General features: G+C 36.7%; 8 protein-coding genes and 4 pseudogenes across 12 annotated transcripts in view; 5 read left to right on the forward strand and 7 right to left on the reverse strand.

Annotated features, from left to right (window-relative positions):
• The first annotated feature begins 20,564 nt into the window (after nucleotides 1–20,564).
• On the forward strand, nucleotides 20,565–25,823 carry LOC143606289 (uncharacterized; annotated as a pseudogene). The gene is made up of 20 exons (XR_013148729.1): nucleotides 20,565–20,708; nucleotides 20,801–20,887; nucleotides 20,986–21,054; nucleotides 21,659–21,791; nucleotides 21,979–22,025; nucleotides 22,108–22,194; nucleotides 22,289–22,350; nucleotides 22,442–22,484; nucleotides 22,570–22,650; nucleotides 22,721–22,840; nucleotides 22,945–23,050; nucleotides 23,174–23,237; nucleotides 23,327–23,369; nucleotides 23,898–24,134; nucleotides 24,216–24,377; nucleotides 24,476–24,616; nucleotides 24,696–24,836; nucleotides 24,987–25,073; nucleotides 25,162–25,230; nucleotides 25,345–25,823. The product of XR_013148729.1 is annotated as an uncharacterized LOC143606289 (transcript).
• Nucleotides 25,824–27,603: 1,780 nt separating this feature from the next.
• LOC143606381 (E3 ubiquitin-protein ligase AIRP2-like) lies at nucleotides 27,604–32,255 on the forward strand. The gene is made up of 5 exons (XM_077082188.1): nucleotides 27,604–27,701; nucleotides 30,957–31,119; nucleotides 31,438–31,504; nucleotides 31,630–31,864; nucleotides 31,940–32,255. The coding sequence occupies exons 1-5, from the start codon at nucleotides 27,604–27,606 to the stop codon at nucleotides 32,148–32,150; spliced, it is 774 nt and encodes a 257-aa protein (XP_076938303.1). The 3' UTR covers nucleotides 32,151–32,255.
• Nucleotides 28,012–29,179, reverse strand: LOC143606476 (endochitinase EP3-like). Its single transcript, XM_077082263.1, has 2 exons — nucleotides 28,783–29,179; nucleotides 28,012–28,346 (listed from the first exon to the last, which is right to left on the reverse strand). The coding sequence occupies exons 1-2, from the start codon at nucleotides 29,177–29,179 to the stop codon at nucleotides 28,012–28,014; spliced, it is 732 nt and encodes a 243-aa protein (XP_076938378.1).
• Nucleotides 32,256–35,544: 3,289 nt separating the features above from the next.
• On the reverse strand, nucleotides 35,545–37,585 carry LOC143606580 (GDSL esterase/lipase At3g48460-like). The gene is made up of 2 exons (XM_077082325.1): nucleotides 36,974–37,585; nucleotides 35,545–36,121 (listed from the first exon to the last, which is right to left on the reverse strand). The coding sequence occupies exons 1-2, from the start codon at nucleotides 37,583–37,585 to the stop codon at nucleotides 35,624–35,626; spliced, it is 1,110 nt and encodes a 369-aa protein (XP_076938440.1). The 3' UTR covers nucleotides 35,545–35,623.
• An 18,114-nt stretch (nucleotides 37,586–55,699) lies between these two features.
• On the forward strand, nucleotides 55,700–59,344 carry LOC143599442 (vacuolar protein sorting-associated protein 53 A-like; annotated as a pseudogene). Its single transcript, XR_013147296.1, has 10 exons — nucleotides 55,700–55,794; nucleotides 56,000–56,056; nucleotides 56,174–56,321; nucleotides 56,439–56,509; nucleotides 56,621–56,745; nucleotides 56,872–57,032; nucleotides 57,116–57,257; nucleotides 57,350–57,413; nucleotides 57,524–57,663; nucleotides 58,654–59,344. The product of XR_013147296.1 is annotated as a vacuolar protein sorting-associated protein 53 A-like (transcript).
• Nucleotides 59,345–59,400: 56 nt separating this feature from the next.
• On the forward strand, nucleotides 59,401–62,520 carry LOC143599536 (callose synthase 10-like). The gene is made up of 9 exons (XM_077077483.1): nucleotides 59,401–59,602; nucleotides 59,837–60,209; nucleotides 61,033–61,050; nucleotides 61,127–61,285; nucleotides 61,380–61,482; nucleotides 61,601–61,720; nucleotides 61,850–61,900; nucleotides 61,987–62,166; nucleotides 62,347–62,520. The coding sequence occupies exons 1-9, from the start codon at nucleotides 59,401–59,403 to the stop codon at nucleotides 62,518–62,520; spliced, it is 1,380 nt and encodes a 459-aa protein (XP_076933598.1).
• Nucleotides 62,521–63,135: 615 nt separating this feature from the next.
• On the reverse strand, nucleotides 63,136–65,589 carry LOC143606674 (zinc finger CCCH domain-containing protein 67-like). The gene is made up of 6 exons (XM_077082379.1): nucleotides 65,470–65,589; nucleotides 65,056–65,121; nucleotides 64,255–64,380; nucleotides 63,898–64,179; nucleotides 63,528–63,818; nucleotides 63,136–63,439 (listed from the first exon to the last, which is right to left on the reverse strand). The coding sequence occupies exons 1-6, from the start codon at nucleotides 65,539–65,541 to the stop codon at nucleotides 63,284–63,286; spliced, it is 993 nt and encodes a 330-aa protein (XP_076938494.1). The 5' UTR covers nucleotides 65,542–65,589; the 3' UTR covers nucleotides 63,136–63,283.
• A 5,729-nt stretch (nucleotides 65,590–71,318) lies between these two features.
• On the reverse strand, nucleotides 71,319–74,908 carry LOC143606765 (DNA-(apurinic or apyrimidinic site) endonuclease-like). Its single transcript, XM_077082446.1, has 9 exons — nucleotides 74,582–74,908; nucleotides 72,930–73,022; nucleotides 72,634–72,778; nucleotides 72,358–72,559; nucleotides 72,164–72,242; nucleotides 72,015–72,076; nucleotides 71,685–71,771; nucleotides 71,497–71,600; nucleotides 71,319–71,408 (listed from the first exon to the last, which is right to left on the reverse strand). Exons 1-9 carry the CDS (start codon nucleotides 74,885–74,887, stop codon nucleotides 71,335–71,337), a joined length of 1,152 nt encoding a protein of 383 aa, XP_076938561.1. The 5' UTR covers nucleotides 74,888–74,908; the 3' UTR covers nucleotides 71,319–71,334.
• Nucleotides 74,909–98,726: 23,818 nt separating this feature from the next.
• Nucleotides 98,727–103,308, reverse strand: LOC143606861 (uncharacterized; annotated as a pseudogene). Its single transcript, XR_013148836.1, has 11 exons — nucleotides 103,175–103,308; nucleotides 101,541–101,760; nucleotides 101,350–101,442; nucleotides 101,173–101,274; nucleotides 100,925–101,092; nucleotides 100,755–100,843; nucleotides 100,037–100,158; nucleotides 99,773–99,952; nucleotides 99,415–99,699; nucleotides 99,170–99,317; nucleotides 98,727–99,102 (listed from the first exon to the last, which is right to left on the reverse strand). The product of XR_013148836.1 is annotated as an uncharacterized LOC143606861 (transcript).
• Nucleotides 103,309–104,617: 1,309 nt separating this feature from the next.
• On the reverse strand, nucleotides 104,618–107,553 carry LOC143599631 (pentatricopeptide repeat-containing protein At5g50280, chloroplastic pseudogene; annotated as a pseudogene). Its single transcript, XR_013147330.1, has 2 exons — nucleotides 106,706–107,553; nucleotides 104,618–106,072 (listed from the first exon to the last, which is right to left on the reverse strand). The product of XR_013147330.1 is annotated as a pentatricopeptide repeat-containing protein At5g50280, chloroplastic pseudogene (transcript).
• Nucleotides 107,554–123,143: 15,590 nt separating this feature from the next.
• On the reverse strand, nucleotides 123,144–126,383 carry LOC143606954 (protein STICHEL-like 2). The gene is made up of 7 exons (XM_077082591.1): nucleotides 124,983–126,383; nucleotides 124,683–124,902; nucleotides 124,411–124,590; nucleotides 124,130–124,324; nucleotides 123,507–124,056; nucleotides 123,372–123,429; nucleotides 123,144–123,293 (listed from the first exon to the last, which is right to left on the reverse strand). The coding sequence occupies exons 1-7, from the start codon at nucleotides 126,375–126,377 to the stop codon at nucleotides 123,258–123,260; spliced, it is 2,634 nt and encodes an 877-aa protein (XP_076938706.1). The 5' UTR covers nucleotides 126,378–126,383; the 3' UTR covers nucleotides 123,144–123,257.
• Nucleotides 126,384–142,942: 16,559 nt separating this feature from the next.
• The window catches only part of LOC143607050 (BTB/POZ and TAZ domain-containing protein 1-like), a 3,383-nt gene continuing 2,146 nt past the window's right edge, over nucleotides 142,943–144,179 (forward strand). Inside the window, exons 1-2 of the mRNA XM_077082653.1 lie at nucleotides 142,943–143,080; nucleotides 143,495–143,628. Of these exons, the coding sequence (XP_076938768.1) occupies nucleotides 142,961–143,080; nucleotides 143,495–143,628 (254 nt within the window). The 5' untranslated portion in view covers nucleotides 142,943–142,960. The remainder of the gene's footprint in view (nucleotides 143,081–143,494; nucleotides 143,629–144,179) is intronic.

Below are 144,179 nucleotides of genomic sequence, written 5' to 3' on the forward strand. Positions count from 1 at the left end.
GTTCGTTTTTGGAGCAGATGGTGGTGCAAGTTAATTTATGGGCCGTTGCAGGTTTTGATGGCCATGTAAGGGCTGCTGCTGTTGGTGTGGTTGCAAACAGCACGGATGTAGGCGATCGTTTGGAGATCGCAAATAGTAAGGGCGAAGGTACTGGTGGTGTGGTGGAAGCGGGGCTGAAGGGCTTGTTTCGGTGGTTGTACGACAGCAGAAGCGGATAGTCGGGCCAATACATGACTCAGTTTGAGCCAAAGTCTCATTCCAATCTTGGCAGAATTCAACTTCGGATATGTTTCGAGCTTCCATAGGGAATCAAGGCTGCTTTGATCCCACATTGCCACTGTTGTGGTTCTTGAAGAATTCACCAACGAAAATAGGAGTTCACAGAAATATTTAGAGACTTTAATACAACATTTCATTTATAATCTGAAACAAAGACATACGACTCGTGTATATAATACTTGGCCCACAACTCAATTTACTAGACCCATTACTTAATTGAAAACTACTGAATATTATAGTATTATGCATGTTATGTTATGCCTCCCATGATGTCCCTACCCTCTTGTGCATCACCTGGGTATGAACAAGACTACAAAACACAGTAATTACTTACCACTACAGAAGAAGATAACAACGAAGAAAAGAAAGCTTTGAATAAATGTCTGCCTCATTTGATCAATTGATTGTTGGTAAATGGTGGTTAGAAATTAATTTTGCTTTACAAAAATAGAATATTATTGACCTCAACTATACCAAGTCTTTAAAGGGGTTTTATCGGTTGATGACTTATGACCAAATTATCAATTAACGAGTGATCCAAGATTTTCTTTCGGTGAATTGTCGGCTTTTCACTTTCACATTGTTTCTATTTCTTACTTTTTGTTTACATATGCTTTCCTTTTTTGAACCGTGTTTACATATGTATGCTTTTAGATATAGATTTATACAAAATTAGTAAATGTTGGTTAAGAAGCGCGTACACTTTCTTTTTTCAATTAATGCATGATTCCATTTGAATTTCCATAGTTCATTTCTATATCTGTTGAGACTTACTCAGTGATAAGAACTAATCCAAGAATTAACAAACTCTCATATGGATCAACTTTATAGGAGGGAAGCTCGAAATGGTTCAAACTAAAAAAGAGCATAACTTGAGCTACGTGTGGAATTACAAGGCCCATAAGCAGTCAACAAAAATGTCTTGACGACCTGGATCTTGTGGCAAACCATTTTAGCCCAATTGTCAAGCCAAAAAACCAGCTCGTAATCAAGAAGACTTTCTCCTCACGTTTCACAACAGTAAAACATTTCCATATTTAGTTTGACGTGTTTTCTAGATCGATGTCTTCTTAAATTTAGGGTTTTTATTTCGTATCGTAAGTTTTAAAAATTCGGTAAACCTACCAAATTTAAAAATCCCCTATACAAAAGGTTCTGTCGTATTCATTTCAACTAGTAGATTGACCCGCCGCGATGCGGCGGTGTTTAGATGATGATTCAAGCCACGTAGCAACCGGCATGTCATCATCGTCAACATTTGGCAAACCTAGTGAAAACAGAAAACGGAGGAGAACCAACTAAGAATGAAAACTCGTAAATACGTCGTCATCATAGTCTATATCATTACAACATCACCCTAGCCTTTATCATCCAAACTAAAAAGCCGCCACAACAAAAACAGTCATCATATTTAGAGATTAACCAATAAACCACCTAAACACCTTTATCAACCAAACCAACTCACAAATTAATTCAAAGAAAATCCAACCAACAATATTCAAAGGTTGTTAAGAAACATATCATATACGTGATCACCATCGTGGCCTTTATCAACCAAACAGACCCACAATCACCGTTAACTCAAATTCAGATTTTAAACGACAAACCACCTACAATTTCATGTGCTAAAGGATATATTAAACCGAAGAAAACCCAACCAACAATGGAAGGTTATTAACAAATAGAATCACAAATAGGCTCACATACCTAATCATCATAGCCTTTGTCAACCAAACCAACTCACAACTATTGTCGGCAACCGCCATAGACAGTCGTGTAGCCACCGACAATAGTAGCTCGAAAAACATGTGAGTTGGGACAACCATTAACCACAACAGCCATCACCACTCCAGCACCACGGCGGGTCGCCTATGGTTCCATAAAGGAACCCGACAACAACAAATCCACCCATCGGACCACTAAGAGAATACTAAACCACCACACCACTACCAGTGGCGGTTCGCCACCAAAAATCCACCGCCACCAAGGGTTCCAAATTGGAACCCGACATCGGTAGATCCGTTAGCGGACAACTGAACCACCACGCCCAATTTAGGGTTCATACCCAGAAGATGAAGCCGGTGTTGGTGTTAGTTGATCCCTGAGAGGTTTTGATCGGAAACGGTGGATGAATTAGAATATTAGATTATAGTAGAGATGAGTGAGCGTGGCAGAACTGGGAGTTGAAAACAAAAATAAATGTTTTAGCATATGAAGATGAAAATAGGGAGTATGACACGTAGCAAGGGAAATGATTTTGCAGACGAAAAAGAAAAAGATCGGCAACTGACACGTGGCACTCAGCAAAGCTGTAAAATCCATGTACAAATTGTTATCCACAATGTACAAGTTGTTATGCCAACCGACATTCAAAATTGTAAATATACTAGTTTTATAACCCCGCGTTGCCGGGGTGGCTACACAAAATGAATGTTAAAAGGAAAAACAAAACTCGTCGTGAACTCCTATTGTTATTGTAAAGCGACCAACATAAGCAAGAAGTTGTCGTGAACGCATATTGTTATTGTAAAGTGACCAATGGAAGCCTATTATCGTTCAAAGTGGTTTTGATATATAACATAGCATTTAAAAAGAAAAAAAAATGTTGATCTATCACATTTATTAACCCTCTATGTTGAGGCGATAGGATGCCATTAATGTTACAAACATTCAAATATTTTTCATAAAATTTTATTCCATGCTTACTCGTTATTCATAGTTTGATCAAATACATTTTCTATTATTGATATATGAATCATTATTTATGGAAGAAAATAATTTTTATATTTAACTCTGTAAACATCCACACATCACCAGACACCAGCTATTTGATTCTTCTTCGGACTCCATCACTACAACTTTTATTATTGAAATAAATTAAAAATATATATATAAATGTAGTCTTTTCTCACGTTTACCAGTTACCACCACCAATTACACCCTACCATCTCTTTCTCTTTTCCTTGGCACAACCTCCAACACAACTCCTGACCACCAAACACAGCGATACCTAATCGTCGGCGTCTCTGTTTCCGCAAACAACATTTGAAAGTAATGTCTGTGTCGACGGCCAACCACCTTGACCATCTAACTGTTTCAGGGCCACCATCCACACTTGTGGCTACAGAGATCAGATTAAAGGTTGTAGATATAATTCGAGATTTGATAATCATGTGGTAATCGTTACCACAGATCTAAGTTTTCATCGATTCCAGTCACAATAACTTGGATTACGTGATTGTTTTTGGTCGATTGAAGGTTAGGCAGTCATTGAGGAACATAGCCGGCGGGGTGCGGAGTTGAAGAAACACTAAGTGACCCCGGGCAGATTATAGGTAATCTGGGGGCTAAGTAATGTTTCCCACGAAGGTTAGGCCCAGCAGAGTAAGTTGTACTTCAGGGAACCTGCAAAACAGACACCGTAAGCTCGTCACTGAGAAGGGGGGGGGGTTCCTCCTTGTGACCACCCTCCGGCGTGAGAATCAGTCTATATTGCTCTTTGAATATAAAAGTATATGAATACTATTAGAGCAGTTATCAAGTAAGTTATACGAGATAGTAGATGATGAAATGATAATACCATTTGCTGTCTTTTATAGCCGAAGGTAGGTTTCCCAGGGGTTTAGCCGGCCCAACACGCTACCAACTGTAACCTATGCACGTGCCCTACCTGTGAGTGGTGGATAGGTAGCGGCTGACACAGAGCAGGCGTGCCGTGCACTCTTCGTCTTCTACCAACTGCAGGCTAGGCACGTGGTCTGGCAGGAGTTGGTGGGCAGGCGGCGGCTATTGGTCACAGTGCTGTGGCATGCTGTCTGCCACGCTGCTGTCAGTGAGCTGTCGCATTCCTGGTCAGATCTTTTGTCTTTACGTCGTCAGGTATCACGCAAAAGATCCTCCATCATACGGACTGGCCCATTTTGGCGGGAGTTTTCCCCCTCCCGCCTTTGCTCATTCTTTCAGGTGACACTGAATATTTGTAAGTGTTAAGCCTTATGCGTGTAGCTATGCTGTGCGGGTAGCCTTCCCTGATGGCTTGTATCCGCAACTGCGGGAACAGGCGGGTTACTTTACCATTGGGAGGCTTTTCCCTGCGTATGCAGCTTGCATACTGCGCGTAGGCTTCTCTGAGCATGGTGGGTCCTGCGGGAGTAGATGGTCTTTGCGCAGACATCCCTGTTCAAGGTGAGTCATGCGGGACCAACTGAGCCCTGCTGGGACCTACCTCTTCAAGTCCCCCCAGTCCAATGTTCTTCTCACGAATGTCTAATAAAGTGAGGTGAATTTTTGGACTTAAGCAAAGGGTTTTGAAAAGGGGTTTTTGTAAGGTTTTCCATGGGGGTTCTTCCCGCGGAAGTCCTTGTCACTTGCAGAAATTCCCGAGTTTCCTGCTTGGTCTTTGGGTATGATGCGGGTAGGTCTGTAACCTCCTCGCAAGTCAGGAGCATTGAGTCTTAGTTGTGCGGATTCTCCCTGTGGTTCTGGTAGTTTTTGAACATAGTGATCAATTATGTTTAAACCACCAATTCCATCTTGGAGCCTCAAACAACGTAGTACTCGATGTTCCCGCAATGCGGGGATATTACTTCCGTTTTCACAAGCATTGCCCAGAAGATCCTTCCTGGTTTCAATTCTCAGCGGGTGCTAGGTATGTGAAGGGTTTTGCCTTTACACTGTACCTGCGTCCGTCTTACGGTTACTTTACTTCCAAGGTATTCCTGGCGTCCATTCCCTGCGGGTGCTAGGTATGTGAAGGGTTTTGCCTTTACACTGTACCCGCACCCGTCTTATGGTTACTTGGTTGCCAAATATTTTGGCTTCAATTCCCTGCGGGTGTTAGGTATGTGAAGGGTTTTACCTTTACACTGTACCCACACCCGGCTTATGGTTACTTGTTTGCCAAGGTAAGGGATATTTTCCCGCTTACTTTTTTGAACCTTAGTCTTCAAATTTTTAAATTTTGAAATTTGAAGAGTTGGATGGATAACAACCCAATACCTCAAACGTCGTGCGACGGTTTCTTCTGACTGTGTCAGGACGTGCCAGAAGTTATGGCGACATGACATTGTGGTCATTCCAGTTGCTTTTTCAGGCGCGTGGGCACGGGATTTCGGGCGCGTAGCCGCGAAATCTCTGGCACACGTCCTTTTTGACAGCTGTTGCCAGTTTGCTTTTGCCACGCGTCATAGTTTCATTGCACCTTTGATTTCTCTCTCTTCCGTATTAAATTCATCGCATTAATTGCGATTGCTATATAAAGGGGGAGAAGGTTATTTGCAATTCACACTTTCCACTTTCATCTCTTCTTCTCCAGTAATTTCCGGCGAATTTCTCTTTTTCAGTAAAGCATTGCTCTGAAATCTCTTCTTTCTTCCACCATGTCTTCTCACGATGCTGATGATCAGAAGACTGCTGGCGAATGCCAGTGTTATCTTCCTGTCGAGCTGTACCAGTATATCGTCAGGAAGTTCATGCTCGAGTCTCTCGAGCCTGAGTTTCCTGAGCCCCACCATACTGTGTACGATGCCCCTAGTGGCAAGATCGGGGTTTATGCTGCATTCTTTGTCTACGGGAACCTTAGGTTTCCGTTGACAAAGTTTGTGTACCGTGTCCTAGAGAGGCACGGTGTGCACCTGACAGAGGTGCACCCCATGGCCATTGCCAAGGTCCGGCACTTTGAGTGGGTGTGCCGGATACTGGGCCTTGAGCCCCTTGTTGACCGCCTGATGACCTTCTATACTTGGAGGTGCATCCAAGGGTGGTACACTCTTACAACCCGTATCAAGGGTTTAAAGATTTGTACCACCGAGCGGAGTCTTCGCTCATGGAGAAGAGAGTTCTTCTTTATATCCGCTCGAGCCATCCCCATTGCCATGAAGTTCAAGAATGGCCAGCCGCTTCCGAACCTTCCCGCCATCAACTACGAGGAGGCGGAATGGTTCGCGAAGATATCCCGGGTCCAGTCCCCGGTTTTCCGTTTTCCGGAGTCGGCGATGGTGATGCTGGGGATGAGCCGGGTGTGGAAGGCGGCGAATGCGGATAAGGTTCCGATCGTCCTTGAATATGGTTCGAACTCTACCCCTTATGGTATGTCTTGTTTCTTTTTTGCTGACTACGATTTTTTCTAACTCTTGTTGATTTCAGAGGGTAACGATCTTCAGTCGCTCCTGAATCCGCGGGAGGAAGATGGTCCTGCGCGGATGGGTACTCGTGCTCTGGACGAGAACGAGTTGCCCATCTTAGAGCAGACTGCGGGTCGGTTCGTGGAGGTTTACCCGCCAGGCCAAGAGATCCTGAGCCACCGACGGCCAGGTAAGCCTATCTTCTACCCTGAACCTCTCAATGCTGTGCCTGCTGCTGGAGTTCATGACATTTCTTCTTCTGAGGAATCCGCAGAAGGTCCTCCACTGGTGCGGAAGAAAAAGGCTGCCGTCGGGAAAGGCAAGGAGAAGGTGGCCTCTACGGCCGACCCGGTAGTCCTATCTGACTCGGAGTCAGATAATGCAGAGGTGGCGGGGAAGCCCGGTGGTGAGGAGACCACCGCTCCGGAGGCTGCAGGTGTTACCTCCGGGGAGGCAGCGACGACGACGGTTACCGGTGTCAAGAGGCCGGCTCCATCGGGTTCGCCCCCGCTCGTCCGTGCGTTCAAGCTCAAGAAACCCCGTAAGTACCCCCATAATTCTTGTCTAGATTTGTTGTTTCAAATAAATTTTTCTAACACTTTTGCTTGTGCAGGTGTGGATGTTGACGCATTCCAGGGTGGAGTTGGAGTAAGTATTCCCCCGCCAATGACGGTAGGCTCGGTCAGCCTTCCCGAGGCGTCGACCCAGGCGTCTACGCTTGCTTCCGCTGGTTCCAGCCTTCCTGAGGCTGTTCCAGCTGAGAAGGTGTCTCCGCCGGCCGTGAGTGCAATTTTTACAGCATCTTTCACGGAGCCGGCGGTTACTGTTGCTGAGGAGACGGCGCCAACAATGGCTACCACGGCGGCTGCCACTATACCTGCGCCACCGGCACCGACGGCCGGACCATCAGGTACGCGCCGGGCTTCCCGCCGATCTACGCCACCTTCCCGTCTGCCTGACCTGTTGGATGGATTTCCTTTAGGTTCAGGTGATGGGTTTGGCGGCTATCGGCCTGTTATTGACCCTACAGGTACGTAGGGTTCTTTTTTCTTTGTATATTTTTGTCATCTTTTCCTAACTGCCTTTGTTTCTTTTGCAGTGTCGGATTCCAATGAAGTGTATGTTCCAAGATGGAACATACGCCGAGGAGCAACCCTTCGCACCCCTGTGGAGTGCGTGGACTGGGCTCGCCACGCTGCTCCTCATGGTGCGTTGGGGGAAGCCATGGCTAGCTACCAAGAGGGTAGGCTAACCAATGAGCTTCGGGTTCTCCAGGCCCGAACGCAGCCCCGCGTCGAGCTGCTTTGTCGTGAAAACGACAAGTTAAAAGCGGCTCGCGCCAAAGATGTATCTGAAGCGCGGGCTCTTCGGGAGGAGAACCGGCAGTTGGCCGCTGCCGCAGCCGAGAAGGAGAAGGCATTCAAGGCCCTCGAGGTTGAAGTCCAGGCGCGACTCGAGGCCCGCTCCAAGGCTGCCCAAGCTGTGAATGAACAGCTTCGGCTGGCCAAGGAGACTGCGCGAAACTCAACTGAGAGGGCTGCCAAGGCTGAAGCTGTTGCTGAGCCACTTCGCGAAGAGAATGAGCAGCTTAAATGCAAATTAAAGGCTCTTCAGCATGCTCATGACGCCTTGGCAATGGAAGATGCCAAGAAGCTGCAGGAGATCCTTGACCAGAGGGGGATGCTTGACCGTACTGAGAGGAAACTCAAAAGCGTCGAAGAAGCTGCCGCCAAGGAAGTTCAACTTGCCAACCTTGATAAAAGCGGAGCTGAACATGCTTACAAAGAAAGTCAAGCTACCCTCCAATGGCTGCTTCGAGAAGCGTTGCCTGAGGTATCTTTATCTTTTTCTTTACGCTTTCCGCTCGTAATTAGAAAATGTTAACTTGTAATTTTCTTTTGTAGGTTGTGCGTCGGGTCCTTTCAGAGACCTCTTACGACGATGCAATGAGCGCAGCCCTCAACGCTTCTCATGAGGATGGGCAGAAGACTGGCTTCCTGCTTGGTCTAGGGTTTGCTGAGAGAGGCTTTCCGCCCTCCAACTTCCCTTTATTCAATGTTAATACTGAAGCTGCTTATGACCAAGCTGTGAATCAGTACGCTGCCTTCCCGCATCCAGTGGTGGAGAAGGTGAATGAAGCTGCTGCTGCTGATGATGGGCTAAGCATCCTTAAGGCATTCCTTGGGCAGCCGCGCTCTGACGGTGCTGGTCCAAGCGGAGGTGGCCCTGAAGCCTGATCCTGAAGATCCCTTCACACTGCTAGGATAGACTTAGCCTTGTATAGATTTCTTTTAGGCGGGTAGTTACCCAGCCATTCTTGTAATTGATTGTGAAATATTAATCTCTTTGCGTATAAGATTGTTATTTCCTTCCTTGGGTTCTTTGCTTTATAAACTTATGACTTGCATACTTAGTTTAAATTAGCAATTTCCCAAGTGTTTAGAATAAGAACCTTTGAACGTGGTTAAAGTTTCGCCTCCTCCTTCGTGATTGTGCGGGTAAAACCGTCACTTGCACTTGGTAGGATGGCTAATCTTTACCCTCTATCTGACCTGCGTGTAGGTTTTCCTTTTCGAAATTTCTACGGCATTAAGTTAAACCTTTGAACGTGGTTGATAATGGACTAAAGTTTTCGCTCCCTCTTTCGTGATTGTGCGGGTGTAACCGTCACTTGCACTTAGTAGGATGGCTTTAACTTTAGACCTATATCTGACCTGCGTGTAGGTTTTTCTTATCCTTTTTTAAGTGTTCATAAGTTAACCTTTTAACGTGGTAGACGGTAAGTTAAGTTTGGCTTCCTTGTTCGTGATTGTGCGGGTAAGACCGTCACTTGCACTTACAAGGATGGCTAAACTTTACCTACATCTGACCTGCGTGTAGGTTTTCCTTAGAACTTTTTAACATTTTGGCGTTGTGTTTATGCGGGTATTGCCGCCTTCCACACGCAACTACTTCTTCCCGTAAGGGAAGTTCATAGGTTACAAGCTATTAATACATCATGAAAGGAGAATCATTTCCATTAGAAGTGGCTCTAGGCCTTTTCTTTACAAGTTGGAATTGATCTACATATAACATTTGCGTAATTGAGCTCCATTCCATGTTCTAGGGATGGGAGTGCCATCGAGCCTTTCGAGCCGGTATGCGCCCTTTCCCAGAACTTCTTTGATAATGTATGGCCCTTCCCAAATCGGGGCCAACTTTCCTGGGCGTTGTTGGTTCGAAGCCTCGTTGTTACGCAGTATGTAGTCTCCTTCCTTGAAGTTGCAGAGTTTTACCCGCGTGTTGTAGTATTTTTGCATTTGTCGTTTGTAGTTTTCTTCACGCACGGCGGCTAAGTCTCTGCGCTCTTCGGTTAGCATAAGGTCTAACCGTCTTTCCGCATCATTGTCTTCTGGTTGGATTAAGACCCTTGGTGAGGGTAAACCGATTTCGACTGGGATCATGGCTTCAGTGCCATAAGTGAGACTGAACGGGGTTTCTCCCGTACTGGTCTTCTTCAGCGTTCTGTTTGCCCAAAGGACGTGCGGAAGCTCGTCCACCCAACCGGATCTATGTTCCAAGAGTCTTCTCTTTATGCCTTCGACGATGCTCTTATTTGCTCTTTCCACCTCACCGTTACCTTGCGGGTGTGCCACTGAGGTAAAGGTGTGGGTGATTTGAAGTTCTTTCAGCCACTGCTGTAGCTTCTTGTCAGCAAAGTTGGTGCCATTGTCGCTTACCAAATTCTGTGGAAGTCCAAAACGACAAATAATAAATTCCCAAATAAATTTTTTGATATGCTTTGCGGTTGTTTGGGCTAAAGGTTTCGCTTCTATCCATTTGGTGAAGTAGTCAATGGCTACCACTAGGAACTGAACATTCCCAGCTGCTGTTGGAAATGGGCCTGTCACGTCAATGGCCCACTTCTGAAATGGCCACGAGGAAGTGACAGGAACAAGTTCATTTTTCGGGCGATGCGTGTTGGGTGCGTAAAGCTGGCAAGATCTGCATTTTCTGATGTATGCCAACGCGTCCATATGCATCCCCGGCCAGAAGTATCCCGCGTTGTTTAGCTTGGCTACCACAGCGCGGGGGCCTGCGTGTACTCCACAGATGCCTTCGTGAACCTCCCTTAGGAGGTAGTCAGCATCTTGGTTGTCCACGCATCTTAACAATGGGCCAAGAAAGTTACGTCTGTAAAGGGTGTCATTGACCAGCTGATAATTCAGTGCTTTACAGCGTAGTTTTCTTGCCTGTGACTTCGACTCTGGTAACGTTCCTGCTTCAAGGTATTTTATTATTGGGGTCATCCATGTTTCTGTACCGGTTTGGATGACACAAATTTCCTTGTGCGGGACTGATGGTGTTTCGAGGAGTTCCACGCGGATGTCCTTTCCCAAGTGGGTGAAGGCCAGTGATGCAAGCTTGCTTAACGCATCCGCAGATTTGTTTTCGCTGCGCTTGACGTGTATCACTTTACAATCATTAAAATCGCGCATGATGGCTTTGGCTTGGGCAAGGTACAGGGCCATTGTGTCGTTCACAGCCGTGTACGTCCCGTTTATTTGGTTTGCCACTAGCATGGAATCTACGTGGGCTTCCAAATTTTTTACACCCATCTTTCGCGCAATCCTCAATCCGGCCAGGAATGCTTCATATTCAGCTTCGTTATTCGTACTTGGAAAATCCAGCCGAATAGCATAAGTATATTCCTGGCCTGCTGGATTTGTTAATTTTAACCCTGCGCCTGAACCCTCGTTACTAGCTGCTCCATCAGTGTAGAGTCGCCAGACTTCATCGATTTCATGTGCTGGGGAGGGTTGAACCTCCTCCTGGCACTCTTTCTCCCGTGAAGCGGGGACTTCTGCAATAAAATCAGTCAGGACCTGACCTTTAATGGCTGGTCTCGGCTTGTATTGAATCGCATATTCTCCCAATTCAATTGCCCATTTGGCTAGACGTCCCGATAACTCGGGTTTGCCTAGAACATTTGAGAGTTTGAAGTTGGTGAGAATAGTGATTGGGTGACCCTGGAAATATCGTCTCAACCTGCGTGAAGCGTGTATAAGTGCCAAGACCAGTTTTTCCAGGGTAGAGTACCGGGTTTCCGCGTCTGCCAGCACGCGGCTAACATAATAGATTGGCATCTGGATGCCTTTTCGTTCTACAAGCAGGACTGCCCCGGTTGCTCTATCTGTTGCGGAGAGGTATAGGATTAACTCCTCCCCCGCTTGTGGTGCTGTGAGTGTTGGGAGTTCGATCAGGCGTGATCGAATCTCCTGAAAAGTTGCTTCCGCTTCTGGTGTCCAGCGGAAGTGCGTTTTCTTTAAACAATTTCTTAGCGTTGACACAAAAGGGAACGACCTATCCGCATGGTTTGCCAAAAAGCGGTTAAGCGCGACTAGTCGTCCATTAAGTGTTTGAGCCTGTTTTATGGTGGTAGGTGATTCCATTTTGACAATGGCTTCGACCTTTTCAGGGTTCGCTCTGAAGCCATCTTTAGTAATAATGACTCCTAAGAACTTCCCTTCTTCCACCCCAAATGAACACTTGCTCGGGTTGAGCTTCATGTTTATCTTTGTGAGCGTGTTGAAAGTTTCCTCAATGTCTTTCAACATCGCCTCTGGCTCGGGGCTTTTGATGACCAAATCATCCATATAGACTTCCAAGTTTCTCCCAATTTGGGCGTGAAACTCTTTGTCCATTAGTCGTTGGTACGTGGACCCCGCGTTCTTAAGTCCGAACGGCATCATTTTATAACAAAATGTGCCATCGGGCGTCCGAAAGGCGGTTTTGTCCTGGTCATCTACAGCCATGTGGATTTGATGGTACCCCTTATACGCATCCAAGAAGCATTTAAGGCGAAATGGTGCCACCGAATCCACCTTGAGATCAATTTCTGGCAACGGATAACAATCTTTGGGGCATGCTTTATTCAAATCTTTGAAATCTATGCACATGCGCCATTGTTTGTTATTCTTCGGTACCATTACGGGATTTGCAACCCATGTTTGATATTTGCTGACGCGCACGATGCCCGCATCAAGGAGTTCCTTGACTTGGGTTCTGCACGCGTTGGTTTGCTCGGGCCCCATTACTCTGCGCTTTTGTACGATCGGCGTAACGGCCGGATCGCATTTGAGCTTATGCTCTGCCTTTCCCCGGGGTACACCAGTCATGTCGGCTGGTGTCCACGCGAAGATGTCTGCGTTTCGCTGCAGTAAGCGCTTGAGTAAGGTGCGTGTTGGATCAACAATTGTCGGGCCAATGGTAACGGCCTGATCGGGATATTTCCCATTGAATGCCCACTGTTCAGGTTCAGTGATGGTTTGTTTGGCCATCTTCGGTTTGGGTTTAGAGGAGACAGATGCGATGCATACCTGGGGAATGCCCTGTGATCATCGCTACGCCTTCAGTTGTTGGCCATCCCATCATGCCGTGGACTGAGGATACCACGGCGTTGAATCTTGCCATCCCGTCTCTCCCGAATAGGATGTCATACGTATGATGTGGTTTTTTCATCACAACAAAATCCACATCCTCCGTGCGTGAATAATTCCCATCGGTGAGAGTGACGGGGAAAGATAGGATGCCCAAGGGAGTGTTCATGCTGCCGTCAAACCCTTCCATTGAAGCGTAGACCGTCTCCAGGCGTTCCTTGTCTTCATCATCGAGCTTGTCGAAGAACTGCCTGTACATCACTGTCGACGATGCGCCATTGTCAACGAGGGTGCGGGAGGTGATGTAGTGCCCCAGCTGGCTTTTAATGATAATGGGGCCTTCTTTGTTTGGGCTCCCGGCACTCGCGGGAAGCGCACTTCTGCTTCCTTCCATGCGCATGGTTCGGTCATCGGTCTCTTTCTTCCTCTGACCTTACCATGGACCATGTTGATGCTGATGTCGACGGGCTTTCGTCCGTTACCCCTGTACCTGTTGTCGTTCCTTCCTCCCTTCTTGATAGATGCCACGAGGTGTGCGAGCCTCCCATCCTTGACGAATGTCTCGACGATGTCCCTCAAGGATGTGCACTCCTCAGTGCTATGGCCCTTTGTCCCATGGAAGTCACAAGACTTGCTCTGATCCGCATTGGGGTTTCTGTCGGATCGCTGGGGCTTTTGGCCATGGCAGTTTTTTCCGTGGCAAATATCTCCGTGACGCTCTTGGTGAGTGGCGTCCAACGGTTTTTTCCGGTTCGAAGGGTGCGTGTTGTCCCTTCCGCCAACCAGAGGGCGAGAGCTTGAGGGGGTGTCAAAGTTTATCCTTGACTGCCAAATACCTTGCCGCCTCTTTTTGTTTAGCCGGGCGGTTCTCACATTGTTCTCCCTTGTCCTCTGTGTGTAGAGGTTTGTATTCTGGGGGAGATCTCTCCCAGCTGTTTCTCCGTTTCGGCGAAGCGCTTGGCTGCCGTCATTATGGCATCCCATGTGGATGGCATGCCGTCTTTACCCGTCAGAGTGCGGATAAGTTCTGGGTACTCAGCGCCCTGAATGAAAGCGGCAGCGAACGAGGTCTTCGCTGATGTTGCCCAGACTCAGCTTCTTGGAGTTGAAGCGGGTGATGAAGTCCAGTAAGGATTCATCCTCTTCTCTCACACAGTTGAGGATCGTCCACTGCTCCTCAGTGTGCTTCCTCTGTTGACTAAACTGTTGACTGAACTTGTTCTGGAAGTCTGCCCAGTCATAAATGTGGTGGACCGGTAAACGGTCGAACCATGCCCTGGCTGCTCCTACCAGAGTCATCTGGAACATGTAGCACCACGTGGGTTCCGTCCAGTTACTGACGGTTGCCCCCGCAATGAACCTGTTCAGATGGTCATCTGGGTCGGATAGACCATCGTATGTGCCAATGTTGGACATTTGTTTGGCACTCCTCGGGGCGATTGCTTCTGCAATGTCCCTTGCAAATTTTGACCTTCCTGCGTTTGTGGCAGTAGGTCTAAAGGCCTTGGAGAAGTCACGCGAGCTTTTTTCCGTGACTGGTTGGAATGCTTCCCCAAAATTCCTTTTTGGCTGGGGATCCGTTTCCTTACGCTTCCCTTTCGCCTTATGGCGAGGGTTCGCGTCGGTGTCGGAGTCTTCCCTCTCGTCGTCCGAGTGCTCGTACTCACTACTCATGTTGAGGTGCTGGCGAGTACTACCGAATTCCTCAGCTTGTTGGACTGAACGCAAGCGTTCGTCCAACTCAGCCTGAAATTCTCGTTGGCGTGCCTCGGCCCATGCCTTCACTTGATCAAGTGTTTGGCGAGGGGCTCGAGTTCGTTTTTCCAGCTGGGTATCAGTAAATCCCAGTGGAATATTTACTCCACTTGCCCCTACATGAGTGACTGGGGTAGTGTTCGTAAAATGTACTTCACTTGCCCCAGCTTGGGTGGCTGGGGTAGTGTTTGTAAAATGTACTTCACTTGCCCCAGCTTGGGTGGCTGGGGTAGTGTTTGTAAACATTGTGTTGCCGGTGTTTACCCCAGTGGCTGGGGTTGTGGTTACCGGAATTTCTCTAGTCATCTTGGAAGTTTTGAAAAACTGGAGAAAGATGTAGTTCTAGCTTTATGCACGGATGGCGCCAATGAAGAAACACTAAGTGACCCCGGGCAGATTATAGGTAATCTGGGGGCTAAGTAATGTTTCCCACGAAGGTTAGGTCCAGCAGAGTAAGTTGTACTTCGGGGAACCTGCAAAACAGACACCGTAAGCTCGTCACTGAGAAGGGGGGGGGGTTCCTCCTTGTGACCACCCTCCGGCGTGAGAATCAGTCTATATTGCTCTTTGAATATAAAAGTATATGAATACTATTAGAGCAGTTATCAAGTAAGTTATACGAGATAGTAGATGATGAAATGATAATACCATTTGCTGTCTTTTATAGCCGAAGGTAGGTTTCCAAGGGGTTTAGCCGGCCCAACACGCTACCAACTGTAACCTATGCACGTGCCCTACCTGTGAGTGGTGGATAGGTAGCGGCTGACACAGAGCAGGCGTGCCGTGCACTCTTCGTCTTCTACCAACTGCAGGCTAGGCACGTGGTCTGGCAGGAGTTGGTGGGCAGGCGGCGGCTATTGGTCACAGTGCTGTGGCATGCTGTCTGCCACGCTGCTGTCAGTGAGCTGTCGCATTCCTGGTCAGATCTTTTGTCTTTACCTCGTCAGGTATCACGCAAAAGATCCTCCATCATACGGACTGGCCCATTTTGGCGGGAGTTTTCCCCCTCCCGCCTTTGCTCATTCTTTCAGGTGACACTGAATATTTGTAAGTGTTAAGCCTTATGCGTGTAGCTATGCTGTGCGGGTAGCCTTCCCTGATGGCTTGTATCCGCAACTGCGGGAACAGGCGGGTTACTTTACCATTGGGAGGCTTTTCCCTGCGTATGCAGCTTGCATACTGCGCGTAGGCTTCTCTGAGCATGGTGGGTCCTGCGGGAGTAGATGGTCTTTGCGCAGACATCCCTGTTCAAGGTGAGTCATGCGGGACCAACTGAGCCCTGCTGGGACCTACCTCTTCAATTATGAAAATTTTTAGTTAATTTTTTAATAATAAATATTGTTTTTATAAAATATAAAAAAAAACTATAAAACTGACTAACAGACACTATAAATGGATAATAAAATAATAACCATATATAATCTACTAAAATAACTTAAAATTATTCAAATAATAGCTCAATAAATCCAACCCAATTAACATAGTTAAACATAATACTTAAATAAAATTAAATAAAAAAAACAAAGAAGCGACCGCTTAATTCTGATTGCCTCATCGCCAACTTCAACAAGATAACAAGCACAGGCCGTCGACAATCTTAATCGCCTCATCGCCAGCAATCCCAACTGCCTTGCTTCCTTCATAGCTTCAAGCCTACAAATTATAATATGTATTATCTTTTTTATTTAAAATGACTTTGTATTAATGTTGATATACGTTTGTTAAAATAATGATATTGCATATTATTTATCTAACCAAATGACTAACCCAACCTATCCGGACCCAAAAACTAGCCGGAATAAAACAGAGTATCGCAAAATCCCAAAGCCATATGAAAAAATTTCTAGTTTCGCCACTACTCATGGCCATGTAGTCAGTTTAATAAAGATCGAGTGACATTGCTTCTTCGACCCGAACCAAAGAATCCCTTATATATGAATCTATGATGCCAAAAGGATCGTGTTCTACCATTGATAATATATTTCTCTATGAAAAAGACGAATCATTGAATAGTGGGAAGGAGAAGGATCCCTCAGCCAACAACATATAAAAGAATATTTATTCAATCGCATAGAGTGGGCTCCTAGAATATGGCGCCTTGGGGCCTTCTATTTGATTTTATCGAAAGGCCAAATGAATTGGGATTTTCTTATTGGTCTATATAATTTCTGGACAACCATTATGATGAAAAGGATGAGCTTTAAGAGAATGATTCGGAGTTATTGCATGGCAGAAGCGTGCAGTACTAGACAGAAGATAGATCTTCCAAAGAACGAGGCCTTTTTCGAATACGCCTATTCATTTCAAATGGCATGTTTTGTGTGTAGGTGGGAGATATGTGTGTGTGATTGTAAACAGAGAGCTATATGAAGCGAAAGCCCTAAAATGGTTACATGAAAATTAGAAATGAAAATTACACCAATTTGAGGGTGTGGGTGTCTTCTTCGAGAGTGCGACCAACGAGTGCAGAGTGTCGACCCAGTTTTTTTTAGAGGCCTAAAACAAAACGAGATTTTGAGGCTTTTTTAAAATTTTATTGTTACAAAACAAGACTACTAACCACGAATATATTTGTCTTTTCAAATAACTTAAGGATCATTTTCATCTTTTAAATTTAATCTTATAAACAAAACTACTAACCAAGAATCTATTTCTCTTTTCAAACACATTTTCAACATTTGTTTGGGAGTCTTTATTTTTACCTCCTTATAATTTATTAATTTTTTATAAGTTAAAAAGGTGTTTGGTAATTTGACCTTTTTAAGTTTTTAAAGAAGGAAAAATGAGTTTTTTGTCACACCCCAATCTAACGGCGGAACATGCCGGGGCGCGACATAATTTGTATCATAGCTCAAATCACTAAAATAAATATAAAGTGTGAATATATAATTTATTTATCACACCCCAACCTAACGGCGAGACATGCCGGGGCGCGACATAATTTGTAACATAACTCAAAGACACTAAAATAAATACAAAGTGTCAATATCTAATTTATTATTACGATTATCGTACACAAGTGCTTCACAAATCAAAATTATCTCAAAACTATTACATTAACTAATACATATAAATTGTTCTTTATTTTATTAAACCTAAGGTATGAGATATATATATATATATATATATATATATAATGATAGAAATTACAATTCCTTGCGATAATGTGTATTACATCAACTAGCAAAACATAAAATAAAAGTGTCTTTCAAAATACCACTGGATTCGTACATGTTTACTTGGACAGCGTATGATCATCCTATGAGCATGAGGATGAGGATGAGATACCAACCAACCAAAAAAACTGTAAACACATAGTCATATAACATTTAGCAACTAATCGAGCAATATTTACAATATGAAAATAGTGGAATTGTGTTTGAGTATATACCTACATAATAAATAAATAATAAAGTTGTGTACGCATAAAGTCCACAAAACAAAAATAGAAAAAGGGGAGTGTAATTACTCACCTTGATTAGTGAATGAAAAGATTGGGTATTTGGTTAAGCTTGGCCAAGTCATAATGAGTAATCACTGTATCCAAGTGATTAAGGTTTATTTAGAATGTGTTGATGAATAAAGGCCAAAGTAATATATAGCACAACTAGAAGATGAAAAAGAAACAAGAAAAAACGAACTCAGTTTTGGACAGATTTCTATCACCGATTGCATAAATGTTTAAAAATATCAATAACTTCTCAAAAATTATAAAAATCTCCGGTAAACTAAATTAAAATGTAAGGAACAACTTTTATTTAGAAAGATTGTCCATATTCGAACCCGAGATAGGCTAAAATAGTCAATCTTTACAGAGGATACAAATCTGCGCACCAACTTTAAAATAACGATTGTGAAGCCATACGAAAGAATAAAAATACAAATAAATAGTCATTAGAGCCGTAACTCAACAAACTTAATTATAGGCTTTGGCCTTGCATCTTTCTATTTTGTTATGAGTTATTACTAAACCTTTTTCGAACAATTCTGCTGTCAAATTTGGAACATTGTAAACAACAATGTTTTTGATGCTTTTGAATTGATTTTGACAAAGAAAATTATGAACCACTTGTGGTATGATATATATAATATATTTGGTCATGTCTCATCAAAATCCTAATGGTTCTTGAATCAAAATAAATAAAACAAGCAAAAACTTTAAAAATGTAAGAACTTGTTAAGGTGTGACCATTAAGGATCATCTTACAACCTTATGTTCTTTGTCTCCTCCACCCTATACACCATAGTGTATAGATTAGGTGAGATCATCATCATCATCGTACTCAGTAAATCCCACCAATAGAAAAACTATGGTAGAGTATGAGGAGAGTAAGATGTAGACAGCCTTACCTCTACCCCATAGGAATAGAGAGGCTGCTTCCAGTGAGACTCACGGCTCGATAGTAGTTTTGCATCAAGCCTTGGACATAAGGCACATAAAACTCAACCATCGGGACACCAGCCGATTGGTGCATGTATCCTTGCCTTTCGGCTATCAACGCCACCACATGATGCTTGATTAACCTTCTGCCACTTTTAACGCCATTATAACAATATGAAAATAAGAAGAAACGAAGAACAAAGCAAGAAAATATGAACAAGAACAAAACTTCATGCCTACCTTGTGATCTTATGATGAACAAACACAAAAAAAATATAAATTTAAAACTCTATTGGAAGGAATATTATCAAAGAAAGAAAAAGAAGAACGAGCAAAGGAAAATGATGAAAATGAGGGAGTATTTATAGTTGTGATTAGAAGGAGGTTAATAGGTAAGTCTTTGAGAGAAAGTTAAGTTTGGAATATGCTAGAAATATGTTTTTCTTTTAATAAATATGCCAAATAAAACACTTAGGATAAAAATTAATTTAAGATGACCATAATTATTTATGTTACATGCTAAAATATTAATCTAGATATACCTGGTTCAACGTGTCAAATTAACGATTGCACATGTAAACAATTAAATGAGCATAGATTCAAGTATTCGCACATATGAGAAAAATATTAATAACTTGAAATGAATAATTTAAGACTCAATAATAATAATAATATAGCGTTGAAATTGAGGTTGTAATTTAACAAACATAAATCAATGATAAACATAATAATAATAATAATAATAATAATAATAATAATAAATCTTTCATGAAAATCAAAATTTTAAACGGTTTGGGTTTTCGGGTTCGGAAAATAGTAAATGTTACATTTTTGATAAGCTAGGAGGGTGTAACTTTTCAAAAACAACTTGTATAAGTCAAAAGGAAGTGCAAATAAGGAATCCCAAACATGTGTCTAACTTTTCGCTAAATTGAAGGCTTTATTTGGGAGGGGGGGGGGGCTAAAGCCCTAGCTTAAATTTACCCTTTATAGACGGCCTTGAACGAGTGGTGGCCATAGTTGTAGATTTTTATATCTCTATGATTATGTTGTCATAAATTCCGATTCCTTAAAGTTACAAATATTTTGATAAATACCAAACCATAACCATAACCGAACTTTAGTTTCGGTTAACTATTTAATTAACTAAGTTAGGTATGAACTACATTTTGAACCAAATGAACATGAAAAAACGGAATGATGACTTCAAACAAGAATTGCCTAAAGGTAATAGATACATATTCTCAAAGTTTGTCGCTAGAATATTGACACATATACCAAATCCACATATATCCATCTCAACTTAAGTATGTCTTAATTATTTTCAGTTCAGTTAGCGTTTATCTATGGGACACAGTCAATTAATCTCCATCATTTTGTTATAATTCGGTTTAACGACTTTTTGGTTTTCGGTTAATTTTGGTGAACTACAAAATCAAGTTAGTTGACTCAATGGTCAATATCTCAAAGCTTAGGTCAAATTAACGTTCCTCATATAAATCCTAAACAAAACCCTCACACTTAAAACACTCTGTTCACCTCAGCTGCCGTGCCGTCGAGATTCATCACCGTCAATCCATCACGTAAAACAAACAATTAACACATAACCATCAACAAACAATGGGTAAAAAAACAAAGAAGCCACGTAAAGGAAAGGAGAAAACCGAGAGAAAAACCGCCAAAGCAGAGGAGAAAAAAGCTCGGAGAGAGTCTAAAAAAGTCTCGCCCGAGGACGATATTGACGCAATTCTGGTTCACTCAATAAACATAATTTGATAACATATACACTTGTTATTGTTACTTTTCACATTTAGTTATTAAAATTATGTTTGTTGAGTGTATAGTTAAGCTTTCAAAAGGAAGAAGCTAAGAAAAAGGAAATTCATGTCGAAGAGAACGCTCCTCGGCCGTCTCCCCGGTCCAATTGCTCGGTATATTGACATATTGTTTAGCTTTGTTACCTTTGTATTTGGATTAGTAAGTATGTATTGTGAAGTGAATTGACTAGGGCTCTTTTTTTGTTGTGTAGTTGAATATTAATCCTTTGAAGGAAACTGAAATGATATTGTATGGTGGTGAATTCTACAATGGTACCAAGGTTTGTATACCTCTTGTTATTATGATGTTGTATACTTCATAGTTCATCATAGGCATGTGAACGAACCGAATGAAGACAAACGCGGGAATGTTTGTATTTATTCATTTAACTTTATCTGAACACGAACATGTAATTGAACAAGTTTTTGTGCTCGTGCCCTTTCATTAAGAAAGGAGCATGTTCGTGTTCATGTTCGTTCGTTTAAACCTAAACAAACCCAAACAAACAAAGTTAAAACAAACATAAACGAACGCAAATTTAATTGACCAAACATAACCAAGTGTGTGTTTGTGTATACCTATACATATACATATAATTTGCACGAGCCCCTTATATGTTTATATTTATATAAATATAACTACTTACGAATTTATTAAAATTTATACAAACATAAATGGACATTCGTGAACATTAATGAATGAACAAAACATTTATTAGTGTTCTTTTCCTTAATAAATGAACAATATTTTTTTGTTCATGTTCGATAAATGAACTTCCCACCAAACAGTTCATGAACAATTCATGAGCGATTTGGTTCGTTTACAGGCTAGTTCATCCTGTTTTTTGAAATTGTGTTGGAGCTTACTTTGCTAATGTTTGGCAGACATTCGTTTATGGTGATCTTTATCGATATGATGTGAATAAGGGAGATTGGAAGCTAGTCTCTAGCCCTAACAGTCCACCTCCTCGCAGTGCTCACCAGGCTGTTGCATGGAAGAATTATCTTTATATTTTCGGTACTTAAGCAGTAGAATTTGGATAAGTTATCATAATTGAAGTACTCGTTGCATTCTTATAAACGAGTTAAATATCGACTTCGGGTTCCAAACTTGTTGCTTTTCAAGTTTTAATTCTATTTGGATTATAAAGTAGCACTAGTATCTAATAAAGGAGTATATCTTAAATATTTTTGTTGGTCACTAGGTGGTGAATTTACCTCTCCTAATCAAGAGCGTTTCCATCACTACAAGGTAAATATGTTTTCTTGTTGTATATTATATTGCACTTGAGTTTTTCTTATATGTGGAGTGTTACATTTTTCTGTAATTACAGGACTTTTGGATGTTGGATTTAAAAACAAATCAATGGGAACAGTTGAATTATAAAGGTTGTCCCAGTCCACGTTCTGGTCATCGGATGGTATGTTAACATGCTATTAGTTATTTGGATTGTACATAATGCTTGCAGTTTTCGGTTTCCAATGTGCAACTCTAAGTTTATGCCTTGTATGTAGGTTTTGTATAAGCACAAGCTTGTTGTTTTTGGTGGATTCTATGATACTCTCCGAGAAGTGAGGTTGGTATTTTTTATTTCCTTTAGTTTTTAGATATAATCGAGTTCTGATAAGTTGTTCATCCTCTATTTGTTACCTTGTTTACTTTTGCAGATATTTCAATGATCTGTACGTCTTTGATTTGGATACTTTTAAGGTAACGTAGTTAACAAATTTGCAATTTTTTCATTATTTTTTTAGCGAATTAATCAACTGAAACAAAGTAAACCATGCTGCTACAGTGGCAAGAGATAAAACCGACACCTGGATGCTTATGGCCCAGTGCTAGGAGTGGTTTCCAACTATTTGTTTACCAAGAAGATGTGAGTAAATTATATTTTACAAATATTTGAAATTTCTTGTTTTTGTCTACATATTTACTGTTGATTGTAGATTTATTTATATGGTGGCTATTCGAAAGAGATATCTTCTGATAAAAACAGCAGCTCAGAGAAGGGGATTGTTCATTCAGATATGTGGGTGCTTGACCCTAAGACTTGGGTTTAGAATAAGGTATTTATGCTTCTTTCAAATCCCTATTATATTGTTAATTTATGTAATCATGTAACCTGTTATTTATTGCGTCGCTTTAAGCTTTCCTCAACATGTGGTTTTAGGTAAAGAAAGGTGGGATGCCACCTGGACCTCGTGCTGGTTTCTCTATGTGTGTACACAAAAGCCGAGCCGTGCTCTTTGGAGGAGTTGTGGACATGGAGGCTGAAGGTTGGCATCTTCTTTAATCCTTTTTTGTACGTTTGTTATGCGTTAACTACTAATTAGTATTAATTGCATTCTAAGCTTGAAACCAGTTCTTTGCTTGTTAATTGGTACCAATTGCATGTGTAGGTGATGTGCTGATGAGCTTGTTCTTGAATGAACTTTATGGCTTCCAATTGGACATCCATCGTTGGTAAATCCTGCATATCCTTATTGTTTTTCAGTGCAAAGTTACAAACATAAAGTTTAATGATTTAATAGTTTGCTATGGTTAAAATTAAGGTACCCTTTGGAGCTGAGAAAGGAGAAATCAACTAAAGATAAGGTTTGTTTGGCATATAGTAGCTCTAGGCTTATATGTTATTGTTGCTTTTTTCATAAATTATAAAATTAGTTGCTAATAAAAGCAAATTCTGTAGCTTGTGTTGTATCCTTACTTTTTATCTAAGAGTTAGAGGTGGCAATTTGACTCATTATTTATGAATGAGGCCCTTCGTTTTTTTTTTTTAAATCTCAAATGATCAAACAAGTATTAGTGAAAAAAATAGATTAAAAGGCAACCAGGTAGAAAGTTGCACAAAGTTTGTATTTACACATAAATCCTCCCAAGTTTTTTTAATAAAAAATCTGATTGCTATTAAAATAACTTGTTTTTAATACTTGACACGGGCTAAATATTATAAAAGGCCCAAACATTTGTACAAATAAGTTTTTAATCGGTTGACCCGCAGGCTGTTTTTGCTGCCTCTACTAAGAATATTGGTACTGGTCATCAATTATTTGAGCCCTCTGGGTATTCTTTTTATAAATAAAATTAATCACATAAAAATGGTTTCCTAAAATGTCTTTGCAGATAAAAAAGCTTAAAAATGAAGAGTCTCATTGTAAAGCTTCTTCTGACATGGGTACTGATCCAATGGAGATAGTTACCAATGATGAGGATGATAATATGGATTGTGACATTGACGATATCTCGTCTAGTATGGAGAAAAACATCAAAGTTAATGGTGCTGAGGTAGCAGTTAAATCTAATTTAAAGACCCACACATCAAACTCAAAATTGTTGACCCCGTGTTCTACTTTGGAAGAGGTATGTTAAAACTTAAAAGGTTAATAAAATATTCAGAATTTTATTTTCTTTCGGTTTTAACTATTTTTTTTGGAAATTCAGGTAGTGAAACCTTGTGGACGTATAAATGCCAGCATGGTGGTTGGAAAGGATACACTGTATATCTACGGGGGCATGATGGAAATCAAAGATCAGGAAATCACACTTGATGATTTGTATGCACTTAATCTCAGCAAACTTGATGAGTGGAAATGCCTTATACCGGTTTGTTACACACTCTTCAAGTTTGTGCTCGTGAAGATTATATCTTAATTTTAATCTCAAATTTGTGTTTCTGTTTTTCTTATTTTGTATCTGTATAGGCATCCGAGCCTGAGTGGGTTGAAGCATCAGAAGATGATGAAGAAGACGATGACGATGATGAAGATAGTGAAGATGAAAACGAGGAGAAAGATGATAGTGATGAAGATGATGATGATGAAGAAGAAGATGATGATATGGAGGTATTTCAATTCTAATATTGATGGGCATCTAGATTATCAATATACATATAAATAATATTAAATGCTTTTCTGTTTGAAGGCGCAAAATGATGGTGTGGTGGGAGATGCTGTTGCAATAATAAAAGGTGAGGGGAAGAAACTTAGAAGGAAGGAAAAACGAGCACGGATTGAACAAATTAGGGCTAGTCTTGGTCTTTCCGACTCTCAGAGAACTCTAATGGTAAGTTTCTGATCATATTATATACACTAATTATTTATATACAAAAACTATAAAAAAAAATTGACCAAAAGTGTATTGGGCCAACCCAATACGATTCAACTTTCAACCAGTAATTCAAATTAATTGTTGTTTGACTTGTTATTCTTAAAGCCTGGGGAAGCTTTGAAAGACTTTTATAAGCGGACAAACAGCTATTGGCAAATGGCCGCGTATGAACATACCACACACACTGGAAAGGTTTGTTAATTCTTTCTTAAATTTGTTGTATTGACTTTGCTCCTAGCTTTGACTATGGTTTATTTGACTTTTCTTTTTGTCATTGTAGGAACTTCGTAAGGATGGTTTTGATCTTGCTGAATCTCGGTACAAGGAGTTGAAGCCCATCCTAGATGAGGTATCCTGTTTCTTTATTAATTTTTTTTTGGTAAAAATGAAATATATTAATTGAAAAAAAAAAATTTAATTTGAAACAATTTTTTAAAAAGGTCTCTTTTTGTGTACAACGCAGCTGGCGATTCTAGAGGCGGAGCAGAAAGCCGAAGAGGCTGAAGGTCCTGAAACCAGTAATTCAAGAAAGAAAGGGGCCAAGAAGAACAAACATTTGGGCTCAAAATAATCTTTGAAAGTTGGCTCGATGGTTAACTTAAAGCCGAGGTGACTCGCCTAGACACTAATGATGGCTTGATGGTTTCTACAGTTGGCCTGGTGTGGATTCAATTTATGGAGCTTGTTTGTATTTTAGCCTTTTGTTTTTGAGACTGGTGTTAGTTCACTTTATGTGTAAGTTAAAATATAGCCGGACATTTAAAAATTAAAACCCTCCTGTGAGAGACTGGAGATTTTGTATCGCCCGCTTGAATGCGTATGGCTGCTATTTAAACTTTATTCTTTAGTTTTGTTGAACCCGAAAAGGATACAAAATCATATTCAGTCATGGAACTTCAGTTTTGATGTATGCAAGATTTATTGTCAAATTGTAATTTGCGTGTGTATATACCTGTGTGAAAGATACGTAATTAAACAAGTGTTTTAAGTTGTGCAACGTATTATACCGATGACAGAGAACCAAATATAATTGTTAAACTTGCCATGCTCAAGTGTCTTTGTGTCAACTAGTATGTTTTACTGCATACATGATTATTGAATAACAACCATGTTATGGACAAGTTCGCGGCTACAAACAACCAAATACCTATGCAATCCTGTTTGTAATACATATATCCAATGAATATACCCTTTTAATCTTTATACATTCTTACATGGTATCAAGCCTTTCTTGGTCAGTTAACATATGCATGATCTCCAACCTTTTGGCTCTCTCTCATGTTCTCATGGCCGCCGATCAACCTAACTCCTTTCAAAGGTGATTCCCTCCCTCTTACTAGCTTAGTGGACACGCGTCATCAAGTTATGTTCTTCCAGCCATCCCTTAAGACGGAATCAAGTTATTTCTTCTCTATACTATTAACACTTTACCGGCTATATCATCACTAAACTTCAAAGATATGAATCAACAATACTACCAAAGGTCGCATTGTATCCACTTGGTCATACACTTTCTCTTCAAAGTAAAATTCGACTGCTACTTTCTATACATAAAAATCCAACTAGAATCTTTAGTTTGTGACTATAAATAAAAATAAAATGCAATGCATAAGGAACGAGTATTGGTAATTACAGTTATCCGTTTGATTGAAAAATCTTGTTTTCAATAATTACCGGTTATGTATCGAATATACCTATTAGTTTACTACAAAACTATCCGTTAGAATTCTTAAATACATTTCTCGTTACTTATATAGCATTATCAATTATTACTAAAGAATGTGGCAATATCTATATCTATATTGTATATAATATAGGAGGGAAAGACCTCTTAAATTTTAAGGACGTACAAAATTTAATACTAAAAGTACAATCAATATCCTTGTTGCAAAAAGAAACAAAGGTCAAGAAAAGACTATAGATGCTGATATATTTAAATGCATCATATATAGCATTAAAACGACATCGTGTTTGCTACTTTTTCGAGTGCTTCATGCTACCCCTTTCCATCAATATCATTGTTGCAAAAAGGAATAAAGGCCAAGAAAAGGCCATAGATGCTGATCCATCTGAATGCATCATATGTTGCGGTAAAACGACATCAATTTTATTACTTTCTCAAGTGCTTACTTGTTCTGCTCTTGTGGAGTCACAACGACTGTCAAGTGGTAGCCGCGATATGGTTTCCCGAGGGAACGTCTAAGCCAAACTCTTAAGTCAGTATGAGCCCGGTTAAAATAACATAGTTTAACCAGAGTGAGACAACGGGACTATCCAATTTAAAAAGTTCGATGGCCTAAACACAAGAAAATATTCGTTTAAAAAATATATATAAAACATTTAAGCTAATCTTAAATTCGAAATTTGATTTCAAATTATCGCCTTTCAAAAAAAAAAAAAAAAAAGATTTCAAATTATCAAAACATGTATACATTGTTGTTACATTTGTCCCAAACATTTTGACAGCTACAGAAGGGCAAATTCGTCATTTATTCTCATAAACAATGGAGTCGCTGAACAAAAACGCAGTCAAAGTGTGCCATTACTTCCAACTACTCTCTCCCTGTTTTCAAATTAACCTTCACTTTTTGCTCTTCAAATTCACCAAATTTTTAAACTTTATAGCATATAATCAAACACCCATAAATAATTTGTATCAAATTCTCATTTTGGAATAGAAGAAAAGGGGGTGTGTGTGTGTGTGATCATATTATATTAATTAATGATGGATAATTATTATTATCATCAGCTTGCATCTTGTCCTTCTTATACTGATTCACTCAAGGTTCTTGAGGTTGATATACAGTTTGCTAATATGCTGTAAGTCTTCTTTTGGATGTATGTCCTTTACGCTAACTGGGTTAGAAAAACTCTGTTAAATCCCATCACGTGAGAAGCATGTGAGGGCATTTTTGTCTTTTCTGTACATGCAACTTCTTCTTCTTCTTCAAAATAGAAAAATACCAAAAAACTCGCTGGCCGGACTCGAACCTGCGACCTCAGGCCGGACCAGGGTGTAACACACACACACCAGCCAACTGCGCTGGTGTGTCAGTTGGTTTAACATCGTAAACGTTTTAATATATACCAAGCTGGTTTCAATATTGAGTGTAGTATTGGACACGGGCACTTACAGTAGCTGGATTGCCACCATCACATTCCATTCCATTCCATTAATAGCTCGAATAGTAGCTCCAAACCCTTGACCGATGATCGAGTGGACGTTGTTCATCCAAAACCACAGTGCGGTCCGAAAAGAGATCACAGGATCTGTGGCCACAGTTTCAGGATTGTTGAGCCCATCAAACCCGATGCTCCTTCCGGCTGGACCGTAGTTGTAATTCCATGACAATTGGATCGGGCCTCTCCCAAAGTAACCCTTGTCAGGGTTACATGGATATTGAGTATTATTTTCGTCGCAGTAATCCCTTGAGGCACCGTTTATTTCATTAATATAGCAAAAATCTGTCACATGCAAAACAAATAGTTAATTTATATATAGAACACACAACACAATCTATTTATTATTTTTGTTAGCGACTTTAATGTTGTAAATGGTTAATTACCAAAAATTAATTGTAACAAACTCAAGTAATAACATATTTTTATATGTTATAGATCTTTCATTAGTTAAGTGAAATAATTACATACAAACGTTTAAAGAGATCTCTACATCTATCTCACTAATACCTATAATCTATTAGTCATGGTATTGCAAGAATTCTATGTGAAAGTATTGTTAAGAAATATCTTGTGACGGTTAAAATACCCATATTGGGCAGGCATATATAAGTTTATAAAGTATACAAAAATGATTTCAAAAGTAGTAATATTGTTCAAATGTTGCCTTATTTAGATCATGTAACATAATTAATATAGAGGAATGAATCTTAATTCTTACGTCCAGTTTCATGTGTAACATGAGCAAAGAAAGCTGCAATCTCCCTCCTTGAATCATCTTCAGAACCAACCCTACCAAACTGAGGATAGTTTCCGAGGGCTTCAAGGAAGGCGGCTCGTGAATAAAACCCTCTCCCTTCACAACTGGCGTCTGACTGATCCACGATCCCGTTAAAGAATGCATCGGTCACGATGCTACTAACATCAACATTATTCGTGGGAGGAGCCGCGAAGCACGGCCCTTCTTGGCAGCCGGCTCCACAATACGCCTCGTCACTACCACAAAAACCGAACCGGCTACAACACAAGTCCGGACTGCAACCGCAGTTTTGGGCGGCGGAGTTGAGGATTCCAACGACAAGTACTCCGGCAATGATGAGTATTTTGATTGTTTTCATGGTGGTTTGTTTGGTTTAGTTAGTTGGATTGTGGGTGTGCATTTATAGTGTTGTGAACACTAAAACGTGTGGATATGTATATATTAAAACGTTTACGATGTTAAACCAACTGACACACCAGCGCAGTTGGCTGGTGTGTGTGTGTTACACTCTGGTCCGGCCTGAGGTCGCGGGTTCCAGTCCGGCCAGCGAGTTTTTTGGTATTTTTCTATTTTGAAGAAGAAGAAGAAGTTGCAGGTACAGGTGAAAAGACAAAAATGCCCTCACATGCTTCTCACGTGATGGGATTTAACAGAGTTTTTCTAACCCAGTTAGCGTAAAGGACATAACTTGTAGGAAAAAAAAGTTTAAAGTACACCGCCTGCAAGAAAACTTAGAAAAGGACACGAACCGTAATTCGTCTTATTTTAAAGGACAAAATTTGTAATTCTGTCTTCTTTTTTTTTTGAGGGTATTTTGATAAATTGATGATTTGGGGGTTTTTGTGTATTTGATTGGGTACAAATTGGGTTCACAGAATGTTTTGAACTTTAAAATTGTTATGAATTTGTAGCAAAAAATTATGTCAATCATGCAATTTCCAGGCAGTTTGTTTGGTTGAGTGAATGACTGGTTGTAATGATGTTAAGTGTAGACCGCAAATAAACCGGTTAACCTAACTCACCTAAAAATCGAACCGGTTTGAAACCGATTATGTAGAAACCGGTTTGCAATTTTCTCCATCAAAACTGGTTCCAAACCGATTAACCGAACCGAAACCGGGCAAAAACCAGTCAAAACCCGAACCGAAACCGATCGTAACCTGTTCAAGAAACTGGTTTCGACCCGAACCAAAACCGATCGTAACCTGGTCAAGAAACCGGTTTCAACCTGAACCAAAACACGATCATAAATCGGTTTTGACTTTTGTTGACCAAACCGAACAGGTTTCAACTCAAACCGGTTGTGAGTTTTAAAGCGGTTGGTGCACTTTCTAGTTAAGTGTACAGTTTTTAAATTGGGGATAATTTGACTTTTGCGGTCAAACTCAAGTGATTGAAACAGAAAATTTGGCATGAGTTTGGTCAACTGTTAGTAGAGCATTTAACATATAACCTTTTTTTTCTCTGTATATTTAGTAAATAATGTATGCCATCAATTTTGAATTAATTGTTTGACCAAAAGTCAATATTATTTTCACTTTGAAGAGAAGCAATTAACTAGTGTATATGTAAAAATGTATGCATGACATCAATTTTGAATTCATTGTTTGCCAAATGACAATACCTTTTTCACTTCGAAGAGAAACTATTAACTAGTGCTTATGTAAAAATTTATGTATGCCATCAATTTTGAATTCATTGTTTGACCAAATGTCAATATCTTTTACTTTCAACTTAAAGATAAAATAATCAACTAGTGTTTATGTAAAAATTTATTGTGTGCAATCAAAATTTGAATTCATTGTTTGACCAAAAGTTAAACTCTTTTTCACTTTTTAATTTGAAGAGAAACAATTAACTTGTGTTTATGTGAAAATTTATGTTTGCCATCAATTTTGAATGCACTGTTTGACCAAAAGTCAAAATCTTTTTCGCTTTTTAACTTGAAGAGAAACAATCAACTAGTGATTGCTTTTACATAGAGGTGGTAAATTTTGGGCGGGTTGGGTTAGGGTCAAAACACCCAAATTCTATAAAGTTTTGTACTATTAACATCTGTTTGAAGACCGTGTATACGCCTAACTGCAGGCTGTTGTTTAGTTATATTGAATCTATAGTGAAATCTGTGTTTGCAGGGCTGCGTCTATACAAAGGGATAAAAGTGGTGCTTTTATCCGAATGGAGATGGGGTACAGTGACATGGCGTATATTTTATCGTTTTTACTACAATGGATAAATTCCCCATGTTCATGTTTGCTTCAAACCTGCTTAAGTTTCTGCTATGTGATTGTACACAAGGTTAGTGTTGTAATTGTGCATAGAAGTGAGAAAATGGATGGGTTGGGTAACCCGGTAGGTGGTGGGGTTGATAACCCGAAACACTTTTGTATAAAATTTTGTTGTTTTGGCATTAAAATTACATTTAGCCGTTTAGGTACTTTTCGGCCCATTTGCCTTGTATCCTTTAAAGCTAGTTTCTTTTTTTTTATTTTAATGTCGAAATTTCGTTTTTGTTTCACATGATCTTTTAAATTACCCGTTTGACCATTTAAAGGATAAATCATCATCCGAATCAACCTGTTCGTATAAGTGATCGTAGATTGGTTGTCTTTTTAGGTCTTACCAAATGAAAGACCAAAGCTTACTTCACGCGGTAGAAAGGCATCCATTAGAGAGTTCTATGGTATGCAAAAGTCAACCATCATGTTATTGATTTTTTTTTATTTTTTTTTTTGAGAAAGAAAAAGCAGTTCTTTCTTGATCAGGATTTATGTCTTGGTTCGTAGTCATAACTCAAATAACTTGCAGATGTAATACTACCATCTCTCAAGCGCCTGCGCACAACTCCATTAGATCTAGATGTCAGTGAAGACGATATTCAAGTTTTTGGCGCAAATCCCATTAATAAAACCGAAAAAAAGACTAAAAGTTTTGAACTTGATATGGAAAGAGAAGATGAATGCGGTATCTGTTTAGAGCCCTGCACCAAGATGGTTTTACCCGACTGTTGTCACGCAATGTGCATCAACTGTTACCATGACTGGTATGTTTTATAAATCATAATTCATCTTTCCGTTGACTTTCTTGTTTTTTAGACTAAATTTCAAGATATGAACAGGAACATGAGGTCGGTATCATGTCCTTTTTGTCGAGGCAGCTTGAAGAGAGTGAACTCGGGTGATTTATGGGTTCTCCCGTGTAGAGGCGACGTGGTTGACCAAAAAACAGTGTCGAAGGAGGACAAGAAACGCTTCTACAATTACATAAACAAGCTGCCTAAAGACATCCCTGATGCTGTATTCTTGGTATACAATGACTACTTAATCTAACTCAAGTTAATTAGTGCAAAATGGTAACTTTTTCTTGTATATTCGGCGTTTAACCTGAGTTTGCAGTAGGTTTCTGCAAGTGAATGTAAATTTGTCCAGTGTAGAACTTGATATCTTTACATCAGAGAATGTGTCAATCTATCATGTGTTTGTTTTGTTTTCAGTATTGACCATATGTCACACTAATATGTCTTCTTTTGACTTTTTAAAGTCAAAGCAGACGCTGTCAAAGTTAAAAGTAATCATGAACACTTTATATTGTCGTATCTTTATCTTTATCCCTTAGACTCCATGCTGTGGGGCGCCAAAGGAGGAGGAAGGGGGCACGGTGGGCGCCGTACACCGCCGCAGGACGCCGTCGGTGGGCGCGCGGAGGGGAGAAGCAACGTTGGGATGATCGGCGCCTTCTCTCTGTCTCTTCCTCTCATCCACACACATACATATATATTTATATATATAACGGGGCGCCTAAGTGTAACATCCTAAAAATTTTAATGATGAATAAAGGAAGTTATGTTTAGTGATTTCGCGTAATTAATTAATATCGGGTAGGGAGCGGGGACGTGGATTAATTGAGATGGGTTAAATGAGAATGGGATTTCAGGGATATAAATACCCCCAAAATCCCAAAATATCTTCATTTTCACCAAACTCCCTAACACCCCAAAACACACACACACCACACGCATACCGCCGCCGGCCGGCCGAGCCAAGGGAAGAGTCGGGCAGGTCCGAGAGAGAGCGATTAGTGTACTAGCAAGTAAACAAGATCCAAACAAGCCCAAAAAGGTATGATTCTTGATCTTTGAAGTTTTAAGATCCAAGCTTTTTTAGTGTATAAGCGACCGAAAATGGTCGGGAAGCGTAGTGGGTGATATTGAACCATAGCAAGGGTGTTAAAATCGCTCAAAATGCTGGAAAGAAACCGAACAGCGGCTGTCTGGGCAACTTCGCCTGCATCTGGGCAACTTCGCCTTCAAAGCGATGAACTTCGCCTGCAAGCTAAGTTCGCCTGATGAACTTCGCCTGCAAGCTAAGTTCGCCTGATGAACTTCGCCTGCAAGCTAAGTTCGCCTGATGACAACTTCGCCTGAGGCCAAGTTCGCCTGATGACAACTTCGCCTAAAGCCAAGTTCGTCTGATGACAACTTCGCCTAAAGCCAAGTTCGCCTGATGACAACTTCGCCTAAAGCTAAGTTCGCCTAAGGTTTAACTTCCCTAAAGCTAAGTTCGCCTAAGGTTTAACTTCGCCTAAAGCTAAGTTCGCCTAAGGTTAACTTCGCCTAAAGCCAAGTTCGATTAGGAAGTAAACTAAAAATCTAATGAAAAATGTGTTAAGACAGTTAATGGAAATAAAATTTTTCCAAGCTGACCTGGCAGCTCGACCCTAGCCAGGGGCTCTGCCCCTTGGACCCTGCTAGGGGCTGCCGCCCCTAGACCCCGCTGCCAGGGGCGCTGCCCCCGGACCCCCGTTCGTTGTGGGTCATATAAAGATAGACATACATTATGAGAAGTGATAGTTAATTGATACGTATACTTGTTATACAGTCAGCCGTGCACAACTGAAGAAAGGAATTGCGATTAACGGTGAACGTAACCGTGTTCAGGTGAGTTTCTAGCCCCATTCCTTGTTATGTTTTCGGGGTTGTGTGCATACTTGATGTGTTGTTAATACATTTATCCTAAGTGATAAGTGTATGCCCTATGTGATATATGTGTTATGTAAGAATGATTGCTTGATGGTACGTGAACAATCTTCGGATATTGCACGTACTGTCAGGTTGTAATGTTATGTATAAGGTAAGTATAATATGAATGCTTATGCGTATGAACGTGATAGAGATAATAAAATAAGGAAATAATGATGTATGGTCGTATGGTTACGAAAAGGGGTACCGAGCCCTAATAATACTCGAGGTATGATGTATGGTTGTATGGTTACGAAAAGGGTACCGAGCCCTAATGATACTCGAGGTATGATGTATGGTTGTATGGTTACGAAAAGGGTACCGAGCCCTAAAAATACTCAGGGTATAATGTATGAAACGAAAAGGGAATCGAACCCTACTAATATTCGAAAACTAGGGACCAGACCCTTATAATATCTGTGATGTTAGGGACCAGACCCTTATAATATCTGTGATTTTAGGGAATCGAACCCTTCTAATATTCGAAACTAGGGACCAGACCCTTATAATATCTGTGATGGTAGGGACCAGACCCTTATAATATCTGTGATGTTAGGGAATCGAACCCTTCTAATATTCGAAAACTAGGGACCAGACCCTTATAATATCTGTGAGGTTATAGGGCGAAAGGCTCTTTAAAACGTATGATTATGTATGTAAAGAAAGTATGAAGGTAAAAATGAAAGTAAAAGCACTTAAGTGTGTATGAAAGAAAGTTAAGAGGTTAAGTATGAAGTGTAAAGAATGTATTGTATGATTATGTGATTAACTAGAACTCACTCAGCGTAGCTGACTTTTAGTATGCACGCAGGTGAGTAGGATGAGACAGCTGGCTTGAGCGGGGACACATGGCAGAAGAATAAGAGTCTGGCATCTGAAGACTTACGATGTTTTAATTTTAATGTTTTAATGTGAAAGACAAAGGACGTTTTGAGACAAGTTATGAAATATTGTAATGTTTTATGAAAGTTTTATATTCCGCGTAAATGTTTTAATTAACTCTGATATTTAGAACTGTGTTTATGAGTAAATCCAACACGAAAGTAGGGTTACCGGTAACGGGGCCTTACACCAAGGAGGCTTTAAACCATAGCGGAGCGTTATGGAGAAGGGCTTCGAAGCCCCTGGTGCCCACGTGGCACTATGGAGGGGCTTTGATGCCCCTCACCATAGCATACAGCCTTACACCTAATAAATAAAAATCCTAGAGGACACATGGCAGAATTCTATGTCTCAAAGTCTATCTCTCCTGTTAAATAATGATATTAAAAGAATATTTTTTTAGACTTTTAATGCAAATTTAGTTATGGATAATTGTTATTTAATCGCGAATAGTCATTACATCCTTAACCAAATGAATTAAATCTGAAATTAGCTATGGATAGTTAAATTTTTTTTACTTCAATAATATGAAACTAATCGTTTTTTTTTTAATTCAATATTTTGTTTATCATCATTTATTTTGTTTCAATCATAATTGTATGAATTCGAAAACAATTTTATAGCTAGGTTTGGATCCTATATTCAAAGGTATAACTAGTCTATATACTACTTAGTAAAAGAGTAATAAACGAGTTTATGCAACCTGTGCAGCACGTGGCTTTTTAAAGACAACTTTTTTTTATTACTAAGTATATGACATTATATTTATTCAACATGTGTAATACATGATATTCTAACCTAATTATTAATAAATAAATCCTACATATGCTAAGACCATAGTCACTCGAGACTAGCACATGAAACAACAAAACATAGAAAAAGGTTCAGTGTAATCTAGCCCGATTATTGCACACTGCTCAATACAAACGCAAGTGGCGGGTGAGTGAACTCGCCCTTTAGAAACAAGTTAGCAACCACCTTATACATAGCCTCGGTTAGGTGAACTCCATCCCAGTTAACATATTGAGAAGGGTTTTGGCACGCACTCGAAGACCGGGACCCACAAGTCGCAAGGACGTCGAAGTTGTATGGTTCACCAATGGCCCCACAACACACTTTAAAAAGCTCCTTGAACCCTAATTTAGGTGCCTTTTTTATGACTGATTGATAAGCGTTCCAGTAATCGGCATAAATGATGACTGTTTCTGGGTACTTTTGACGGAGGTCACGGATTTTGGTTTGGAGGAGGGTGTTGTGGTCGTAGCTTTGCTTGTTGAGACTACCGACACAACCCATGTCATCACGGTCTGACTCGGGTGCGAGTGACATGGAGAGGGTTAAGCAGCCGGTGGGCGGAAGGCCTTCCACAACCATGTATTTTGCACCTTTGTCAAGCAATGCCTACAAAAGCAGACAGTTCAAAATACATACAGCTTTAATTCATGATACAACATTAATGTATCATATGAAGTACATTTTTGATGTACAAACAAGTTAATAATTTGTCAGGTACAAAATTTAATGCATTCTGTACAAATCATTCTCCATTTTGGTCATTGAATAGTTTGTATAATTTGTATTGCCAAAATCATTAAAGTTTAAAACCGGAGCATTTACGGTTTTCACAAGTGCTGAGCCGACGATAGACGACTGCCACGCTATATTGTACGGATCTTTTTGTGGGTGTTTCTGACGAATGCATCCGTACAACAATTAATGGGCAAGTGGGGCCCGATATTTAAATTATTTTATAATAGCATTAAGTTGCGCTTTGATAGAACTTTGACGAAACTATAAACTTACGCAATTTCTTATGAATTTTAATAAAATTCAATAGTTTGTAAATGTAAGATACTTTTAGAGGATTTTAATAAAATTTATAAATATACAAAATTGAGAAATATATTTTTTAATAATATAAACTATGATACACTGAATGTTAACAACTGATATTGACAATCTAATCAATAAGAGTATAACACTCTTAACTTCCATTTTTTCCTGGTAAGAGCAAATATTGATGTAACAAAATAACAAATTTAACCCCGACTTTCAAAATAATTTACAACATTCTTGTTAAGAAAAATTAGTCAATAGTTTATTAAGTGTAGTCAAAATTACTTCTACGGTTCTACGTTAAAGTGAGATTAGCTTGACAGCGAAAGTGAAAGTTAGAAATCTTACATGTTAAATTATGAATTATCAGCATGGGGTGAATAAAGATATAAAAGTTAACAACTTGGTTTATTTTACCTCTAGAAATCCATTGACACTTTGAATAGAAAGCTCTTGAATTGTTTTGCTTTGAATAGAAGATCCAGTAATGTATGCATAATCATTGGCTCCAATCTCACCAACCCAAATCAATGCACCATCAAACACCTTCTTGCATTCATTAGGAGTTACCTTTACATTTTTACACTTTTGCCCCTCCATGTTCTTATTAAACCAAGCAAGTTGAGTTTGTAAGGACTGACTTTGGATGTCAAGGGTAAGGTTATTTTGGACAAAGAACGAGTATGGTATGGCGGTGGACCCCGCAACGGCATAGTTAAAACCATTTGACGTGTCGGCTTTTGGGTTGCGGTAGGGTGGCAAGAAGGGTAGAGAGAGTGATTCGGTTACAAAGTCGATGACTAAACGGCCGTCAGAATAGCGGTTGGTGGGGTGGTGGAAGAATGTGGTGCCATATGGCAAGTTGGAGACGTAGGTGAAGGCGTTAGGGCCGCCACCGGATGCAGTGTTTCCAGTGTCGGTGTATGAGTCACCGAATGCGTATATTTTGTTAAATGGCCTAGCGGAAGAGGCCGTAATAAGGAGGATGGTGGTGACAACAACGACGCTGGTGGTGGTGGATGGTGTCATGGCTGATGAGGCAATATTCATGGATGAGTAGTTGACCCTTTGGAAGTGGTTCTAGTGGCTTTTTATAGTTTGTAATGTGTGAAATGACTTTTTTTTTAACACCACGCCAACGAATTGTTTAAATGGACTATTGGCTAAATTCACCATATCGAGATACACTCGTTTTTTGATCCGAGAAAAACCCTCATCTAAGGCCAACTCCCGTGAATACTCGCCCGAATGCATGGCAGTGCAGTGAGATAAAACACGTTCAATTCAATAATCCAACTAGTGAAAACCACATACTCGCCTAGTCTCTCATCATCACCCTGATGTCCCTGAAATAAAATGCTTGGGATATAAATCAAACTTGAATCAAATGAAACACCAAATATCTCTCTTACCACTAGTACATTGGTACCATGCATGATAAGTTAATAAAATGATTTATGTGTTGTTTGTAATAATTGATAAAGAGGTGAAGTATGATGAGTAATAAATAATTTAGGTGAAGTTGTAGAATTCGGTTATAGAGCTTTAAATGTTGTGGGATGGGTAGTAGCTGACCACCAACTTGTGCGGTGAAGAATAAATAATGTTTCTTTTTTCTACGTGACACGACTATATTGGGTGTGAAACCGGACCATAAATCTCGACATGACGGGTTCAGATCAAAGTCTTAAAAAGTGTATTTTCTAGAATGAGGTCTGGTTGGTTACGTAACTTTAATATGAAAATATTTATATGGTTTTGGTAAAAGATGAGTAAAATAGATATTTTATTATTTATTATTAATAAAATATATCAAGATGGGTATTTATGAAATATTCTTATAAAATCGTTCATAAGATTTGATCACAATTGTCATTTTTCATCCAAACAGGTAAAATGATAGAAATAACCTTGACTTAACGTAAAAAAATTAACGGATTTAGTGAAATAGACGAAAATGACAAGATTTGGAAATTCAATGGTCCGGTTACAGCAAAAGGAAAAAAAACCTAAAGTTATGTAGTTAACCAAACCTCTTAAACAAAAGAGGAAAGTGAATACGGTGCTTTTAGACTATGTATAGTGGTTTTAACTAGTTGTATAGTTAAAGTGACATCTAGGCGCCAAGTAAGCAAATATTAATTCATTAAAAACTCTTTTAAATCAAATGTAATGGTTTTAACAAATTGCATTTATTATTCAAGCATATTTTTATTTACTTAGTATTTAATTATTTAATAAACACAATAATTTAAATAATAGAACCACAAACGAAAATACCAGAGAACAACAATAATTAATAATAACAATGATAACTAATAACCATACCTTCACAAAAAATGTGAATTATCCTGGGATTTTTTTTTCTTTTTTTCATTTTTTTTTGATATCTTCAAATACTCGTTTCATGAATCTTGCGAAGTTTCATACGTTAGTTGACGGATTGCGAAAGTACATTTTTGAGTAGGACTAAATCCTAGCTTATGTGTAGTGTCTTCCTTTAATTGGAAATATTGAAACTCGCGCTCTAAAACCACTGACAATTCGTAAAATTAATCGGCAGCTCATACAAAAATGATGTCGAAACGTAACATAATAATGGGAAGATCTTTCCATAAAATAGTCTTGCACCAACCGGTTATGAGCCTTCACACGATCCCATTCTAGTTGTGGTCATTGTCTAAGTTGCTTCTCTATGTTATGTTTGGCCGTGCTCAACTAAAAGTTTTATCCCTACTCAAACAACTTCAATTATCAGTTTATCACCACCTAGTCCACCTTCCAAGAAGATAAATCACTAGGTAGTTGAAAGAAGTATGAAGAAATAGTGAGTATGGTTAAAATTAATTCGTGAAGGTTTATATATATTATAAATTCTCTCTTTGATTTAATATATAGGCAAAACTTTTTTCATTTAATGAATTTGCATTCAGAATGAAATGTATGGAATCTCCAGCGTTCATTTATGGTTAATTCTCACCTATAAACGCCGCTAAGGGCATGACGGAATAAGAGACTAACGCCCAATTGTTATATAGCGTAACGGATTTTAAAGAAATCTTGAAGCCACGTCAATGTTTTAACGGAGGATTAATCTACCAGTACATGCAGTCTTACACATATAAGCTTAGACGCAAAACACACCAAGACGACGTAGTTTTGATAACAACCAATTTAAAACTTAATAATATTCATGTTTTCTTATGAGCTACTGATGAACCCTATTGTTTTCTCCCATCTTCCCACCCCCTCTTTGAGTTGTGTTCATTTGTCCCTTGCACATTGGCAACACCCATATTGATGAGGAGAATTCAATAGAGTCAAACTTAAAGCAATTAAATCTTTTTATTGCAAAATCAATTCCATTTTTATCGCATCTTTTTTTCTTGTTATATCCCACTTAGATACAATTTTCATTGTTTTATGCTTGGACTCTTCACTCTCCTATCTTTTTCCCGAAGATTCATTATGTTTTGACCTCTTCCAATTTTAATTCACTATTGTGATGCATGGGCATTTCATAATCTTTGTTAGTATTTGAAAAAACAGCTCATCTCATTGATTAAATATTATATTTATGTGAAACATTGCCGCAACAAATTCTCCATGGATGTTAGATGCCTGCTTGAGAGTTCTGTGAAAAAGAGATGCATATGAAATTGGGTGTAAGTTTGGATAGAGAAGGAAACAAGAGATAATCATGGAAACATGAAATAAATATAGAAATAGTTTTAATTGGTTGTTAACTTGTTATCAAAACTATGGCGTTTTAATGTGTCTTGCGTATAAACTTGGACGTGTAACATGTAACATCTCGGATTTTTCGTATTTGTTTAAACCGATTCGGAAATGTAATTCGGATCTTTCGAAACTATAAAACTTGTATTTATTGGTATTTAAGTTGGTTTAACTTATTTTATAATTTCATAACTTTCAATTATGCCAAATAGCCCTTAGAAACCTTTAAAATCGCTTAAAACGGCTAAAAATTGCATTTTCGGAAACTACAGGGACTAATTTTGCCAATTCTTTCCTATTTTTAATTAAATTAACGAAACTTAAACTCCAATAAATGTTATTACAGATCCCAAGACGTTTTCTTGTTGTCCAAGTCGAAATCTATATGTTATTATACCCAATTTTATCATTAATTAATTATTCGGTTTCTTAAAATAGTTATTTCCTAATAAACAAGCATTAACCCTTAATATTTAAACAAGTCATATCATAAAACCCTAAATTATTACTTCAATACCAGCCACCATAACTAAAATCCACGAAATTTCCCTTTCCCTATTGTCGGTTTCTTCAATTTCTTAAAGTCTTCGTTGACTTTCAAACTTCAAGACCCTTTGACCTCGATTATCTCTTGTTCCATTCATCGTTCGGGTAAGTTGTCTTCTTCGATATTGTATATTTTTATCTGTAGAACAAAAGCCCTCAATCAATTTTTCTTATTGGGGGAGTCTCGGTGGTCAATTGGACTCAAACCCGTTTAAGGGTATAATAGTCAACAAGTTTGACTTAATGTTTACTCATACTTCTGGTCGGATTCAACGTTTGGTCCAGAAGACTTTTATTCTCGTAAAGAAAATTTAAGGCTACTGACCAAAACCTGACTTCCGACTCGTTGTTCGGATTCTGGTCAGTACCAGCTCGCTTAAATCTTAAAATAAACATAACTTGAATTCTAAACGTCCATTTGGATTGATTCAAGTGACAACAATTTCCGTTTTACTTATATTATCATAACTCAAAATTCCATATTCTGATTTGTTCATATCATTTTGACGTGTAGTGGACGACTCGCTTATTCGTTAGCTCGCTTATTCGTATTTATATTCGTTCGTCGTTTATCTCAATCTGTAACACCCCGGCTAAAGCGGAATACGCCTGGGTGTGACGTACAGATCACTCATAAGCTCGTAACGCTACTAAAGCGACAATAATTTTATTTCATTTCATTACATCACAAATACACAATCAAATAACAATACGGTAAACATTGAATTTCATTATGTTGTATTTCTAATACCCTAATGGTCCAACTAATCTAGTCTTCAATCCTTACTTTAACCTGCAGCACGTTTAAAATAATATAATTTGTCAACAATAATGTTGGTGAGAATTCATAAAGTTGCATATGTATAATACGAAAGTGTAAAATTCACAAGTCAAGATGTATAGTCTTAATCATATACCAAAAGAAAAGTAAATACATGATATTCCTGTTCGCTTGACATAAGTCAAATCTACTAAGGAACCCCCGTTTGCCGAGCTACTTGGAGTATAGAATATGATACCGCCATTAACAAATGGACGGCGCAGGTCCGTCCCGTTGGACCCTCCCACTATGAGTATGTGTATGATACCGCCATTAACAAATGGACGGCGCAGGTACGTCCCGTCGGACCCTCCCACTATGAGTATGCGTATCCACCAACAAAACAGTAAACAACTAGCACATAATCACATAGTTTACAAGCAATATGATACAAAACAAATACATACAAGACACGTATGTGAATTTTAGTTTGACACAAGAAAACCAAGTTCCAAAACGTGTAAAGGTAAAAAGGGGTTATGAAAACTCACCTTTGATATGGAGTAAAAAGTAAGTAAAAGCCGAAAGTGTCAAGTGAATCGAGTCGGTTGAACCTCACGAGCTATAAGTAAAATAGAACGAGTGTTTAACGATGATTTAATGGAATTAATAAGGTTGATTATTGTATAAATTTATTGGGAATTAATTATTATTTTATTATATTTTCATTAGTGTTTCATGGCACTTGGTTATATTTAATTAACGAAATCATAGCTAAATTATTGGAATTAACGTTACGAGTTTACAGTTAAGGAATTATAAACTAACAAGTTATAATTCAAACGGATCAAAGTTTGTAATGAATTAAAGCTTTAAATGATTAATTATAAAGTAACGGAATTATAATTTATTTTAACGGTGTTAACGAATATTTAAATTATTAAAGTGACGAATTAATATTAAGAAAGCTTTAAATGATTAATTATAAAGTAACAAAATTATAATTTATTTTAACGGTGTTAACGAATATTTAAATTATTAAAGTGACGAATTAATATGAAGAAAACGAATTTATATTGATGGTTTAACGAGTTTGGAAATCGACTTTGTATGGACAATGGTGACTTATAATACAATTTATTTTATAAAAATGTTATTTGGTTTAAAAATAATTTTATATAATTTATTTTGATTTTTAACTAATTTAGTTAAGTATTATAATTATTTAGACAAAATGGCAAAAGACGTCATTTACGTATGATCTAATTTTCATTAGACATCCTTTAATGAAAGAAATAGCAAAAGGCATAACTCATGTTTCAAATTTGTTTCACGTTACGTCATTTGTCACTAACCCAGTTAATTTTTCTTGTTAAATATGGTCATGTGCCTTGCACATGAGGCCAGTATGATCATTTTACCCCCCCCCCCCCCTATATGGGCGGTGTGGTCATGTTTCAAAACTTAATCTTTCTCTCGTCCTCTTCTTACTCCATTACCACCAAGCTTTCCGGCAGCCACCACCGCCGCCGTCTTCTCCAACAATGAAAACCACCTCCAACCGCCTCCGAAACAACCACAGTTCACCACCCACCCGAAAACCTTTACCGATTTACCCTACCACCATCACACCCTCCACCTTCACTGTTGAAACCACCATTCCCGTCAACCTCGACCACCGCAACACCACGCACGTCGGCGAGGCCACCAAGCGCCGTCCGTCAATCACCTGCAACTGAGCACCACCAAGCGTCCAGAAATCAATTTTTCCGGTAACCCGTTGGTTCGATCGATTTTCAGATCCTTTGAAATGTAATCGCCATCCCCTCGATCTTCACACCGTCGTTTTCAGTTGACATTCAGGTCGAATTCCAAGCAATAAATTATGTTCAGATATCTTCTTGTTGTTTAAGCAATTAGGTGAGAAGTTGGAAAACCCCCTCCCTGAAAGATCTTAAAAACCCCTATTTTTAATTTTTAGAAACTTTGCAGTGAGAAATTGAGTCGATTAAGAAAGGGAACGCTAAATACATGTGAAATTGAGGATGGGGCTATGTGTTTCAGCTCTGATTTTGGTTTGATTCAAGTTTGATAAGGAGATCTACTCGTGGGGTGGTGGCTTGCCGGTGGGGGAGAAGTAGATGATGAAGGTGGTTAGGGTTGGGTGGGGGTGGTATAGAGGTGCACAAATCGGTTTTTTTAAAAAAACCGGTTCGGTTAATAACCGGACCGGTTAATAACCGGTTTTTGTGCATGAAAACCATAACCGGTCAAACCGGTTACGACCGGTTTGGGAACCGGTTAGAACCGGTTAATAAACCGGTTTTTTTATTAACCGGTTTTTTAATAACCGGTCTAACCGGTTAACCGGTTTTTTTTTTTTTTTTTTTTTAAATAACCATTATTTTTTCACAGTATAAACAAACCGGTAACTACAAGGCAAACCGGTAACTACAAGCATTAAATCGTTATCGCATATTCGTAACTAAAAAATACATAACTTTCATTTATAGCTTTTACATTAAAAATACAAACATTAAATCGTTATCGCATATTCGTAACTCAAAAATACAAACATTAAAGAATGCTTAGACACGATTACATTAACAACTTGCTGTTTCTTACTCATTATTTTCATCGCTACCCGATCCCGAGCTATTCCTTAGGTAATCGTCGTACGCGGCTTCTTCATCGGTCATTGGTTGAGTGTGTCCTTGATTGACCTCGTCTTCATACAAGCCCGCCTCATAGTCCATTTCCCCCTCGAGTGAGCGTTGATGTTGTGCCCTATCTAAAGAGTCCAAGTAATCCTTGTAGCAAATAGACATCTCTACAGCTGGTGGAGTGAGTCGAGTCCTCCTAATCGATATAACCCTGCCAGAAACAGAAAAAGCAGACTCCGAAGCTACCGTGGAAGCTTGGACAGTTAGTAAATCTTTGGCCATGGCGGCGAGGATCGGAAACTCATCCTCCTTACCTCTCCACCAAGCCAGCAAATCAAGACTTCTAAATTCATCTGGAGTCATGTGTTTCACAAAGTTGGTACCACCATACCTTCCAAGTTCACTGCTTGGGGTGTTTACCTTTTAACGTTTACCGGCGTCTTCCCAAATCATGTAGTACATCCCCATTTCAAGGTCGGTTTGGGATTGGGATTGGGCAACAGCTCTTAACGAGTCATGAATTTGGGAAGACGACCCGTATTTTGTAAGGTAAACATCATACATGTTAGACAAGGTGGTGTTGAAAGCATTCTTTAAAGTTTGGTTATAATAGGGGTTTTGATCGTCGTTTAACTCTAGCTCATCACAAATTTTTTCTATTAAAGCTTCAACACCACCAACATTTATGCAAGGGTTTAACGCAGCAGCACATGTCAAAACAGCGGGTAGTTGTTGAAAATATTTTCTAAATTTTTCTTTCATTTTTACACCCATATCAAAATAAGGTGCACCCCTACAATGAAGTTCACTCAACTTTGTGCACATGACAGCAATTTTGGTAAAGCAATGGGGCTTGTTGGATAGTAAACCCCGGATAAACTTGTTGTGCAAGATTTAAAAATTTGAAGTACCTCCGTAACGATCTCAATCAATAACCAGTTTCTAGGATCGTACGGTGCACATTTACCCCTACTTGACATTATTTGATGAAACGCAACTAGTGATTCTTTTTGTTGGATGGCTTTCTCAAACATATCACAAGTCGAGTTCCATCTTGTTGGACAATCCCAATTGGGCCCCAACCATTGACAATTAGCTTCATCACAAAATTTTTTGTATCTTGAAAATGTTTTATTGTTGCTAAAAACATCTCGTAACATTCTTTTAAAATTGTTTATTTGCGTTTCGATCACGTTTAACCCATCTTGCACGGCCAAGTTGATAATATGTGCAATGCATCGGCTATGAAAAAACGCTCCATCACAAATAGGTTTATACTTTAATTTTAAATGGCCAACCGCGGCCGTATTGTTGGACGCGTTATCAAACGAAATTGAAAAGATTTTATCTTCAATCTTGTATTGTCGAATGACTTTATCCAAGAGTTTAAAAATATTTCTGCCCGTGTGCGGGTAATCAAACAATTGAAACGCAACGGTTCGTTTCATCATTTGCCACGACCCGGGGTCAACCCAATGAGCCGTCACACAAATGTATGAGTCGGGCGAACCATTAGGTACCGACCACACATCCGTTGTTAAGTTTACACCAGTTTGTAAGTTTGAAAAGTATGAAATTAGTTCGGATTTAGCGTTTTTCCAAGCTTTAAGACAATCTCTTCTAAGGGTCGAACGACTTACGTGTTGGTAGCGTGGTTGAACATACTTTTGCATCATCGACGTGAATTGAGGGTTGTCGAAGTGGTTGAAAGGAAGTGTATTTTGAATCACAAAGTTTGAAAACTGTTGACGTACCGCTTCAAGGTCGTACGTAAACACCGTTCCTTGATTCGTCATCTCCGGCTGCGAACTACTTCCCGATTCGTCCTTCAAGGCCTTGCAAAAGGGCCTTTGTACATGCGCTCTTAAAGTGGAGTTTGCATCTTTGCCATAAAACTTCAAACAATGTTTGCATCGAGCTTTTTGGGTACCGTTAGACATTTCGCATAGGTCGAAATGTTGCCAAACATCTTGGTTTCGTTTCGTGGGGATGACCCGAACGACCGTTTCTCCCGTGTTCGAGGCACCCATGTTGACGGATGAAGCAGCACTTTGGGAGGCCATGATAATCGACTACGAAATAAGAGCGTATGGAGTGGTAATGTGGTATAATTGAGCGTGAGATAACAAAATAATCGCGTATGTAATAAACGTTTAGAGCGTTTGGAGTTGTATAATCGAGTGTGATCTAACCAATACCCAACCTAAGCTATATATAGATGTTTGTGGGGGTAAAATGGGGAAAAAAAATGGTCAAAAATAAGAAAAAACGGCTATATGGCTGTTACTCAACGGGAAAAAAACCGGTTTTTAACCGGTTAACCGGTTTTTTTATAACGGTCAAAAACCGGTTTATAAAAAAACCGGTTAACCGGTTTTTCTAATAACCGGTTATTAAAAAAACCGGTTTTTTAAAAACCGGTTATTAAAAAAAACCGGTTATAAAACCGGTTTAGGCTCCAAATTGTGTAACCGATATACAAACCGCCGGTTTGTAAACCGGTCAAACCGGTTTACAAAAAACCGGTTTTCTTAAAAACCGGTTTTCTTAAAAACCGGTTTCCGGTTTAAACCGGCAAACCGGTTCGAGGACCGGTTTTTTTGACCACCTCTAGGGTGGTACGGTGGTCGTGGAGGTAGTTTTTATTGTCGGAGAAGACAGCGGCGGTGACTGCTGTAGAGCTTGGTGATGGCTGCCAGAAAGCTTGGTGGCCATGGAGGAAGAAGAGGAACGGGTAAAATGACCATACTGGCCTCATGTGCAAGGCACATAACCATATTTAACAAGAAAAATTAACTGGGTTAGTGATAAAGAACGTAACGTGAAACAAATTTGAAACATGAGTTATGTCTTTTGCTATTTCTTTCATTAAAGGACGTCTAATGAAAATCAGGTCAAACGTAAAAGACGTATTTTGCCATTTTGTCAATTATTTAAGTTTGTAAAATAAAGAGATAAAAAAAAAGAATAAAGTCAGCCTGACCAGGGTTTCAAACTCGAATCCCTATTTTCACAAACTCATATACTAACCAGTTGCTTTATCAATCTATTTGGTATTTGGTGTAGAAACAAGAATAATTTTATTTATATAATAATCAAATTCATCTTCTTTCTTAGAAAACCCTAGGCATCTAATTCCACAGATTCGTTCCATGTTTGTTATATTAAACTTAGGGGTTTTGTTATACGGCTCAAGACGAGTCAATTGATATAAACATTACCTGGATTGGTTGCGGATTGACGGAGAACACGACCTCGCCGGAAAACGTTTCTTGGCGAAAGGATACGGTATTCAGAGAGTTATTTGATGTAATAGATTGTTATGAGCAGGTTTAGAATACGATTAGGAGCCTATTTATAGCCTAAATTGGTCCGTTGGAGCTTAAATGACCGCTATTATGTTTTTAAAATCTCCGGCCGTTGGTGATAATTAATCCGTCATTACGAGGTGTTATTATATGATATTAAGGACGTTTATGGTTAGCCGTTAGTGGAGAATGATTTTACTATCGTTTAATTGAATTAAAAATAGCGTTTTGTTGGGTTTTAAGGTCACCGGAGTTCGAGTTCGTCGCCGGCGGGGACTGTGCCGGAAAACCGACGGGGAAGAGGGTTGGGGCTGGGTATTTTGTTATTGTTATTATATTTTATAAATTTCGCATTTTAGTCCCCCATGTTTGGTTTTCTTTTAAAAACTGGATTTATAATATAGTTTCTATAATAACCTTGAACTTTTGAATTATATTAGAATGTACTTATAATTTTTGAATATCTTTTAAATTAAACTCGTAACATTAGCGAATTATATTGTTTAAACTTTAAATCTTTACATTCCGGGTTTCATAATTTGGAAAACGAATGGAAAATGAACTTCGATAAACGTAAATCATCAAGATCGAAATATTAACGATGCGCGATAAACAGAAATACACTGAAGCAACGAATCGGGTCGGTTTAACGAACATGAATAAAATAAAAATAAATAAAATACATGAAACAAAACTTGAAAATAAAATACTATATTTATAAACAAAACCGAAAATTCAAAATGGGTCGGATTTTCAGGTTTGAAAAGTAACGAATGTTACAGGATTCACAACTTTTAGAAATTTCGTCCCGAAATTAAAATGAAAGTAAAATTTTAAAAGAAAACAACTAACACAAGGAGTTGGTTAACAGTTTTAACAATTTTTGCAAATACCAAATTAAGTAAAAACAATAACGTCGATCTTCGAATGGTCCGAAAGATGCCACAAACAGGAAATATGACAACGACACTTATATATATGATGTACCAGCGGCGTATCCACCATGCCCTTATTATATTGTATTTGTTCCGTCTTTCAAAATCATTCCAGGTTACGAGTTATTGCACACAATGTACTTATTATGTATTCCATACGAGGACTAGGATAATTACGTGTCGACCCATAATTACCTTTTTCGTCGGATGGTCCACATAATCCGTCCCATTGTGTGGGTTAAGATAGATAAATTCTTATATGAAAGCTTTTTAAATTAAGAATAATAAATTATAAGGATTGGGAGTGACATGAATATATACACAAGTCCTTGAGGTCAAATATCAAGATAAATAATGTAACGTCGGGGTTACAATAGCCAACGAAATAATTGGATGAATTTAAACAACAAAATTTTCGAATTTAAGAATATCTAAACAAAAGGTTGAAGGATGAAATAAATTAACGGAGTATTAAATTCAAAAGGAAACCTTTAGTATTAAGGATATTATGGTAAATGAGAAATATTCATCATAAGTTAAATACATGAAACATCGGGGTCATGAAAGACTTAAAATTTGCCATAACATATTATAATCACAAGAAACTATCAACGAATTAGGAGAAGTAAAATAATGCTGCAAAGATGTTAGCATTACTAATCTCGGAGAAGTTTAACCGCCATAAAGAGGGGTTTATGTTTGAGACGTCCATGTGGAGATATTGGTAAGACGCAAAAATAATATCAAATCATAGAAATAGAACAAGTACAAGAGGCTCCTATTAAATAGCTATGCCTTTAGCTAAATACATAGCCCCGGCTTGAAAGTAAACCGGTCATGGGCAGCCAAAAAGAGTGTTTACGGTTTCTATTGGATAACCATGAACATAACCTTGCACATGGTCCTGGTTCCCGCTAACGCTTACGTTTGGGGTTAACCGGTCATAGGCCGTTAGATTGAATTAATTCAAGAGTTAAATAAATCTTATTCTATAGATAATGTATGGAATGTGTGTCGTGTTTTGTGAGGATAGTAAATTAAATCAATCAAATGCAAACATAAATTCACCAATGCCATAAAAAATTTAGTGTACATGGAGACATTATTCAAATGGAAAGAACAAAGACAAAATTACAAATGCAAAAAGAAAAAGAAAGTTGTCCACAACGCTTATCCCTTTGAGGATATGTGAGTCTTTGGGTATAAGGGCTAGTGTGGGCGGTGCCATGATTTCTTGACCGAAACTCATTGGCGTTGACAAAAACGTGGGAGAGAAAGAAAAAAATGATTCTTGATATTCGTTTTAGTTTGTGAAAACCGGTTACAAAAACCTGATGCGTAAATTTTTTTTTTTAAATATGATGAATGAAAGTCTCAAATTAACGCTAACGTTTGAGAAATTTATAAAACTTTTAATGTAAAAGATTTTCTTTTGGGTGAAACCTATGAAAACATTATAGAGAATCGTCAATTAAAATGCCTCGTTAAAGATAAAAATTTGTAGTGATCATATAATATAATAGTCTCACGGGCTTAGAACTTGTTTGAAGCAAAATATTTTATTTTATTTTATTGAAATAATAATAATAATGGTAATAATAATACTAATAATATTAGTTGTAATAATAATAAGAATACTATTAATAAATGTATTGATAGTAATAATAATAATAAAAATGGTGGTAGTAATAGTAATAATAATGATGATGATGATAATTAACCATTTAAATTGTCGTAAAATTCTTTTGAAGGAAAACATCGCGAATATACTTTATATAGCAAAAACATTTTTGTGAATATATGAATATTTTTATTTATTAAGTGACCATTTTAAAATAATCAAGATTTGAGTAAAAGTTGTTTAAGGGGAAATAAAAGTGAAGAAGTATACGTGAAAAAAAATTATTTATGCATAGTTGATGAGTTTGACCCTCTAGTTATTGATGCCAGAAAATGGATAGACTTCTCGTGGACAATAAAGTATTTCACGGCGGAAGCAAGTTAGGCCCTTTTTTAGCATAGCGGGTGTGATTGGGTATCTTGGGTTTGTGTTGGGTTCTGGATTGGTTAGAGCAAAAATTTGGCGTTTGCTCTTGTTGTTGTAGTTAGTGATGAATTTTTGGGTTATCATGGTCGGAATTTTGATGGTCAATTGGTTGATGATTTGGGTTGTCGTTTTGTGGGTTGAAAACGAGAAGACATGCTGCGAACAAGTGTAAGAATCGTGAGTCTCGGAATTGTGTATGGTATAAATGTCCTTGTTAATGTTTGTTGAATATGAAAACTCATAAAAATAAAATAAGCGCTGTATGGAACTTAGAGTTTCATGAACCACCATGGACTCTTATGTTCCAGCACAAAAATCAAAATTCAAAATTAAATCGAACCAAAAGCTGAGTATTCGTGTATCACCACGACTTAACAGACTTTCGATAAACACATTGTAAATCATTGAGGGTCGGAGTCATACGTCGCACGAACCACGATGACTTGTATGACATCCTAAGGAGTGTAACCATACCCTTATCATAAAGAGGACATGATCACGTTTGAAAACATGAAGATACGATTTATGAGGAAGAAATATTGGAAAACCCAAGTAAAAATTCGATTTGAAAGTTTTCAAAAATCTTTGTTTTAGGCCTAAGCCTTGGAGTTTGTGTGTGAACATGTGTGCAGGCGACGTTATGAAATATTATAAATATAAATAGAAGCAAATGAATGAACTTGTAAGTGCGGGCACATAGCACATAGAGTATACATGCAGTTTGGGTCTTAAAATAAACTATAACTATACCAGGTCGATACGTCTAACAACCTATTTTATAGTATGCTAATAAATTCAATTAATAATCAGTTTAAACAATAAATCTATGGCTACTAACAAACTCAATATGCCTAAATGATCTCCCAGTTCGAGCTGCGAGTGACAACCACTCATCACCTCATTTTCTCTTTTTTACTTAAAGAATAATAAACAAACGATACACATGACCCAACATATCCGTCTCAGTCAAACTGAAAATCATATTCATTTCCGTTTCAATTTCAAATGAAAAATTAAAACTCAAATTCTAAATATGCAGTATATGTTTTACTAGCAAAACATATAAAGTAATTTAGTCAACAATTTGGTCAATAAATTCCTGCAGGTTCAAACTGCAGAAGAAAAAAAATGCAAACTATATTATATTATTAAGGAAGACTGAAGGACAACAATGGTAATTTTACAATTGCATGACGAGGATAGAAAGGACATTTCACAATTGGACAGAAAAAGTAATTTGTCAATGTCTTCATCCATTCTTAAAGCGTTCCGTACAACTTGATGAAGCTTCATGGTTTGTGAAATTACTCTTTTATCTTTTTACTACACTAATTTAATTGATTGATTACCCACTAAACTATAATAATTGAATGCACTAATGTGGCAATTGAATTCGAGTAATTCAATGGTTTTTGGAATTGAATGTGCAATCTATACTTATATACATATACATAATATTATTATTATTATATAACACATATAGGATGGGTATGTTAATGCCTAAACTTTATAGTGCAAACCTATCATTTAACATTAGTTATATTGATTTATCATTAATCGGGTTAAATAAATTACTGAAGACCATCCCTATCCCCTACGCTTCAATTCCACCAGCAGTTGAAGCAATAATCCTAACTGAAAGTTATGACTTATTGGCCTACCCTTTCATCCGAGCAAACCCCTAATTAAATAAGGTCTTTCATTCACAATCATCTTATCTTCCCAACAGATTATTCTACAGATTTTGATAGTTTTGCTGTTCTTAGTTTTGTGTTTAGACCTAACAGCTTTACTCTGGTGATTATTGAAGAGAATAGGTGGTGATCTACCGGTTGGCAACGTGATCTTGGCATTCAATTGCATCTCTCAGGTTTGTAATTGACTCACATACCCGCTTAAATAGTAACTGACAAATTGGCAACTCCCAACGCTCAAACCTTCATCAAACACCATGGTACTCTCTTCTTCAACCTCATATTATACAATTCTCTTCAAAATTGTTACTAATTTCATCAATTTGATGTTATTCTACAGTTCTTTGTTGCGGCCATCAATTATACATACTCGAAAGGTCACCGGACATTATATTTGATATATTCATCATTTGTGCCCTATGAATTGAAATATGTGTTATGGCATAGATTTTAGGGTTTATGTTGCTAAATGGTCAACTTTGCTCATGTTTTTATAAGAGTTGACTAATTACTTATGATAGAGTCAAGGTTTGTTTACTTGTTATACTGATATGTGTAATTTATTAGTAACCATGGATTTCTCGAGATTTGGCTAGGGTGGGGAGGCTTGTAAACTTTGATGTTATATTTTAATTCCGATTATTGTATTTGATTTGTTAAAAGCTAAGGTTACTTTATGGTTGTCATTCATAAGAAGGAACATCTATGCCAACTTCTTTAGCATTGCTTTTGTTAGTATTTTCTATCCTAATGATTTTATTGGAAAGAAATGGTTTTTGGATACTTTTTGTTGTAAGCATGTGTAATGCTTAATTGGCCATGGTTGTGCCACCCCACAAATTTAGATGTTTGTAAAGTATTATAAACTGATCTTAAAATACAGGCTTATCCTTTTAAATAGATTCAAGCCAGTTGTTGTTTTTGCAAAATTGCGAAAAAAAATCCTTCTTTTTAAGAATGCATGAGAATTGCGTAATATATGTGCTTAAAAATGTTAACTTGACAGGTTTTGGGCGTTTTTGAAATAAGAAATAAAAAGTTGAAATCTATTTAAAGGTGGAGGTCATAGTTCGATTAAGTTTAGTTGGGAAACAAGACTCAAGATTTGCATTGGAATTGCGAAAGGTCTTGCATATCTTCATGATGAAGTGAAGCCGCATATAGTTCATAGGGATATTAAAGCAAGTAATATTCTTCTTGATAAATATTTAGCGCCAAATGTTGTATTTTGGGCTTGCTAAATTAATACCGGTCAATATGACACATGTTAACACGCGAGTAGCTGGAACAATGTAAGTTTTGAGATTTTATCTATTTGGGTTTAAAAAATTACTTTTTGTTAAAAATTACTAATATATTTATTTTTGTTGTATCAATGGTTATTTGGCGCCAGAATATGCGATTAGAGGCCACTTAACACATAAAGTGGATGTTTGTTGTTTTGGTGTTCTTCTCATAGAAATTGTGAGTGCAACACAAACTTATTGTTGCCTTTTGAAGAAAAATTCATTCTTGAGAGAGAAAAATTCATTCTTGAGAGGGTAAGTAGTTTTCATTAGATATTTTTATGCATTTTTTATCTTGTTTTATTCTAGCGATTTCGAACGGGTTTTTTTAAAGATTTTTTCAAATGAGCCCCGAGCTTTTTGAACAACCCTGATTAATATAGCTAGAAGTTGTCATATGGGCATGTTAAGACCCCTAAACACGTTCTGGTATAGTCATAGAATGAATAATCAGGGATATTAGTGTTTGATGGACTAGCCCATTGACAAGGTTTGATTTTGTCTAAATATCGCATAATGTTACTGGCGGGTTTATCATTTTAATTTTTATTTTATCTTAATGGATCTTGTAGGTGATGGATCATAAGCTAGGGGAAGCTATGTACAACATAATGACATATGGAGTTATGATCATGTAAAGATACACATGCTGAACAAACATAAGAGGTGCATTTATAAAATCAAATAGAAATCACGGAGTCATTAGTTTTGTATTTGATTTCATCTTGTATGCTTTTTTACATGTGTAATTTAGTTATTGGATCAGATCATTGTGTTATAGTGTTTATTGCATGCTGTAAGGACGTAACTGAAGCATCTGTATTGAATGATTGTGTGAAATAGTGAGATAACTAGCAGTTTTAGGTTTAGTGGATCTTGTAGATGATGGAATAGATGTACTTAAATTTGGTTAACAATGATTTATAGAGAACTGTTCTAGAATATGAGCTTTAAGCCAAGCCTGAACTTTTGTCTCATTAATCATAGGCTTGGGGAAGCTAGGGGTGTGCACAGTTTGGTTTGGTTCGGTTATTAGCCTCAACTGAAACCGAAGTCATCGGTTAATCTAGTTTATTAACCAATTAGTTCGGTTTATTCGGTTAGTTTGTCGGTTTTTGGTTCGGTTAATAACCAAAACCAAACTTGGGCTGAAAATTTTGCTTAGAAATAAATGAACTGAAGGTTTTAATACATGAAATGGAGGTATAAAAGTAATAAAACATAAAATGAAGGTATAAATAATCAAATACATGAAATGGAGGTATAAAAGCTAGAAATATCAGTAAATATGAATGGTTCAGTTTGGTTAGTCGAGGGTACAAAGAAAACCAATAATTGATTTTTCTTTAGTTCAGTTTTTGGTTAACAATTTGGTTATTGCTCACCTCTAGCTATGTACAACAAAATGACATATGGAGTTCTGAACATGTAAAGATACACATGCTGAACAAACATAAGAGGTGCATTTGTAAAATCAAATAGAGATCACCGAGACTGAGTTACGACTTCTCTAGGATTTTGAAGATTAGAAAGTTGTAACACTTCATCCTTTGTAGATTTAGGTTATACTTACAGGCTAAAGCTACACATTTGTGTCTCAATTATATTATGCTTCTTGTACCTCAATCGCTATATGCATAGTTGTATTGATCTTTATGATGCATCTTCTGGTGAACGATTATGTGAGACAACTAGTAGATTTAGGCTTAATGGATCTTGTAGATGATGGAACTAATGTACTTAAAATGGCTAACATTGATTTGTTGAGGACTATACAAGACTATGTGCTTTTAGCCAAGCCTGAACCCATGAATCCTTTATCCTAGGCTATGAAGCTATGTACAACATAATGAGTTAATGACATATTGAGTTATGAGCATGTAAAGATACACATGCTGAACAAACATAAGAGGTGCATTTGTGAAATCAAATAGAAATCACCGAGTTACAACTTCTTTAGGATTTTTGAAGATTTGAAAATTGTAATACTTCATTCTTTGTAGGTTTAGGTTACACCTACAGGCTACAGCTGCACATGAATGTTTCTGTCATATAATGCTTCTTGTACCTCAATCTCTATCTGCACACTTGTGTTGATCTTTATGACGCATCTTCTTCTAGATTAGTTTTTCTTGTATTTTGACATTATGCAATGTTCACTTTCCAGAAGCATCTTTATTGGGTGTAGAGCCACTGATGCAAAAAGTACACAATGAGATACGCTTGTGGATGCTGAAATTCTAACGGCTGTTCGTCAACAGGTGAGTTTGTGTTTTCCGATGGTTTTTCTTGCCTTTAATCATAAAAAAAAGTTGCATTTGGGACAGAAGTTTTACTTATTATTTACATTACAGAATCTTTTGTGGTTTCATAGTCCTCATTATTATTAATATTTTACCTTTAAATGATTCATTTATTTGAGAGCAATCTTGGAACCTTATTCATTGTGGAACTTTTTATGCCCAGAGTAATTCAGGATCAAAAGCGAAGGAGGATCTGGCTGCAGCTACAAGTGCTGTGAAGGTCTGTTGATATTAATTGAAACTCTTTTATACTGGAAGATTCAATTCACTTTGTTTTTATATTTTTTACAAGAATCACTCAACTTAGTTTACCTCTGCTGATATTATTCTACTTTAGGAACTCATGTATAAAGTTAGAGAAATTAAAAGCAAAGCCGAAAGTGAGGCAACGGTTCAGGAAATATGTCGTGACATTAAAAAGCTGGATTTTGCAAAGAAGCACATAACAACTACTATCACAGCCCTCCATCATCTTACTATGCTTGGTACATGCTCAAGCCTCAAATCATGACTTCCTTGAAAAGATATTCTGATACAAAGTCTGATAATTTTTTTAATTGGCCTACAAGTTCTTACATAACACTTTATTTTAGCTATGACAGTATCTGCCATTGAACAACTTCAAGTAATGGCTTCCAAACGTCAATATAAAGAGGCTTCAGCACAGTTGGAGGTACCTGCCTTTTCTGCAATGTTTGTAGATTGGTACTTGTTCAAAAGGACAATATGTATCCTGCATGAACATGTGCTATTGTTAATATACATGTTTTTTTGTATGTTTCAGGCTGTCAGCCAGTTATGTAGTCATTTTGATGGCTACAGAGATAACCCGAAGATCACCGAGCTAAGAGATAAGTTCAAGAACATTAAACAAATTCTCAAGTCCCATGTCTTTTCTGATTTCTCCAGGTGTGTAAATTTGATGTTTTTAACTTTTTTTGGAATCTGATGTGATTTATTCTGCTTACTACATAAACAAACATCATTATTGTAATTTAATGATTATTATTTTCTTTATTTTTTCTTTTATCCCAGCTTAGGTACGGGGAAAGAGACCGAGGAAAGTAATTTGCTGCAGCATTTATCAGGTGCATGCTTAGTTGATGATGCACTAGAACCATCAGTAAGAGATGAGTTGGTGAAGAACTTTTGTGACAAGGAACTTATTTCATATCAGCAGATATTTGAAGGAGCTGGTATGTTTTTGTTTTCGATAATTACTTTCTTTATGTAGCTAAAACTGTTGGTTTCTAATTCTGAAAACATCTTGCATTATCAGAGCTAGCAAAGTTGGATAAAACAGAGAGAAGATATGCTTGGGTTAAACGACGTTTAAGAACAAACGAGGAGATATGGAAAATCTTTCCCACTTCATGGCATGTTGACTATCTGCTCTGTATTCAGTTCTGCAAGTTGACCAGGTTTGTTGTTTTATTCCATTTTGAAATGACATTGGATACTATTGCTCATGTTATCTATTCTAGATAAATTATTTACTTATTCTTTATTTCAGGACACAACTTGAAGATATTTTGGAAAACTTGAAAGAGAAACCAGATGTTGGAACATTATTGATGGTAAGTTCTGAATTAGCATTGTTCAACAGTTATATCTTCAGCTTGCACTTTAGTGTCTTTATTATTATTATTATTGACACCTGATTCTAGACTTTTGAAATCTTGTGCAGGCGTTACAACGGACAATAGAATTCGAAGAAGAGTTGGCAGATAAATTTGGCGGTAGTGGTAGTAGCAGAACTGTGACTGATGGGTTTGAGGAAACAGATAAAACAGAAAATAATAGTCAAGCTGTACTAGACATTCGAAAGTAATCAATTACAACAAATAATTGTTATAAACAAGTTTTGACAAATAAGTAATCAAGTTTCATATGATACATCAAATTCCAAAAAAAAATAAAAAATCCACTACAAATACAAAATAATATTTAATGTATATTACATGTCGCGTTACTCATGTATATAATCATGTAAATGGGGTTATGTTATTGGTTAATCGAGAGTATTACAAATCCCAAAACCATCCCAAACTCATGAAAAACATTAAAAGTAATCTCAAACCTGTCTCATACCCTAATATGACGGGTATTACCTATCCCAAAAGTTTCATGTTTTAAGTTTTTCTGTTAAATTCGGGTTTCATTTAACACAATTATCTAATATATATTTAGATTGATATATATATATATATATATATATAATATATTCATATAAGAGAGAAATGGGGAGAAGTGGGTGCTGGTGGGCAGGCGGCGATGATGCGTGGTGTTGGTTCTGTAGTGGTGTGCGGGCAGAGGATAGCGATCGGGGATGGTGGCGGCTGTCGTAGATTGTAGCGCCGACCTGAGATGTTGGCAGTAGCCGGAAGATTAACGGGAGGGGTTGGATTAAGTCTTCATAGTGATAATATAAATTATGAATATATCATATATCTATATAAATATAATAATCAAAATAGTATAATCTTATAATTTTAATCTATTTGAATGTCACATCACACAAAAAAGTAAATTCCTGTCACGTAATTGCCATATCATACGTCACATTAGAAAAAATAATATGCTTCGTGACGCGTCCTGATTGAGTCATTAATCCATTATCAGGGACGGTCAGATCTGAAAGAATTTTTAGGCCAGTTTTAGAATTTGGATTGGTTTTAGAATATTTCTAAGGAAAAAAGTTTGGTCGAACGGACTTTTATTTTCCTATAATTTGCAAAGTAAACTGAGTGAGTTAGGTTAAGGCATCCCAACTCCTCCTTCCTTTTGTTATTATTATTATTATTAATATTGTTCCAGCAGCAGTAGCAGCAGCTTCCCGCCGGCGATGAGTTACTTCCGTCGGACAATCGCTCATTTGCACCGCAACCACAAATCAAACGGCAATTATTTACCTTTCCCCTGTTTCCCTTTAGGCTTACGCTTACATTCTTCTTCAAATGCTGATCATCATCCAGCTCGATCTAACTTTCAAAGAGTTACCAAATTAGATGATGCCTTGAACCTGTTCGACCAAATGATACGCACGCGGCCCCTGCCTTCTGTTACTAAGTTCAGTCAGCTCTTGACGGCTGTTACCAAAATCAACCACTTTTCCGCCTGCCTCCATCTCTTTAACAACCAGATGTGTGTTGTTGGAGTTCCTGTTGATCAATACTCCATGAGCAGTGCAATCAGGTCTTGCTGTCGGTTGCACCGCACCAATCACGCTTTTGCCCTCCTAGCCTCTTGCTTCAGGCGATCTGTTGTGCCAAATGTGTTCATATTCAGTATACTCTTAGATGGCCTAATCCTAGAAGATAGGATTCTCGAGGCCGAGAGATTGTTCAAGAAGCTCTTCAACCACAATGTTTGCGAACCCAATGCTGTTACATTTAACACAATGATTAAAGGCCTTTGCAAGTTTGCCAATAATGATGCGGCCATCCGTTTGCTTAGGCTGATGGATGAAAAAGGATCTCTCCTGATTGTCAAACCTTTAGCATTTTAGTTGATGCATTTTGCAAGAAAGGTATGGTGGAAGAAGCGGAGGCAATTATAGACACGATGGTTGAGAGAGGTTTGGTTCCTACCATTGTCACATACTGTCTATGTGGTGAAATAAGCAAAGCCAAGACAGTTATTGATTCACTTACTTTTAAAGGTCTCGTCCCTAATGTTGTTACTTATAGCAGCTTGTTGAATGGGTATTGCAAGAATTTGAAAATAGAAGAAGCCATGAATATGTTTCATGAGATGACAATAAAAGGTTTGAAACCTAATATTGTCACTTATAGCACCATGTTACAAGGATTGTTTCGGGTCGGTCGATGTGGAGATGCACACAAACTCTTTGATGAGATGTGATCACAAGGCCAAATTCCAAATGAATTTACTTATGGAATAATTTTAGACGGCCTTTGTAACAACCATCAAGTAGAAGAGGCGCTCTCTTTGTTTCGTTTGGTGGGTGATAGCAAATTATTAAATTATAATATTGTAGTGTACACAATCCTTATTGAAGGTGCAACCAAATGTGGGAGGCTTGATGTTGCAAGGGATCTTTTCCATAACCTTACTGCAAAAGGTTTGCAACCTGATGTTCAGCTATATAACGTGATAATTACTGGCTTTTGTGGGGAAGGTCTATTGAAGGAAGCAAAGAAACTGTTCCTTAAAATGGATGACAGTGGGTGGCCGCCAGATAATGTTACTTACCGTGTTCTTCTCCAAGGGTATCTTAAGAGCCAACGTTACGATGATGTAGAGATGCTTTTACAGGAAATGGATGGAAGAAGTTACTCACTTGATGCTTCAAATGTATCGTTGTTAATCGATAAAATCGCAGCTGGTTCACTAAATAGAAGCATGCTTAAGTTGATAGGTAGGCTTGTGCCAAAAAAATATTTGCGGCATTGTTGCTAAGGATTAGAATAATATGATTTTGTTAGTTTGTGTCAAAAGAAGAATATCAAGTTTGAATTTTGAGTTTGCATGCTTGAATACTTAAGGGACTGATTGTGTTAAAATGGGGAATTCCTGAGCACTCCCCGATTAGGATGAGTACTCGCAACTTCCTGGTCGACCGATTCGGCACCAGCCAACAACTTCTGAAAGCAAACATTAGTCAAGGAGGCTATGTATGTGATTTTCTAACTTTAAAGCCTAGGTTATGGGGTGTTCTTGAGTTAATAATCAAGTAAACTTGGGTGCTTGTTTGTTTTGGTTGTAGATAATATATTTTATGTGTATATTTTTGCTAAAGTTCCTAAACTCTATAGATGATGATATTTGGATGCATGTGTCGGGGGTTTTGAGTGATCAAATGTAACATTCGTTATTTTTCAAACCCGAAAACCCGACTCGTTTCGAAATTTCGGATTTTTTTTCAAGTGTTTAAATAGATGTATTATTATATTCCCAAGATTTGTTTGACGTTCGACTCAGTTTATCGTTCAATGTATTTTTGTTCATCATTTACTATTAATATAATATTCCCGATATTTGATGTTCAATATTCGTTGTGGAGTTTGTTATTCAATTCGTTCGGTACAACTTGATGAAGCTTCACGTTTTATGAAATTACTATTACATCCTTTGTGATGCAAAAAGTTTTATCATTTAATATGAGAATTGATCACCAACGATTGCTTGGGCTGCCATATCATTGAAGACAACATTGAACAGTTATCATTGAAGAAGTCATTTTGTGAAGGCGTCAGTATTTTTCCTTCTTTTTTTAATTATGAAAAGTCACGTTTTTTCTTTAAAGTAGTTGAAATTGTTTTGACAGGCTGGAAGTGGCGTTGCTTCTAATTGTTTATATTGCTTATGGATACTCTCAAGGAGGTGCTGTTTCATACGTTTTGCTGACACTCAGCAGTTGGTTTCTTGTGATTTCATGGCTGTTTGCTCCGTATATTTTCAACCCGTCTGGTTTTGAATGGCAGAAGTATGCTTTTAATGCTTCTTTTACTTCTATTGTTGATTGTTAGAATCTGTGTGTAAAATGGCATCTTATCTTACATTATATGCTATGCGAGCAGGACTGTGGAAGATTTTGATGACTGGATTAATTGGCTTTTGTATAAAGGTGGAGTCGGTGTTAAAGGAGACAATAGCTGGGAGTCGTGGTGGGATGAAGAACAGGTTTGTTATTGCATTGTTATACTCGTGTTGTTGCTTGTCTAAAAAACGACAATCTATATATTATGAAGTTCCTTTTGGATTCAGGTTTTAACTTTTATCTACCTTGTTTGATTCACAGGCACATATCCAAACACTCAGAGGGCGCATACTGGAAACTATCTTGAGTTTAAGGTTTTTCTTGTTTCAGTATGGAATAGTTTACAAACTTGAGCTCACTGGAAAGAGTACATCTTTTGCGGTACAGTTTTATACTATGCTTTATTTCAAGTCATTTCTCGTCATCTACTATTAAATTGCTAGGTATAATTAGACAATTATGATTAGTTCACGGATAAAAAGGTTGCCTTTATCTTAAATCTTTGACCAGGTTTATGGCTTCTCATGGGTGGTGTTGGCTGGAATTGTCTCGATATTCAAGGTTGGTATTGTATCATCTGTCTTCCCATTGTTCTGTTAATACACACATGGTTAAATTGTGAACATGCATTGTGAATTGATTTGCAGATTTTCACTTTTAGCTCCAAGAGATTCAACTTCCAGTTATTTTTGAGATTCGTTCAAGGAGTTATAGCTCTGAGCCTTATTGCTGCGCTTATTCTTGTTGTCTTATTCACAAAGTTATCAGTCCCCGACTTATTTGCAAGCTGTGTTGCTTTTGTTGCTACTGGTTGGGCCATACTATGTGTAAGTTTATTACATTCCATCTATTATGCTTGCTCCAGTATGTTATTATTATTGTTGACTACACTTTGGGCGGTTTTTGACCCGTTCTTACAATCTTAACTATTCTTCCGTTAACCTCTATTTTATACTTGTAACCCAAAAGAGCTGACTATATTTTATATTTTTGGTGATGGTGAACAGTTGGCGGTGCCGTGGAAACGAGCTGTTAAGGCTTTAGGACTATGGGATTCAGTGAGAGAATTTGCAAAAATGTATGACGCGGGTATGGGCTTCATAATTTTTGCACCAATTGCCATGTTATCTTGGTTCCCGTTTGTCTCAACTTTCCAGTCCCCTTGCTGGCAACAAAGCTAATGTTCAGGCTTAGTTTTATCCGTGCATGGATCATATGTAAACCCTCGATGCTTAGCTTTCTTGTAAACTTTGTATTATTTCTGCATTCGATGTAAATGAGGAAACGAGACAGTTTTAAGGGATCTATGTGAATATTTTTGGTGAGATTTAAGATTTTGTTGTTTGCATGCACGCTTATAGTCTAGGGGTGTGAATGGCTGCCTTTGGGCTCATATCTAACCAAAAGTTTGATTTTCGAGCTGTTAAAAGCCATTCAGTTTTAGTTTTTAGCCTTTTGGTTATACAATTTGTGCTTGTAGATTTTGGGCCAAAACAAGTTGGATGAATTTGAGTCTAAAATCTTTACAAAGTGCTTGAAGTTCAAACTAAAAATAAAAGCATAAGTTTTAAACCGTTAATTTCTGTCTGGATTTGTTTTGTTCAAGTTTGTTTTCAATTTCTTTTCGGTTTCATGCACAACCTAGAAATTAGATGTTTGCCTCTTAACCTTTCTAGAAACCAAATGCTGCCGATACAAAACCGATCATTGTGTTTTTCAAATTTGTAATCTGCTTGGAAGCGGACGCAAGTATGACACAAAGATAATCGAACAAACAAAAACATAAACAGCAGAAGTATAAAACTATGAAGATAATTTGAACATATCTGATAACATTCAACATCTTTCTAAAAAGCCTCCAAGAAATTCAAGTTTAAGTTGATTCAAAAACATGTAAAACAGTCATTAAAGTTGTGTCCGAGGATGGCACAAAGCACCACTTGATCACACGGACTGCTGTATCAGGGGCCCAGACCGACCTGATCCAGCATACCCCCTTTCTCCTGAGTTCACGTTATAATTTACTGGATGATCGTATTTACAAGCTGGCCCGTATTTGCATATTCCATACCGACTGTAGTATGTGCAGATACTCTGATCCTGTAAAAAATATTTAATAAAAAACAATATTACAAAATTGATCCAAAGTTAACAGAAGAAAGCGAAAGCAATACGAGGATGAACTTACAGGTCTCAAAGGCAACCCTTTATCACTGAGAATAGATGGGGCAGCCTTGGTGATACGACTCTTAGGATGATGAAATTTGCATGAGGCCCGATACTTGCAGTCTCCAGTTTTCATAAAGTAACTGCACTCAGGTTGACCGGGTCTCTCAGGAAACTCTGAACCTGCCATAGGCTGCTGATGATGAGTGTACATGTTTGTATCACTTGGTTGACTGTTCAGGAAAAAAGCTGGTGGTATCGGTAGACCCCGATCTGAACTCGGGTATACATGTGCAGGAACGGGAGCAGGGGCCTAAATATTCAATACAAAAAGAAAGGTATTTATATTATTATATTTCAAGAATGCATTTGACCAGAATGTAACGATTTACCTGATAACTATTCCAATCTGGGTTAGGTGGGGCCATGTTTTGGGTTGGTGGGTACATCACTGAAACAAAGGCGGAAGTGGGGTCCGGTGCTCTCGGGCCAGACCATGAGGGCATACTGGGAATATTTGGTTGGGGTGGGGGTTGTAACGGAAGAGGTCCATCTTTCCCATAAGTAGCGGGAGCATCAACACTAGCTGCACCAGGATCAGGATGATTAAACCGACAGTTTGGCCCGTATTTGCAGGACCCGGTACGCATGTAGTAAGGACATTCTTTCTCCCCCTTTAAAAAACCTTAAGTCAGATAACAATACAATTCAATCTTTAACATTAATCATAACAGCAAATTGTTTCATACCGCTCGGATTGGCAAGCCCAAAAAGTTATACTCTACCACTGGCATTACAACAGTCTTTCCTCTACTACCACCGTGACTGAACTTGCAAGACTTCCCATACTTGCAACCCGCGGTTGATAAATAATACTGCAACAAACTCAAGTCAAACTTGTAACAATTTATTATCCTTAAAAAGATCAAGATGACTATACTTATATACCCTCCATTGGCTGAGGCTCTGTAAAAAAGCAGAAGAGGCTTAGCCTCACAGGGGTCAACTGAAACCTCAGCCTGTCTGAGGCGGCAAGGCTTAAGCCTCGCCAGACCTTGTGAAAGTTGCCTAATTTATTATTTCCTGGATTTTTTTGTCCCAATGATGCTTAGTGAACTTAAATGATAGGCCAACCCAACATTTAGCCAAAATCAACCCATGAAACCTCTTAAAAAACGCCGTTTAGTTAGGTTTTTTCTTGTTAAAACCCAATCCTCGACCTTCAATCTTATAACATTACCACATTAGGTTGTTGGAACTATTTTATGATGTTTATTTTATTACCAAATTAGGTTTTATAATATTCATGATGCTTGTTTTCTGTTAAATTTGCAATATTTATAGCACATATATACTCTTTTTAATAGTGTCTCGAGGCTTCGGTCCGCCTCGAGGCTCGTTTCCGTTCTTTTAACCTTGGACAATGTACACGATAGCATATCAGTTACATAACATAACCACAAAAGCATGACAAGTATTAGCATCATATATGAAGAGTAAAACTAGAATTGTGTATATTACTATATTAACAATGACAGTAAATAAGTAACCTTGCACTCAATCTGCCCATGCATGTCCATGTTTTCATCCTTTTGCTTCTGTGAATCCTTATTAGGCTGCTACACAAACAAGTAGGCAAACCATCAAACACAAACTCTCCTTATCGTACATAGGCGTTCGCGGTAATATAAGTAATTATGCATGAAGTAAACAAAGTTAACTAATTATGCATAGGGCTGTTCAAAAAGCTCGCAGCTCGAAGCTCAAGCTCGTGGCTCGCTCGAATAAAACTAGCTAAAAAACTTAATTAGAAACAACCTGAGCTGAGTTGGATCAATTTTGTAACCGAACCAAAATCAACCGAGGCTCGGCTCGTTGGCTCACTTAATTTCGAGCTCGACTCGTGAACAGCCCTAAATATGCAACATGTAAAAATAATTAGGCAACAAATAATTAACAACTACCTGATGCTGTTTCCTTCTAAGAGGATGATTAAACTTGCAATTAGATCCATACTTACACATCCCAGTCCTCATATAATAAGCACAGTCTTCGGCATCCGGTCTCAACGGATAATATTCATAACCCCTGTTATTATTATTATAACCACCCCTCTGATCACCATTACTCTCAAAACCCCCAGTTTCAATCTCAATCTCCTGATTATTATTCAAACCCACATCATACCCATCACCAACACCTTGTTCGTACCGATTCTCACCTCTAATTTCACTCTCTTCATCAACTTCTTGTTCATCTAAACCCCCACATTCATCCGGATCCGGGTCAAGAATCGAGTGACCCACGTCAGCAATCGCACCGGAGAAGCTATTCTGATCTGGGTTTTGGTTGCCGTGGGTGGAAGATAAAACTAGGGTTTGGAATTCGTGAGTGAGAGCTTGTATTACCAGCTCATCGGACGGCTGAGATTGAGACTGCAGATGAGAATCTTGATGTTGTTGATGATGATGATGATCGTCATCAAGCTGCTGTTGAGATTTAGCTTCTTCTTCCATTGTGTGTTTAGGGTTTACAATTTCATTTTTGTAAAACCCCCAAATTGTTTTGTGTGTGAAACGGAGTAAAAGGGGTTTTGAAAGAATGAAATGAAGACTAATAATAATAATAAGTGAGAGAGTGTGTGTACAATATATATATAATGTGTGTGTAGGTGTGAAACGTGTGACTGCACGGATGATTTGCCTCAAAAGCTACACGACAAATTCTTTATTTTTGTATAAACTACACTAATATTATTATTAACTAATTAACTAATACGCCTAATCTACTAGGCTTGAACACGGCTTGTTTTGTTTGTGTTAGTGTTAGTGTTCGTATTAATGTGAAATGCTATGGAAGAGAACTAGGAACCAGGTGTGGATTGTGATGGATTAAACGTGCGTGTTGAGTGTGAATATTGTGAATGTATTGAATGTTCATCTTCTGGTTGTTGAGGCTGTATCTATAATGAGTAAAGAAGTTATTCATGGCATTTAATGTGATTGTTGTTCATGATTTATTTTGTATAAACTAATACTGAACGGGTTTTCCTTCCTTGAAAAGTGTTCCCTTCTCGAGGTCTTGTTTGAGTCATGCTTTTTGAAAAGCCAAGTTGTGCCAGACTCGACGCACTACAATGGTCATACTGTTGAATATTTGCGTCGTGTTGTATCGGGCGATGATGAGTCTGATGTCCTGTTGTTATTCGAAATTTAGACATGCATCCCCTAGTCCTAGACGTGACGTTCGTCCTTGGATTGATTGGGTCCGGACCCGACATCCATCTTCAGAGCACATTTTTAAAAGTTGCAACTCTGCTCTTTGGATCCATTGGGTCCGAACTCATTTATCATTTTTAAAAGTTTATAAACATTTTTAGACTATTTTTATATATTTTGAGCTTGAGCTCTTGTATTACCTTAAAATAGTTAAAAGCTTGGCTTGAGCTCAACCATGTAATGCAGAATTAATGCATATCAAATTAAGAAAAGGTAAAATTTAAAAATACATAAGGTTTGTGAAGACCCAAAGATAAAATGGAAGGTTGAATGAGCTTATTTGATGCTTAGCTAGGCTCAAGCTCAAAAAACTCGATTCATTTCATACTTTTTGTCGGCCAAATTCAAGTAACTCATGAGCATATCAACTTGTTTTCATACCTAAATTGGACAACCAATTTTAAATGAAACGTAATAAAATAGTATAATATGTTTTTACACACAGTATAAAATAACTAGAAAGAAAGGTAAAGAAATAAATAAAGGTTAGTTAACTTTCATGTCATTAAAAAAACAATGTAAAAGTGTAACTATATAATTAATTTTAGTTATTGTAATTTACTAAACTTTTATAGGAATATTGGTTTTAAATAATTATAACTATGGCCTATTGGTAAATATCAGTCTCAACTTTACACTTGCCTGCTGACCGTCCCAACTATTGATGTATTTGTTTTTAACGGGCCGCGCCTAACGGATGTTTACTCCGTTAACTTCTTCTCCGGCCGGAAACTTGCCAGAAACCTGCAACTCGCCTCCATTCTCCTAATATCGTTACACCATCTTTCTCTATCTTTCCCCCTCATTCGAAACCTAACCGACGTGCCGCTGTTGTTGTCTCCGGCGAAGTCTACCCTCATCAATCGTGCACCATTTGAGGTAATTGACACATCATTCGACTCGTTTTATCCTCTTAACAAAAGCCGTATGCTTATTTTGTAAATCGTGTAACATTGATTTCAAATTTTTGAAAATAAAATCGGGTTTGGTATATAGGGATTGGCCATGAAAAAAGATGAAATCTACTTCATTTTCTAATTTCCGATGTCTTTTGAAGAGGGAGGGAGACGATGTGATGATATTAGAGAGAATGGAGGCAAGTTGCAGGTTTCTGGCAAGTTTCCGGCCGGAGAAGAAGGTCCACGTCATCAAATCACTAACGGAGTTAACATCCGTTAGTCACGGCCCGTTAAAAACAAATACAACAATAGTTGGGACGGTCAGCAGGCAAGTGTAAAGTTGAGACTGATATTTACCAATAGGCCATAGTTATGATTATTTAAAACAAATATTTCTTAGTTATATTTAATGATAATCAAGTTATGTAACTATATAATTATGAAAATTGTGTTGCTTCTTTTTTTATATATCATTGAACTTTTTACAGCTGTATTTTGGTTGAGTTTGTCTATTTTTTTTTCTTAAAATTAAATTGTTATATGAAAAAGATTATTTAAATAAACTGGAGCAATGGACTCAAATTTTGTTGACGGTATATTTAAAACCGTGTTCTTAAAGTGTAAGTTATACTTACCAATTTAGTTTTTTATTGTTAAAAATAAATTAAACGCCAACATATAAGGGTTTAAAAAAAAATTCTCACAATATTACAAAGTTATAACTTAACGTTTAATGTCTCATTCTAATATTTTAGGTTGTTAAACTTTCATCTTAATATCAAATCAAAACTTAATATTTTAGTTTATTAAAAATCATATTATTATATTTGTATAATAATATTCTTTAGTTTTTTTTGTTAATGCTTAATTATTATTTTTGTTGTTGTTAAGGAAAGGAAACGTATTTACAAAACTTTATATAAGTACCGTAATATATATTAGACTTTAGCATAATGTTTATACCTAAGGCTTTAGCTTAATGACATCAATGTGTGTAATAAATACGTTTAATGAACTAACATTTAAGGTGTTACTATTTGATCTAAAAGGCACTGTGGCATGCCTTTTTACTTTATTTATGTTTATGCAAAGATAAATAATAATAATAATAATAATAATAATAATAATAATAATAATGGCCCTTTTAAGTAACATGTTACTCTTTTTATCATAAGACATTACTTGTAGTTGAACGTTGTGGAATTGAATGCAGAAGTTATTTACTAAGAAACAATCTTGAATTTCTTTTAATTTAATTCTTGCACCAAAAATGTCATTTTCTTTTTCAAACACACTGCTAACTCACGTGATATTCGCAACCTTCAAATATAATTATTTATTTATTTATTTTATATATTAGTTAATTGTACTTTTATATAGTACCACTACGGCACTACCAACCATATTGAAGAAAAAGAAAAAGAAAATTGTCATAATAACAATTTTAGAAAATGGTTTTTTAAATTTGTCCATTTTTATAAAGAATTCTAAAAAATGTTTATTATGAAATAGGTGGGACGACTTTTTAATAATCCAAGACGACTAATTCGTAGAGCCGATAAAAACGAACACGTCTCCGTAAAGCTGACGCGACGACTGGTTTGTGAAGATAATCTAAGCAGCAACAAAAGCAGTCGGCCCAAAGACTAATTCGTAGAGCCAATAAAAAACGAACACGTCTCCATAAAGCTGACGCGACGACTGGTTCGTGAAGATAATCTAAGCACCAACAAAAGCAGTCGGCCCGACGACTGCATTATTCGAGCCGACTGCTTAGTTGTCGCTTAAATTGTCTTCACGAACCAGTTGTCGCGTCAGCTTTATGGACACATGTTCGTTTTTCATTAGCTCTACAAAGTAGTCGTCTTGGATTATTAAAAATTCGTCCCGCCTATTTTATAACGGACATCTTGAGAATTCTTTGTAAGATATGGACAAATTTAAAAAACCATTTTCTAAAATGGTTATTACTGGAATTTAAAAAAAAAAAAATCAAAGGCCAAAACCCAAGTATTTTATAAAGTAACATTAATGGCATGTCATATAACTAAAAGAAAATGAAAGATACACACTTAATGCAATTAGGTGGGTTTTTAATGTGTTTATTTATAGAACTCACTGTTGAGATTGTCTGTAAAAACAAAGTAACAAAAATTTAAAGGCAGCCATTTTTAAAACTATTCTATGTTGTTCAATTTTAAAGCTTGATGTACCTTAAATTCAAACTTAGCTTGTTTTTAATTTATGGATGCACACTCCCTAGCCAACGCATCAATCCTCGAGTCTGATGATATACAAACGCTTAGTATTCGTATACCACAACGTGGACATTTACTATGTTGTTGGTTGCCCTATACAAACGTATAGTAACACATCATACACCCATATACATCCGTATAACATCACATATACAAACATAAATGTAGTAGCAAGATGGGTTGAACCATGAACAAAAAAGTGCTCATTTTAACACATATTAGCTGAATCATGCATGGCCGGCTGGAGGGTGGCGCCGGTCGAACCGTCGGCCGGGGCACGCAATTTTAGGGGCCAAAACTTTTATATCTATATTTTTTATATATGCATTTAAAAATACAAAACTTAGATAATATCAATTAGTCTCTACCATCTTATAATTATTGGGCCCAAAATTTTTTATTATCCACAATCTATTTAATCAAGTTTAAATTATTGGGCCCAAACCAAAACTAAAAACTACAAAAATTAAATAAAAACCCGATGCAAAATAAAAGAAAAGACAGTCGATTGAAATTTCTCTTTTGTTCATTCCTTTTTTACGAATGCTGAACAATGATCAACCTAGCCGACCACCACTGTTGGTTCATTGTTAACCACCAGACTCCTCCACGGTTGACCAAGCTTGCCACCAAGGACCAAGCTTTTTTTTTTCCAATGTTAGGAGAGTTTCACAAATCATTGATTATGTTGGTTCAGGCCCCAATTTAACACACATACAACTCATGTATCTATATATGTAATATGCACAGAAACAAAATAAACTTTGAAACTCTCTAAGCTGCTCAAACTATTATATTGAAAATGAGAGTACAGAGATAAAATAGAAAACCTACTGTCCTATTTATAATAACAAAATAAATAAACACATGCATAAAATAAGCACTACTCCTACTTTTTTTTGCAACAACTCCCAAGGTTCACCTCTCTCTTGCTAATTAGCTCCATATTACTCGGTCAACATGGACCAACTCTTCAACTAGTCACGCACACATGTTTTAACCCATGATCTGCAACCCGTACTCAAATCAAACCATCAAGATTAACTCCAACAGGTTAATCGTTAGTTATTATGGTATTTTTTTTAATAATATATTTTTCAATGTTTATTGTTATAACATTAAGCCTCGCTTAAAAAAGTTAGCTTATATGTTTTTCTTTACTCGTTAAGGCTATGGGCCTTTTTATTTCGGCTCGACCGAGGTATTTAAATCCTCGGAGACGACCCTGGAATCATGCATAGTATAGTCCAAAGATAAAATGCAACATGCAATGGCATCAACAGCAAAATGAAACCATTTCAAGGTCATTACTAGACGCCCTAAAATACCATCTCAAGAAACCTACAACAAATGTAAATACCATCTTGAGACCAAAATAATCCCGCGTTCAAATTTTAACTCTGGTTAGCATCAATGGTCGGCTCCGCAAGCTCAAGCGAAACAGGGCAGTGATCACTCCCATAAAATCCTGCAAAAACATCACCACATATGAAATGTGACAACAAAATGTAAATATGTGTGCACGTGTAACGGAAACGCATCATATATGTTCATACCCTCCAGTTCAGTCCCTTGCCCATGCATCTCACATTTGACAATTCTGTCCTTGAGTTTTTCAGACACTAAAAGATAGTCTATTCTCATCCTTTTACCGCGATACCTGTAAAGATCCATATGAATATTAATAAAAATGATACAAAAATCATGAACTGAAAACATGTGCTTGGTATCACAAAGGACATACTTTCCGATAGGGTGACCGGACCATGAAAAGCCACGCTCCATATCCTTTTCCTTGTGGAGAAATCTATATGCATCTATTAACTTTCCTCTGAAAATTAATCCAAAAATATAAAAAAATCTAATAAGTGCATATTTACATAAGGTCATAAGCCAACCAAGTATCAATTTGGTTTTGTTTATTTTTTATTATTTTTTCCAGTTTTCAAATTGTTCAGTTGTATATTATTTTAAACTAGAGGCAATTTTGACATCATACCGTTTTGTATCAATTTAACTTTGATTTGGTATAATTAAAATGTCGAACCATTGAAAAGGTTAAGGTTATGCGTACTCTTTTAGTATGGAACCAAACCGCTTCCTCTCAGACAAGGTAAAACCTGGTTGCCCACAATCCTGCAGTCAACAAATCAAGTTAGCTTTTTAAATATGAAACATAAAATTTGACATGCATCTTGTGTTTGGCAATATTAAGGACAATACCTCTTTGTTTGGAGGAATATAACCGTTAAGCTTTGCACTTTGAAAAAAATCCGGATGACTAACGTCCATCTCTTCATGACTGCACAAAATTAAACCCTCTCATTAAAAAAATATGACCAAAGTTAAAAATCAATACAAGCAGAGATAAGTGATTAAAAATAAAGGTACCAAAGTTTATCACTGTTTTTAAGTACCTAACATTAAGATCGCCACACCAAATAAGGGGTTTATCTGTAGACTGCAGGACGAATTCTTTCATTCTTTTATCCCATTTTCTTCTCCTTTGAAATGCATTTTCTTCATCTTTCCAACCATTGTTTGGTACATACGTATTCATTATTCGGAACGATTCAAATTCGGCTATAATAACTCTGCCATCTGGTTCATGTTTGGAAACTACAAACAAACAAAAAATTACCAATGATTCGGTTAACTTAAGTTTTTAGCCCTGTAAAGTGTCTATTTTATACCTGAGCTATCTAGATTAAAAGAAACTTTTTTTGGTTGAAAACATTTCTTTACAAACAAAGCGGTTCCAGCATACTTTGAGTCGGAAAGAGACCACCATACATCGTATTTTCTGAAGGTGGGACCCGATAACGCCCGTGTTATAATCTGCGCATTTGTTAAAAGAGAGAGCATAAGTTATTCAATTTATATATCTTTTCAAGGCATTAATTCAAAACAAATAATCAGACTCATAATGCTGTTATTTCTTGAAAGTTCAAATTAATCTTGAATCTTAAAGTTGAGATAAACAAAGTACCAGTTTTTCTTCACGTGACGAATTATTATCGTCCTTTAATTCTCTAGGGTTTTTTGGAGCACCTTTGGCACCAGCTGCGGGCATTCTTACTTCCTACAGCCTTTTACTGTTAGATGAATATGAATAACAAAAGCATATATTGTTAAATAACACAAATTCTTTTGTTTTCAATTCTTATATGCAACGACAAAATGTAAGCTTCTTTCAAGTCTAGCTTTATCATAACTTTTTTGCATTAGTAACCATATTACCTGTTTAAATATCATCAAAGGTTCTGCAAGCTAATCACTTGTTAAAAACATTCAAATGGTCATAAATTAGAGGGATGTAAAGAAACCAAACCGAACAACGACTTGTTCATTTTCATTGTTAAGCTTTTATCGGCTAAGTGAAAGGTTCACAAACAGCTGACCGAAAGAAACTTCTTGTTCGTGTTTGTTCATTAAGGAAATTAACTTGTTCGTGAACGGTTAACAAACACAAACAATGTTTTATTTGATTTGGCTAACCGAGAATGGTCAGTGTCAACGGTTCGGTCCGGCCACCAAGTTTGTATCGGTGTTTTTTTAACATTCATATTCGTATGTTAATTTTACATATTAATTAATCACATAATACTCAGATATATTTTTGTTTTATAGTTGATAAATGAACAAACATAAACAAACAACCATTAATGAACATAAACGGACATAAATGAACACATTATCGAGTGTTCACGAACACAATTGAACGAACATGGCCTCTGTTTGTGTTCGTTCATTATTTAATCTAACAAAATTAGTTGTTCATTTATAAAGCAGTCTTTTTCCCTTTATTAAACCAACCAACATAAACGAACTTCCCACTGAACCCTTCACAAACAGTTCGTCGAGAGTCCGGTTCTTTTACAACCCTAACTGATTACTAGGGGTGTGCATGGGTCGATTTGGGGCGGTTTTGAGCCAAACCCATAACCATAACCGACCCGCTATGGTGGTTTTGGTCAATCGGTTTTGTAGGTTATAGTGAGTCGGTTATGGGTCGGTTAAGCGTAACCAAAACAATGTAATTTAGCCTAAAAGTTTGGTACCATTATTACAATAAAAGCGACATGACATAATCTAACAAGGTATATAATCCACAATATTAATACCAAATATTCAAAAAAGAATGACATTATATAATCCAACAATGAAATTCAACTTAATTTGATAATAAACGTTGAACCAAAAACATCAAAATGATATAATCCAACAATATGTTTGGTGGAAGTTAATCCCAAACATATTAAACATATTGTTAGTTAAATAAATGGGTTGGTTCGGTTATAGCGGTTTTGGAATTATCTCTAACCAAAACCGACCCGTATGTGGCAGTTTTTAAAAATTCATTAAACCGACCCACCGGTTATGCCGGTTATCGGTTAAAATCGGTTCGGTTTTGTTGGTTATGGTTCGGTTTAACGGTTACGGCGGTTAAGTTGCTCACCCCTACTGATTACCACCAAACCTAATGAGTTTTAAGTCTTTACACCACAATTTCAACACACCATAAAAAGGGTCTATTTTTCTTAATCCCAATTTCAAAATAATAATAATAATAATAATAATAATAATAATAATAATAATAATAATAATAATAATAATAATAATAGTGAGGCAGAATGTGACCTGTATACAGATGACATCAGGATCAATATTATCAATGAAGCTGGTAAACTCAGGCCAATTGCTTTTAACTCGAAGAAGAAAGCTGTTGGCATTCCAAGTCAAGAACTTTGTGGGTTCTTTCTTCTGGCTCTTATTATTATTATTATTATTATTATTATTATTATTATTATTATTATTATTATTAATGTCTTGTTCGTCTTCAATTGCTGGTGTCTTTGTTTCAGAATCATTGGCTGAAGAAGAAGAAGACAAATTGGGTTTCTTAAAGGACCCATCTTTCTGCACTGGTTTAAAGAATCGCTTCATTCTTTGATTGATTCTACTGATCACTGATTCACTCACTCTAACTCCATCAGATAGCCTACTAATTGGTTCATGGATGATTCTCTGCTGAATGATTCGGGCCCAATCAGCAACCTTAACTCATTTGGGCCGATTCGGGTGGGTTGGAATTTGCTAAACAAACTCAAGAACCGGGACGGGTTTTGACCGGGCGCATATAATAACTCGTACCCTTACCTGTATCCTACCCGGGATACAACCTGGTATTGGATTTCTCCTTGTAATCGGAACCGACACGGACACACCTTAACCGGAACCGAAACCAACCCGGGATACAACCTGGTCACAACCCGACCCGAGCCTATCCGAAACCCAAACTGGAAAACCCTGTCAAATACCCGACTATACTCGGAACCAATTCCTAACGGACCCGGTTTTGACTTTTATTGACCATACCCAGAACCAGTTCCTACCTGGTTCCGGTTCCTGAAAATACATGGTTTGTGCACCTGTAGGTGGAGGTGGATGCGGTTCTGGTTTGATTCCGATTCGGGTTTGGTTTCTCTTAAGATCTGGAACCTAGTTTGTACATGGGTCGGGCAGGACGTTTTTCATGTAAACGAATTGAACAAACATGAACTTTAATCAAACATGAACAGTTAGACGAACGGATTTTCTTGTTTTTTATGTCCATTATTTAGCATTCTAAACGAGCAGTTCGTTCGTAAACATAGATGAGCAAACGCAAATGTACACATGCAAACATAAATAAACGGATTTTAATGAACACAAACGAACAAGTATAAAACATTAAGTATTTGCTAATGTTTAACAAGCACATCTAAAAAGTTAAAAACTGTAAAATTACATAGTTAAATGGGTTAAACCAAAATAAACGAACGGACATATATGAGTGAACATAAACGAGCGGACGTAAATAAACCAACTTAAGTGAAAATATACGAATGAACACAAGCATTCATGAACGTAAATGAACGAACGAATGAAACATGATGTTTGTGCTCGCATATTTAATTAAATAAATGAACTTCCCGTAAACGGTTCATAAACAGTTTACTAAACGTTCAGTTTGTTTACAAGCCTAGCACCAAGCATTGATCTCTTTTCCTTGTATTTTTTTTGGAGTTTGGACCTCTTAAAGGGTTTATCAAATAACAGTGAGTCGGTTTGAGACGGGTTTAGATAATCCTAACCTCATACTTGATTATAAAAGTTTGTCCCATACTCGGCCTAAAAACTAGTTGGGTATCCATCAGGTAATCAATCAAACATCAGGTAATCAATCAAACATCAGGTATACCCGTTAATTTATTAAAAATATTTCATAGGCATACCGAGGCCAAAGCTTGCCAGGTATAATGATGTGTATTTCTTGCTTAATTATTTGTCGAATCCTTAAGACAATTGGATAAAAAAACAAGAACGACAGCTAGTTAAGCTTTTGATTTACATGCCAAACTAGTTAAGCTACGCATCATCTTTTTTTCATAACAACTTTCTTTTTTGTATTTTGATCGCCGTACTCTTCAATTTGGAGAGCCTTGTTGCCTCACTCTGGCCAGACTATGTTGTCTTAACCACTTGACAGTCGTTGTGCCACCACAAGAGCAAAACTCTCTGTCGTAACATACGGTGGGACGAAAACCCAGACGGGCTCGGGATTACTAGTTATTACTTACTAGCGCCCTTCACTTCAACTCATACTACTTGACTTTCAGCTTATTCCCAAATCAAAGCTACTTGCTTATAAGAGAAGAGCAAGGTGCGTCGCTAGCTTGTTAAGAACTGACAACCTCGCAAAGCCTAGCTCAAATTCTTCATTGTCAATATCCACCGAAAGTGACACAAATGAGGATTAAACTTGGGTCTCTATTGAAGAACCCAAACCTTCCTACCACTAGGCCACAAGTAAATTTGTAACCTAAGATTGTATTTAAAAATTGATATTATACAATTCATTTTAGACATATATTTATAAATTATATTTTGTTCTATGAATTTTAGTTATATTCCTTTTGAACTTCAAAGGGTGCGGTTAAACATACTTTGAATATTGTTAACGAACAGTAAAAAGATGATTAAACAAAGTTAGGAGGAGAAAACATTATTTTTATAACCGCACCGAACATCTAACTAGACACTTTACTGGTCAGACCGGACCTAACCATCGGAATTGGACACGAACATTAAATCAAGAATTGTAACAAATAATAAAATTATAAAAAAACAATACTAAAAGTAAGTGAAAAAAAAAGTACTGCCAGTCTCCTTACTATTTTCCTTTTTATTTATCTTTTTTTTTTATTTTCTAATTGCAAGAAAACTTAAAATTAGACAATGGATCAGATACGTTGTGAATTATGTTTTGTTCCATCCTGCAACAACTGAACCAACCATGACAACACTACACCATATCCCGGATCTCTCTCTTGACCCATCACCATCAACCCTGCAGCCATCATCCTTCATAAAAGCTGGAACCTGGCCTCACTTCCAATTCACCATCCCGTCTTTTGTTTACCAAAATATCTCTCATTTTGAATTTTTGTTCAGAATGATAATGATAAACTTTTGACCTTTTTAACTTTTTAGTTGGAATTTTGTTGATAATCTGCTTGAAATTATAACAACTTTCTCTTTTCACAATATGTATCAACCCTCGAATAATTTTACAATGTCTATGCAGGTGTGATTTTGCTTTAAGAAACTATTTTGTTGGAATTGGTGGACTCGGAATAGTAGGTAGTTGTCTGAGTCGGATCATGCTCCCTCGCCTTGTGCCCTCGTGTCACATAAATAGGAATTCACAACTTCATGTCTTCAACCTCATCATCTTCCAAAACATGTGTCGTGCGTCAACAAGAAATTTGATTTGGTTTTGGGTTGAGGCAATACAAATCTCCAATGCTTTCAAAGCCTAACCGGTGAGCTTGTTCATAGCTAACGGATTTCATAGTCAGTTGACCAGTTAAGAGTTAATAAAAAAGTTTATTAAAATATATGCAAAGTGGTGGTGATATAAAAATGCAAGTATTGGTATAATTGTTGTGAGGATTAGAATGAGAATTAGTGTCTTTGATGTATTTTAGAAAATCTTATCTCATAGTTGACTAACAAGTGAACTAGACGGGACGTATTTGTGAGTGCATTATGGTAATATTTATATTTTTGCACATAAGAGTTTTTAGGCCCTTCACATGTTTTTATTTTGGTTATAGCTTAATAATTAATATGATGGTACCTTGAAATCTTGAATATGGACTTATGAAGTAGTGATTTCTTAATAATTTTTTTTCTTTTGCGATAGGTGGCAATCTTGTTATGCTATATCTTTATTTTCAGTTTTAATGTCACACCCGACTTGTAACACCCCGGCTTTAAGCGGAATACGCCCGGGTGTAACGTACAGATTACTCATAAGCTCGTAACGCTATTAAAGCGACAATAATTATATTTATTTCATTTCATAGCATAGCAAGTATACAAATTGTTTATAAGAGTAAAAGGAACAATAAACACTTCATCACATCACAAATAAATTCTTTATTTAAATAACCTAAGGTAAACTAATGATCTTCATCCTTAGCACTTCATCGTATCAACCTGCAGCACGTTTAAAATAATATATTTTGTCAACAACACATGTTGGTGAGTTTTCATAAGTTTTTGCGTATACATATATATTGAAAACTCGCGATTCAACAATCGTCATGCAATAAGTATTCAAACGTAAAGTAAATGAAATCAAAATAGTGTCATCCTCCCGTTCATTTAGCCGAAGCCGTTGAAGTCGGGGAAATGAGAACCACCTTACGTAAACAACCGAAGTCGTAACGTTAGATGGCGCGGGTACGTCCCGTCGGACCCTCCCACTATGTGTATGCGTATGCGTTTGCGTAACTTCCACCAATGAAACAATAAACATGTTGCAAGCAAGTTCACGTATAATCATAAACAATATGCACGAATAATATTAACATGTACGATATAAGTGAATCGGTTTGTAAACAAGCGCATAACTAACGAAAGAAAAACTTGTGACGTGCTACACCCCAAAGCATTACAAAGCGTTAAAAATGGGGTTATGAAGAACTCACCTTCGCAATCGATGATAAACGAGAAAACGAAATCCGAAATGCGTCAAAGAAACCGAGACGAACAATCCACACGAACTATAAAAATAAATATGAAATTTAAAGACTAATCTATCGGGATTGAAAAAGTTATATATATTTGGTTAACGGGACAATGCATTGTTTTAGTATATGTTATTAGTATTTTATGGCAATATAATACTATAATATAATTTTTTGTAAAGTTTTTTAACGAATTAATATTAATTTAATAATGTAACTAATGCTAATAAATAATAAGGGAAATATGGAGTACGGATTTCAAATGGTGATCTTATCTCGAAAATAATAATTATGATAACACATTAAAGGTTAACGAAATATAAGCTAACTTTAACGGTTTGAAGTATTTTAATACTATTTAATTAATAATTTAATATTAATAAGAAAACTTTAATATTATGGGATACAAATTTTATTGGTCAAATTTATTTATGTTAGTCACATTATTTTCTGACTTGTTAAAAGTATATATTTTTAGTTGATGTGATGAAAAGAATTTGTTTTTAGATGTTGGATATATAAAATAACTAAACCGAACCGAATAAATACGTAAGCGATTCAAGTTTGTTTTTTTTTATGAACTAATACTAATGTTAAGTTAAGTTTAACATAGCATTAAGTTTCTAAATGATAGAGACATGCATAAAATAACAAAAACATTCCCGAGGAAAGGACATAAAAGATAATAAGAAAAAGTCTTGAACTTGATCGGTTTGACTTTATAAGTCAAAGTTTTGCAAAACACCAAAGAGAGCTTTAGAAGAAGGAAATTTAGTAATTGTGGATGTGACAAAGTGAAGGAAGAGAAATGAGCTCAATTTATAAGGAAAAAAAAATAGTCAAGGGTGTTTCAATTTGATTAAGTTGGTCAACAAATTTAATTGTGTTAAATAGTCTTTAAAATGTTGAATAATAATCATAAATATAGACTTGTAACATATGAATTTTGATTAAAGAAGATTAATGTGATCATAAAAATGTTAATTAAAACATAAAACTAATAAATTGGGCCATAAATTGGATTGAATGCATGACTTGAATAAATAACAAAACATGATTAACGTTTGTAATATGGAACTTATAATAGATTAAGAGAAATAAAGATATAAAATGCATAAAAGATATAAAGATATAAAGCTATGAAATGAAACTTGTAATTAATTGGATTGAAATAATGAATTTTAACATCGTAAATAAAATAAGCAAATCCAACTCTATTAATAAAAACGGATCCGGATTTATTGCAATTTTAAAATGGTGCGGGTCTCGGGTTTGAAAAATGACGAATGCCACATGACTCACAACTTTTAGAAATTTCGTCCCGAAATTAAAATAAAGATAAAATTTTAAAAGAAAACAACTAAGTCACGGAGTTGTTAAAATGTTTTAATAATTTTTTTTAAAAATACATAATTATATAAAAACAATAACGTTGAACTTTGGCTGGTCCGAAAGACGCCACAAATGGGAATATGGCAAGGACACTTATATATAGGATGTACCAACGGCGTATCCACCATGCCCTTATCATATTGCATATGTCCCGTCTTTCAAAATCATTCAAGGTTTCGAGTTATTGCACACAACGTACTTATCATGTCTTCCATGCGAGGACTTGAATAATTACGTGTCGACCCATAATTACCTTTATCGTCGGATGGTCCACATAATCCGTCCCATTGTATGGGTTTTAAACATATGTAATAAATACAATAAGTTCTTAAGTGAAAACCTTGAAAATCAAGAATAATCAACAATACGAATCAAAATTAACAATTTTTTTTAATCCTTGGGGTTAAGGATAAGTGAAAATATTTTGTCAAAGTCAATAAGTGAAACCATTTATGGTTTACCACAATATAACGGTTTTATTGAACTTACAACGAAATGAGTGGAACTCTTGAGTAACACCAAATAATTAGAATAATGAATGAAAACCATTGAAGTCATGTACATCTCAACTAGTGAAATAATGATGTTGAGATTAACAGGAAAAGAAATGAGGCATTAAGCTAACAAAATGTAAACACGTAAGTCGATAAAGCACTGAGGCCGAGAATAAGTTAAATAAACGAAACTTTAATAACAGAATAGAGTAAATACTTGGAGTCAATAATGACTTGTTAAACAAATCAAAATTTCTAATAAAATATCAATGTGAATAAAGACCACATTGAGATTAAGAATCACAGAAATAAATAATTGAAACTTCGAGATCAAAGTGAAACATTCGTCTCAAATTGATAAAACATTGAAATCAAGAATAAATAAAATAATTCGAATAAAACATTGAGTGGAAATAGAACTAAACAAAATAATCAAAACAATTTATGTAAAGTAAATATAAAATGAACACTTAACTTCGACTCAATAGCTATAATCATAGTCCTAGTTATAAATAAGCTAATATCTTTAGAGGTAACCGGTACTAGATAGCCAAATGTAGAAATACGGTTTCTATTAGATAACTATGTACACAACCATGTTCATAGTCCCAACTTCCACTAAACGATTACATTCATGGGAAATCGGTCATAAACCGTGAGATTGAAATAACAAAGTAAACAAATTCAAAATGCAATTTTGACTGAAAAATAGTTCACTAATCAACGAATAACCAAACTCAATATTAACTTTGTAAACAATCTTCGAAAGAAATCGATACATAAAATTATTTTGATAATGTCCAGACAGAATAATATATAAACAATATATATATATATATACATACATATACACGCACACACATGAAGTAAAAAGAAAAGGATAACAAAAGGTAGCTTGCGACGTTTGTCTTCTCGGAGATGGGTTGCGGTATGAAAGTTGTTATAGAGGCGGTGCCATGATTTCTTAGTCGAAACTCATTGGCGTTGAAAAATGAGGGAAAGAAATAATTGTTGGGATTCGTTCAAGTTTGTAAAAAAAATTGATTGTATAACTCAAAGAAAGTTATAATAATAATAATAATAATTTGCATATAAAAAAAAATTTCTTAGCTGCCGTTAAAGTTAGAAAACTTTGAAAAACTTTTAATGTAGAAAATTTTCTTTTCTGTTGGGCGGCGCCCTATGAAAACTTTATGAATGATCGTCAAATAAAATAACTTGTTTAAATAGAAAGATCTTGATTTATTTTATTTTAAAGATCTATTTGAAATAACAATAATTTTAATAAGAATGTCAATAGTAATATTAATAAGAATAATAGTAGTAAAAATGACAGTAATATTAATCATAGTAGTAATAGTACTGATAATAATAATACTAATAATAATAATTAATATTAATAATAATATTGTTAATAATACTAATAATAATAGTAATATTGGTAATAATTCATGAAATTTCTTTAGATAAAAATAACTTGATTATACTTCGTATAACGAAATAATGTGTGAATATATGAATATATATATATGTGTGTGTGTGTGTATATATATATATATGTTAATTGACTATTTAAAATAATCGAGATTTGAAATTTTACATAAAAGGTGTTTATAAGAGAAATAAACGTGATCATAAAAATGTTAATTAAAACATAAAACTAATAAATTGGGCCATAAATTGGATTGAATGCATGACTTGAATAAATAACAAAACATGATTAACGTTTGTAATATGGAACTTATAATAGATTAAGAGAAATAAAGATATAAAATGCATAAAAGATATAAAAATATAAAGCTATGAAATGAAACTTGTAATTAATTGGATTGAAATAATGAATTTTAACATCGTAAATAAAATAAGCAAATCCAACTCTATTAATAAAAACAGATCCGGATTTATTGCAATTTTAAAATGGTGAGGGTTTCGGGTTTGAAAAATGACGAATGTCACAGGACTAAGGCCTAGGCATGTGACTTTCAGTTGGTACATGTTTTGAAATATATCAGAGTTTATTGATTAATTTTAGCAGAAGACTTTAAGTCATTATAATATAAATTTACATTGAGAATTCTACTCGGGAGTTAAATATCCAAGTATTTGTTTACAAATATTGTTTTATACTACAAGGATTTTATAATCAAAATTGAGCCATCTTGTAATGCGAGCTTCTATCCTTTTGATGACTCTAATACTTACTATTGCTATTGAACTTAGTTATCTGCAATGTGGGAATAAAATACGTCAGTTATCTGCTGGTGAAACGTATTGACTTTAAAAGCATTTAAACTACAATCATAATACATATGTAGTTTTCTTGACAAGCTCAGCGGAAATATTTCTATTTCTGGTATCTGTACCGCTGCCCTACACACACATAAGTTTCTCTGAGCCACGTAGACCATACCGGAGAACTAGTTATGATTGTTAACCCCGGCCACGTAGCCTTCGAATGTTTAGGCTAAACAGTTATGTTTGGATCAATACACATGTGTAATCGGTCTAAGTTGCTTTTATTCTCTAATTTGTATAATAACGAATTAGAGATCACGTAATCTCATGTAAACGTTTGATTGACTCTTTAAGACAAACAACTTGTTTATCTTATAGAGTATAAATATGTTTTGACTGTTTGTAATGGTTTAACGTATTCACCTGTACCATTGGTGTGTTGTTGGTAAACCTTCTTAATATTAATGAGAATGATGTTAACCTATAAATAAATAGGTTTGTATGATTACCTTGATGGTATTTCTTGATTAGACTGTAGACCTTAAGTCTAGTTTTAACCTTGATAAGGTTTGTGATTGTTGTCTTTTGAAAATATATTTGTATTTGTGTGACGTTTAATATAGCATGCTTTGACCTAATAGGTTCTAACACGTTGGTGAGTTTCTCTAGGTAAGTAAACGGGTCCCGCAGTTGATTGGGATTTGTATGAATTATTTTCCTTAGGCAAGAAACTCATTACTAGTTGTAAGGCCTCGTTCCCGGGAGCCCTACTTTAGCGTTGGATTTACTCATAAATACAGTTCTAAAATCAGAGTTAATTAAAACATTTGCGAAATACTTAAAACTTCAAACATTACATCACAAAACATTACTTTTTGTCTTAAACATACAAATTGACTTTTCATAAACATTAATATAAAATAGTCATGACACTTCTTCGTAGATGCCAGCTTCTTCAGTTCATGCCATGTGCCTCTCTTCAAGCCAACTGCTTTAACCTATTTGGCTGCATGCATACTAAAAGTCAGCTACGCTGAGTGAGTTCTAGTTTATCAAGTTATAGGAATATTCTTACACGTTATTTTATTTACGTACAAATATTATTTGGTACTATTCTTACATTATTCTTACATTTTCTCACATATCATACAACTATTCTTACATTATTGCACACATATTATAAGGGTCTGCCACCCAACCTCTTGCACAGATATTATAAGGGTCTGCCACCCGACCTCTTGCACCGATATCTTAGAATCGATCACTCTATTCTTGCTCAGGTATTAGAAGGGCCTGCCACCCTGACTCTTTCATTATATTCTATTTGACTCTTACAATCATATTTAGTTTTCAAACAAAGCACATACAAATTCTGTTAGGTTTCAGTGGTGATCAGTTAAAATTTTGTATATTAAATCCGGTTCAATAAACGTGGCAAATAATAATTAATCACATTAATTAATAATTATACGCAGCGGAATATATATAATTAATCAGCACCGAAAACTAAACCCGACAGGATCCGGTTACAGACAACACGAGTACGAGTCAAAACACTAAATATATAATTAAACTAACAATATCTTTAAGTTTACCTCGGTTAATAAATAACCGGTTGAGACACCAAAGGCTAACGAACCGAGCTAGGTGACACAACGAGATCCAACGACCGATCAGTGGCGGTACACGACGGCAACGGCAGTGGTGGTGGTATCCGGACAGCAGCGGCGACGGCTGGCGTCGGTGGCGCCGGTAGGCGGCAGCGGTGGCTGGACAGCGCCGGTGGTCGGGCAGCGGCGGTGGTGCAGGTTGGTCGACGATGGGGTGGAGGAAGAAAGGAGATGGACTTGTTGATTAGCTTAGGGTTAAGGTTATGTCCATAACATCATATGTTTATATAACCTATAATTAGGTTTAACCAATTTAGTTAGTTATAAACCCAATGGGCCAACAAGTCCACTTCTTGCTTCAAAGCCCGCTCCATGTAATTTCATCTCGTTAAAATATCTAACCCGGTTAACTAACTTAAGCGGGTCAATGGCTCGTTACCTCATGGTGTAACTCTCACGGGTCATAACCCGGTTGGCCGTATTGATTAACCCGAACCGATCCATAATTCCAACAGTCTCCCACTTGGACGGTTTCTGGTTAAGTTACTCAATACTGACAGCCAGCGGTGCTCTAGCTACACATAGTTGCCCCCAACAGGTTATAACATTTTGAATTCATTAACCAAAATAATCTTGAAATACGCTATTGCAAGATAACGAATTTATGGTAATCGTTGTCATCTATCCTTTCTGTATATGACATCAATTGAACAATGAGACATGGATCAGGTTCAATCTCATATGGCGTTCAATCATTTTAGTTCTCGATCTAGAATCAAAGTGGTCCAATCAAACACACAGTTAGTTTGGGTGAGACCTCACACTTTACCAGTTTGAATAAACGAGGGCGCCAAGATGTATAATTGTTATGATATGCTAAAAGTAGTTTAATAATTATTAACTAAATTACACTAATCTAGACACTAAGTAACATTCTAGACTTTCTAAAACTCGACTAAACTACTAACCGGTAAGTGAACCGGTCGACTCTAGTACAGCTAAGTAAGTCCGGATATCGAACCCACGAGACTCTTTAAATTATGTTTACTAGCTAATTAGACTCAACTACAGACATGACTATTTATTTATTATTTGTTTAAGGAGGATTTTACTAATAAACTAATTTTAACTAATTTAAACTAATTAAGGAAACTAAAGACGACTAAACTTAGAACTTTGACTTAATTCAGATGATGATGAACAACCACCTAGGCTAGAATCCCCTAAGTTTCAGTTATCAATTAACCCGGGATAATACTTAGTTATGGAACTGGGATCGTAAAATAGATACATAAGCGATAACCCGAACATGACCCCTAACCCTTCTCAAGAGACACATATGGGTTTCTAATAAGTTTTAATGCACACCAGTATTAAAAATCAAGTTTCCTTACGGTCACTTAATTAATTACAAACTAGTTCCTTTATACGAAATCCTACCTTACAGCACGGAAATCAAAGGCAGCCTAATATATTCAATTGACTCGATAGACAAAGTTAACCAATCAAACTTAGACGGACTACTTACGAAGAACTAAATCTAGCAATCCCGATCAACAAAGACCTATCAATAACCTAGCACCTTACAGCTATTTAGGTTAGCAGCACACTTAGGTTTATTTAATTAAATCATATTATTCCTATGATCTTATTCGAAGTCAATCATAAAATAGTTAAAGACACAAAGTAAATGACCTAATAGTAACCTATCTTAATGACAAACAATAATCAAGGCAACTATGGAATAATAAAACTTAATTAAACAACCTCAAGTACACATACGCATCAACTCAATATAATTAAACCTTTTACTAGTTCATAAAACCATAACGATAAACAAAACCCAAGCCAAGATCAAACGTCAACAAAAGTTCATCATAAGCCTAGGCGGTCTAAGGGTTTAGCCAACAACCATACTCAAGACCAAAAGATAATAAATAGGTTCAAACAATAAATTCATAACGAAAATAGTAAATTCAAACCAAATATTAATAATGTTTGGATGAGTAGGTGTTGAACCCGGATGCTATTTGATTAAACCAAAAATGCTCTTTCTCTCCTTGTTTTCTCTTGTTTTGCGTCTGCCTCTTGCTGCGATCTCTTTAGTCTTCCAATGGAACAAATATATCGACAGACACAAACCTTTCTGGCGGCTCTTCTCCCTTTTTTTTCAACCCTCGAAAGACAAAAAAAAGACTTCAATAATAATGTTCCACCAAATATTTATAGTAATACTAATGACGGTGTAGGTGTAGGGTTTATGTTTACAATTCTTGTTCTACCAACTCTTTCATCATACTATATTATTTATTATTATTATTAGAATATATGTTCACTTTGTATGTGTAACATCCATATTTTGAGAATTAATAAATAACAGAAAGTTTTATTTTATCGTTGTGTCGTTAGTTTGGTTGTGTGCGTGTTTGTATTTGAATAAGATTGGAATGGAGGTGGATGGTGGGGCCCATGGCTCCCTATATAAGGCCATTCCCCATCCTTTCACCATTTCTTTACACAACACACACACTTTCTCTCTAGCAATTCGGTTCGGATCCAAGCAAAAGGAAGGAAGAATCTTGGGTGTAAACACCATAAAACAACAAGAAACACCACCAAGCTCCACGGATCTGTCCAGAACCGAACCTGAGACCAACAAAAGGTGAGTTTTGGTTTTAAAGGTTAAGTTTTAGGTCGGATTCGACATGCAAACCGATAGAAGGATAGATCGGGGTATATGATGGAAGAAAATTATGAACTTGATAAGTTATAACCCCACGAGAATGTTATATGGTAAAAATGTGATGTTCAGGCCTTATAAAACGCAAGTATACAAAGTTGGTACAACCCAAAACCCTTAAAAAGGGTCAAATCGGGTCCTAAGGAAGAGTCACGAAGTAAAATCGCCATTAAATGGTAAAAACGAAGAAAAAGAAGAATTTCGCATCGCATAAGCCCTGCGAAGCGAAAAAGGTAATTTCGCATCGCACAGTCATGCGAAGCGAAACAGTTTCGTGTGAAGCGAAACAGTTTCGTGCGAAGCGAAAAAGTCATGCGAAGCGAAATTCCATGCATGCGAACCGAAATTCTTCCATGCGAATATTTATAAAATTCATTTTCTGATCCATTTTTGTTAACGGACTGTTATTGAAAATAAAATTTTTCTGAGCTGACCCTTGGACCCTGCTAGGGGCTGCCGCCCCTAGACCCCGCTACCAAGGGCGCTGCCGCCGGACCCCCGTTAGTTGAGGGTTCATAAGCTTAAATGTAGGAAGTAGTGGTAATAGATAATTGACACGTGTAATGTATTGTACAGTTAGCCGTACACAACTAAAGAAGGGCGTTACCGTTAACGGCGAGAGAAACCAACTCCAGGTGAGTTTCTAGCCCCATTTCTGTGTTATGTTTTGGGGCTGTGTGCATACTCAATGTGATTAGTTAATACACTTACCTTAAGTGGTAAGTGTATGCCGTATGAATGTTTATAAATATACCTAATTAGTGTAGAAAAAGTTACACGTATGTGTGAAGAGGTATATGAGAACAGATATAGCTAATGAAAGAAAGGTATGTGCGATATGTGTAGTGTATGAATGGTATGTATGATATGTAGAGCCGAAGAATTAAGGGTTGCCTACCCTAATAATATAGGCGAAGAATAAAGGGTTGCCTACACTAATAATATAGGCGAAGAATTAAGGGTTGCCTACCCTAATAATATAGGCGAAGAATAAAGGGTTGCCTACCCTAATAATATAGGCGAAGAATGAAGGGTTGCATACCCTAATAATATAGGCGAAGGTTATAGAGCGAAAGACTCTTTAAAAACGTAGGAAGGTTGTATAAAATAATGAAGGTAAGTAAAAGTAGGAACGTATGGAAGTAAGAATGTAAAGAATGAGAATGAAATGTATGTACCTGCTTAACTAGAACTCACTCAGCGTAGCTGACTTTTAGTATGCACGCAGGCAAATAGGTTGAGGCAGCTGGCTTGAGGAGGGACACATGGCATGAGCTAAAGAGACGGGTATCTATGAAGAAGCGTCATGACTGTTTTATGTTATGTCTATGAATGGATAATTTGTATGTTAAGACAAGATTCGATGTTTTGTAATGTAATGCATGAAGTTTTTAATTATTCCGCGAAAGTTTTAATTAACTCTGATTTTAGAACTGTGTTTATGAGTAAATCCAACGCCAAGGTAGGGTTTCCGGGATCGGGGCCTTACAGTATGTTAGCTTTTATTATTTTTTTTCTTTTTTCTTATTATATACTACATATAGTTGTAAAAATAATAATTAGATAATATATCATATGCTTGACTCGTCATTCATCTATCTCAAGTTTAGTAAAAATGCTTCATTTTAGCTCATTGTCTCTAGAAACCATTTAACTCATATGTGAACCAAAAATTAATAATGTTCAATAAAAACTTGGCTCAAAAGCGCTTTAAAGTATAGGGAATATTTATATAATAATATGCATAATTTAGACCACATCATGTTACATATCATGTAAGAGTACAAAATCTCATCTTGATTACATACAACTCCCACTGAACTTCAGATTATTCCCAACCAATGCCTTTATAGCTGGCAGTTACGCGACAGCGGTTGACACTGATCAAAGAATAACCTTTAGTAAACGAAAGTTCCAATATGTATCTCAGGTCTGAGGATACTAAATGAGTATACCAGTATCAAAACATCTTATGACTAAGATCCATGAAGATGATTTGATGCGAGTTACATCCAACGTCATTCATAATGAGGTATGTGAGTTTGGAAGTCAACTCCTTGAGTCCAAAGTTAGAATAGTCTTAATTCAGAGTCGCTCCCACGAGTCTGACCGACTACGGATAATTTAGAATACAATATTCATGGATTAAACGTATTAAAACCGAACACAGTTATATTATTCAACATTTGCATTTAACCATTAAATCAAAAGAGAACTTAAAGTATAACTGTTTAAATGTTCACACATCCAAATATTAAATCAAAATAAACTACTAGCTAATCTAAGACCGATAGCATCTCTGTGATGATCATGCTTGTCCTGAGTCATCAGTTTAGTGAACAGGTCAGCTAGGTTTTGATCTGTTTCTACTTTGCTTATTATGATGTCTCCTCATTCCATTATTTCCCGAATGAGATGGAACTTCCTTAGAATGTGCTTGGCTCTGTGATGAGACCTGGGCTCTTTGGCCTGAGCAATAGGACGTGTGTTATCACAGAACACCTCGATTGGTCTATGAATACTTGGAACCACATCGAGATCAGCGATAAACTTCTTCATTCAGCAGCCTCTTTAGCAGCATCTGATGCAGCTATGTATTCTGATTCGGTGGTAGAATCTACCACCACACTCTGCTTGGAGCTTTTCCAGTAAACAGCTCCTCCATTGAGAGTGAATACATATCCTGATTGTGAGCGAGAATCATCTCGATCAGTCTGGAAGCTAGCATCAGTGTAACACCTTATAGTGAGTTCTTCTTCCACTCCTCCAAACACCAAGAACATGTCTTTCGTCCTTTTCAGGTACTCAGGATGTTTTTCACAGCAGTCCAGTGGGCAATGCCAGGGTTCTGCTGAAAAAGACTAGTCATGCTCAGCGCATACAAGACGTCAGGTCTAGTACATAACATAGCATACATGATAGAACCAATCGCTGAAGCATATGGAATCGCTTGCATGTGCTTAGTTTCAATGTCCGTTGCCGGAGATCGCGATTTGTTCAACACGGTTCCTTTAGCCATGGGGAGAGCTCCTTTCTTGGAGTTGTCCATAGAGAAGCGTGCCATTACTTTGTCTATGTATGTACTTTGACTCAACCCTAGAAGCCGCTTAGACCTATCTCGGTAGATCTTAATTCCTAGAATATAAGCAGCTTCACCAAGATCTTTCATTGCGAAACAAGAGCCCAACCATTCTTAACTTCCTTAAGCATAGGGATGTTGTTTCCAATGATCAGTATATCATCCACATACATGATGAGGAATAATATAGTGCTCCCACTAGCCTTTCTGTAAACACAAGGCTCATTTTCATTTTTGATAAAACCAAACTCTCTGATTTTCTCATCAAAATGAAGATTCCAGCTGCGAGATGCCTGTTTAAGTCCATAAATGGACTTATTCAGTTTGCACACCCTGTTAGGATATTTAGGATCGACAAAACCTTCAGGCTGAACCATATAGACATCTTCAAAAAGATGTCCATTAAGAAAAGCAGTTTTGACATCCATTTGCCATATCTCTTAGTCATTATACGCGGCTATGGCAAGTAATATCCTTATCGACTTAGTCATAGCAACGGGCGAGAAAGTTTCATCATAGTCAATACCCTGAGTTTGAGTAAAACTTTTCGCGACTAGCCGTGCTTTATAAGTCTGCACATTTCCATGCATGTCGGTTTTATTCTTGAAAATCCACTTGCTCCCTACTGCCCGACACTCGGGGGGTAGCTCAACCAAGTTCCAGACTTGATTGTCATGTATAGATTGCATCTCGGCGTTCATGGCATCTTGCCATTTCTCGGATTCCGAATCTAAGATAGCAGATTTGTAATTAGTAGGTTCGTCACTTGACTCGGCTACTAAGAGGACCCCGGGACCATCTAGATGCCATAGGTATTTATTGGTACGCGAGTCCTATTACTTTTGCGAACGCTTGTGTTCATGTTCGATATATCAGCAACAACAACTTGTTGATCAGACGTTCCAACTTCCTCAGCAGTATTTTGTAGTTCTTGAATTTCTTCAAGATCGACAATATTATCTCCAGTTCCTCGATCGAGAATTTCCTTCTCGAGAAAGTGGTCATTCCTTTTGATAGAAATCACATTTGTATCAGGATGGAAGAAATAATATCCGCTTTGGTTATAGTATCCGACGAAAACAACTTTTACACCGCGAGGATCGAGCTTATCGTCAGAATCACTAGTGACATAAGCATTACATCCCCATACTCTAAGGAAAGACTAATTGGGTTTTCTCCCATGCCATATCTCATATGGGGTTTTGCTTACCTTTTAAGTTGGAGCCAGATTGACAATGCGGGCGGCGGTCAAAAGGGAAAAACTCCAAAAGGAGTGAGGCAAGTTAGTTCTACACATCATCGATCGGACCATGTTTAGCAAAGTTCGATTTCTCCTCTCGCTCACGCCATTGTGTTGGGGTGTGCCGGGTGGAGTGAGCTGTGAAACAATTCTATGCTCTTTCAGATGATGTATGAATTCTGAGCTGAGATACTCTCCGCCTCGATCTGATCGAAGCATTTTGATGGTTTTCCCGAGTTGGTTTTCCACTTCGTTTTGAAACTCTTTGAACTTTTCAAAGGTTTCATGCTTGTGTTTCATGAGATACACATAGGCATATCGACTGTAATCGTCAATAAAAGAAACGAAGTATCTTTCATGTTTCCTAGACATGATTCTGAAGGGACCGCATACATCAGTATGTATGATTCCTAGCAGATCCTTTGCTCGTTCATTCTTATGAGTGAAGGAGCCTTTGGCGAGTTTTCCAGCTAAACAAGATTCACAATCATCAAAAGAGTCCAGTCCTGTGGATTCAAGAATCCCTTCGGATTGGAGTCTCTTGACACGTGCCTTGCTTATGTGGCCAAGTCGGCAATGCCATAGAAATGTATCATTGATGCCAGATCTGTTACGTTTAGAAAGATTATATACATTATTGTTTATTTGAACATCAACCTCATAAATACCATTTCGAGATTTAGCCTCAAAATAAAAGATATCATTCAAGTAGGCAGAAATAGAAATACTATTAAAAACATACTTAAATCCTTGTTCAAATAGTAAAGAAACTGAAATAATGTTTCTGGTCAAACCAAGTGCAAACAAACAGTTATCCAAAGTAACCACAAGGCTAGACGGACAAGCAAAACGATATGTGCCAGTTGCAAGAACTGGGACTCTCTTCCCATCACCAACGATGAGTTCCATGCTGCCTTGTTTCAGCTTCTTCTAGTTTTCAGGCTCCTGCAAGACATTAACGATGTGGTAACCACATCCAGTATCAAATACCCATGTGTTGCTAGAGACAGTGAAAAGTTCAATAACGTAAATAGAAATACCTTTAGAGGAGCTTTCACCATTGGTCCTCTGCCTTTTCAGCTCAACAAGGTAGTCAGGATAGTTACGTTTCCAGTGTCCCATTTTGTTGCACTTGTAGCACTGGCGCTCCTCAGGAGGCGGTGGTACCTTTGCGACACCTTTGTTAGTGTTAGTGGCATTCCTGGCAGCAACAGTAACCTTCTTCTTGCCTTTACCATTATGACCCCGGTTCTTGGGTTTAGGCTTGATGACACCAGCAGATCGAACCATAAGAACTTGATTGTTTTTAGCGGGAATATTCATCTCAGCCGTCTTGAGCATTCCATGAAGCTCCGGCACTGTCTTCACCCAGCCATTCATGTTGAAATTCATTACGAACTGGTCGTAAGAGCTGGGAAGAGAGTTCAGGATGAAATCCGCTGCCATTTCATCTAATAGGGGATAACCAAGTTTCCTTAGTTGTTCGATGTACCCTTTCATCTTGACGACATGCTCACTAACAGGTGATCCCTGTTCCATTCTACAGCTGATAAGCTGCTTCATGGTGTCATAGCGTTCTTGACAGGCTTGTTTTTAGAACATGCCCTTAAGTTGCTCAAGCATCTCATAGGCACCAAAATCTTCCAAGCCTTTTGCAAGCTAGTAAGACATGGTGGCTCGCATGATATAGGTGACTTCAGTCGAGTCATCCATATGCTTGTCAAGAACCCTCTTGGCATCAGCAGTATTGTTTTTAGGCTCGGTTGGAACAGGTCCACCAAGAACATAGTGCTTCTTTGCCATCTTGAGAACAAGTCCCAAGTTACGGTGCCACTCAAGAAAGTTGGTGCCATTCAACTTTTCTTTCTCAAGGATAGCCTTGAGGGTGAATGAGGAGTTATTATCAGTAGACATCTGTTCAATTAAGCAAAAGTAAATTTTATTAGTATTTTTGATGTTTTAATCCTATTATTAATGACCCAATGACATTAGTAAATAGGAACTTGAGAATCTAGCTTCCAGTTACTAATGGCAGCTGTAGCACACAACATTAGCAAGTGGTTAGGCAGACAGACAATGATTGCCAATTATGGATAGAGCACAACTCTCGTTTATGAGGCCTATTAAGACAACATTTGCTTAAGTAGATACGTTTAGCCTCATCTATGCCCACCTTAGTCTCCAGACAGCTGTAGCACATAACAAGAGAGTAAAGTAATAGTCGCCCTAGTATAGTCACTTGTGAAAGAGCCGGATGTGTCAACGAAACTCTTTCACCTTGAAGGGATAGGCTAGAAATCAAATGCAGTGCTGTAGCTCTAAACACTTGAAGTTTCGCATTATGCCTCAAGTGTGACTTATAGTAGGATGGCATAGACTATTGATTTTAAAATTAGGATTAATTTTAAATATTACCAAATAGAGTAAAAGTCCAGTTTTACTTTATTGATCGAGACAACTTGATGAACCCTTTCATCTCTCAGGACACTTAGTTTTATATAACCTATTAAAACTAAGTTTGTCGCGATAATACCAACCAATTTTAAGTTAATAGTTATGGAAAATTAAATTTAGTTTAATTTTGCAAAACTTGATTGGTTAATTTATTTTAATATGTTTGGTATTAGGTTGGTGGTATTATAATCCTATTATAATCAAGCAAGCAACCAAAGTAGCAAACAGAATATGTAAATCTTAAATGGCCAAGATTAGTGATTGATCTTGCTAGAGCCTATTAGCAAGAGCAATCGGGTCAAGGGGTCACAACACAAAACAACCACAAGGATGGACTCTTGGTGTATCCCGTCATCTTTGGTAACTCCCACTGACTTTAAGAACTCCATGAGCCCGTCCTCGTCCTCGGTTTCCTTCGGGTCTTCTTCATTACAAAATTACACTAATACAAGTAATGAAAAACTAAACCCTATCTATTACAATTTTGAACCATCAAGGTGGTAAAAAACCATAGAATAAAACTGAAAACTAAATACAACTTTTGAACCATCCGTATAGCCCAAAAAAATCATTCAACCAAACAAACAAGGTCGGGCCAGATTTACATATTCAACAAAAAATAAGTCGGGCAATATTTTGGTAAAAAAAATAAATAAAATTTTGACCAAACTAAAATTGCCCTAATATTTTATCTAGATCAAAAACGTCAACTACCTTGAAGTTTATGATGTAAAACCGGTGGTTAATACCGGATTCGACTCGTATGTTGTAACCAAGGCTCTGATACCACTGTTGGGTTTCAGTGGTGATCAGTTAAAATTTTGTTTATTAAATCCGGTTCAATAAACGTGGCAAATAATAACTAATCACATTAATTAATAATTATACGCAGCGGAATATATATAATTAATCAGCACCGAAGACTAAACCCGACAGGATCCGGTTATAGATAATACGAGTACGAGTCAAAACACTAAATATATAATTAAACTAACAATATATTTAAGTTTACCTCGGTTAATAAATAACCGGTTGAGACACTGAAGGCTAACGAACTGAGCTAGGTGACACAACGAGATCCAACGACCAATCAGTGGCGGTGCACGACGGCAACGGCAGTGGTGGTGGTATCCGGACAGCTGCGGCGACGACTGTGAGCAGCAACGGCTGGCGTCGGTGGCGCTGGCAGGCGGCGGCGGTGGCTGGACAGCGCTGATGGTTGGGCAGCGGCGGTGGTGCAGGTTGGTCGGCGATGGGGTGGAGGAAGAAAGGAGATGGACTTGTTGACTAGCTTAGGGTTAAGGTTATGTCCATAACATCATATTTTTATATAACCTATAATTAGGTTTAACCAACTTAGTTAGTTATAAACCCAATGGGCCAACAAGTCCACTTCTTGCTTCAAAGCCCGCTCCATGTAATTTCATCTCGTTAAAATATCTAACCCGGTTAAATTAACTTAAGCGGGTCAATGGCTCGTTACCTCATGGTGTAACTCTCACGGGTCATAACCCGGTTGGCCGTATTGATTAACCCGAACCGATCCATAATTCCAACAAATTCTTACCACATTCTTTCATTCTTGCATTAATTATTCTCATTCAACATATATGTATATAACTGTATGTGTGTATATATATATATATATATATATACTTCTAGTCTTACAAGTATGCACACAGCCCCGAAAACATTTTAAAGAGAAATGGGGCTAGAACTCACCTGTAGTCGGTTTCTCTCTGAGTTAATGGTAATGCCCTTCCTTAGCTGTGTACGGCTAACTGTGTAACAAGTCACGAGTATCAATTATCTATTACTACTACTTCATACATCTACGTTAATGAACCCTTCAACTAACGGGGGTCCGGGGGCAGCGCCCCTGGTAGCGGGGTCTAGGGGCGGCAGGCCCTAGTACGGTCCAAGGGGCAGAGCCCCTGGCTGGTAAAACCATTCGCGTGAAACATGAATCGGGTTACATTTTACAACGATTCGCATCGCATGGAAAAACCATTCGCATGGAACCATTCGCTTCGCATGGCTGTGCGATGCGAATTCTGTTTCATGCGATCAGAATGCCTTTTCTTCGTTTTTACCATTTTGAAGCCATTTTTGCTCCATGACTCTTCCTTATGGCCCGATTTTAGTCTTTTTATGGGTTTTGGGTCGTACCAACTTTGTCTACCCGTGTTTTACAAGGTCCGAAAATCACCTTTCCATCTTATATTGGACCCGTTTGCTTACAACTCATAAAGTCTATATTTTTCTTACATCTTACAGCCCGATCTATCATTATATCAGATTGCATGTCCAATCCAACCTTAAAACTTAACCTTTTTTAGCCAAATCTCACCTTTCGGTTGCGAGTTCGAGTTCGGATCTGAACCACCCGTGGATCTGGACGTGCTCTTTGTTGTTTGATGGTGTTTACACCCGAGATTCGTTCTTCCTTGGTTCATATTTGGATCCGGGTATTAGAGAGAGAAAGAGCGTGTGTGTTCTTGAGTGTGAGTGTGTAGGAAGGATGGAGATGGTGAAATGAGGAGTGGTTGGGGGAATTTTGGGGTTTATATATGGGGTCCATGAGCCCTATGACCCTATGGCCCATAATCCTCTCTTAACCATTCCCAAGCCCAAACCTAATCATAATCCAAACACTAACACACAATTAAGCTAACACAATATTCTTAATTTATTATTAACAAAAGTAGGGTGTTACACTAGTGATGTCCCCCTTCCAGTTACTATGTACCCGTCAAAATATAATTTTGTTAACATTACTTCCTCAAGAAGTAACGCTTTTTGAAAATCTTTGTGAATGCTTTAATAATCTTTTCAAGGTTAAAAGGTTATAGCCTTGACTGAGTCTAAGCTATTCATAACACTCTTGACATAACTTAAACGTAGATCCTACCTTAGTGGACACTCGAGAATGCTAATAATAAGAAAAGAGTGACAACTTGGTTGGTAGGGTTTCGATACTAGCACGCTTAAATGATCAACAAAGCGTCGGGACTTCGATCTTTACACGAATTCCAAGAAAACGGGGTGTCAGCATGTCGTAGTGATCGGGCACATTTCCCTAGGTTAAGTGTGTGTGAATGAAGGTGATTTTTTGGATGAAAATGGCTCAATCCCATCACTCCCCTTTTATAGCCAAAACTGGCTTCCTTCGCATAGCGCGAAGGACAAAGTCCTTGTCTGTTCGCGTCGCGCGAAGCAATACTTTGCCACCTAATGACACGTGGCCCGTAGAATCGTGCCACATGTAGACACGTGGTTGGACACGCGTATCCGATTACTTAACGAGATTTCGCGTAGCGCAAAGGATTACTTCGCGTAGCGCTAACTAGCTTAACTTCGATTTTTGTGATGTTTACTTCAGTCGCACGAAGGAAAAAATTGTTGCTTCGCGTCGCATGAAGGGATAAAATCAGAATTTTTATTTTAAGTCCCTAATCCTTTGATATTGGCAATTTCGGCAACATTTTATGTTGGAAATTTTTTTCGAGGTGTTACATTTAACTAAAGTTATGTTGAGGGTTTGCAAATAATTCCGTTTGTATACTCGTGTGTGTTTTTGAACCAACAATAATTCAACAAACAATAATCGAGTTGGATAAATAGGTATATCACAAAATCTCATACCCGTAAAAAATTTTATAAGCAATCCCATACCCAGTCCATTGCATGACCTATACCCATACTAGATGTTTCGAGTATATACTCATACAGGTCACGTTTCATTTTCATCCCCACTTTCAGTCTCATATCCAACCCACGCCTATTAATTTTTGGGGCCAAACTCAAGTATAAAATTTATTGGGTATAAGTCGGGTTCTAGGCTCGAATAGGATCAGCTTGAAACATGTTCGTTCAAACGCGTTCAACATTTTTTTTGGCAGAGATCAGGTTAGGTTGAAACTTGTTTATAAGGGATAAGTTCAGTTTGGGCTTAAAACCGGCTAGTAAACTTTAACTGATTTCGACAAAGGTTCTCATACCGATTACAAATTAGGATTTCGAGATCGGTGCAAACCAAGTCTCTCAAGCCAGTTGTTTCATTGTTTTTGTACATATAATAAACTATCTACTACCTACACATATACTATACTGTTATAATTCTCTACTTAAAATTGGTTTCATATAAAGCGTCCCTTGAATCCAATGATCGTACCACTCATTCAGTATGGATTACTTACTTTTTTCATGTTTCAGTTTGACCAAAACCGGTAATCTGATATGATTATAACCGAGTACACTAGTTCTGGCTCGGTTTGTCGATTTTGTGGTTCCATACATGGTTTTAGTAACTTGTGTGTAATTTCTTTTTACACAAAACCAAAGCTTCAAAACCAAAAAAGGAAACAAAAAATAATTGAAAATTGAACTAAATATATGCAATATGTACAATTTACAAACACTAGCATCCAAGAACTGAGTACAACATTCAAGTCAAACAACATTCACATACAAAAGTCAATTAAGAAGCGGCGCGCATACTCTACACATAGCCGCTGCTTTAATCATATTGGATTTAGCAGCATCAAGCAACGGGTCCGCCTCAAAAGCTTTATTAAAACAGAATTTTGCTTCTTCCCACCGCCTTTCAGCAACAAATACAAGCCCTAGATTATTATATGCAGGGGCATAACCGGGCTGCAGATCCAATGATTTAGTAAACATAGCTTTTGCACATTCATACTGCTTTCGTTGTCTGTAAAAGTTTCCCAAATTACAAAATATTGTGTGGGCCTGTTCGGGCTTTGCCAACGATAAGGCCCGTTTATATACTTCTTCAGCTTGTAAAGATGATGCATCCAATAGTTGCAGAGCAATACCTGGTGTGATGTTGCAGTGTTATATAATTTTTGTGGTTTAAATTAATATAAATATTATAGGAAATACCTAGATTTGACCAAGCGTATGAACATTCTCTGTCACGAGCAACTGCTTCTTTGAGGTATGTTTGGGATGTTTTAAAGTCTTGAATACAAAGACTGTGAAGCCCGAGTTGATGCCACTGGACTGGATCATCAGGGTCCTCTGATATCGCCTGAAATACCAAATGGGCCCACAAAATTTAGATGCTTCCATATAAATTTATTCATTTTCTTTTAGATAAAATTAGAAGCTCAAAAGTGAAAAGCCACCTGCTTTAAACTGTGAAGTGCTCTTTCTTCAACCTCCATTAACTCATTTTGTTCAATCTTAAACCCTGCTGAAATTTCATGCTGGGCCTTGTGAACCATGGCAAGCCCGGCCCACGCTATGGGCAGCCCAACTGCAAGTGAGTCCCCTTCTTTTAAAATCGAAGCCATTTCGTTTCCGGCCCAAGAAAGCTGTTCGCTAGGGTTCTGTGACCTTTCAGCTTCCCTGATCCGATGAACAGCAATCGCATATCGAGTTGCCAAACAATTGGACTCCAATTTTGCGGCCTGCAATTAACTCAAAACTGAATAAATGTAGCATTTGTTTGACAAACTGATTACAGAAAAAGACGATGATAACCTTCTCTAAACACTTGCCAGAGTGTCTATGATCACCAGCCATGTAATATGCATTAGCAAGATTAGTCCAAACATGTGCCGCTTTTGGGTCGGCTTTTGCAGCGGCTAATAAACATTTTAGCTACATTAACTGCTGTGTTTCTATCTAAACACGCCTCATTGTCACCATTAGCCCCTGCGCCTAAAATTGGAGCCCTTGATGTCATTAACAGTTTAAACAGCGAGTCTACTTAACAAGTTTATATCTCAACAATAATTAACACACCTGCAACTACAGAACCATATTTACACAAAAGAAGGGCAGCATAGTTGATAAAAACAGAAGGGTGATTTTGGTCTTTTAAGATCAGGTCTTGAAAACATTTTGCTGAAAGTTCCAAGTTTCCGCTGGACGGCAAGTATAAAAGTATGTGTGTAAGTTATAGGAGTGAAAACAAGCCGAGCCGCTCGTGAGCTACTCAAGCTCGGATCGATAAAAAGCTCGAAACAAATTGAGCTTTCATGAGCACGACCTGAGTCCAAGCATCAAATAAAGTTTGTTAACTTATCGAGCTGGAGCTCGAGCATTTGAAGCTCGTTTAGGCATGTTGAGCCTTAACGAGCCTTGTGAATTTTTAAGTTTTGCCTCTTTTGGATTTCTATGTATTAGTTTTACATTACTCAGTCGAGCTTGAGCCGAGCTTTGGCTCGTTAAGGTACTACACGAGCTCGAGCCGAGCTTAGGCATATTTAAGATTTTTCTCAAAATATATAAAAATAAGTAAACATGTATATAAATTAATTAATAAATAATAAGCATGCCGAGCCCGAGTTTAAATAAGCAACCCACGAGCCAAGATCGAGCTTTTGAAAAAGAGCTCAAAACGAGCCGAGCTTGAGATCTGGTAAGTCAAAACAAGCAGAGCTTGAGCCTAGTTGAGCTCAGACTCGGCTTGTTTACATAGAATTACTAATTCACCCCTGTTTAAACATGAGGTTCTTACTTTTGAAGATGAGCCATTCCGAGGTTACCAATGCAATCCAGGTTTTCAGGGACAACCGCAAGTAGAGATGAAAGTACTGATATAGCACTCTATAAGCAAACAATAACGGTGGATCGTAAACAAGATTGTGTTTGCGATGAGGCCAGTAACGGAAAAGAAATTGTTTTTACCTGCAAATGGCCTGATTTAAGTAGCAATACGCCTATAGTGTTCCAGACAGATGCTTGCCTAACATCAGATGCCATTGACTCGTTTAACTCGCAGAGAACTTCTTCAAGCTCCTTACCCTCTAATTCTTTTCCTGAACCGTATTCTTCTGAACTTCCAAGCAAAATACACTGCAAGTTTACGTAAACAGATGATAAATTAATAACTGTAAGAAGAATATGTTTTCTGAAATAACAAAGATGTAGTGTACCTGCGCATGATGAGTCTGGATTAAAGAGAGTAAATCGGGCCTGTCGATATCTTCATCACTACGAAGCAAGACTTCTTCTGCTTTTTCATATGCAGAAACCGCCTAAATAAATCCTTCAAAGTTAGTGCAAAGATATAAGACCAAATAAGTTATTAAGTGCAAGAACCTAATTCCTACCTTCTGCGGCTGTCCCATTCTTTGGTACATCTGGCCTAGTATAAAATGAACATGTGCATTTTTAGGCATCTTTCGTGCAACATGTACCAAACCCTATAAATATTCAAAGAACCAGTCATATCACACATACATACTCGTAAACATTTTTCATTCTATAAAACAATTTTATTTCAACAAAAATGTGAACTCACTGCTTTAAGGCTGCTGACTTTTTCCTCACGAGACGACGGGGCACCTGGACCATTATGATCGCCTTCAGCATCGGCACCACAATCGATGGGGAACTCCATCTTACTGATTCGTGAACGGGGTTTGCCAAGTTTTTTAGATTGTTTACTTTCTAGTTCAACTGTATCCCTATCTTTGCCAACAAAACTAATCTTGTCTTGATTGTTTTCTTCATTACTCAACCTACACAACATATATAAGTTATAACCACCTCTATCGCACACATATGATATTATTGAGTAGTAAATGCATTTTAGTATTAGCCTAGATATATTTATGGAATATATCGCATTTGATATATTTTTGGAATACCCCGAAGCTGATTCGGGAGGTTTTCTGGATTCACGGAGATCAATCTTGGGCTATTGCGTATTCTTGCAGGATAATTTAATTTCTTGATCTTCAAAACGAAAACCGACTATTTCTCGATCCAGTCCTGGACGCAGAAGACCCGTGTGCGCGGGGGGGGGGGGTATAAATGTTGTTGCAGAAACCTCATGGCTGCGCAATCTTCTTGTCGAGCTGCATGCTCCGTTACACAAGGCTACGATTGTGTATTGCGACAACATTTCAGCTATAATACTTATCTGAAAACTCGTTTCAACATCAACGAACCAAACACGTTGAGACTGATATCCACTTTATTTGTGAGAAGGTCTGCTTGAGCCACGCTTGTGTTGTTCATGTTCCAGTCGTGTTTCCGTACACCGACATCTTCACCAAAGGGCTCTCTCAGCAGTTGTTTGAAAGTTTCCGGTCCAGTTTGAGTATCCGTCCTACTCTTGCTCAAACTGCAGGGGACTATTTGCCTAGATACATTTATGGAATATATCGTATTTGATATATGATATAAGTAGGAAACCGTATCCAATAGTAATTCATCCCGCGATAATCGGATCGTTTATTCAATAGTAAGCATCAAAATTTCAATACCATAAATACTTTTACTTAAAATGATATTACTCTCAACATTCAAAATATAAAAGAACAATCTACAATATTCTCACCAAAGTTCAAACTAGGGATCTGTGGATGACAATGTAACCCGAACCCGATGAAAAACCCAAAACATTTGAGACGAGCAATGCCTGTCCCATTAGGGCATGAGACGGGTTTGAAGTTACTTTTAAAATTTCACGGTTCCGGGACAGGTATAGAATTTTGAACATGCTTGATTACCCGATAACATAGCCCCGTTTACCCGATTATATACCTGTAAAACCCGACATAATTTTCTTTATTTAGTTATTTTAAATAAACATGGTAATCATTTTTTGTAATTGACGTTGTAATTGATTGATTAATTATATTTTTCTTTGTCAAAACTCTATAGATACCCGACCGGTTTTGGGCGTGTATAGCGTATACCCAACAGGTTGGGTATTTTTAATAGACTAGCGGGTATACTTGAAACCCGTGTACCTGACGGGTTTGAGACAAGATTTAATAATAATAATCGAGTAAGCGGTTGTAATTACCTAAACTAAACCCGACCCATTGTCATCCCTAGTTCAAAACCCAATTTAGTGAAGTTAAAATACACTCAATTAGCATCCAAATTACAGAAAATAATAATAATAATAATAATAAGAGAGACCTGGTGAAAGAATCAAGGGTTTCGGTATCGGTAGGAGGGTCAACGTTGAGGTCAGCTATTACTATCTTAGGTCGTGACGGCGGCATCGAGCTTTCCTCCGGTACGGCGGTGGCCGGCGGTGGTTGGGACATGTTATTAGGTGTAGTGGTTGGAGGCTGATAGTGTAATGTTGTCAATAGTGATCATTTATATACTCTTCCATTGTATGTAAAAATTATCTCTTTCCATTTTCAGATTATTTTCTTTTCATTTTAAAATTATATTTTTAATAAAATAATAATATAAAAAAAATTTTGAGGTGTGAATATAATCAAAAATAATAAATGACCATGTTCTTAACTCGTCATTATTATTATATTAATATGTTTATAACTTAATTACTACCGGCCATCCGGCCATCCCACTTGACTTGTGTACATTAATGGGTTAGCTGGTCGTGTTTGAGTTACACAATATTTTAAGTGTGTTTGAATTTAGATTAATATTTTTAGACAAATAAACGTATAGATCATGCTTAAGTTAAACAATTCATTTTTTCAACCTGAAACAATTGATAGTTGTTAGGAAAAGAAGATTTAATATATTTGTGTGTTTTATTTATTATTTTGATACGAGTTTTTTTAGTCAAATTATGTTGATGTGATTTTCCATATATTTTCTTTGCTCAAGGGAAAACAAGTAGAAATTAAGTAAAATCAGTTGTAATTTTAAATTTCTTTTTGTATTACCAATCTCTCTATCCAAACAAGCAGGATCTAGATTTAAAACTAATTACAATCTTTGGCACCATGGTTTTTAGTAATAAATGTTCATGTCCAGTGGTATAATCGTGTTATACTTACTGTCCAGGTACCTATTACTTATTACCTATATTGGTTTAGGTTTTTACTAATATCGGGTATATCCGTTTTCAGTCTTACATGGTTCAAATTTACTTGTTCAAATGTACATTAAAACCGACTTAAAATACTACTACACATCTAAAGATTCTATAATTTGAATAATGTTGAATTTCTAAGAATCACAGATATAATTATTCTACTTTTTAAGACTATGAACCAAACTAATACATTTAGATTCGATGCAGGTAAACAAGTTCAAATAATTCTACAAATGTCATCTAACATCATACCCCCATCCCAAACCCACGAAAACTTTTAAAACTAAATACATATCCGGTCTTATACCCTAATACCTCTCAAATGTTTCGGTTTCCACTCCGGTTCAGGTTCTTTTTCACCCCATTACTTACAACCACCCCTAGAAATCCATACACCTTAATTCCTAGACACAATTACAACCAGAAAACTTACATACCAATCAGATTAAAAAACCAAAAAAGAACCATACAACATTTTCCTTCACAAATATAAGTGTGTAATGAAACAACAAAACATTCTTTAAACCTTGTGAACCAACCTGTTGAAGCTACTCTTTAACATTAAATTATCAGTTACAAAGTTGTCTACAAAATCCATGTTTTGAGGACCGAACCCGTCTCTCCATGTTCATCCAGGTCAGGTTTTCAAACAGTGAAACGGGCTCTTACAGAACAAGACGAGAAAGCTCAAGCCCGAGGATCATCTGTTTCCAACTGCATCCGACCCACAAGCCGGTGACCATTTCTTCTTGTTCTTCCAAAACTCATCTTTCTTTGCTTTCTTCTTAACCTTGACCAAACCCAACCTACTACTAATTATACCCATAATCGCACTCTTATCCTTCTTATTCTTCGTAGCAGCTTTCACATCCAAAATCGCTCTTAACTTATGATACGATTTAGCATCGGGCACTTGCCCGCTTTTCACCATTTGTTTATGATAATAAAAGGCCCTCTTAAAATCACGAACACGAACATAAGCATAAATCATGGTGGAATAACTAACCGAATCAGGTTTTAATTTTAGCGCAACCATCTCCTTCAACAACTGTGGCAATTTACTTTCTTGCCCTCCACGCGCGTATGCGTTTATCAGCATATTATACGTCATAACAGTCGGCTGAAAACCGATTTTCCCAAATTCGCATATCACGTCACGTGCTTCGCTATACATACCTTGTTTAGCAAACCCGTCAACCAAAATATTAAACGTGACTCGCGTTCCTTCGATTTTATCATTAATCATCGTTTTCCATATTCTCATTAACGACTCAGCGTCACCAGCTCGTCTGAACGCATCCAGTAAAGCCGTGTAGGTTTCTATTGACGGTTTTACCCCTTCACGTAACATGTTTTGAAACGCCATGTCAGCTTTCTCATGCCACCCGCTGATTGAATATGCATGTATCAAAGCTGTGTAAGAATGGGACGTCGGTTTTATACCATTTTTTTTCATCTTCAAGAACGCATCAGCCGCCATGTCACTCATTTTCTTATGGCGCCCGTAAGCACTTATTAAACAAGTATATGATTTAACATCGGGTTTTAATCCCGTCTCTTCCATTTCTATTATTAATCTTTCGATTACCTCCGGTTGCATTCTACGACTGTATGCTTCCATTAATATATTGTAAGAAGCCGTTGTGGGAACAATCCCCTTTGATTTCATTTCAGCAAATAAACCCTCGGCTTCTTTAATTAGATTTGATTTGCTATACGCGTTTATAATTGTGTTGTAGATGATTGCATTAGACGCGATCCCTTTTTTCTCCATTTCTAATTGGATAATAAGTGCTTCTTTCTTTAAACCCTCGTCGCAAAATGATTTAATTAGCGCGCCCATGACTTCTAAACTCCATTTAAGTCCTCTGATGTTCATCATTTCAAAAAACTCCCACGCGTCTCTTGCACTGTTGCCCTTTTTTCTCATGATTGTGATCATAATAGAACACGTTACATGATCCGGTTCAACGTTGTCTTGTTCCATCTTCTCAAATAATCTCCAAGCATCATCGTATCTATAACAAAAGCCCGAAATTCCAAATTAAATAAATAATATCTTAACAAAAACATTGTTAAAAAATTTGTGAAATTCCCTAATTAAAGATGAGGAGCCGATCCAAGAGTTAGCAGACTCTTATATGGACCAGCTTGGTAGAGAAAAGCAGAGACATAAAGAGTCCAAACTTAAAAAGGGCATAACTTTGGCTACAAGTGGAATGATGGGCCCCACTACCAGTCATCGGAAAGGTCTCGATGACACGGATCCTGTGGCAAAGTTGTCAGACCCAATTTCCATCATTTAGGCCACCATTCCACCAAAAAAGACTCTTGCAACATATAAAATTAGCTTTACGCGTTTTCTAGCTGTCTAATTAACTTAGGTTCTTACTTAATGTATTCATATCAGTCTTCCATATTTGTTTTGTAAGTTCAAATTTTTAGCAAACAGACACTCAGAATTTCAATAGCATATCTTCTTCTTAAGAATAATTTTCTCAGTTATCATTTCCTAGCTTCTCAAAATCAAGAATTGGTAAAGTATGTAACTTTACAACATTTTACGTATATCTCGATAATCATTCATATGAACTAGTGATAATCTAATGCTAGGTAACAGTGTACTAGACAATAAACATAAAAACAAATACCTCCCACAACACGCAATAGCCGAAATAGCCGAATTATACACATGAACCTGCTTAAACTCCACCGAATCCGGTAAATTCCCAAACAAAATCATAACCTTGTCACCCATTCCCGCCCTCCCTAACACCGGAAACAAAGCCGAATATGCCCACGGCGTAACCAACGAAACCTCCTGCAAACGCATCCACTCAAAGAAATACAAACAACACATTACCAACCCATCTTCTTGACCCATTAACCCCAACACCTCAACACAATCTCTCTCACTTAACTTCGCTTCATACCCGCCTAACACCTCGCCTAACGTCACATTCTTGTCTAAACGCCTCGCAATTTCAACAATTTCATTCGCAATATTATTTCCACCCACAAATTCATTTCCGGGTTTTTCAGGGTTTTCGGGTTCGGTGAGGTTAATGTCTGGGATTGGGAATTCTTGGGTTTCGGGCTGTTCGGGTTCGAGTTTGTCGGAGAGGTGCCAGGCGGAGCGGCGATTCTTTTGGAGGGTGAATTTGCCTTCGTGAGGTGGGTCTGGGTGATGGGTATTGGTTTGTGATTTGAAGAATTGGTGAATTGGGTCGGTGATGGGTTGGATTTTGTCGGGTTCGGGTTCGGGTTCGGGTTCGGGTTGTGGGTCTTGGAAGAATGGAAGGAAGATTGAGTTTGAGGATGAAGGGTTTTGATTTGGGGGTTTAGTGGCGGAAAGTGTGATGTGGGTTTTGGGTTTTGAGAGATGGGGTTTGTGGCGGTGGTGAAAATGGGCGGAGGATGGTGGTGGAGTGAAGAACGATGACGGTAAAGGATGGTGGTTGACGGTGACGGTGACGGTGACGGTGGCGGTGACGACCATTGTTACGCCGTCTTTGAGCTTCAAGCTCCTCTGGGGGCTTTCAAGGCTCACTCATTTTAAATTTTTAATGATAAAGTTTGAAAAAAATTCCAGATTAATCTCAAATCATTCACTAGTCTCAGCCTCACTAATTAATATTTGCTAGTCAGGCAGTTTATCGGTCAATGGTGTAATCTGACCAAAATCTTGATTAGCTGGGCTTTTTCGGCGTTTTCTGTTGAGCTTTCGGTCAAAATCGACGGTTTTCAACGAGATTTCGGCCAATTTCAGCGGTTTTCAGTGAGATTCCGACCAATTTCCGGAACAGCGTGACTTTCCAATTCAAAGAGTGCAATGGCCTAAACACAAAAAGAAGGTCATTGTTCTAAAATTAAAATATCATGGAAAAAAGGTAAATATGATAAAATGGGTTAGTAGGGTCGGACGAGTTAACGTGATAGTGTTCAATTAGGTTCGTAAGACAACGAAACCTAAACATCTTATGTTATAACAAAAAAAAAAAACCTAACCCTAGCCCTTGTGAAGCTGGCGATCGGCAGAAGGAACAAAGAACAAGACCACCGATTTTCCTTTTTGCAGCCAATTCTAAGTCTTAGAACTTCAATTCAAGGTATGTACTACGATTCCCCAAGTCTTTTACACGTTAATTGGTCCTCATATTGCGCGTATTGATCGAAAAACATCGTGTTGTAGGCTAACCGGGTGGCTGACCAATTGAGCTTTTCCGTGGCTGTTTCGAGTGAGGTTTTTGCATCAACATCCCACTAGGTATGACATGTACATCATATTATAATTTCATGGCCAGTGGAGGTGTTTAGGTCGGTCAATCGATTTTAGTTCGAAAACTAGGGTTTATCGGGTGTAGAATTTCAAATTGTTGAGTTTGATGCGATAATTGATCGGGTGACCAACCGAATCAGTTTGTACAGTCCTAGGGGGGTTTAAGGGCTGTGGAAAAATTATTTTTTTGATGCTCGGGGCTGTTGGGGTTAGTGCTTCGTCAATCGAGTCGGCGGTGCGCGAATTTTCGTTTAAACGTTAAAGTAAGAGTTGTAAAAAGGAACCGTCAACCCTATCAACTCGGGTGCCATAATCTTGATGAATGAAAAGATTTAAAATGGAATTTGGTCCATTCGGGGCTGATTCGTTAATAAATGGTTTTAAGGTTTATTGCACGCGCATTCAACCCGATTTGACTATCTTTGGGCCTTGGGCCAAGTGTTGGGCCTTGGGCCAAGTTGTTGGGCCTTGGGGCCAAGTATTGGGCCTTGGGCCAAGTGTTGGGCCTTGGGCGTCCCATTAGGCAAGAGTGTTCTTACGGTCTAGTTTAGTAACGTGTTGTGTATAATTTACAGGCCCTTGCTTGTTATTGTGCACTTAGGGATTCCTAGCTCGTTGCAGGTGTTCGATTGATTTCAGGTGAATTCATGATGCCCCTTTTTAACTCTTTTAACTTTTGGGCTAGCATGCACACCTAAGTGTTTTCCTACTTGATTAAATGTTTTAAACGATTTATATAGGCTTGCTAGCATATGGTAGGCCTTGGGATGTTATATATATATATATATATATATATATGTATGTATATACATTATTGCTTGGCCTATATCTGGCGATGTTGTAGTCGTTTCGACTACTGATGTTGTGTATGCCTACTTTGTGTTTGCATGCACTGATGTTACGTGTTTGGGCTGTACGTTTGCTCGACCCTGATGTTATACGTGGATGTTATATATATATATACTGTGATATATATAGAGATGTAATTGAAAGGATGTTTACATATACATTTTGTATATGTATGTATGAGGATGTTTAGTTCTCGGTAATGAGGATTTGATGGATGTACCCTTTTACTTTTTAAAACTTTTGGTTTGACTATCTTAACTATCACTACTGATGTTATTTACTTAAAACTTGAACTCACTCAGCTCAAGCTGACTTTGTGTGCATGTTAGTGTGAGTTTCAGGTTAGGAAGAGGATGCCTTATCGCTTGGACATGCACGAAGCTACTTGGACGGTGAAGGGCATACGGGAACTGAAGTTTTACTATTAAACATTTATTATTAAAAGTTTTTATTTAAAGATAACTATGTTGATTTTGGGCAAAATTCCCGGGTTTTGGGACCTTATTTTATTATTTATGTTTTCCGCTGAATTATACTCTGAGATGTTTGTTTTAATGGAAGAAACTGTTTTCAAGTTTAATTATTTTATTAAGTGTTATGTATGATTAACAGTCTGTGGGGTTCCCGGGGTTCGGGGCCTTACATGTGAATGCAGTTCGTAACTGAGATTCTTCATCTAATAGTACCTGCCAGAAACCACTTTTGCAGTTGAAACTAGAAAATATGGTTTTTCCTTTTAAGAGGGTTAGTAATTCTTGCATACACGGAAGATTATGATTATCTCCTATTGTTGCTGAAAAACCGCTTTATAATTTACTACCATTCGCTTTTTTCCTCTTCTTTTTTCAGCTTCACTTTCAACTAGAAACGTTGGTGACATATGAGGTGACTTAATTGAAACAATTAATTTTAGCTCAAGTAACTCTTTAATTTGTTTGCTAAACTCCTCTCTATCTTGTGGACTGTATTTCATTGGTTTTACCCTGATTACAGTCTTAGGATCTATTAGTTTTATTGACGCTTTCATCCAGTTTTTGGATTTTTCTGGGTCAATGGGATTTTCTGAGCATACTTTTTCAAGTAGTGCTTTTTGATATTTTTGTATTTCTATGAAATATTTTTCTTCTGGTTTTATAACTTCTTGAGTTATATTAGTACCAGGTATTTGCTTTATTTTTGAATCTTTTTTCATTGACTCAAGAAAATCGGGGTTCCCAACACGAAGTGCTTTGGTTATTTTCTTAATCAGAATCATTTCTTGATTAAGGTGAAAAGATATTATGTCTAACCATTGTGTAAAGGGTCCATAAAGCTGACAGAAATTATTTCCAATGAGTAAATCTATTCCTGATTCCTGCTGATAAATGGTAGGAATAGGAAATGGTTTTCCTGAAAAGTAAACTATAAGATTTTTACAAACCTTATTTAGTTTGATTGTTTCTTCATTAGCTATAGTTACTTTAATGTCCTTGGGTGTGTTTTCCCAAAGTTCTTCAGGGATAACGTACTTACTTGCTAGACAGAGGCTTGTTCCGGTATCAACATAGTAATGTAAAGTTATCGTTTTATATCCTTTTAGAAAAAATTTTCCTTTGATATAAATAGAGTTGGGATTGGTTATATTAGCATAGACCAATTCCTCTTGTTTTAAAATATTTTGACAAAAATGTAATTTGCCTAATTCATTTTTTTCTCGCTTATGAGTTGTAGTCATTCTGAGTCAGTAGAATCGTCAGAAGAGTCGTATTTGACTGTTAATGAATATACCTGAGTATACCCATCGTAAATGTTTTCAGAAGGAAAATATCCTTCTTCTTCAGCTTCTAAAATGAGCTTTGTTTTTTCTGGGAATTTTTTTCGGTTAGGACATTCGTTGGCATAATGTCCTTCAGAACATATCCAACATCTGCATTTTTTCTTTCCTTGCGGACAGATTTTTGGTTTTTCTTTTGAAAAATATTTACCTGACGTAAATTTTTTCTTCTTGGTTTTCCAGAACCTTCTTTTTGTTTTATATTTTCTATTATATTTCTTTTTGAAGTATTTTTTATCTTTGGGTGGGTCACATCCAAAGGATAATTGAGGTGTTTCAGTTAAAGTACTGCAACATTTTTTGTAAAATCTTTTTAACTGTTTTTGTTTATTGGAGAAATCACAATAGACGGCTATTTCTTCTTTAACAATTCTTGTAGCAAATCCGAGGGAATGCATAGTAAAAGAATTCTTTTCTTTATTCCATCTTTCTTTGGCTTTTTCTCCTACTATGGGGATTTTCATTAAGTAGGCTTCTATCCAGGAATGATATTCACCCGTACTTAATTTGTACAAGTTTTGCTCAAATAAGCAAGTGAAATCGTCTAAAAGACATATATCACATAATTGTGCTTTCGTAAGATTTTGTCTTGCTTTTTCCAGCAATTTTTGATTTTCTTGATCTTTATTTGTAAGAAAATCAAGACCTAAAAACATCATATACATGGCGTTTATTAGTTCGTCAAAGAGATCTATACCATTCATATTTTCATTCCAGGTTGTACTTTAATGAAATCTTGAATAATTCCGGAAGATTTATGTTCTATTAGTAATAAAACTGCTTTAGCATTAGAGAACTCTTCTGGATTGGATTGGATAATGAGACTAATCTCAGTATTCCATTTGTCTATAACTTATTTTCTTTTTTCAAGATCGAAGATACAGTCTATTTTAATAGTGTCAATTGTGGTTGAACTTCCATTATTAGAATTGGTATACCTTTGTAATAAGGCATAGAAAATTCTACATTTTTCTTTTTGTGGCTAGTATATAGCTAGTACTGGCCCTATTTGTTCTACTATTGTACATAGGAGTGTATTCTTCAGAAGAACTTTCATCTTCAGTTATAGGTTCTGGTGTTATATCTTTTTCAATTTTAGGTTCTTTTACTGTAAAAACCTTTTCTGGAAAATATTTGTCTCTAAGACTTTTATTTTTCGCAAACTTTTGTTCACATTCTTTATCACTTAGTGACATTAGTTGGACTAGTTCATGTATTTGTTCAGCTGAGCCTGTCTCTAGCTGATTGTCAAATATTTGTTCTAGCTTTTGAGAGATAGAACTCATTTTTTTATTTTGTTAAGCTCTTGAATTTCTCTTTCAAGTTTTAACTTTTGCTTTAATAACTCGAATAGAGTTTCTAATTTATCACCTGGATGCATACTCCAGTCATCCTGAATTATGCTGAATTTTTGAATTATGTGACACTTTTGTAGCTCAATTTTTAATAATTTAGACATCTCACATAGGCTTCTTTTTTCTTTTAAAAGGTTATCACATGGGCGTTCTTTTAAAAGATTATCACATGGGCGTTGTCCTTTCATGTCAGTTTTTTAAAGAATTGTATTTTTTAATATTCTATGGTTCTTTCGTACTAAAAGGCCATTTTAATGCATTTGGACATTTAGAACTTCCTAATAACGGATTTCCTACGTTAAAGTTAGGAAAAGAGTATTTTTGAAATCTTCCTCGTTCGTTGAAGATTTTTGTGTGTTGTTCTATCTTTTGAGGCTTAGCTTCCTCTATTTTATCAATCTTTTATGAGACATCCTTAATAATCTTTGCAGCTATAGTCTCTAGATTTTCACTGGTAGATAATTTTTCTACTTTATTAATTAAATCTCTAATTAATTCTTCTAACTTTATAAGAGAACTCATGTTGTGGTTATTAGAGTTCTTCTCGCTTTATGCTTAGAGAGTTTCTTTTTAGCAGCAGCTAATTCTTGTTTGAAGAATCTTATATTCTGAGCTTTTATGTTATCCTGTAACATAAATTTATATCTAGTTTGGTTTATTTGGCCTTCGTATATCAGAATTTCACTTTTTTCAAAGTTAATTGCATCATCTAGAGCTTTAACTGCTTCTATGATTGGCGTTAAAGGCATTATATTCCTATAACCTCTATAAGAATTTCTCCATACTTATATATTCTTTCTGACATAGATCGTATTAATTGTATTTCTGTAGTGGTGGAATTTGGTTCTCTAGTTCTTGGAGTGTGTCCAGAAAAACTGTGTCTAGGTCTATACTCTAAAATTTGTTTATCTCGAGCTATGTTTATTGCCCAATGTTCTTGAAGTTGTGAAGGTTCAGTGAATTTACTTTTTTCTACTGTTCCTATATCTGAGAATATATCTTCGATTGTTATACTCTCTTTTTCTTTATACTCTATTGAATGAGTACTGTTGGTAATAGCATACGATATTAGATAATTAATCATAAATACTTTATTTCCTGGTTCCATTAGATCAATTCTTTCGCACTGATGTATGAAACTAAGAGTTTTGTCGAAATCTCTTGAATCTCGATGTAAAGCAAATTTAGGGTATACGGTAAACATAAATTTACCATAAGCTAAATTTCCTTGTACTGCCCCTAAGAGAGCATCTTGTCTGTTAATGATTCTATTATCAACAACAACCATTTTTATAGGAAAATTAATTCCATCTCTAAACTGTGCTTTTAGTAAGATTTTTACCGCTCCTATATGCACCATGTTCATTGATTTTCTTAAATCGGGTTTAATAGTCAAAAGTCTTTTTGCTATCTCTCCTTTAGTTAAGAGTGGCAAAAATACTTTTCCCGATGTATCCTTTATGTCTACTGAAAATTCTTCAGTATTAAAGCAGCAAAGGATTTTATTTTTTCTTGAAAAAACCTTTGAAACTAGGCTTTGCAAACTATTAGGTTGATTAAAAACCTGTATATTATCAAGCTTGAACTTAAGCTTACTTATTTTTGTTAATTGGTCAAAATTAATCATGTAATCTGACTGAAAACCTCTTTCATTTTCACCAAAGTTGATAACTTCAGTATTTTGTTTGTATGATTGTTCATAATCATCTTCAATTAGAAAATTTTTATTTTCCATTTTAACTGAGCCTAAGGTTTAGTGTTTAATTATAGCTGAGCACAAGGCTCTGACATTAATTTTTTAAAAAGCTGAGCACGAGGCTCTGATACCAGAAGTGCGGATATCTTGTTTTCATGATTTTTGAAAATTATTTCAAAGATTATAGTTTTTTGATTTAAGGAAAAACGAGTAAAATCATTGAAGTATAACAGTTATGAAATAAAATATTCCTTTTTATCAACATCTCTGAGTTTTGTTATGAAATCTGGAGTCCTGGAGTCATTTTTATTTCCGTCAAGGCAGGAAGACACAATTGGGGGGGGGGGGGGGAGGTGTTACAGATGCGTGGGACGTGGATGTCACGCAGTGGTGGTGGTGAAAGGTTATGTCTATTGACAACCGAAAGGCATAGGCCTTGGCTTTGGTGATATTTATTTAAATTATTATATTATATATTATAATTTTCAAAGTCTAGACAAGACACATATTTACTGTTTCTTTCATGTTACTTATTTTAAAGCTATGTGTACAACACTTGAATGTAGGTTTTGTTCCTTTTATGTACCTATTTTTAAGCCGTGTGTGCAAGACTTCACTACAGGGTGTGCATAAAATTGCATAAGTTGTTTTCGTTGTACTTTTCCACCGTCAAATGCATCCACTAATGCTCCTCCAACACACGCTTAGACGACTCTTTTTTGGGTTCTGTTAGGGACACCCACACACTCACCCAATACGCCGCGTATAGGGTTATACGAGGCGTATTGGTTGGTTTTTCTAGAAAAACCTATCAAATTTGTCTTATTATGTTTTTTTGTCTGAATATCAGAGGCGGTGTATAGCCCTATACGCCGTCTCTGATATATTTTTTAATTTATTATTTATTATTATTATTATTTTTTATTATTGTTGTTATTATTATTATTACTGTTATTATTATCCAACTTGATGTTCAGATTTTGGTCGGTACCAGCTCACTTAAACGTTTAATTTAACATAACCGGAGTTCTAAACATCCGTTTGGATCGATTCCAGCGGCATTAAGTTCGTTTTTACTTATATTATCATGCCCCAACCTAAGGCGGGAATGCCGGGACATGATCCGATTGCTCACAGCTCGAAGATACTATCATACATAAAATGTGACAATCTCTGTTATGTTAATTATTTCCAAATACGGTGCACAAGTATTCAAAACACAAATAAATAATTTAATACAAATAATCCAATCAAGATTTAAATAATAATTGTCCTCATTAAAATACTAAGGTCTTTCTAAGTGTTCATACTTTAACTTCAATTCAATGGCAACCTGCATATGCGTAGAAAACAGAGTTTGTCAACAACACATGTTGAGTGAGTTTATCACCAATTTTGCAATGAAATAATATCAATATAATAAATAAAAGAAATAAAAAAAACTTAATAAATGCGGTAAATGAATCAAACTGTAAGCAAATAAGGTGTCAATTAACCATTGCCAAGCGAATCGGGCATTGGTAATCAACCATGAGCAAATAATAATAAGACCGTTGCCAAGCGAATCAAGCGCGTGATTAATAATTATAACAAACAAACTACGAACTTAATGTCACTGGAATCGATCCAAACGAATGTTTAGAACTCCTGTTATGTTAAATTAAACGTTTAAGCGAGCGGGTACTGACCAGAATCTGAACGTCAAGTCGGATAATAATAACAGTAATAACAATAATAATAATAGTAAATAATAAATTAAAAAAAATATCAGAGACAGCGTATAGGTCTATACGCCGCCTCTGATCTTCAGACAGAAAAAACATAATAAGACAAAATTGGTGGTTTTTTCTAAAAAAACCAACCAATACGTCCCGTATAGCCCTATACGGGGCGTATTGATGGGTGTTTTTAGCAAAAGTGGGGGTGTCTCTAGAAAACCCCCTCTTTTTTATCATGTTTTATTCGTTTTACTTATCATGTTTTATTTGTTTTGCTTTTACATGCGATTGATGTTGAAATCTTGTTCATTCTAAACTAGTTTTTCTACCTGGCACGTTGCGTCGAGGTAGCTGGCAAAACCACAATGTTGAAACACGGGCGTTTGTTAAACCCGAACATTACGATGATGATTCAACACGAATTCGGTCAGTATCAGTTGCGTTCGTTATGATATAGACACCATTGGCAAAATTTGAGCTTTAAAACCCAAAAAATTAATTTGTCAAATTAACATTTAAAAACATTAACATGTAAAAAACATTTAAGACGATGTTTATTTGGTTGGCAAACCCGGACGGTGCCGTTGTGGTCATGAGCATTGAGGCGGTAACTTGACACGAATTCGGTCGTTTTTTATTACGTACATTACGGCACTGGAACTAAAAACGAAAAATATAAAAATTGATGTGGACCAACGACCAAATTAGGTGGGGAGGGGGGGTCGGTCGGTAAAATTGCACATGGTAAAACCCAAGCGTTGTCGGTTATGGGCTTTAAATAAGGCCGCGAGTACACGCGAACTCCGTCAGTTTCTTTCAGGTTTGTTATGGTACCTGAACTACAACAAAAAAAATAAATTAATGTTTGGTCGATTTACATTAAAATTTTTACGGTAATTGAACTAAAAAACAATATTGACTGACTAATACGGTGCCGCAAAATGACCAATAGGCCACTTGCGGCACCGAAGTTCTTATTTATATCATAGTAATGATTAGCTAGTTTTATAGAAGTGACTTATATGTACTTGAGAATCTAAGAAGTAAGAGCAAGCAAACCAAAAGAAAAAAGGACAAAACTTCAACACAGCATAACATAATAACATAACATGGAACGTTATCCACTGAAACAAAAAAAAACAAAACAAAGGCATTAACGAGTTTTATAAAGTCCTCCACCCATTTGCTACAAGTCCAAAACATAAGCCCAGTTGGCCAGTTGGGTCAATCATCTTGTGGTGTTGGGTTGAATTTTCCTTAGTGGATTAAGTGGTGAATTAGGCTCACTTTAAAAACACCTATGACTAAACAATTTTTGTTTTTCTTTATTTGTAAGGGATAGGGATTTAATATGGAAAAGCCTAGGTCTATAGCCTTAACTAGCCTGATTAAAAAAACTTAAAGTTGTATTTATTTTAAATTTTTTCTTTTTCGAACGGCAACTTTCACTAAAAAGACACAACTAGCAAGACGCTAGAGGCCGAACCAACAAAAAACAACTTAAAAAGAAAAATTACACCAATCGTTCTAAGACAAAAATGTGAAAGACGATCTATTTTTTATCCAAAGATAGGTCAGGTACTTGATCTTCTCCATTACTTCTAAGAGGTTATACGAGATTCCTGAGAAAACGGCCTCGTTCCTCGTCTTCCAAATGCACCAACAAGCCGTAAAAATGATGCCTAGCAGAACTTTTTTCTTTTTGTAACACAATGGGGTCGTGGTGTGAAGATCGAGAAGGTCCCGGATAGAGTAAGCATGATTGGAGGTGCCCGACACCAAGAGCTAACAGCATCCCAAACTGCCATTGTTAGGGGGCACAAAGTAAAGAGGTGGCAGGAGGTCTCAACACCTTCACCACACAAACCACAGCCAATCGAATCAACAGGTATGTTTCTGAAAGAAAGGGCCTCTTTAGTAGCTAATCTATCCATTTCTGTTGAAAATATTTAATTTCTTTGGCACCCAATTGTTCCAAGGTAACACAAAGGAATCGGAAAGACCATAGACTTTAAACAACGCTGTCTTCATGGACGCCACCGTGAACGTGCCCGGAGGGTCCCCAAGCCAAAACCATTTATCACTAATTTCCGAAAGCTCAACTTGCCTTAAAAGATTGTTCAAATCTGTGAATTCCGCAGTTTCAATAACATTTAAGTTTCGTTTTTTCCACTTCCAAACCCATGAACGGTTTTGCCCGTTAAAGCATTCCGCAACCATCCTGCTCTTGTGACGTTCGATAGAAAACAGATTCGGGAACTGAACTTTGAGCGGTTGTGGCGCGGCCCAAGAATCAACCCAAAACCGGATGTTTTTGCCGTCTCCGATTTTACCTGTGATAAGATTGGATAGATTGTTGTTAGAGGAAACAAGATAATTTTCTAGCTTAGCAATGGTGTTCCACACTCCAGTGAGACGTTTGGAATGTGGCAAAATAGGCCAGGTTCGGTTCGATCCATGTATTGACAAAATAACTTTTCTTTAAAGCGCGTTTTGCTCAGTTTTGAACCTCCACCACCATTTCATAAGGAGGGCAGTATTCACATCCCGTAAAGGCGTGAGACCCAAACCGCCGCTTTGATCGGAGTTGTATTTTTAGTCCAACTGACCCAACAAATTTATTGTTCTCCGCATTACCCCCCCCCCCCAAAAAAAAAAAAACTTTCTGCGTTTAGCCTTCAACTTGTTAATAATGTTAACCGGGGCCTTATAAAGCGAGAAAAAGCATGTCGGCAGGGTCTCCAAAACCGACTTCAACCGCATTAGGCGATCCCCGACCGACAAAATAGAGGATTTCCATCTAGAAAGTCTAGTGTCGAACGTATCCAAAATATCATCCCAATTTGAGATTCGGTTCATATTAGCTCCCACCATGAGACCGAGATATTTGAACGGCATCGAGGCAGGAGAACAACCAATAGAGTTCGCTGCGGCCTGACGATCGACTTTTATACCAAATAAATAAGACTTGTTGAAATTGATTTTGAGGCCTGAGACCAAATAAAAACACCTTAACAAACGGCTCAAATTAAGCACTTTAGATTGAGACCACTTGCCAATAATAAGGGCGTCATCTGCGTAGAACAAATGGGAGAGCAACGGCCCGTTGTTGGGAGTTTGAATACCATGGAAAATACCTTTATCGCCGGCACACGATATCATACATGACAAAGCTTCCATCGCTATCATAAACAGAAAAGGGGATCCCCAAGGGGATCCCCCTGACGAATGCCTCTCAAGAACTGGAACTCAAAACTCGGCGACCCATTGACCAACACCAATGACCGAGCTGATGATAAGATACCCCTAACCCACCTACGCCATTTATCGGGAAAGTTCATTTGGGATAGGATCGAATCCATGAAGTCCCAACTAAGGTGATCAAAAGCTTTCTCGAAGTCAATCTTGAATAGAAATGCTTTTTCTTTCTTCTTTTTTATCCATGAGCACACTTCATTTATAATCAACGGCCCATCTATTATGTTACGATCGCCGATTGAGACTTCGAAATCACTAAACCAATCACCGGTTTGATCCGATTCGCTAAAAGTTTGGAAATAATTTTATTCAAGGAACCGATTAGACTAATGGGGCGGAAGTCATTGAAACTGGAAGGGTCGGACACTTTATGGATTAAGGCGATAAACGAGGCACCGCACCCTGGAGACAACTTCTCAGAAGATGAAAAGAACATCATAGCATTACAAATATCATGACCAATAATCTCCTAGAACCGTTTGATAAATCTGAAATTAAAGCCGTCAGGACCCGGGGCACGGTCAGCCCCGCAATCCCACACTGCCACTTTGATCTCAGAAATGGTAAAAGGAGTGACCAGGGAGGAGGCATTCTCGTCCGAGATTTTCTTGATATTATGGCAATTTATGAAAGGTCCGTTACAATCAGTTTCTTTGAAGCGCGTAGAAAAGAACTTGAGAGCCTTGCCTTAAGTACAATCGAGGTTGGAGTACCGGGCTGTCCTTAAGTACCGGTTAATGATCCCTATGTTTCCGATTGATGAGTCTTGCCCAGTTTGCCGCAAAGTCTGCTTGGATTCCTTTGGAGACCATGCGGTGCATTGCAAAGAATCACCTGGTTTTAAATATAGGCATGATTTGGTTAGGGATGTTCTATGCGATGTTCTTAAACGGACATGGATTTCTGCTAAAAAGGAGGCCCCAGTTAACTTTCTGGCCCCGGAGGCTGTGAATTTTCTTAACAGGGTTCAACGTGTCGTCCATGGTACTTTGTCGTCTCCTACAACCCAATGCTTTGTTTTTAGCAGAATTAGTTTTGCTATTCAAAAGGGAGTTGCGGCGCAGCTTGTTACCCGTTTGTCTGCCACTGTATTGTAATCGTTTTAATTTTAATGAGAAATAGCAAGTATAAAAAAAAGAGAGTTTGTAATAAGTTGAGTGCAAACTTCTCCTTGAATAAGAGGTTTTGCAAGGGTTGTAACTCTAAGGACACCACTATCAAATCAATATATTGTAAGGTTTTTCATTTCATTTGTCGTTCTCTTAATTGAACTAGTTCGGGTCTTGCAATATATTGTGAGGTGTTGGGTTTAATATACCCTCTCATTATTGTTGAGATCAGATTGTAAGGAGTTGACTTCTTTTGAAGTATTGTGTTTCTATCTTTACAATAAGAGGTTGGCATCTGAAAGACCCTTAGATCAAACAAGAACGTTTGAGTTCTTTCCTTAGAAAAACCGAGCTCTCACAAAGTAAGGCTTGAAATAATTTGCAACTAATCAAACATATAGTTCCAAGGCAAGTCCAAACTTTATGGGGTCCGGTTGGTGATATATACCGGATAAATTTATAGAATCAGTGCCGGAACCAGGCCTTCTTATGGATATTTCAAAAATGCTACAATTGCTAGAGGTGCCAAAGAACATGAAGCAATAGCAAAACAATACAATCTGCTAGCCGATGTGTTAACTATGCAGTCAATCTTGGTGGTATAATGGTGGTATCTCGGTTATCGATCTTCGTGTGAAATATCGGTACCGATGATATTGGCGATATTGACCGATATTTCGCCGATATATCACCGATATTCCCGATATCAGAGTTTTAAGCCTTTATTATCAACTTTTAGTGTTTAATATTGGTGTTTTGAATCTTAATCAGTTCCCACTTGCTATAATTATTAGTATTTTTTAGAGTTAAGTGCCATTTTAGTACCTGTGGTTTGTCCAATTACGCAACTTTAGTACCGTATTTGAATTTATTGCAAATGGCTACCTGACTTTTCAAAAACTTGCAATTTTAGTACTTTTTTCTAACCCCGTCTATTTTTTTCCGTTAAGTCAAGGGTAAATTAGTAATTTCGATTATTTTATTTATTTTCTCTTTTAGCTAAGTACCATTTTCATACCTATGGTTTGTTCAATTACGCAACTTTAGTACTTTTTTTTGAATTTATTGCAACTTGATACTTTGATTAGTTTTGAATAGATAGACAAACTAAAAGAGACATTACATATTACATATTATAATTAAAAGATAACTAAATACATGATAGAAGATGAAAAACAATGAAATGTATAACATATTTTTTAGCTTTGTTCTTGATTGCCAATTTAGTAGCTCAAGATCCAAGATCATCTTAGCCATTTTTCTTGCATTTTTTTATGTTTATTGATTTTTTTTTCAAAAGTTTGGGTATGATAACAGTAGCTCTTTAACACATCGGAGGTTTAAGCCAAAACACAATCACACAACTTCACACCTCTTAGTATAGCATCAATTGAACTTGTAGATGAATGGCGGTTGACAAATCACATGGACAAAACAATATATCGTAATTTATTGAACTTAAAAATGAACAATGGTTAGGGTTTGAAGGATCAGTGAGCGCAGGAGGGGGGTTGATCTGTTCATTTAGGGTTAAAGATGATCTTTTAATTGTAATATGTAATGCCTCTTTTGGTTTGCCTATATATCCAAAACTAATCAAAGTATCTACTTGCAATAAATTCAAAAAAAAGGTACTAAAGTTGCGTAATTAGACAAACCACAGGTACTAATATGGCACTTAACTTAAACAGAAAATAAATAAAATAATCAAAATTACTAATTTGCCCCTGACTTAACAGACAAAATAAACAGGGTTAGAAAAAAAGTACTAAAATTGCAAGTTTTAAGAAAGTGAGGTAGCTATTTGCAATAAATTCAAAAACGGTACTAAAGTTGCGTAATTGGACAAACCACATGTACTAAAATAACACTTAACTCGTGTTTTTTAAGTTGCAAAAGGATAATTTATTAATAGTAAGAGAGTATACTAAATTGTTAGTGTTAAAGTGCTATATATATATATATATATATTAATTTTGCATGATATTAAAATTACCAATATCCCACCGATATCTCACCGTGATAACCGATATCTCAAATATAGTCCTCGACCGATATCCGATATTTTTTCGCATTAACTGCTTAGCGTGTTAATCCTTTGAGATCAAGGATTTCATAAGACGTCTTAATCCTTGTTTGTTGGCTAATCAAGGATTTCATAAGATCAAGGATCCCATCAAAAGCACTTTATGTCTATATCATATTATGCATATTATGATCAATACTGTTATACATGATTGTTGTAATTACTTAATCCCTTGGATAGATGTATCATGTAAGGTTTGCCTATATCTCACATTCCCACCCTCCACAAATGTTACCAATAGCATATGCGAGATTTTTACTGGGTATGATCATTAATATCTCATAGCAGATGGCTAGAATATAAGTGATAAATCCCTCAACTAAGGTTTTTTTTTTTTTTTTTTTGAATGTTTAAGCTTGCCTCCTACTATTTACAATAAACCGCCATTGCCAGGGATCGAACCCTGGACCTCTCACCCAAAGGCCTAAGCCTTTACCATCCCACCAAAGTGGAGATGGCCCCTCAACTAAGTGAATATGTAGTTAAACTCGGTTGACAAAAGGAATCCAAATCAAACTAATGACAAGACAGGTTCGGTTTTCAAAGGAACAATTTGAGATGACCTATCCAAAGAGGACAAAACTGAAATCATCTGGTGGGGTCCATCAATCGAAGAATATTTTTCCCCAAATCCAAAAACCAACTCACATCAATGTTTCCCACCTTCAAACACGGCTTTCGTTTTTAATATTTAAAAGCCAAAATCCTTTTACTTCCCCGAAACACGAACTCTAAAGTCAGGACCTTTGAATGCTTAAGAGACGGTAACTAGGCCACCAACTCCAGGACGGTTTTCATTTAGACTTCAATTTTTCTAAAACTTATCTTGTAATAAAATTTTAACACACTTTAGAGAGAATTTTTCAATATTAAGGGATTAGAATCTTTCAAAGTTAGACAGATCCTACTTAAACATAGTAGTACATATTCTACAAGTCTCATGATAAACAACAGCAAAACATCTAAAATTGTCATGAGGTCTTGTATATGTTGTTAACTTTAATACTTACACCATTAGCAGACCTTTTTAATCCATCAAACTATGCTCCTTGCGATCGAAGCCTCAGCTGCCACGCCTGTTTTCAAGATTAAAAATTGTAACTTTTAACTTAAAAATCATAGTTTGTGTAACATGTAACATTACATGGCAGTACCTTCTTTAAAGGAACCATGGGAGATTTCCAACAATGCACTTTTGAGACCTTTTTCTGCCTGCACATTTGCTAATAATGTTACATTACGCGTGATTAACTAATTAAATACACATTAAGTAAAACAAAGAATCTTACCTTTGAACGCCATTGCAACAAGTGATTTTTTTGCATAAACCACAAATGACAAAAGCGCCACCGGCGCAAGAACATGGTTTTGATGATGTCGATTCAGAAACAGCCAAAGCAAGATTATTATCAGTTTCACTGGTCATAGACAAATCCAACGAACGAATCTTCTTATGATCTTTCACACTTCGAGGAAAATAACAGCACGGCTGCCGACATAGCTCTTGACCAGAAAAGTCAACACTCAATGCATTTCCATCACTATTTCTTATTGCTCTTGCTGCCTCTTTTTTCTCACAAGTATGCAAACCATGGGGCCCACTATCAGACGCACCATTAGTGTTTTCAGATAAATTGGCGACGTGCTTCTTGTTTCTTCTAGCACAACCGAATAATCTAAACGATGATTTCTTAAATTTTGGATTGTCCGACTGGCAGATCCGGATCTCAACGTTACAGCCCAATGCAGCTTGTAATGCACTTGCAATCAGTTTCCATGACTTCTCAGCTTTTGATGCATAATTGGGATGCTGGAATTCAAGTTCAACTACCGCCAATCCTACGTAAAAAAGGTAACAATGTCAATGCATCTTACACGATTCAAGAAAGATTATTAAGAAAAAAAATAATACCTTGGTGAAAACAAACAGAAGTTAACTTCCCGTGTCTTTTGAGGAAGTTACTAAGTAAAAAATATTTGCATAATTCCATAGATCTACTCCATATCAACTCCAGTGCCACTTTGTCTTTTAACGTTTCTGATTCGCACCCATTGTTGTGGTTGCATTGAGATAGTACAAGATGTTTTAAGCTCTCATCAGCAGAAACTAATAAAACGAAAGAAATTTAAGTACAGGATGATTGTTTATATTTTCTTATTTAACTTATTTACAACATTCAGAGTTTCTCATACCTCTTGGGTGTTCTGATCTTACACACAAACTTGAATCGTTTGGATTGAATGACGGTGCAGAGCTCAATTGTAATAAAGCAACAGTGAGCCATGTTGTTTGGTTCTTAGATGCTCTCAGTTGTTTTTCAGTTTCAGATAGTATTTTCAAAGCATTATTAAGTTGCTGCAATTCAGCTTCAGCTAAAATAAACAGAAAAAGGTAGTTGGTTAATATAGGTTCAATAACATGATTTAGAAAATAAAAATGTATTGTAGCGATGAAATTTACTTACAAGTATGTCTTTCGAAAAACTGTCTTTTAACCTCTGAAGCATCATCCTGAAATTTCCCAGCAAGAATATCCATAATTAGATTTGCTAATTGTGATATTAATTGCATGGGATCGATTCTTGATCTCATTAGCTCGCGTGCTCGTTTAACTGTATTTGAAGTGTCGGATGATAAAGCCATAGCTAGTAACTCAAGTAACTCTTCATCGGAAACAATACCAATCTGTAACGATACAAACAGAAAATAAATCTTGAATCTTGATATACATAAAACAAAATAACAGAAGTTAAAAATTCACTCACTATTTCATATGTTAGTGACATGGTTATTCTTTTTCCAAGCAAACTCAACTGCTCTAAAGTCATCTCTGCATCTCTTAAAGATCCATTAGACCGTGTAGAAATGAATTCTAAAGCAACTTGATCATAATCAAATCCTTCTTCTGAACAAATTTTCACCAATCTTTGAGCAATATCCGCTTCACCAATCTTTAAAAACTGGAATCTTTGGGACATCGGTATGACTCCACGTGGCAGATTGCTGAGGTCGGGAGTGATCATTATAAAAACAATGTGTCGTGATACTTCTTCAATGCAATTCACAAGAGTTGACCATGTTGACCCGTGCATTAGCTGGCACTCGTCAATTATAAAAACCTTAAAACTTGAAGAAACTGGCGGGAGCATGGCGTTTTTCAAAAGATATCTAAGATTTTCAGCCTGGTTCATACTAACAGAATCTACTTCCTTCACATCCCGACTTCTTCCGGCAAAAAACAGTGTGCATTCTTGACAATTCCCGCATGGTTTTTTCTTGTCGGGTAATAAACAATTTAAAGCGGCTGCAAAAACTCTTGCTGCAGATGTTTTTCCGGTTCCACGGGGCCCATGAAAGAGATAAAAAGAAGCAATTTTTTGACTTGAAATTGCATTCAAAAGAGATTTTGACACCGTGTTTTGTCCCACCAATTCATCAAATGATTTTGGTCTGAATTTCTGACTCAGACACCGAGGACTTTCAGAAAACGGAGTTGTTTCATTACAATAATGTTTAGAAACACCGATTTCCTGGAATCCAGGAGTACTTGACCAACAAGACCCGATTCCACACCCATCATAATCGGTTTCTTGATTATCAACAGTTTTATTTTCATACAATGGTGTCCCGCAACTGGACCCACCAAATGAAGCATCACTGATAGATAAACATGGACTGCTAACACAACTTAAGATATCACCACCTACAACTTTAGATGGTTTATAACGGTTCCTACGGTTTGATCTTCTTTTAAACCCATTATTATCTTGTTTTTGCAGATCTAAAAACAATTCCATTGTTTCATTGCATGAACCCATACCCTCCATGAAATCTCTTGTAGGCATTGTGCACGGTAAATCATTGTAATTATTACATAATCCCGACTTAGGTTTATGTGTATTTTGAGCATGATATGCCTCCCAATTAACTACATGATCATCACTATGCCTAGCCCTAAATAAACCCAAATTGTTCTGGCAGTTATCATCGTGTTCAAGAACAACCTCATTGGTATAATTTGTTTCCAAATTTATATTATCAACAAAATTAGACAATCTGCTTAGTGAGTTGGTGTCAGGGTCTCGAAGTGATCTTACTCGTCGAAGAGCTATTAATGTTTTCGAGATCGGAAGATCAACCGAATGTCTTCGACCGTCCATTATCTCCAAATTCAGTTTATTAACCATAGACCTGAAAAGAGGTGAATTATTTCAAAATTATAAAGCAGTCTCCCAGAAAAGATCAAAAAGCAAAAAACAATCTTTTTATTTCTGAGCATTTGAAAAAGAATCTGAACCAGATGACCATATCTTTTTCAGAATACCAATTTAGGAGTAAAAACTTAAAATGTGAAATAAAAAATTAAGTGAAAATACTCAAAATACTCACATTTTTTGTTTTCATATTTATCACCCTAAATTTGGGAAGACTAAGATAACAACACAAAGCAGGAATCTTTAATCTTTTATTTTTCTGAACACTTGAAAAAGAATCTAAACCAGTACCAGATCATCATCATATCATTTTTCAGAATACCAAATTACCCCGTAGTAGTTAATAATAATAATAATAATAATAATAATAATAAAGGTGTTAATAAATGCCTAACATTTTTTATACTTAGCACCCTAAATAGGAAGATTAAGATAAGAACACAAAAGCAAGGAACTTTTAATCTTTTATTTCTCTGAACATTTGAAAAAGACCCCAAACCAGATCATCATCATATCATTCTCAGAATACCAATTTAGTAGCTAAAAAGAAATAATAATAATAATAATAATAATAATAATAATAATAATAATAATAATAATAATAATAATAATAATAATAATAATAATAATAATAAAAGTGGAAATACTCAAATGCCTAACAATTTTTCTAAACCAGACCACAATGTCATTTACAGAATACCAATTAAAAACTTAAATTTTGAAAAAAAAAAAAAAGTGCAAAGGCCTAACACTTCTTTACTTATTTAGCACCCTAAATGGGAAGATTTAAGATAACAACACAAAAGCATCTGTAAACATCACCACCAAAGTACCAAACACACAAAAATAAAATAATTAATAATAATAATCCTATGTATACCTTTCACATTATCAAAGAACAACAATAGCAGGGGCACAAAAGGTAAAAACTTAAAATTTGAAAAAAAAAATGTGTAAAAGCCTCACACGTTTCTTTACATATTTAGCACCTTAAATGGGAAGATTAAGATAAGAACACAAAAGCATCTATAAACATCACCACCAAACACACAAAAATAGCAAAAATTAAAAATAATAATAATAATAATAATATGTATACCTTTCACATTATCAGAGAACATCAACAGTAGCACAAAAGGTTCACCACCTGAAACAAAAACAGAGCAAGCATAAAACCACAAGAAACAATAATAACAAATAAGTACACTCGGATTTCATGTAATGTTGAGAAAACAGAAAAGAAAATGTAGCTTCACGGAGCTCAAAATCGAAGACTTTAGGGATAGTATATTGTACAATGTGAAGTGCATATACAAACAAATATTATGCGAAACGACAAATTAATAGATATATATAAAATGTACCTGAGAATAATAATGTGAAGGTCTCGGGAGTCGGATTGCGAAGAATAAGGGATTACGAAGACTTTTGGGGGCGATTGATTGATTGATTAATTAAAAACCCTAACCCTAAAACTAAAACAGAGGTAATGTTGGTGAGTGAGCTTATGTTGATGATATTAATGAGGAGGAGGAGGAAGGGTGATTTACACGCCATTGCAGTCACGAGTGCTCTCTCTCTCTAGGATAATAATAATAGTAGTAGTAGGATGCCTGTCAGATTCTCTCTCTATGAATCTTGTTTGGTTTGCAGGGGAGAACAGTGGCAACATTTGGGAGTCAAGTATGTCAGTATTTCTGGTGAGAAAAATGGGGTTAAGCTACAACTTACAAAAATGATGTTTGTCTTTATTTTTTTTTTAATGTATGCCTGTCAGATTCTCTCTCTATGAATCTTGTTTGGTTTGCAGGGGAGAACAGTGGCAACATTTGGGAGTCAAGTATGTGAGTCATGACAGTATTTCTGGTGAGAAAAATGGGGTTAAGCTACAACTTACAAAAATGATGTTTGTCTTTATTTTTTTTTTAATGTTTAAGCTTGCCTCCTACTATTTACAATAAACCGTCATTGTCAGGGATCGAACCCTGGACCTCTCACCCAAAGGCCTAAGCCTTTACCATCCCACCAAAGTGGAGATGGCTATCATAATGTTTGTCTTTATGTTATTACTATGAATAATGTTTGTCTAACACGTTGATAGATGATAAAATTAAGTAAGATAATTATGAAAACTGTATTACAGCATTCCCACTACTAACTTTTCTATTTTTGTTTTATAAGACTGAGGGGTGTGGGGGGCTTTAATGGGGGCTCCAACCAATAATATTATGACGTGTGGCAGAGAGAGAAACTGGATAAGGGGGGTGTTGGAGCCCCTGGCCCTGGTGTGGAGGGGCTCCAGCAGGGGCTCCAGCGAATTTTTTTTTTATTTTTTTATAAATATATTCAAACAACGTATTATTAAAAAAACTCATAAATTATTAAAAAAAACACACATTAATAAAAAAACACATTAATATCTAAAAATAAAATAAAAATTAAAGTACTAAAAAAACATTATTCTTATTCTTCGGCTTGGTCTTCTTCGATCAACCTCTTTCGGATACGTTCCTTTTGCTTTTCCATTAGCATTTGATCGACCGGATTTAGGTTACTGAAGTCTCTAGTAAGAAAGTCCAAATCTCTCATTCGACTTTTTTCCTTTTTGTCATTAGAGACCACCTCCATGGTTTTGTTGAATTTATTGAGGGATTCAACAAGATTGGCGATGTTTACGGCTTCCCCCTCAGCCGGTTTTTTCCCCTTGGCGTCCCTTCCCAATGGCCGCCTCCTCGGCGGTGAAGACGTTTCCTCCTCCGCAATGTTTAGGTCGAATCCAACGCGGCAATCCGACCCGGTTGAAGTGCTATACGCTCCAGACGAACTAGTTTTAGTCCGTTTCGCCCTTACTTCCGCATCAAAGTCCGGCGCCACCAGCTCAACCTCCTTGGAACACCTTTTCAACCTCTCCCACGACAATAAGTCGTCCCACGTCTTCACCATCTCATACCTCCGCAAACACTCCTGCTTCCACTCTTCGACCGTGAAATTGTAAACCGCCAAATCATCACTGCCACTTGGTCTCATACGACCGCTGTTCCTGTTGAAAAGATTAGTAAACAAGCCGACAAATTTTCTGATTTCGGACCACCGACCCGAAATCATATCGGCGTTCCGCTCTGTACTCTCAACGAGCATGTAGAACGTCTCCCTAACCTTTGTCCAAAAAATCTTGCTATTTTGGTAGTCGGCTGCAAAATGAATAAATAAATTAGATTTCCATTTAACTTTTATATTTAACTTTTTTATTAAAAATCATTTTTAAAAACGTTAAAACAGTTACCGCAACGCCGATCCTCAGAAATGACTATCCAAGCCCAACACAAGGCTTCCTTCTCATCCGATGACCACGGAGTGGCTTTCCGTTTCGTCCTCGGAGTCGAAGCCGGTCCCGACCCGTCCGTTGCAAGTTGTTTTTTCCGGTGGACGCGTCTTTTTGGTCCCGTAGCTTCACCGTGTGATTCTTGTGTCTTCGGAACAACAAAGTTAGGAGACGGTTGTGTGTTGGATGGTTGAAAGCCGGATGATTCTTGCGGCTCCGAATAAAACATCGGTTGGTGCGGTGACGACCATAAATCGTCGTCAATATAATCTGAATCAAGGTTTGGGTACCAATTTCCAGCCATTTTTTTTAAAAAAAGTTGAGAAGATGAATTGATTTTGGGTGAAGGTTTGAAGTTGTGGTATAAAAATGGGTGAAATGAGGTATTATATAGGAAATTTTTTTTTTTTTTTTAATTTAATAAGAGCCCAACGGCTCTTTTTTCTAAAATTCAACAAGCTCTTCTCTCTCTTCTCCCACTAACAGGCTCACGCCTGCATGGATTTTCGCGTTAGCGCCCCGGTGGTGTGGTGTTAGCGCCTGGGGGCGCGAGCGGAGGGGCTCTAGCGCCCCCGTTGAAGCCCCACACCCCTCAGCTTAATTATATTAAAAATTACTATATTTTTAATTAAATAATATTTTTTATACATATATTATTATTTTTTATCTCAATAGTCAACATCACTAATACCTGCTTTCAACAAATGTTAAAAATAATAAAGTATAAATAGTGCTTTCTTCAAATTTACTCATTAATAATAATATTTTCTCTTTCTTTCACTTACAAAAACTTTCAACCACACTCTAAAAATTAGAGGACACACTCACATCTTATTGAAGATCTTTTGTGAATGCTCTAATGCGTTTACATATCGTGTTTGTTAGACAGGGTTAGCTCAATTAATCTTTTTAGGACCTAGAGCGAATCATAAAATAAGGGCCCTTTTAATTGAAAAAGAAAAAAAAACAAAGCCGACAATCCTAAAGCCAGATTATGTAACTACAATTTGTTTTTTTTTTCATTTTTTTTATATATAACTTTGGGCCCTAGGGATATTTCACTTCCCCTCAACTCCTCAAAGCACTCCGGTTGATAGATATTACAATATACGGTTAGACTATGAGGTATGAACATCTCTACTCGATTCATTGTTCTCCCACTCTCACTTGTATCATGTGTATCAAAAATATATATACACAAGATCGATATGAGCGTAGAGAATCTTATCTTATCTTACGATACTAATAAAAGAAAATGTTGAAACTTATGTGTCAAGCCTACATTTATTCTAATTTCTAATCTCCCATTTCATTCATTCTAACTATCCATGGATCATGGGTCAAAATTATTTTGTCAAGCGGGTTATAACATAGTGTGGATTTATAACATAGTGTCATTTTTATACCTGAAGTTTAACCAACCACGTAACTTTAGCACGTTTTTAAATTTATTGCAAATCCACACCCAACGTTTCCAAAACCATGTTATTTTAGTAATTTTCGTTAACCCGTTTCTTTTTTCTTTAAGCCTACATTAAATTAATTCATAAGTATTTTAAAAATCACAATTGAAATAACGAACCTTAGTTATTTTTATCATTTGATAAACCTCATGTAATACACGGGTTTAAAAGCTAGTAATTATAATATATATAAATTATAATATTAATTACTTTAAATATATAAATAATATTTTTTATATATTGAGTTATACATCGAGTAAGAAAACTTGTACAACACCTTCTTCCTTCCGTTACAACTTCAAGACAAAGTCGCCTCTAATCTTCTCATTCACTTTCCCAAATGTGGGTGGTGTTCACCGTATAAAATGTTGCCACAGGAGCATCCCCTTCCCGGTCTCATTTTCCACACCCAAATGGGTGGGGGAACTAACCAAAAGTATGTTTACTTGTTTTGTTTGTTGATAATATGTAACTTTAAAACAAATCGTTATCTTTAACAAGTGTCTTCGGGTTAAAAGTGGCCATACTTTTTAAAGATAAATTTTGTTCATGTCAAAATAGGATACTAAAAATAAATTAAAAATAGATTTTGTAATAAACCAAAGAAACCAGAGAGACTTTGTATATTATTGAATGAGGATTAAACCTTAATGTTCAATACATAAACTATATATATAAGAATATAACTACCATAACTACCATACACACATAATGTATATATGATTTTATAACACTCCCCCTCAGATATACATTATCGTTCATTATACACTATTAACAACATGCTTCTGGATGATGTTAATTAGGTACTTCAGGACCTATGAATAAACTGACACTACTGGATCAGTTATGCTGCATCGTTAAAAACCTTACTAAGAAAACCCAATGGGACAAAACTTAGTCAAGGAAAAGAGTACAGCGTGTATAGTGTTCCCCCTTAATTTAACTAACGTCTTTCAATCTTTGAAGTCCGATCATTTATGATAACTTCTCGAAACTGCTTCCAGGTAAAGATTTTGTGAATAAGTCAGCTAGATTGTCATTTGACTTGATCTGATGAACTTCAATTTCCCCTTCTTTCTGCAAGTCATATGTTGAGAAGAACTTTGGTGAGATGTGTTTTGTTCTGTCACCTTTGATGTAACCTTCTTTGATTTGAGCTCTACAAGCAGCATTGTCTTCATAGATAATCGTCGGCTCTTTCTTGATTTGTTCTAATCTGCATGCTTCTTGTATGTGATTATTCATTGACCTTAACCATACATATTCTCGACCAGCATCATATAGTGCTATCAGTTTTGTTTGAGATATTGCTTTATGTGGATCTGATAGATAACAAGCATCAGCATACCCAACAAGTTGGGACGTGTTAGTCTTTTGATAGAAAAAACCTAAGTCTTGTGTCCCGCAAAGATATCAAAATATATGTTTTATTCTAGTCCAATGTCTACATGTTGGATTCGAGCTGTATCTAGCTAGTACATGTACCGCGAATACAATATCAGGTCGCGTATTATTTGCAAGGTACATAAGGGCACCGATTGCGCTTAAGTATGGTACTTCCGGACCAAGTACTTCTTCTCCCTCTTCCTGAGGACGGTGTGGATCTTTATGTGGATCCAGCAGTCGATGAACCATAGGTACGCTAAACGGATGGCCTTTAGTCATATTAAAAACGAACTAATATCTTCTGGATGTATTTTGACTGGTGGACGAATGTGCCATTGCACAGATGCTCGAACTGCAGGCCGAGGCATAATTTTGTCAAGCCAAGATCTTCCATTTCAAATTCTTTCTTTAATAATTAGGCAGCTTTCTCTATCTCTTCAGGAGATCCTATTATGTTGATATCATAAACATAAACTGCTATTATGGTAAACTTTGAGTATGATCTTTTTATAAAGACACATGGACTGATTACATCAGCCCATAAAACATTGGGTTGGGTCATAAATGTATGTGTTTATAACACTCTCCCCCTCATACATTTATATTAACACTATCAACATTACACTACTGGATAATGTTGGCTCGGTTCTTCTAGACCAATATAAACTAATAATGCTGGATTAGTTATGTTGCCTCTTGTAAGCGTTGGATCATTGACCTTTATAAGTGAAAGCGTATTGGAATTATAGTTGAGCTCAGTGCAAGTCTGATGGATATCCTGCATAAACATAACATGGGACTCTGTATTTTCTTTATGGAACAAATCCATATCTCGCGTCTTATCATTTAATACGCTGCTTAATGATGCTATCTCGCTAAAAACCTTGCTAGGAAAAACCCGGTGGGACAAAACCATAGCTAAGGGGAAAAAAAATCATGCATCGCGTATTGTACATAACAAACAACATGCTTCAGGATGCTGTTAAATCGGTACTTCAGGACCTATAAGATAAACTGATGCTATTGTATCAGTTATGTTGCCTCGTTAAAACCTTACTAAGAAAACCAAATAGGAAAAACTTAGTGAAGGGAAAAAGAGTATAACATGTTAAACTAAAACTATGTTTCACTAGCACATATATTGAGAAAGCAATGCTAATATCATGATATTTATAAGATACATTAGGGCTTTGATCATGTTTAACCATGGTACTTCTAGACCAAGTACGCATTAGCCCTCTTTTAGGATCCATATGTATCTATATATCGATCAACCAATCACGAGTAGGCTTAGTGAATCAACTTTGCTCGTAAAATATATGCTAACATCTTCTGGATGTAATTTGACTAACTAATAAATACGCAATTACACATATGCTCGAACTGCTGGTCGAGGATTAATTTAGTTGCGTCAAGTTATTGCATATCAAAATTTTCTTTTAAATAGTTCGACAGAGTCTCACGATGTTGCAGGACATCATCACTGTAAACTGCGATTATATAAACTTTTAAGAGTGAAATTCTAATAAATGCATATAACTCATTTGACCAAACTCATACCCTTTATTAAGATGTCTATAGAGTCGTTTGTACCACATACGACTAGTTTTATTGAGACTATATAAAAATCTTAGATTCATATCTTGGAGTATTGTTTTTAATGCTTCGGGAATTTTTATCCATACAGGGATATTCATGTATATGTAATGTTCAATTGCCACGTACAAATATACAGTGATAACATAAATATTTTTTATCTAAAGTCCTTCTGAAATTGCGAGGCTGATTAAAACATCTAATGGTTATCGCATCCACTACAGGGGAATACGTTTCCTCATAATCAACTTCTGGGATTTGGAAAACAACCATTGTCTTACAACTCGTGCCATACATCGCAAATCTCATTCATTTCGTTCCTTTTTTATTTTAAGGACACCCATTTATAACCTACTGGTTTGACGTCTATGGATGTTCGAACTACAGCTTCGAAAACGTTTTGCTTGTCATACAATTCTTGTTTAGCATTAAGGGCATTTTGCCATTTTGGTAGTCATCTCTGTGTATAGACTCTTACAGAGTTTTAGATTCGTAATCTTTCTCATCGATTACATCTGTAGCTATAGCATATGCAAGTATTTCATTAGTGTGCGTTACATGTGGGTTCCATATTGTACCTTTGTATATAATTTGTAGAGATCTCATATCGATTTAATACCGGTGTTTCTTCTGGAACTTTATAGATTATATTAGTCTCTTCTAGGACATTTATCTCTTCCAGGGTTTTATTATATCCTTCTAGAAATATATTGGTCTCTTCTAGGACATTTACCCCAACATGGTATTATATTAATAACCTCTTATATGGTTTTACAAGTAACCTCTTCTAGGGTTACACCAATTGCATTACTTTGCTCATTTGATTTTCATGGGTTTTATCTTTGGAACCAATTTGTCTTCCACGTGATCTTTGTATGGTAATCTTATTTTGATTATTTTAATTCGAGCAAATGAATTTGATACTAGTATATGTGACAATGTCACTCTATGTGTTTTATGAATGCATCTAGTAACTTTTTAGTTACTCTTTATAAATCTATGACATATTTGACTTCAGATTTATATTGATCTCTTCCGGGATCTAAACATGATATTTGTTATGCATTTCATATTATTTCATATATAACCAGACTTTTCATTTATTCTTATCTCTCCCTAAGACTAGGAACATTGTTTCATTAAAATGACAATCAGTATACCTTGCTGTAAACATGTCTCATGTCAATGGTTCTAAATATTTAATTATAGACGGAGAGTTAAAACCAATGTAAATGTCCAATCGTCTTTGGGGTCCCATTTAAGTACGTTGTGGCGGCAGTATTGGTACATATACCGCACAACCGAAAATTCTTTGGTGGGACAGACATGGTTCTCTCCCGGAGACCAGTTGTAATAGGGAATACCGCTATCTATCAGGCATTCATCACCAATCATAGCTCTTCTGGAGCTAGCATACATATTTCTTCAAGAAATAAAAATAAAGAAAACGAATTGAAACTTGTTACAAACTTGAATCATAAAATATATTCCGGTAAATATACGCTTTTAGATTATTATGAGTGCTAGGGAGCACTTTGGATTATATAGCACTATAGATAATTTAGCACATCATTACATTATATAAATTACCTATTTTGTCATCAATGTTTATTTGAGTAGTAACTTCTAGTTACTTATTATGATATTAGGTTATTAATAATTAGAACTTTAAAAGTATAAGTTCCCATATAATAGTTTTTCTTATAGTTTGGATCCACATAAAGATCCATACCGTCTTCAGGAAGAGGGAGAAGAAGTACTTGGTCCGGAAGTGCCATACTTAAGCGCAATCGGTACCCTTATGTACCTTGCAAATAATAAGCGACCTGATATTGTATTCGCGGTACATGTACTAGCAAGATACAGCTCGAATCCAACATGTAGACATTGGACTGGAATAAAACATATATATCGATATCTTCGTGGGACACAAGACTTAGGTCTTTTCTTTATTTTGATTGCATATTGGAAAAACTCCTATATTTTTGTCTTAACCAAAATCTAACTCATGCATTCTAATTAGTGTAAAAAGAATGCATCAGACGACTGAAAAACAGAAGGTGTGTACCCAGATTGAAGAATGGAATATGATCCTTGAGCAATTCGTGTAGAGAGCAATTCTCGTGCTGATAACGTGTAATAAACCAGAGAAACCAGAGAGACTTTGTATATTATTGAATGAGGATTAAACCTTAATGTTCAATACATAAACTATATATATAAGAATATAACTACCATACACACATAACGTATATATGATTTTATAACAGATTTATCTATTTTAATCATAAAAGGTATAAAAGCGAGTTAAGTCGCTATTTTATTGTTTTATAAAGTTAGTAACAATGTACGCATCCCAAAACATTTATATAGATTCATAAATACGTACATTTTACATAGTGAAAAATCTTGTACAGACTAAAACTTTGTTTATTTTAGAGACATGGTGCATTTGTAGTTATATCTAAATAAACATAGAAAATTAAAATTTAGTAGGGTTATTCAAAAAGTCCGCGGCTCGTTTGAAACTCGCTCGAAAATAGCCCAGCTCGAAAAAAGCTCGATTCTAAATAAGTTTGACTCGACTCGGCTCGATTTCTAACGAGCCGAGCTCGAGCTAGGGTCAGCTCGGCTCGTGGCTCGACTCGTTAGCTTGGCTCGTTTAGATTAAACCATAAATTTTAATATTTATATATAATAATAATCAAAAGATAAATAAATAAAATTTATACATATATATTATGCCATGTGATCTCTAAAACCTTATTAAAAAAATAACAAAAGTAAAACTTATAAAGTTATAAATTCTATAGTTTATAAATTTTATATAATATGTATGTTAAAATTATAATTTTTGTCTTTTATATATCAAAATTTGTAAAATAAAAACTAATAAAATAAAAAAATTAAAAGAGTCTGGCTCGACGAGCTCGAGCTCGGCTCGAGCTTTAAATGAGCCGTGATCGAGCTCGGTTTTTTAGCTCGATAAAGAAAACTAGCCAAGCTCGAGCAAGCTCAACTAAGTTCGAGCTCGAGCATACCTTGGCTCGACTCAACTCGGCATGATTAAAGCTCTAAAACTTAGTAAAAGCAAGGTAAAAAGCAACAATAGTCAGGGGATGGGTGTGACATACAAGTTACAAGTACTAAGAGCATTCTCAATCCGTTCTCTAAAACTATGTGAAGGGGATTTGCAAATTATATGGTATGGTTATGAGTGATTGTGAGTAAAGGAGGGAGAAAAATTATATGGGAAAGTTAAATTTGGGGTTTCATTGTAGACACTGTATAATTTTTTAATATTTTCATAAAGTAGTATATGATGATAAAAGGCATAAAATATATTATTAATTAAAAATGAGAGAGAAAATACAGTGTTTTCAATGTAATTATATGATATATATGGATATATGGTAGGGAACGAGAGTATTAAATTGGATGTGGCTCAATGGTAAAGCACTCACTTTACTAGTGAGAGGTAGGGGGTTCAAACCTCATTATTACCAATTTATATGGGAGATATGAGGGATGACCCTGGCTTGCTAGTATTCGAGTCCTGATCTCACCCGGTTTTACCGGCTCCACGCTGTCGTGCCGTTTGGTGGGCGTGTGGGTCGGGTTTTATACGGGGAATCCCTCAATTGGTGGACCGCTAGGGGCTCAATCCGTCCGGACTCGTGACCGGCTCGGGCTACCTTTAGCCAATGGGGGCCGCTACGGAGTACCCGACGTTACTTAGTTGGTCGTTCAAAAAAAAAAGGGAACGAGGGTATTTAGGACATTTTCCTTAATGGCAAAAGGTATAAGTTCCATACTAGTGAAAGGCTGAGACGGGTACGGTTAAAATAAAAACCCATTTGAGGTGTAAAAACTCTAGAAACTCATTCTCAACCACATATTTTTAATTAAAGATTAAATCTTGTGGTTCACAATTAAAGTTAATAAAAAATGTTAAAGTTAATTTACACTTTCTCTCTCATGAAAACTTAAATAAAAATTACTAAAAGATGTAAAAAAAATAGCACAAAACATTTTTTTTCATGTTTTTGATATTTTGTATTAAATGTTACAACATATATTACATGTAACAAAAAAAAAACAATATTACATAAGGTTTTCACGAGTTTTTACAAAGTTTTCATTTTATACTTTATGTCATCAAATATCAAGAGTACATCACCCACACGTGACAGTTCCGGCGCGTGATCTACAAACTTTTAGATCCTTTTTGGTTATGGGCCAGCTTGTTTATTCACTTTGTCACATTACTTATCCGGTTACAAATAATATTGTATTACTCACTCCAACATTAAATATTTCTCTATTATTTTTTTCAATAATTACATGATTTAGCATCACCCTCTTAATTATTTAGTTCTGAACGGCCATTATTGAGGCTAGCCTAACCCCACTTGGGGAGAGCCGCAATTATAAGATGATTATAATTTATTATATATTATATATTTCAACTATATATTTTCAACTTGAATTTATAGATATTTGGTAAGCCGTAGGTGTATGCTAATCGATCCCAAATGAAAGAGGCTTCAACAAATGAGCTTAGCTAGCTCAATCAGTCCACTGGAGTTAAGTATTCATTTAAAATTTAACTATGTTTAGCAAATAGTGAAACTCATTTCGATTGCTAACCGAGCTAAGGTTACATGAGTTTTAACTAAGGGACTAAGGTGACTCTTCTTATTGTGAAAACTCGATAGAATTTAGTTTAACATTTTTCCATTTTTTTAAAACACTTCTAAGAGCAGTGTGAATAACATTGTTGGAAGTTATTTGAATGAGTTGAGATAAACACTTGTCAAAGTGTTTGAATGACAAGCTTTATTGTGTCACAAAATGCGGCATTTGCACCTGAACCACGTCAACGTCATAAGCCCACGTATTTCAATCATTTGTCATTAAAGTTTGACCTCAAGCCAATTTGCTTTTCAAAGCCTTGAAATATTTAAACACAATGTGGTTTTTTAAAGTGTTGTTAGCATATTTTCCGAACTAAGTTTCACGACACTTAGTTCGGTTTAGTCCGGTTTAGAGCCAGTTTAAAAATCGTGTTTCCTCAAACCGGTCCAGTTTTAAAACAGGTTTGGTTGTTCAAAAGAGGAACCGGTACCAAAACCGGCGGTTTGGGTTGGTTCATGAACCGGTTTTGGTGAAACTAGTTTGCTTGTCAAATCGGTTCAGGTCGGTTTGCCATGAACCAGTCTCAAACCGGTTTTTTTTACACCTCTAGTTGAAAATGGTTAAACCAGTTTATAAACGTCTACAAAATAAGGGTTTTATTAAACCGAATTTACTAACCGTCAGGCAGGTTCGGGAACCGAACCGGTTATAGAGCATGATCGGGTCGGGTTGGAAGCCAATTCACAAATCCCAAACCGGTTTTTTCTACATGTCCACGTCCACCCATGGCTAGTTTTCATAGGCCTTTATGTGTTAGGGCCGTTAGGCCCAGATGCGATTAGGCCAGGCCCATATGTAGAACATGCATCAATAAAAACTATAGTTACGGTTACGGTGCCACCGTATAATACACAACTTATTTTATAGCTTATGATACTTTTTGCTGTGTTGTTTGATAATGAAGCATTGCCAATTTATTCACTGTCATATGTTATTGTCAATTTCTTATTTGTTCGACCAATTTAATGCTTTTACATACAATGTTTTTGTTTATATCGATAACGTCCATACTTTATCTTTGGCCCATTAACTATTTTGCTATCAATAACGGACCAAACATTGGCCCTTTGAATCACGTTCTATCATACATATGCTGATAAGGTTTGAGCACGAGTTAGTAATATGTGTGAACGATGAATTATTTGTTTTATTTTTTTATAAAAAGAAAAAGAATAATATAAGAAAGGTGTTCGAAATATTAAATTTAGAAATCTAGAAATATAACACCAACATGCTTTTGTGTTGGTTGCTAGCATGGACGTCCATAAGAATTATGTGGCCCACAATGAGTATAAGAAATGGGTCTTAAATCACAATTAAGCCAGCTCGAACCTGGCTCGAATCTAAACGAAGCTGAAAAGTATAGCTTGAACTAAGCTCATATACAAACCGAGTCATCTCGGTTCGATGTCACTTGAATTCTTTCCCTAGCTAGCCTCATAAATTGAAAATTTAGAATAAGGCTTGAAACTAAACGAGTGTTAAAAAAGGGCCTCGAAATGAAGACCTCTGCATTGTTTTTAGATGGTTTTTCTAACTACACTAACAAACCTTTGATGCATAAAGTAAATATATTATTTTAAAATATATAAATTCTTTAAAAAAAATTTTCAACCCCACCCCCCCTTTTATGCGTGGGTGATCTCCTACCTTGCCCCTCCCTTTTGGACTGGTATGGTTGGTAGACGCTCAAAAATTGTTATTGAGAGGTTTCAAAGTTCAGTAATATCAAAAAAGTTTAATAAAAACAAATCATAGGCACTTAATTGAACAATGAGTTCAACCGTTAATAGTAAAAGGCCTACCGGTCAAATCAATAGTTGTTTAACCCATACGAACCAAACCCGCTGTGTGTCTGGTTCTAATCTATTGGTTAACCGGACTGGTTGGACACATTGAACTTGGATGGAGCTTTATGAACATTTATCACCATAAAATCAATCTTTTGATTATCAGTCCTACAATTTTATATGGATATTTGCTTATCAATTATCATGTTCAATACTTATCATCTTGAATACCAACTATTCAAAAAAACAAAATTTTACTCGAGCACGACAAGACGTGTAACCAAAATATCTATTATAAATATCTAGTTGCAATTGTGGTCACCACTTTTGGGTTGTTTTCTACTTTTCTACTCTATTACTATCACTAATTATATTTGTTTTTTAGCATTAATTATTTTATTGTCCATAAATATTACACAAGTGGTGGTGTTCATGTACACATGGATAAGAGGAGGTTGATATGTCATCCTACGTGGGCGAATACTTGTCTCTTTACTTCCACGTCAGACCCAATGTTGCCTTCTTCCAAGGGCCGGTTTTCCTTTATTCCGACCTTTAAGCATCCTGATGAGCTGGTTTATGCTTTCTTGCCATGTCGGATCACCCCTTGTGCACTTTTCGAAGCTCTTTATCCCACTTGGATCCTAAGATTCGACGGTTGAGATTCTTTAAATTTTGAAGTTTCTACACACGACTATATATTATTTTTAATAGCGATTGAAACAACCACCAAAACACTTATTTACTTTTTATTTCATACTCTTAAGCTACAACAAAAGAACGATCTATCTCATGTTAGGATTTGAACATTGATCTTCTTTCCAAAAGACAAAAGTTTTATTACTCATCCAAGACTGGAATAACACACACAAACATTAGTCGTACGTGTATATCACCTTCTACTTTTTTTTTACGATAATCTACTTTTAATTATGCTCCACATTTAAAAGCGGGACTCGGACCCTTTAATTCTAAGAGAAAAGACTTCATTTAACATACTAAAATGCCATTGAGCTATTTGTCGCTGACGAACACCTTCTTACTTTCTTAGATAAGGTCTAGTGGAACTGCGCGCAACAACTGCCACATCACCATGCACGGGCCTAAACACCATTACACGATGATGGAGACGAAACGCTAGCCGCCAAGGGGCTCGAGCACTATGCTGAGGATAGGCATGAGGGCAATGAACCCCTCCCTTGCTTTGTGAGTTAATTTTGTGACCCACTAAGAAAAATTAACGTCACACATCTTTTTTTTTCTTTCTTCTTTTTCTTCTCGCTTAATTTGTTTAAGTTAAACTATGACATACTTTTGAATGAAAACTTAGCGAGACTCCTCATGCCTATGCGGCAAGTACTCGATGAGTAATCCCTCAAAATTTTCCGTCTAGGCCGAGTACTTAGCAAGTAATTCCCGAGTACTATCCGATTAGTCCGAGTGCTCGCAACTCCCCAATCGACCGACACATCAACGCCTAGTGACTTCTACAACCATGCGTGGTACAGACGTGACAGTAACTTTTTTCTTTATAGTTAAACCACAACACATAGCCTAATCAACGAAACTTATAACCATTTTCTGATACAACATGAAACTAATACGACTTTTCCGGTTTTTGATTTACTCTAAACCAATCCCCGTCGAATTCTGCTTAAACCACAAACAAGTATTGCTAAACCAATTGTGTTAGGTCGACGTGATAGGTTCACAAGTTAAACCTGAACCCGATAATTTATTATAATTTTTGTAAAAATATAATAAGTAACAAGTATATCATAACTTACGAAATAGACATTGCATTATATATATATATTGTATTCTTAATCTAAAATAAATTATCATAAAACATGAGTAACCCTAAATTTATATTATTTTATATTATATTATAATACTTTAAACGGACTTAAACACGACTTTAGCATGTAGCTAGAGTGGTTGAAAAAAAAGGTAATTGGAGAAAACATTTCTTTCAACAACTGGCATTTTAGTAATGCCCTTTTGTTCACAACCAAAATAATACAAAATAATTAAATTCGGTTCAAATAATAAATAAACTTTCTTGAAGGACTAAACTTGCACATTTATAATACTTAAATGACTAAACAATTAAACCTTCAGCTGTCTATAAAACCAGACACAACCGGTCCTAACGTATCAACCTAAAATCTTGGACGGCTTCGTGTATTTCTTTCAGCTATTAAAAAAAACCGAAATTAATTACTTTTATAATAATAACAACTGTCTCAACCGCCGGTAATATATTCCGGCAACATGTGTAGAAGACCAGCATCTCCTTCTGAATCCGACAATGGTTCCGTTGATACCTCGGAGACTTATATCCAGATTCTAACTTCCGGTGGTCGAAAGATTCCGGTTCATGCCAACATTCTGGTAACTAACCCACCTCATGAATGATTTAAATTGTTTATATAGTTGATCTCTATATGTTGTAACTATAATCTAAGCAGCTAATGCGGAAAAATATCGGATATCGATGGAGTATTGGTAATTTAATATCATGTAAAATTTAATACTAATAAATTTAGTATGCTGTCGTATCATTAACAAATTAACCTTTTACAAGTTGAAGAGCACTAACAATCCTAAGAACAGATTAAAACTTAAAACACTAATATTAAACACTGAAAATTGATAATTAACTGATATCGGTCAATATCACCGATGTTATATGTACCAATATTTTTTGACCAATATTTTACCAATGGACTGACAACTGATATAGCTTTGATACAGATAAGTAGTTGATAAAAATTGACATGTTTTGAAACAAATATGTGCATTCAGGCATCAGTTTCGACGGTGTTGGAAAGCTTAATTGACCGGCCACGTAAGCATGGGGGCTCTGAGAAAAGTATTCCGATCGTTGGTGTGCCGTGTGATGCGGTGGTTGCGTTCATCGGATTCATTTATTCCGGCAGGTCAGTTACCAACCACACGCCAACTGTCTTATTCATTCTTAGATATTTTTCATAAGCTAGCTGTATAATAAAATAAGGAATAATGACTATAATGTCCATTTGGTGGGTTAATGTTGACAGAACGTCAATTTAACCGATCATTTAATTCGTGTTTGACGAAGTTTTTAACTACTCAGATTTTATCACGCTTCATAAAATCGTTAGGTCCCTAGTTTTTCTTTCTAAAAAATATTATTGGAGTCGATGGGTGTATTTAGGCGTTCAATAAAATTACTTTGCTTACGACAAGATTTAATTTGGTGTCCAACGAGATTTATTTTAATTTTAGACAAATGATAAAATTTGATTGGTTAAAAATCCCGTCAAGTAATAATAATTGAGTCACCGGGTTTTACGTGAACATTATAAGAAACGGGCATTTTTGTTCATTGCGTATGATCATTTTTCTTTTTTTTAAATGACCAACAAATATAGAATTGTCTAGGTACTCTATTCGAATGGTAAAAGGTCACCAACAGCTGATCCAATCCAACCATACTGAACCCTAAAGC

This window comes from Bidens hawaiensis, unplaced genomic scaffold (genome assembly GCF_021521415.1).
Source record: "Bidens hawaiensis isolate Kalapana, Puna unplaced genomic scaffold, B.hawaiensis_p1.1 tig00000237_1, whole genome shotgun sequence".
NCBI lineage: Eukaryota > Viridiplantae > Streptophyta > Magnoliopsida > Asterales > Asteraceae > Bidens > Bidens hawaiensis.

Bases quoted from the DNA above. Each gene is read 5' to 3' on its own strand.
- LOC143606381 (XM_077082188.1), top strand. From the start codon at position 27,604: ATGATGGATAATTATTATTATCATCAGCTTGCATCTTGTCCTTCTTAT. The intron at 27,702-30,956 runs GTAAGTCTTCTT...CTGTGTTTGCAG, and splicing joins ATACAGTTTGCTAATATGCT to GGCTGCGTCTATACAAAGGG. The intron at 31,120-31,437 runs GTTAGTGTTGTA...TTGTCTTTTTAG, and splicing joins GCTATGTGATTGTACACAAG to GTCTTACCAAATGAAAGACC.
- LOC143606580 (XM_077082325.1), bottom strand. From the start codon at position 37,585: ATGACACCATCCACCACCACCAGCGTCGTTGTTGTCACCACCATCCTC. The intron at 36,122-36,973 runs GTAAAATAAACC...CTGCTTTTGTAG, and splicing joins GTGTCAATGGATTTCTAGAG to GCATTGCTTGACAAAGGTGC.
- LOC143606954 (XM_077082591.1), bottom strand. From the start codon at position 126,377: ATGGACGGTCGAAGACATTCGGTTGATCTTCCGATCTCGAAAACATTA. The intron at 124,325-124,410 runs GTATGAGAAACT...TCGTTTTATTAG, and splicing joins AAGATCAGAACACCCAAGAG to TTTCTGCTGATGAGAGCTTA. The intron at 124,057-124,129 runs GTATTATTTTTT...TTTTTTACGTAG, and splicing joins TTCTGTTTGTTTTCACCAAG to GATTGGCGGTAGTTGAACTT.
- LOC143606476 (XM_077082263.1), bottom strand. From the start codon at position 29,179: ATGAAAACAATCAAAATACTCATCATTGCCGGAGTACTTGTCGTTGGA. The intron at 28,347-28,782 runs GTAAGAATTAAG...TGCATGTGACAG, and splicing joins TGTTACACATGAAACTGGAC to ATTTTTGCTATATTAATGAA.
- LOC143606765 (XM_077082446.1), bottom strand. From the start codon at position 74,887: ATGAAGCGATTCTTTAAACCAGTGCAGAAAGATGGGTCCTTTAAGAAA. The intron at 73,023-74,581 runs GTCACATTCTGC...AAAAGGCTGTAG, and splicing joins CTGATGTCATCTGTATACAG to GAAGTAAGAATGCCCGCAGC. The intron at 72,243-72,357 runs GTACTTAAAAAC...AATTTTGTGCAG, and splicing joins TGTGGCGATCTTAATGTTAG to TCATGAAGAGATGGACGTTA.
- LOC143599536 (XM_077077483.1), top strand. From the start codon at position 59,401: ATGGTTGAGAGAGGTTTGGTTCCTACCATTGTCACATACTGTCTATGT. The intron at 61,721-61,849 runs GTACAGTTTTAT...ATCTTTGACCAG, and splicing joins GAAAGAGTACATCTTTTGCG to GTTTATGGCTTCTCATGGGT. The intron at 61,901-61,986 runs GTTGGTATTGTA...ATTGATTTGCAG, and splicing joins GAATTGTCTCGATATTCAAG to ATTTTCACTTTTAGCTCCAA.
- LOC143606674 (XM_077082379.1), bottom strand. From the start codon at position 65,541: ATGAGGACTGGGATGTGTAAGTATGGATCTAATTGCAAGTTTAATCAT. The intron at 64,381-65,055 runs GTTACTTATTTA...AGTTTGTTGCAG, and splicing joins ATGGGCAGATTGAGTGCAAG to TATTATTTATCAACCGCGGG. The intron at 63,819-63,897 runs GTAAATCGTTAC...TTGAATATTTAG, and splicing joins CAGATTGGAATAGTTATCAG to GCCCCTGCTCCCGTTCCTGC.